This window comes from Mya arenaria, chromosome 3 (assembly GCF_026914265.1).
Source record: "Mya arenaria isolate MELC-2E11 chromosome 3, ASM2691426v1".
Taxonomy (NCBI): Eukaryota; Metazoa; Mollusca; class Bivalvia; order Myida; family Myidae; genus Mya; species Mya arenaria.
In genome coordinates, this window is record NC_069124.1 from 83,579,237 (window position 1) to 83,710,741 (window position 131,505).

General features: G+C 38.6%; 7 protein-coding genes across 8 annotated transcripts; 2 read left to right on the forward strand and 5 right to left on the reverse strand.

The window, feature by feature from the left end:
• The first annotated feature begins 5,105 nt into the window (after positions 1–5,105).
• On the forward strand, positions 5,106–40,236 carry LOC128228937 (glutamate receptor 2-like). The gene is made up of 17 exons (XM_052940499.1): positions 5,106–5,301; positions 5,682–5,834; positions 6,823–7,071; positions 19,741–19,952; positions 20,130–20,183; positions 20,633–20,770; positions 25,606–25,794; positions 26,299–26,406; positions 27,024–27,134; positions 27,381–27,590; positions 27,723–28,081; positions 28,578–28,776; positions 29,060–29,307; positions 33,912–34,023; positions 38,762–38,899; positions 39,188–39,307; positions 39,605–40,236. Exons 1-17 carry the CDS (start codon positions 5,196–5,198, stop codon positions 39,683–39,685), a joined length of 2,787 nt encoding a protein of 928 aa, XP_052796459.1. The 5' UTR covers positions 5,106–5,195; the 3' UTR covers positions 39,686–40,236.
• Positions 40,237–40,416: 180 nt separating this feature from the next.
• On the reverse strand, positions 40,417–56,795 carry LOC128226529 (coadhesin-like). The gene is made up of 10 exons (XM_052936451.1): positions 56,706–56,795; positions 55,220–55,264; positions 45,026–45,111; positions 44,684–44,752; positions 44,399–44,501; positions 44,030–44,152; positions 43,491–43,661; positions 43,185–43,355; positions 42,265–42,432; positions 40,417–41,462 (listed from the first exon to the last, which is right to left on the reverse strand). Exons 1-10 carry the CDS (start codon positions 56,722–56,724, stop codon positions 40,972–40,974), a joined length of 1,446 nt encoding a protein of 481 aa, XP_052792411.1. The 5' UTR covers positions 56,725–56,795; the 3' UTR covers positions 40,417–40,971.
• Positions 56,796–66,527: 9,732 nt separating this feature from the next.
• Positions 66,528–80,549, reverse strand: LOC128226346 (uncharacterized). Its single transcript, XM_052936227.1, has 10 exons — positions 80,346–80,549; positions 76,763–76,946; positions 76,508–76,611; positions 76,074–76,214; positions 75,694–75,861; positions 75,389–75,498; positions 69,225–69,354; positions 68,524–68,949; positions 68,163–68,291; positions 66,528–68,008 (listed from the first exon to the last, which is right to left on the reverse strand). The coding sequence occupies exons 1-10, from the start codon at positions 80,395–80,397 to the stop codon at positions 66,774–66,776; spliced, it is 2,679 nt and encodes an 892-aa protein (XP_052792187.1). The 5' UTR covers positions 80,398–80,549; the 3' UTR covers positions 66,528–66,773.
• A 258-nt stretch (positions 80,550–80,807) lies between these two features.
• Positions 80,808–86,043, reverse strand: LOC128228260 (arylacetamide deacetylase-like). Its single transcript, XM_052939455.1, has 6 exons — positions 85,752–86,043; positions 83,213–83,311; positions 82,854–82,974; positions 82,688–82,751; positions 82,421–82,542; positions 80,808–81,740 (listed from the first exon to the last, which is right to left on the reverse strand). The coding sequence occupies exons 1-6, from the start codon at positions 85,893–85,895 to the stop codon at positions 81,064–81,066; spliced, it is 1,227 nt and encodes a 408-aa protein (XP_052795415.1). The 5' UTR covers positions 85,896–86,043; the 3' UTR covers positions 80,808–81,063.
• A 93-nt stretch (positions 86,044–86,136) lies between these two features.
• LOC128228261 (uncharacterized) lies at positions 86,137–87,792 on the forward strand. The gene is made up of 2 exons (XM_052939456.1): positions 86,137–86,252; positions 86,378–87,792. The coding sequence occupies exon 2, from the start codon at positions 86,388–86,390 to the stop codon at positions 87,390–87,392; it is 1,005 nt and encodes a 334-aa protein (XP_052795416.1). The 5' UTR covers positions 86,137–86,252; positions 86,378–86,387; the 3' UTR covers positions 87,393–87,792.
• Positions 87,793–88,020: 228 nt separating this feature from the next.
• Positions 88,021–108,455, reverse strand: LOC128228259 (neurogenic locus protein delta-like). Of its 2 annotated transcripts, none has more exons than XM_052939454.1 (11): positions 108,062–108,455; positions 93,965–94,076; positions 93,617–93,778; positions 93,271–93,396; positions 92,599–92,659; positions 92,128–92,382; positions 91,340–91,400; positions 90,819–90,949; positions 90,142–90,305; positions 89,095–89,308; positions 88,021–88,654 (listed from the first exon to the last, which is right to left on the reverse strand). In XM_052939454.1, the coding sequence occupies exons 2-11, from the start codon at positions 94,019–94,021 to the stop codon at positions 88,047–88,049; spliced, it is 1,839 nt and encodes a 612-aa protein (XP_052795414.1). In that variant the 5' UTR covers positions 94,022–94,076; positions 108,062–108,455; the 3' UTR covers positions 88,021–88,046. The 2 variants fall into 2 exon arrangements, with proteins under 2 accessions (XP_052795414.1, XP_052795413.1); XM_052939453.1 differs by lacking the exon at positions 108,062–108,455 and adding an exon at positions 101,298–101,439.
• Positions 96,122–97,609, reverse strand: LOC128226347 (protein dopey homolog PFC0245c-like). The gene has a single exon (XM_052936228.1). The coding sequence runs from the start codon at positions 97,607–97,609 to the stop codon at positions 96,122–96,124; it is 1,488 nt and encodes a 495-aa protein (XP_052792188.1).
• Positions 108,456–131,505: the final 23,050 nt, after the last annotated feature.

Genomic DNA, 131,505 nt, shown 5'->3' on the forward strand with positions numbered 1-131,505 from the left:
ATGGCAGGTTGTATTATGAACAAGTGGTCAACTTAAATCCGAAAAATCAAAGGCAATACGTGATCGACTAAAATCGGGAATGGCCGTGGATTATATTTGGCAGAGAACGTGAACAAAATCAGCCCGAGTTCCGTCCAATTACAATGCCTTAGCTTGTCACTGACTTATATCCTAATGTTTGTAAATGTATTTCACGACGGGTGTAATTTGTTTGAACAAGGTTGAATCGTTTTACTTTATTTCAATGCAAGCTTTTATCTATGATTTGTCTTCTTTTTTCAAACTGTTCTCAGTAATAATACAGAGTTTGCAAATAAGTAGGCAATCAAAAGGGCTTGAAACGTGCGTCGTCTTATTCCCTTATTAAAGAAAGTGAGTTCTGCTAAATTACATTTAAGAAAAAACAGTTAAGCCAGCAGGTGCTATTTCACGGCCCCTTTTAATGAATTGCACCAATGTAAGATTTTTTTAAATTATGTAACATCAAACACTTTATGCCGTTGCTCTAAATACCCCAGGACTATCGGAATCAATATTTGTTCCATGAAGTCAAATATTCCGGACTTGTGTTTTGCTAAATATCCGTCAAACAAGTTAATGACCGCTGTCATAAATTGTAATTGTTTCTTCAATTTGAATTGATTTCTACCAAAATGTGTTCTTAAAGTTTCCCATGAAAATAAAGATTGCCATAAAAATGGTATAAAATAAGACACTGATCGACCTTATTGTTCGTATCCAAAAACAGGCAAAGATGCTTTTAAATCTCAGAAAGAGAACATGAATCAATCTGATATCTATGCATTATAACACATTTGATAAATTAAGGAGAGTAATGTGAACTTAGGGTCACTAAGGGGCCAGAAAAGTGTCATTCTAAGTCCAGATAGCAGCATTTTACCGTTTCCGTATTATTAAATATCCTCTCGCGTCCCGCGGGCATCCTTATTGATGATGATTAATACCTAAGTGGGCACGTAAATCAGACAGCTGCCTTAAACCGTGCCTCAGGATATATTCTATAGATAATGAAATTGGTATAAATTGTTTTAGTAGACTCATATATAACCCTAAATACTTTGGTACTATGCGATTATATTTCAATCATTTATAGGATAAAATGTTATAAGTATGGTTATTCAAAATCACTTGGTAAAGACACTATCAGTTTATAACTTGTGCTTGTGACAATTTCATTGTTACACAAAATCACATTTTATCGCGTCATATAAATTTGTGATAAAGCATTCATGGGGCAAAGTTTACACTAAACCGATATCTTAGCCATATAACTACAATAATCCCTACGTCTTGTTGTCATAGCGACGCCTTTTCATCTAGACTAAAATAATAATGTTCGGCATAAAAGTGGATTATTTATCAATGTCATATCGACAATTGTTGGTGTGTTTATCGGGATATTTCACTATTATCTTGCCAAAACACCGAAAGCGAGTAAAATTATGATGAATTGAACCAGCGAAGAAACAGGCATTGTCCTTTCAGAGAAAATACAAATTATATTCCCCCACATTGCAAGCCCAGCCATGTGTTTATCTTTCACGCAATTCATCGTATAAAGGATATATTGGCATGGTACTTAATTTTACAAAATAAAAACCGAAACGATCTGAAATTGTAATAGAAGTCATGATATGCCGTAGATGTAAATAAACTTTGAAGCGACGTATTAAACTACAAACTGGGTGTAATAAACAAGCGTTTATACTAAATTAAGTAAGTAAGTAAGCGAGCGAGCGAGCGAGCGAGCGAGCGAGTGAGTGAGTCAATTGTTTATAATTGTGGCATGTGCAATTCAAACAGAGCAGGAATTATATATATACAAACATTTGCACCCGACCCGTTGGGTCTATAGGTCACCATATCTAAAGTGTTATTCAAATAGCATGAGATATATAACAAAAATTGACTAGTATCATAACAAAGTTGGTATTACAGACACAATGTGAGTACCAAGAGCGTAAAAAATGATTAAATATCACATTAAGAGTACATAACAGTTCGTCTATTCGGGGTAGGCATTTACAATATATTTGGAGAGTTTCCTAGGGTATGAGGACATTAGAATGGATAATTTACTGTCTATATAATGGTCGACTAGTTGACGTGACATTATTTCGTTCAGGTGTAACAAACGTTGATCACTGTAACGATTGCATTCAAAAAGAAAATGTTTCTCGTCCTTAATATGATTTTGCTGGCATATTCAGTCTGCATATTCTCAGATCCAGTGGTTCCCCAATATAACGTCTTGTTTCCACTCTCAATAGCAACACTCCAGTTTTTAATTGACATACTAATGATATTTCATTCTTTCAGGTTAAGGCTTATGTAATCCTCTAATCGTAATAACGTTTTGAAGAGTCTATATGGTCTATATGTTCGTAGTTTGGGGACGTGCTCGATTTCTCTCTTCCATACATCTGCATAATGGGAATGTATTAAGTCTTTTGTCTGGAGTAAATTCACAGCCTATTTATTGTCAAACGTATTTGAAAATCCCTCTGCAAAGAATATTTCCTTTATTTCTTTTGTCCAGTTATGCCTATGCATATGTCTTTATATGTGACTTAACTTTTTAATGAAAGGTGAATTATTGCATCGTTGCCTTCCATTTCTTCAAGTTATACAGTTTGGACACTTTACGTAAATGTCAATATATTCGAATACAGTGAGCTTCATATTTCATAGAAAACTCAATTACGAGGAAAGTTTCCTACCGACAGCAGAAATAGAGGAATCCCCTGGAGGTTTCCTTCACCGTGCTGTGACAATCGGAGCCGTTTACAGTCACTCCTGTTACATACACAAGACACAGAGAGTCTCGACAGAGGATAACATTGTGAGGATTAGTTTTGTTTTGTTTGAAAACAATACGCCTTTCTCTTTATATTTTCTCTTTATAGTTCTTGAAAACGTTGATGTGCGGTTGATAATTGCAACGATTAGTTTAATAGATAGTTCAATGTCATTCCTTGAATTTCATTAAATAGCAGAGAATTGACAAATACTGAAAAAGTATTTTTGGAAGAAATACTATTGTTAGATCAAGGTCAAATGATTTAGTTTGTCATTCACACAATCAAATCTTCATTCTTGATAATTATAGACATTATAATAATTAATGCATATACAATAAAAGTCTTTTAATTATTTCCAGCATGCGCCCATACTTGTGTGTACCACATTGTCATACACTGTGGAACAATGTCTCTTCGATATTTCTTCATCACCATTAAATACTTTTCAATGAAATTGAAAGTCTATTATCTTTCACTTAAAGTTTGAAAATACGATTCAAAGCAAAACCAGATGTTGATGAGTTTCAAAGTGCATAGCCAAAAATAATGACAATTAAAATATTTAGAATTTGAACGGTACGGATATTATATTTACAGAGTGTAAACCTTTCACTGGGAGTAGTAATACCTATATGACATGCCTCGGTAAATGTATGGGACAGTGAAAATCTCATCAAGAATGGGGCATGGCATGTAATGATAATTATGCTCATGAGCTTTAAAATGACCAACCATCATGCACACTTCAATAAGCGCACGAGATTAGCCACTGACTCTCATGGTCCTTTGGGAAAAAATGTCCCAGTTTATTAATGAATCATCTTCACTTGACACACACGGAGGAAGTTACAAACAGTTCCCATCTTCTCGAAGCAGAAATAATTGAAATTTTGTAACAAGCATTGATCCCTTTATTTTGTACAATTAAGAGTCTATTTGCATCGCCTGAGGTGTAATTGCAAAGATAGCTATATCGGATGACGTTGGTTTGAAGACAACTACATTAAAACTATTTAATATTGCACGAGTTTGCCCGGCGGACACTAGCTAACTGGGTTATGGGTGTGAACACTCAGACATCGTAATGTAATATCACTGTCTCTCGTGTGAATGATACTAAACGTCCATTAGAAGGTTTGATGGCACAATCTCAATTTCTCGCGGCCTAGCGAAATATGAGAACATTCGGCGTGCAATAAACGTTCATATAGAGTATGTTGTAAAGCATATTGCCATTATCGTAAACAGACACGGCGGTGAAAACATTAACTTGGTTACTGTCTTTTGATTACGGGCTTTATTTAATTCACAGATACAGTTGTAACATGAACGAAACAATTACGGGGATTAGGAGAGACATTTCCCTGAAAATAGAAAAACAATTTGATTTAGCAAATATCTGTTCTCACTGTTCGTTTAAATAAGATTATAAAAGCTGGAATTGAGAAATATTGGTTGACAACAGCGCTCGGGAAATGGATTTGCTCTTTAGAGAATGGGTTTTGTTTTATACCGTGGCGTAAAGTCACCAGACCAAATGCTGGTAGTATTCCCAGTTCAAGGAGGATGAACGATGGAAACAATTTAATGCCAGGCGAAAAACATTCAAGTTATGGATTATGTGCGGGACAGACACGAAATTGACTTTCACACTCTGTGACATGTTGATTAGCGATATTTCATAATAAGCTTGCTATAACTCTTCTGTATTTGATTACAACAGCGTATCAGTTGTTAATTCAAAGTTGCATTTCGACGATAATGAGTATTTATACCTCTGTGTATATAGTTCTGAACGTCAAGCATATCCAAATGGACTATTCTCTTTACAGTTTATCTTGACTCATTTTGCAGTTGTGCCTGTTTTGCTGTTTTGCAGCCACACATAAATACCGTATCACAGGACGATACTCTGGAAATCGAGCCGGCCGAGATGAAGACGTCCTCAAGTACTCCATTGACAGACATTACCCTCCGGTAATACAACCACGTTAATTGACTTTGGAATATACGCAAGAAACTATGATATCCATACACGACTTTTCAGGACTTATGCAGAGAATGTGATATGTAGCAAGGCGTGTGACGATTTTAGTTTTGCTCAAATAATGATATTGTTTTTGGCCTCTGGGTACATTAATGCGATCTCCGTGGTGACATTTACTTGGTTTACTTGGCGAACAACATGCAAAGCAGGGATTATTTTCTTATCATATACAAATGTGTGAGCAAATGTAAACGTATTTGTTGGAACTTTTTCATAGCTTTGGAATAATGTTTTACGTATAATATCGTGTTTAGGTTCAGTTATATGCGCGTGTGTTTGTGTGTTCATATCAATGTTCCTATGAAGAGGGCACAACCGTTTGGACAATGGGAACGATTGCGATCTCTGACGGGATTCTACACAGGACAGTCATAGTATTCGCGCTCCTGTCGGGCACCATGTGTGTCTATAACAACAGGACTGTCAGTATAGGTAAGAATACGTTATTTTATGGTCTGAATAGTTGTAATTTTGTCTATCAATTCGATAATTACATTCTCGAATGTAAATACATTTAATTCGGAAGGCTTTTACAAAATGATAAACACTTAATGATTGTGAAAAATAGTTTAAATAATTATTTGATAGTTGGCATTTATATTAAATTGCACAATGCAATCAAACTTACATGGTTCGTTGCAATTTCAGAGTAGACTTAAACAATCGGATAATGTATAAAGATAAACGTTTTGTTTGAAAAACTATTTGATGCTTCTGAATTTTCTTGAAACACTGCATTTCACCCAGCATATACAGTCATAAACACACAGAAACACGCCCACACTTTATATCGGCCTCGCTCTGTATGTCAGGTGTGATAGTGGGTCGGGTGGACGAGCGATCAGCCCTCATCAACCGGTCCGTGGAGATCGCCATGAAGGCTTCCAACAATACCAAGTATATCCGCATGAACCCCATCAAGGTGCAGACTGATCTGCGAGACAGCTTTACCCTCAGACAATCATGTAAGTCCTGATTTATTCTCATTCTATGTTGGGCTTCAAATGCTCTGACATGAAAGGTCGTGCATTACAACGTAGAACATTGTTTTTTGTTTGTGATTCCTAGTGATTTCCTGTGATTCCCAGTTATTTCCAGTAAATCAATCACTGTAAATGTTGCGACCAAACAGAAGTTACGCAATACGAACGGAACTGAGCAACTATCATATTATCAGTTTGGTAAGTGGCAGAGTTGTGCAAAAGCGTTTGTAGCTGTTACGGCTTAATCAACTACGAGCAGACGATGCCACATATCACAAATGGTAAAAATAATATCAAAGCTAAACAAATAGAATGAATGTACTTAATCGTTTGAGCGTAGCAGACTTTATAAGCGTTCCTTGAATAGGACTGGGAGCGCTAAATACTTCAAAACATAACACTTTACGTCAGTATTGTTGCGCATTTCTCAATTAAGACATTGCAGAACTATTAGAGCATGCAAATCAATAATGGTTAATGTTATTATTACTCCATTATGTCCACCACCGACCTTTCCTGCAATAAAACCGTCTGTATCAATTCAGCATAATAACGTACGCCCGGAGTTCATTTCGTATTGTTGCTATGTCTTACGTGGACATTAAGTCTGTTTTCATCATCCTGAAATGAACTTTGATCAATGATCATGTCAGACGTTATTCTGTAGGTTTCTCCCTACATATCATGTTACTCCATTAATATGAACTTGTCTGGGGCGTCAAAAGGCATATTCTCTCTGTTTTTGTTCGATTGTAAAACCCCTGAGTTCTCTCTCATAGGAATAAATCATATTTCAATATTAAATCGCATCTTCTGGTGAGTCTTGAAATCTGTATTTGACGATTTTACTTAGACGATTCAACATACTTAATACAAGTTTATGCATGAATGTTGAGATATAGCAACGTTATGCCGAATGAGATTTAACAAAAAATATTAATGATGTACCTTTTTATCGGATTTCATTCAGTCTGCACGTTGATAGAGCATCAGCCTATCGCCTTGCTGGGTACGTCACGAAGCGAAACGTTCGGTATCATTGAGTCATACAGCCGCGCGCTGAGGGTTCCGTTCTTCGTTCCGACCCTGACCCGAGAGGCGACCGGCGATACGGGAAGCTTCATAATCAGCATGTGTCCATCCTTCACGGACGCCGTCGTTGACTTTATACGTCACTTCCGATGGACGCGTGTGTTCTATCTGTTCGACACAGATGACGGTATGTAAACATGAATATTTAAGAATACCGACGCGGTAAAGATCCTTAACTTTGCCAAAAACCCCTTAGTTTTAGACTTTACAATACAGATGAATATAGGAACACACACGAACACACACGCACACACAGAAAAAGTCCAATTTAACTGATACGTGTGTATTCAACATGTTATAATACGATCAAATTCAAGTGAAATTACTGGCACAAATCAGGTAATAAAACTTGTACTCATAGCTTGTAATGCGTAAACTGATATGTTTATAGAAAATATACTACTGTGTGTGTAAGACTATTTGTATATTGTATTTCTACGACGTCCATCAAACATCTTATACTTTTTTATGATAAATTTCTGAAAGTACTTTCATCTTGTTAAACTTATGTTATGTGTCTTATGTTCGAACGCGATGTAAGGAATCTTGTTATGGCGGCCTTTTCTCGGGGCGGTTTGGTCTTCCTGCCAGGGTTTGTTTTAGGGCTTGTCAATGTACAGTAATTCCATTTGATAGATATGTCTGGTCTTAGGCTTTTCTGTCTAAAGATCAGATATTACATATTGTTCTTCAAAGTACAATCAACAAGTGAATGTATCTTGCAGCCAAATGAACAAGATTATCGTATATGAATAAGTCATTTCTGTGTCATATAATACCGATGCTTCATTTTTGAATTAACATAAAAGTAGAATAAACTCTTCAAAAGTGATCCTTCATCGGAAGTCATTCTCATTCATCAGAGGTTTGACATTAATAAATCTAACATGTGTACGCATAACATCATCACTCTGGTTACGAGGTGTACCAGATTGTCGAACGTTTGAAATAATAGGCTTTATTTCATGTTTTTCCGGGTGTTTAATTGAATATTAACGATGGATTATATTATATTATAAATTCAACATTTAATGCAGTTTATTTATTGAAATATAATATTACTGTTTCTCTTAATATAGCCCGTTTCATTTTGAAAAACGATTGTAAACGTGAACAGTGCATACAAACATTTCCGGTGTGTCGTCATTTAGATAAAATATGGCGCGATTTTCTAATTCAATGTTTTTTTGTAAATGAGGTATACAGTAAGCATGAAATCAAACGATAATATGTTTGTTTCAGTGTAGGATTGTAATATATTTAAACATCGTGAACACCAAAAGTTAATATTTCTTCATCTAAGTCGCACCACTGTTTTAAAGCTGCACTCTCACAGATTGAACGTGTTGACACCTTTTTTATTTTTTGTCTTGGAATGAGCCAATTTTTGCGAAAATTCATGGAAAGCACTTATATAAGACTGCTGCGAAAAATTCGATTGCAGATTTTTATATTTAAGTTAAAAAAATGATGTTTTATGCATTTTTCTTAAACCATTAGTAACGGTTTAAGCTATACAACATTAATTTTCGAACGGAACTATGAAAATCTGTGACCTGATCTTTTGTCAGCAATCTTAAAGCATTGATTTGCAGATTTATATACAACAATCTGACCTTTTCAAGACAAAAGTAAAAATTTGTAAAAATGGTAAATCTGTGAGAGTGCAGCTTTAAGTTCTGTATATTATGTAAAAGCAATGAAACTGAATTCTGGTAATTTCACAATTTGATTTATGTTTCTATTTTTAAATACTTTTAACCAAAATTTAATTTCAGTTAGGTCATTAGATACGCAAGAAAAGTTGAGTTAAACCTGCGATATTTGAGCAAAAACTCAATTACATTTCTTGCCCTTAAACAGCTTTGGCTCAAATGTTTTACCAATTTGTTTTATTAATATAAATCATGAGAAAATATGTTTCTAACAAAGTGAAAACTAAACTTGTATTTTGAACAATGCAAAGCCGTAACTGAGTTTAGTAAGTTACCGAGGGTCTACCCAAGTTTTATCGAGAAACCGGGTCTTGGTTCGGTGTTATAAATTGCAATTTGAAACTGCAACAAGCAATTATCACTATCTGTTTGGTTGAGATTGTTCATAGAAAGCAATGTTAAATGCGTCACTGTCCACGCCCCTGTGTCAACGCCCCTGCGCCACTGCTCCTGAGGCAATGTCCCTGTATCCGCACTCCTGTGTCAACGCCCCTGCGCCACTGCCCCTGAGGCAATGTCCCTGTATCCGCACTCCTGTGTCAATGCTCCTGCGTCAACGCTCCTGTGGCAACGCACATGTGGGGGGCCCCAGGAATGAGCGGTATTCCAATTTCAAAAAATACTGTAATATTCATGTTCTCTGGTCCGGAAAGAACAACAAATGAGGTCAGGAGTATAAATAGAACAGTCAAGATAATAGGGAAACACAGCATTCAAGTCAGTAAAGAAGTGATTTCATTTTACAAAATGTTTGCTTTTACAGAAGGTCAAGTAACACTGTCAATTTGGAGAAAAACAGTGGCAAACTTGGCAGCCATTAGTTTTTTTTTCGAATAAGTAACGTAAGGGAGCAGACGGTGAAAACAAACCATTGCTGCATAAATTCTTACCGACTTAGGGTTACCCCAAACCAAATTGCATCAGCGTTATAATTAACCCGTGCGCCTGTCAAAATGCAAACTCCGCGCAGTGTTACTTCCCTTGCAGTACAGTAATCACTGCCACCACAAGATTTTCATCCAAAATTGGATGAAAACTTTTAATGGCATTTTTTTTAATCATATATATTTATTCTTATATCCTTTCTTAAATAATTACTTTACGCCAGTTGATAGGCATAATATGTTTTATAAAAAAATAACAATTAAAAAAAACATTCGGAAATGTTCGGTCTTTTTTCAAATTCAAGCCCTACAAAGTCCATATCGTGTTGAAGGATGTACGGAAAAGAAATCTCGGAAATTTTTACCTGATATTGAACTTAGTTTTTGGATGATTTCGTCTTCCGTTGCATTTTTTCCTTTTATGGAATAAAATCGTTTATTTTCTAAACAAATGAAATATGTTGCTGGAATTTCTTTTAAAGGTGTTCCGTCCATTTTGTAAATTGCAATCACGTGCCGTTTCTATCATCACGTGATATTTGTGAAGGCAGTGATTACTGTACTGCAAGGGAAGTAACACTGCGCGGAGTTTGGTCAAAATGACGTATCAATCTCTGCAAGATATTGTGACGTCATTTAAATCTGTGTTGACACTGAAATTGTGCCTTTGCATATGCATACAATTAAATAGTCGTGGCTATATTATTCTGTTTGCATATGCAAAGACGCAATTCCAATGTCATGTGAAAAATCGTTATTTATAGCTGAAAACGACTCTGCATGATACAGAAAAAAATGTTGTAACTGCGATTCTTCACAAATAAGAAACTAAACAATTTAAAAAAAACTAGCGATCCTGATTGGCTGAAAATGGAGGGCAAACACCTAAGCCTTTTTTCATATATGCGTGAATCCACCCGTCCGTATTCATAATGAAAAGAAGTGGAAAAGTTGTTCAATGTGAATACAATTATGTTAAAATAAATGCAAACATACTCATTGATATAAGTTATCATATAGAGTTTCGTGACATGAAAATAGAACAAAAACATCCATATTTAGCCCTTTTCATGTGTTCAATTAACCTTGGTCTGCATTCTACTTCGTTACATTTCTGCAATTTCAAACGTTTTACAACATGCTTACTCCATAGAACATTACGTCTGCTATTTTCAAAAGTGAAATAAGAAGAAAACAGTTATTAATAACTATATTCATTCGTTACAGTTCTACTATTTTTGTATAAAAGTAGCTTAATATTAACCTTAAATTTATAAGTTTTGGTTTTTCTAAAAGGTTTTATAGAAATTTATCGATATCTAACATTTGAAAAGGTAGAGCATATTTGCTATTTTTAAATATCTAGAAAAGGTTCGTCCCTAATAGTTGAAAAAAGGAATTAGACATGTTTGTGGGTTTTTTTCTTCGATAGCTTTTAAACGTTTTATAATACTCTACATGATACGTTTCTGCTATTGTTAAGCTTTAAACAAGAACATGTATTGCCAGAACACGCTTCGTCCCTAACGCCATTCAAACACTGACACTGCCTTTGTGCTCCACATGATTGCGTTTGACAAACCCACTATATCTGTTAAAACATACTCATGTACGACCAGTAGGGACCATCCCCTACATACTCATGTACGACCAGTAGCTCCGGACCATCCCCTACATACTCATGTACGACCAGTAGCTCCGGACCATCTCCTACATATTCATGCACGACCAGTAGCTCCGGACCATCTCCTACATACTCATGTACGACCAGTAGCTCCGGATCATCTCCTACATACTCATGTACGACCAGTAGCTCCGGACCATCTCCTACATGCTCATGAACGACCAGTAGCTCCAGACCATCTCCTACATGCCCATGTACGACCAGTAGCTTCAGACCATCTCCTACATGCCCATGTACGACCAGTAGCTTCAGACCATCTCCTACATGCCCATGTACGACCAGTAGTTGAAAACCATCTCCTACATGCCCATGTACGACCCCGACCATCTCCTACATACATATGTACGACCAGTAGCTCCGGACCATCTCCTACATGTTCATGTATAACCAGTAGCTCCGGACCATCTCCTACATACTCATGTTACACCAGTAGCTCCGGACCATCTCCTACATACTCATGTACAACCAGTAGCTCCAGATCATCTCCTACATACTCATGTACGACCAATAGCTCCGGACCATCTCCTACAAACTCATGTACGACCAGTAGCTCCGGACCATCTCGTACATACTGATGTACGACCAGTACCCCCGGACCATCTCCTACATACTCATGTACGACCAGTAGCTCCGGTCCATCTCCTACATACTCATGTACGACCAGTAGCTCCGGACAATCTCCTACATACTCATGTACGACCAGTAGCTCCGGACCATCTCCTATATACTCATGAACGACCAGTAGCTCCAGACCATCTCCTACATGCTCATGTACGACCAGTAGCTCCATACCATCTCCTACACGCTCATGTACGACCAGTAGCTCCAGACCATCACATACAGTATCTCATGACCATCTCCTACTTACTCATGTACGACCAGTAGCTCCAGACCATCTCCTACATACTCATGTACGACCAGTAGCTCCAGACCATCTCCTACATACTCGTGTACGACCAGAAGCTCCAGACCATCTCCAACATGCTCATGTACGACCAGTAGCTCCATACCATCTCCTACACGCTCATGTACGACCAGTAGCTCCAGACCATCACATACAGTATCTCCAGACCATCTCCTACTTACTCATGTACAACCAGTAGCTCCAGACCATCTCCTACTTACTCGTGTACGACCAGTAGCTCCAGATCATCTCCTACATACTCATGTACGACCAATAGCTCCGGACCATCTCCTACATACTCATGTACGACCAGTAGCTCCGGAACATCTCGTATATACTGATGTACGACCAGTACCCCCGGACCATCTCCTACATACTCGTGTACGACCAGTAGCTCCGGACCATCTCCTACATACTCATGTACGACCAGTAGCTCCGGACCATCTCCTACATACTCATGAACGATCAGTAGCTCCAGACCATCTCCTACATGCTCATGTACGACCAGTAGCTCCATACCATCTCCTACACGCTCATGTACGACCAGTAGCTCCAGACCATCACATACAGTATCTCCGGACCATCTCCTACTTACTCATGTACGACCAGTAGCTCCAGACCATCTCCTACTTACTCGTGTACGACCAGTAGCTCCAGACCATCTCCTACATACTCGTGTACGACCAGAAGCTCCAGACCATCTCCTACATACTCATGTACGACCAGTAGCTCCAGACCATCTCCTATTTACTCATGTAAGACCAGTAGCTCCAAACCATCTCCTACATACTCATGTACGACCAGTAGCTCCAAACCATCTCCTACATACTCATGTACGACCAGGAACTCCAGACTATTTCCTACATAATAAATGCCGATTGAGACGGCGCCTCCAAGATACTTTGGTAGTGACCTGCTGATCCTCTTGCTTTGGTGAGAACACTGTGAAGCCTTGAAAATATCAAGATCCATCCTAGCTCTTTATTTAGCAGTACTGGTCATAAACAACCTAGATTCAGATCTTACGTTCTGTATTTGTTGGGCACTGCTGAGACATTTATGTATTTGTGATAATCATAGGAATCAATGAATTGAGCACATCTGCTTCCTCCATGTGTGTCGTGAATGAAGTGAATTGTCTTCTTGCCGCATCATTTCTAGTCAATGCTTGGCATTTGAGTTTATAACAGACAGACAATATCTCCTCTAGACCACGAACCTGAACCACGGGTTGATAGGCCCATGCCTTGAAAAAGAATAACATGACAGCCTCCATAGCTTCAATGCCCATAAGAAAAACAGGCCACTCATAAAAGGTTTTATTTTCTGATTCTACTTATTATAAAACTGCATGTTTAACAACAGAGTGTTTCTAAAACATTTACAAGTCCTACTTGTTTATCTGTTAATAACACTTATGAGTATATGAATACTGAGAAATGCATTTTAGAATTTAAAAAATAACTCACGAAAACATGTTCAATGGTTGTAGGTCGTGTTCAATATAAGTTTTGCGTGCAAAACAATGAATTACTTTAAACACGCATAAATAATCACTTAAAACGTGTATCTTACATTACGAAAACTGAAAGTAAATTGAAAATAAATATACCGGAAATGAATAACAACGGTGCGTCCTGCAAAATATTCCCGACAAAAAAGAAACCAGGTTTACCGGTTTTCTGCAAAACACCTTGCGCGAGGGTTGAGATTATAAGTATCTTCCATGGCCGAGAGTGTAAGATAGGTAGGTTCATTCCGACCCGAGCGTAGGGTGTTTTGCGGAAACGAGGTTTACCGAGTTTCCGCAAAACACCCTGCGCGAGGGTCAAGATGAATCTATCTTACACGAGCGGCTATAGTAGATTCTTTTTCTCCCACCTCAGTTAAACAAAATGAAGTAAAAGTGTATTTTTGCTGGAACTCTTTTGTGCTTAGTGAAAATAATTGCGTATGGATATGCGATAATTCGTGGTTGTCATGGATATGCGCGCAGTGATTCAGTTTATGTTAATAGTCAAATCGGTCTTTAATTAAATAGTTCTAAGGAGAGGGAAACATTAGTTCTTGAAAGGTGCGTGAAAACTGTTTTATGGTGACATTTGAAGCGAGAAATAATTCATAAGCGTTCTAAATATTGCCACAAGATAAGGTTTCCAGGCTGCTACAGACGACAGTCTTCAACAAGGCAGGTAATTACAATGTGGTGACCATTAATAAGGAGTTCCATACGGGCATTTTATCTTCGCCCGTGGGCAAGATAAGAATATCTAGCATGGTAAATTATTGGATCTACTTATCTGAGGTAGGAGAAGAACCTTTCTTACACGGCTATGGTAGATGCTTTTTCTCACACTTCAGTTTAACAAAACTAAGTAGAAATGTATTTTTTGCTGGAACTCTTTTGTTTGTAGTTAAAATAAATGCGCATGGATATATGATAATTCGTGGTTGTCATGGATATGCGCGCAGTGGATCAGATTATGTTAATAGTCAAATCGGTCTTTAATTTAGTTCTGATGAGAGTGAAGCATTATTTCTTGAAAGGTGCGTGAAACTTTTTTTTCTTTTTATGTATTGCATATTCTCTAGTCTCTGAAATTCCACATTTTTAGAAAAAAAAATCTCCAACGAGATTATCAAACGAATCAATAAGCACATGATAGGTTCGTGCTGCTTTCTCATACTAATACACTCGTCATGACCTTGTATACAAATTGATCGTTATCTTATTCAAAGATGTTTCTTGTTTTTATTTAAAAGACAAACAATAAAAGTTTGTTTTGTCAATCTTTGAGCATATGACTATATGATTAAATAGTGTGGAAACCTCAAACAAACTTCAACATCAGTTTGTCAACAATCTTTCCATTCACAGTTCCATTAAAACAAGGCCATGTTTACAAAATCTTAAAAGCCTTTACCCAGGCTTTTATCTCATGTTCCATTCCGCAAGAAGTCAAGCAAGCAACCATTGGAGAGAGTTTCAAACGAAACCCTTCTTTACTTTGTAGTTTAGTACCCTGAAAAAGGTAGTACACAGAAATCTCTCTCAAATTCGCTTAAATTTTACAGATTTTAAGCACTGTAACGATTCTTTACCTTTGCTTGATATGCTGTTCTATCGTTTGAAACAATTGTTATGTCTACACTCTGCAATTAGAATCAGACTGTTTTTGACGGGGGGGGGGGGGGGGGGCTTTCTTCTTGCACAAATTTCCAAAACAATTGAATCGCAGGCTGCGCAAATCACGATATTTATACGTCGAAGAAATCATTTTGTCCTTGACACATTTTTGATTTCAGTTATCACAGCGTATCATTTAAGTGATATAAATTCTTCCCGTGTACGTTTTATGGAGCGAACTAGTGTATTTTTTAACAGTCCGAGAAAGCGAATCATTCACGGGGCTCGAACCCACAACCTTTAGGGCGAAAGGCGGCCATCTTACCCACTAGACCACTCTCAATATATAATCCTTAAACGGCAATGATAGATACAACCATATAAAATCATATGGATGTGTGACGTTAACCTTTGTGTACGAACACTCGCTGACATGGGTGTTTTAAGCAGTCTACAGTTTATTTTAAACCAAGATAATGTTGTTCATAGTTGCCGGAATTACAGAGAGCAAAGCCCTGATTTATAGTATCAGGGGAACGAGAGAATAACAATACCTTCAAACAGAAACTAAACTCCTAAATTGCATATATAAAATACATTAAGCAATTTGTTGCGAAAGAGAAATCTTAAATGATTTTACGTATTGTTAGCAGCGAGTCTCCGGGATGTACTTAAAACGGTATCATTAAATCCCCAATCGCAACTGCCAAGTCTGCAAGATTTATCGGTTAAGCTTCCAAATTAAAACAATTGCAAAAATGTATGGAAATAAATTTAAAATCCTTTGCGTAAATCGATAGTTCTTAAGTTTGGGGAACTAGGGAGCAGCACGTGTCTATAGAGGCCGCATTTCCTTCCCCGTGCGCACATGTCGTCCGTCGTTTATATTGTGTTCGTTTACAGCCATGACAATTGGTCAAATAAAATAGGTCAAGTTATAATATAGTTGTTGTGTGAGAATGATGTCATTAGTTCAAGTCATGCAAAACGTTTCTGAACATATCAAACTTGTTTAGAATGTTTGTCTTCATAAATCTCTTGGCAATTTTAAATACGGGTCATGTCGGATTTATTGCTTAAAATGTCACTCTTTAAAAACATAGACATAATCGTTCGAACACTTTAGAAGTTTGTGGTCATCATAATAAGTTTGCTCAGAATTATAATGTTGATGAAATAATCTAACTTAAGTAATCGAGCTTGCTTAAGCTTATAGCAATGGCGTATATAAGGATATGATTTAAATTACACTTGTGTATGTCATCAATGAAAACTTCGAGATGTCCAGATAGAATTAAAGACAAAATGGCACCTCAATGGAAACCTTAATTTTAAGGAATCGCCTCAAATATTGCTTGAACTTTATTGTCAACACTTGCCTTACTAAGTCCAACAAAAATCAAATGCCTTTTAACCGCAATTGAAGCCATAATGACCTTATTCCATCACGTTATTTTCTTGTTTTTATAACTAGATGAAACCTGAGGTCAGTGTGGACTCAACAAAATATTTCACTTAAAAAAGAACGATACAAAACTTTCTTTTTCAAAATCGGGGGGGGGGGGCTTACTTCTCGCACAAACTTCCAAAACAATTGAATCGCAGACTGCGCAAACCCCGATATTTTTAAGTCGAAGAAATCATTTTGTCCTTGACACATTTTCGATTTCAGTTATCACAGCGTATCATTTAAGTGATATAAATTCTTCCCGGGTACGTTTTATGGAGCGAACTAGTGAATTTTTGACAGCCCGAGAAAGCGTATCATTCACGGGGCTCGAACCCACAACCTTCAGGGCGAGAGGCGGCCATCTTAGCCACTAGACCACTCTCAATATATAATCCTTAAACGGCAATGATAGAACCTTTAAAATCATATGGATGTGTGATGTTAACCTTTGTGTACGAACACTCTCTGACATGGGTGCTTTTAAGCAGTCTACAATTTATTTTAAACCAAGATAATGTTATTCTTAGTTGCCGGAATTACAGAGAGCAAAGCCCTGATTTATAATATCAGGGGAACGAGAGAATAACAATACGTTAAAACAGAAACTAAACTCCTAAATTGCAGATATAAAAGACATTAAGCAATTTGTTGCGAAAGAGAAATCTTGAATGATTTTACGTATTGTTAGCAGCGAGTCTCCGGGATGTACTTAAAACGGTATCATTAAATCCCCAATCGCAACTGCCAAGTCTGCAAGATTTATCGGTTAAGCTTCCAAATTAAAACAATTTCAAAAATGTATGGAAATAAATTTAAAATCCTTTGCGTAAATCGATAGTTCTTAAGTTTGGGGAACTAGGGAGCAGCACGTGTCTAAAGAGGCCGCATTTCCTTCCCCGTGCGCACATGTCGTCCGTCGTTTATATTGTGTTCGTTTACAGCCATGACAATTGGTCAAATAAAATAGGTCAAGTTATAGTTGTTGTGTGAGAATGATGTCATTGTTCAAGTCATGCAAAACGTTTTTGAACGGAATAAAGTTATTCATAAGATAATTATCAAACTTGTTTAGAATGTTCGTCTTCATAAATTGCTTGGCAATTTTAAATACGGGCCATGTCGGATTTATTAAAAGATCACTCTTTTAAAAATCATAAACATAATCGTTCGAACACTTAAGTAGTTTGTGGTTACCATAGTAAGTTTGCTCAGAATATTAATGTTCATGAAATAATCTAACTTCAGTAATCGAGCTTGCTTAAGCTTATAGCAATGGCGTATATAAGGATATGATTTAAATTACACTTGTGTATGACATCAATGAAAACTTCGAGATGTCCAGATAGAATTAAAGACAAAATGGCACCTCAATGGAAAACTTAATTTTAAGGAATCGCCTCAAATATTGCTTGAACTTTATTGTCAAAACTTGCCTTACTAAGTCCAACAAAATCAAATGCCTTTTAACCACAATTTAAGTCATAATGACCTTATTCCATCGCGTTATTTTTTCGTTTTTTATAACCAGATCAAACCTGAGATCAGTGTGGACTCAACAAAATATTTCACTTAAAATGGAACGATACAAAACTTTCTTTTTCCAAAGTTTCTACAAAATGATATAATTCAAACGAAAAAAGAAGTATTAAATCTATATTTATATCAAAATTCACGCATCAAAGCTTAATCTTTATTGGTTAAATTATTGGTTTATATGGAAAATGTTCATATTTCTCCATTGATTGATAAACGCCCTTGGGTAAATGTTGGTCCTATTAACGCAGCATATGTGTTTGTCTTCTAGAAATGCAGACCAAGAAGGGCATTATGGGTAAAGCAGGTCGGCAACTAAACAGAACACAATTCAATCCCAATGCGCACTTTACCAGAAGACCCACATGTTTCCTTATAGTTATATTGATCATTTATTGTCGATACAACGTCACTGCATGTCAAAATTTAAAAAAGAGCACATGAATATTCAAGAGCCCGTTTTTTTACGGGAAAAATAAGTCAAATTCTGGTAGGGCCCAGTTTCATGCTTATTTCACCCAAAAAGGGAAAAAACAAAAAGGAAATTCAGTATTGTTTGAATAGAAATTGAAATCCTAGAGACTTCTTGCGACAACCCAAATAAAAAAGTAATTAGTGTCGCTGTGTGGTTATGGTGTCAGCCCATTGCTGGAAATGGTCAGTGTCGTCTGCTGTGATAATATTTCACCAGCCATCTAATCTCCAGAAGCCATCTTCTCTGATTGCTGGTTTAAATATTTGTTCTGGAAATCAAATAAAATGAGAAGGCAATTTTCGGTAAGCCTCTCATAATGTAAGAGGGCCGCTATCGGCATCAGCAAAGGCAATTATTCAAGCTGTAAATATTTGTTTAGCAAGTGTTTGGAAAAGAGTGGGAAAGTCTGAGAAATAAGTCCACATTGATTGCATGATAATTGGTATAAGCCAGAAAGCCATTTAAAACAGCAATGCAATTGTTGTTTCGTGTTACTTGACAAGGAATATCTCAAGACAATGAGTGCGTTTTCTACTATCTTTTGAAACAGAGCATCAATGCTGGTCGATTACTTGAAAGGAATCCAACCTGCTAATAAACCTCGATATCCAATATATCTCCTTGGTACGGTGGCATATTGTGTAACGTAATTCAATTTTATCTAATAGGAAAGTACTTTATTTGAGAAAGTGGGTGTCACCATTCCAAAGGCTCAAAAATTGATTTGGTTTTCATACAGACAGTCGCCTAAGCGACGTTCGAATGCAATACACGATGCAAATATGGAAAATATATACAAAACTGCACATATGAAATATTGTTACCACTTCCGTAATGTGTCTATAATTCGCGGTTTTGTAATTGAAATGTCTTGGAATAAAACTTCCTTTTCACAATAATGTAATTTATGGTTTTATCATTTTATATTCTCCTATATCTCCTCTGATATGTGTTTAGTTTCCCCCAAAATATTGTTGTCTACCATATTAATTCCGAAATTTCATATACTCGTTGCCCCGTTTAGCGCTGTGGCGTCTACAGAAGTTGTACGAGGCGTTTAGCGGTCACAGAGTCGGCGGCAGGAAAGTGCCATTCTTGATTGACGCCATCCGCATCCCGAACGTGAACGACTGCAGGGAAATTCTGAGGAAATTGGACCGGAACTATAACTTTGAAAGCAAGAGAATAGTTGTCGATCTGTATTCCATTCAAGACTACGATGTTTTCATGAGCCAAGTAAGTAAATGCTGATCAATAATCTACAGAAAACAACGTCTGCTGATGCATAATCGGGAATTTATACACTGTGGGGAGAATTTGTAAATTTGTTTCTGAACTGTCAATATTACAAAGTGGTGTGAGGAATGAATATTCAGCAAAATATGTTCATTACCGTCGAGTCACTGTTTTCAGATTATCGACGTTGGCATGAACAGAGACGGCTACCACTACCTATTGGGGACGTTGGTAAGTTGTCGTCAAACACGCATGAACTCTAGTATTCCATAGACACTGTGATTTGATTACTTTACAACATGAGAATCCTGCACAAGACCCGTATTTAATTGCCTTTATCTTATAATAATTTGTTTTGAAAAAGGACATAATAATGTCCTGCAATAATGGTATTTAAACTATATAACAAAGGCACAAAAGGTTTTTGAAACTGTTTCGTTAAACATCTTAAACGGACATTTCTTCTTTAATATCAAGACGTTCTTTGGATCTGTTTTGCATTTTTAGAAATAAAGATATCGCCATTTTTACCCAATCTAACAAAGATGATAGTTTTGGACCGTTGACATTTCTCAAATTGACATTTTAAAACGTCCTTTCAAATTACGCTTTGAAACATGAATTTTTTATTAAAAATATATTATGGACGTCTCTGAAAATTGATTACAATTATTATGCAGGACATTAATGGTATGAATCCGGAGCTATGGCGGTCGTTCACGTTCGGGGGTGTGAACATCACGGGATTCCAGCTGGTCCGGGCATCCCACCGCCACAACGCCCTGCATGAGCTGCTCGAAGGAGACCAACAACCCTCCGTATGTAACAGGGGGATGAGTCCGCCGATTTATTCGTATCATTAATTTTTCTTATTGCAATGCAAATATACATTATTTGTTTTAAAAATCAAAACTAAAATTACTTATATAAATAATATGAGGCAAAACACTATATGGGATACAGACTTTAATATTTTTATTCACCCAAGTAGGATATAGTGTAAGAGGACGCTCAATTCTTAACGTGCGTGGTGCTTGATCAAAATCGAAAAACATACGAGATTCTAAACGTTAAACAGGGATCTCGGGTACCTTCCCAAGGACATATTTTAATAGATTTAACTTCAAATGGTGCATTCTGGTGTATTTCATCCATAATATGTTTATCCCTTGTTGACAATAAAATCAAGCATGAACAATATTTGGAGAAGGGGCAGTTGCGACCCTCATGCATCCGCTTTTTCACTGTTGACAAAATAGACCAAGACTGGCAAGAGCACTGTCAAAATCTAGTCAACGATTAATATGGATGTCTTAAGGCATAAAACAATTGTTTGTTTCCGGTTTCCCGACCTACCCTATTTTTGACACCAACCCTAAACCCTTTAATTGCATTGTTTCTCGTCTATCTATCGTTTAAACACAATGACACATTCACACGTACACATTTTTACTACCATAGATTTCCAATATTTCATTTTATGATGTTTTTCTGAGGAAACTGTTTATGTCATATCATGCTTTCTTCAACATAAATTTGCACCTCTGCTCATTTTGCAGTCGTGTTATTTTACGGGTATTGACAGAGAAACCTACAAAATCCATACAAAACCCAATTGCTTTAAACACATTTGAATTTCTTTCGTCGCTATCCATGATTCCTTTTCTGTGTGGTGACGTCCGTCCTAATTCAGTACCGAGAGATTCTGCTGATTCGTCTGTAAACTCTGATACCGCTGTTTACAACTGTGACTACTCAAATTATTTTGTACAGGGTGTTGTTTCTTTCAGATAAGAAAGACACGTTGTTGCAGAACTGAATACTAACGATATCCTTTCTTCCGCGGAGACTTAGCTTGGTCCCATACCGCGGACGATGAACTACGTTTTCTGAACTATTGAGTTCCTTTCCGAAAGGATAATAACGAAACTCATAGTGGTATCCTCGTGTATTTTTCTAATATATGTTCCAACAAGGCGTAGAAATGATATTAACCCTCTCTCTATATTCAATTTCATGTCAAACGAAGACAGATTCCCTACACGTCACCAAAACTCATCGACTGCGGTTCTTTCGGATATTGAATCATACACTGGAACGGCGTTTGATACTTGGATTCTAATTATAATTAATTATTTTGTATTGACTATTGAAACCCCAAATCTGCTGCTATTGTTTTCATACCGCCTCTCAGTACGGGCTGGAACAAATCATTTTAGACCAGACCTACTTCACCGAAATACATCTTCTATATTACACCTTTTCCGGAATTCAGGTAGAAGTATTGTTACAGCCTGTGACGTTGAAGAATCTGTGTTAGATCAACATATACGATATCTCTTTCCTTTTTAAAGGATTGCCTGTTGAGATTGCACAGTGAGAACTATGGCATAAGGAGACATTTAGTCAGATTTTCAGACTGGTCCTGATTACTACACTAAAGTATAATAATATTGACCATAAATGCAGCGAATTGTACAGCGCAACGTTTATCTTTCTGAAAAAGAACATCACATTTCATGTTAATTCGTAAAAGATGGAACACACAACCTCCCTGAATGAATCATACCATCAGAACACGTATTGGCAATCGCAAACATTGATATGATAAAGCAAATCTCATTCTATCAGAGGGAACACAGGCACTTAAGAAGCCAAACACTACGTGTTCACACAGTTCAAACAGTAAGATCACAGCACACATCAATTTAAAAAAATAAACACCACATGTATAGTCTTCTGGAATATATTGGGAAAAAAATGAAGTGAAAAGTAGGACATCAAACTCTACACGCCTCTCAAAAACATTGATGCCTGCATTACAGAAGGCTCACATAAGGTTCATCTTATTGATAAGAAGCTCGGCCAGAATCAATATGAATTTGCCTATTTCTCGATGTTTATGTTTTTAGAAATTAATAGCATATGCAGGCTATCTTTTTTCAGCCCGATTACGTACATGTAGAACTGAGGATGCACTTATATCAGGTTTTTCAACATTACATGTATGTAATTTCACCATAATTGGTTAACTGTACTAAACATGATTAAAACTTATCTATGAAGATTAAATTAAAGCATTGTCCCCATCGACACGTTCCCCCACCTCCCTCGAATCGCCGCAGCCACATAGTTTCACAACATATGTGTTTCGATGATGCATTACACTTGTATACAAAATACTTAAGAAGTAATTCTGTTCAACAAGTTTATCCTTATCTCAAATGCATTTGACATAGTAATGCACATAGCCTAGATACCAAGCCGTTGTCCCAAAGGGACCATTCTTGGGCCATTAATTTTTATTATTGTTTTAATCAATGACATTGTTGAGCAAATACAGTATCCTCATGGACGACACTTGTTTATAATGATGTAGTTTTCTACGACCCTTTTAATGCTTCGTTATATCTAAATGCGGACATTCATAAGATTTCGAAAAGAGCTCACAAATGGCTAGTTTCTCTCAGCAGACAATAGAATCACTTATTATATGACGTAAACATAACACACTAATCAACTCGCACCGTTCCCTCGCACATACTACTGGTTGCCATAAGTGATAGTACAACCGTGTACTCAATATTGCAGTAAAGGTATGGAAAAGGGATCATGTTTTAATGTCTTTTAAATTCCTACTTTACAGAAAATCAAATGAAAAATGCATATATCGTTAACTAGACATTGTTAAGAGTACGGCGATGTTGTCTGGTGAACTCAGACCATTTCAGAGCGAAACAAGCTTAATGTACTCAGAACCATTCCTAGAGCAACATAACTTGTCTCAGTTGAAAAGCTTCATCAGAAACAAGAAGGTCACAATGAGTGTAGCATATATTTACAATATTTTACACGATGACAACCTCCTTAAGTTTGACACCATCCTCTCTGTAAACTCTTTTTCCAGACGAAGTTTTTATTGTTATTTTTCTATAATCTACGAAACTCTTCGTCTACTAGACACTTGTTTTGTAGTACACAATCAGTAGCAAACTCATTCATCCCTTTAGCCATTTCTCTTTGTAGTGAACGTGTTTGAACGTCAAAGAGTTCGAATCACTTCCCTGTAAAGCAGGTCAGATAAATCTGTGTTTTACTGAAGACCAATCGAGCATTCTCGTTTAAGAACGTACTATTGTCTCCTACGGGAAGGATTCAAAAATGTTATTCTAGCTCCATTCTGCCAAAATAGTCAAATTGAATCAACTAAACACTATTTCTTCACCAATCACCAGCAGTGAAAAAATCCTTAAATATACAACTTGCTCAACCTATCACAGTCGCACTCTCTTGTTTGGAAATACAAGTAATTACAAACAAAATAATACAATTTTTAACCTTATGTACATATTTGAAACCTGAACAAATATATTATTTTTATGTATGCGAGACCTATTTGGAAGTACGTTCACTTCCAGTAAAGCTCGGTTAACGTTTTCTCAACTGTCTTTCGTTGTCTTTTCTATCTACAACTCAACATTGATAAAGAGGCAATTACTTCTAATGCGTATTAGATTTACATTAAAATAAATTCCTTACAATAGTAATGAGATTTTGAAATTTCTGCAATTACATGTCCTGGATGAAAATTGAAGACATTTTGTTTATACAGATATTTCAGAATGTTAAAAAGAGAAATGTATAAGTAATCAGTTCATAGATCAATATCCAATCTTGAAAACAAGGTCATTTTAATTTGTACTGATATGAATCATTGTATACGTACAAGCTGGATCAACGGCTTTGTTGTGAAAATGTGATAGACTACATTACAAAGTTATTGTTCAATAAATCTGTATGGATTCAGTTGCCAAATTTGATCATGTTCACAATTGCCTCTAAATCCCAGAGCAGCACGTTATTAAATGTAGTTCAGACAGCAGCTGGCATATTTACTGAGCACTGGAGTTCTCAAAGAAGCAAATGCTTCCGTTTTATTGTAATAAGTGCAATAAAGTTCCTTCCTCGAAATATGTTATAACATGGATGTTTTGCATATATAGGAAATATGAACATTGAATATGAATCAGTTGTCGTAAATATTTCTGCACATCTATCTTATATTACTAAAGCCCTGTTACATACAACCTACGATTGTGATTTACTGTCGCACGATCTTAGCGGGACTACAAAGAAGGGGACTGACGTAGGTTTAGGAGGGGTGAATTTGCGTAGTAGCGTTCACATATTGACGTACGATAGTGGAACATGTCATGTGACATATGTTGACCTTTCGTTCAATATTTCGTTCACAGCCTCAGATGCACAAAAAAACGTTCATAATTCGTAGGTCTATCGAAACACAGTCGTAGAACATCGTAGACAAAACTTCAAAATAGGCCTGACGCCGAGAATTACCTACAAGGCAGACATTTCTAAGACATGTTCAAATTTCTATGACAAGGATTAAAGAGAGCATTTTCCGTCACAAAACAAATGAATTTTGCACGACGCATCCACGGCTGTCCTACAAATTCCCCAAATTACCTGTCGCGTCTGTGACAGTGGCTGAAGCGAGAAAGCCACGCATATTAATATCTCTATCAAAATTGTAATACTGTTGTTAAACTGTGTGTCTTAAACACGTGTTTGATTTTGAAATTCCATAGTTATATAAATGGAAATTTTACTTTAATATGTGTGTCGTCTGCAGGTGGAGACGGCGTTGACGGTTGACGCGGTGGCCGTGCTGACGACGGCGCTCGTTCAGCTCATTAACCGCCCGGACAAGTTGGATATCCTGGGTTTCCGGCGAGGGGAGCTGTTCCTCCACATGAACTGCAGTGCCGACCCGATCAGGGCCTGGGAGAAGGGACACCTCATATTGGAGCAAGTTCTCAATGTACGCACTCGTGTTGATTGGATAAACGGATATAATAACCAGTCTCAACCTTTTGTTTAAAGAGTATTTGAATGTATTTAAGCAATGGTTACTGTAACCTTGTAGCGCGAGTTGTATTATTTCGTGCAAGAGTTTAGCGGATGTAGTTATTGTTTCGTTCTGTATTCTCTTCGAGAACAGAGTTTAATAAGGATGGTGCGTATTTTGAAATATCGTTGTGATTTATACGCACGCTCCTTAATGCACGATATTGAACGCTCATCTTCCTACTGCCTGGTTACCATTTGCATGTGTTAATGAATAAAAAAACAAATAAACGTTTTTCAATATGGCACATCAGTATCACTATCATTATATATAAATTGCGCGTTAAAGGCAAAATAAAGTGAGATTGTTAAAAAACATCGATCATTTTTATTTAAACATCATGCCAGGATCAAAACATAGAAGACAGTACATTCGATTGTCTCTTTGAGGTGAGTGATATTGTTTTCCACTATTCAGGTGACGAGCCAAGGGATGTCGGGCAACATCGCGTTCGACAAGAGCGGACGCCGAAAGGACTATTCTCTGGACCTCTACCACCTTAGCTACAGGTCCAAGCTTAGAAAGGTTTGTGAGTCGGCCTACAGGTGTTTGTTTGTCATTTATTATTATTCATGCTTTTTGTCACACTACAAAGCCATGTTCAACTCTTCTGAACACGTCTAAATAATAATAATAATAATATTGGTTTGCAAAAAATACGTGTTTGTTATGTGCTGGTGGAAATGTGGAAGCACGTGTCCAGTCTTTTAAACAGGTGCAGGATGTCTCGTTGAAGCACGTGTCAGGGTTCCAGTCTTTTTCACAGGTGCAGGATGCCTCGTTGAAGCACGTGTCAGGGTTCCAGTCTTTTTCACAGGTGAAAGGTGTCTCGTTGAAGCACGTGTCAGGGTTCCAGTCTTTTTCACAGGTGCAGGATGTCTCGTTGAAGCACGTGTCAGGGTTCCAGTCTTTTTCACAGGTGAAAAGTGTCTCGTTTAAGCACGAGTCAGGGTTCCAGTCTTTTTACCAGGTGCAGGATGTCTCGTTGGAGCACGTGTCAGGGTTCCAGTCTTTTTCACAGGTGAAAGGTGTCTCGTTGAAGCACGTATCAGGGTTCCAGTCTTTTTCACAGATGAAGGGTGTCTCATTGAAGCACGTGTAAGGGTTCCATTTGTATTTGTTACATGTCTTGTCTTTTGCAGGTTGGCACCTGGAAACACGGTTTTGGGTTCCGGGAGCTGACCCTCCCCTTCCCGAGCCAGAACAACAAGGGCAAACAGAATAACGGGACGCTCATCATCACCACGATCATTGTACAGTAAACACTCATGAATCTCTCTCATTAATTTCTTTTTTAATCCTATCCTATTATTAGTTTTGCCTAAATTACAACTCTGCATATTGCATTAAGATGCAATAAAAAAATAGTGAGTTGTGAAGATGTTCTTTGTCTTTTTTACTGTTTTGAATTTGGCCGAGCGAGCTGAGAATACTTCTATTAGGAAGGTTCTGCCTTTAATTATAGGCTATCAATTACCGCATTAATTTCATTTCCCCAGAACCCACCGTTCGTGCAGGCGAGTCGCCTAGAGAAGGGGCGACCGGCGGTCGGGGAGGAGCGCTTTGAGGGGTTCTGTATCGACATGATCAAGGTGATCGCTCAGAAGGTGAACTTCAACTACACGATCCGCGAGGTGTTGGATAGGGAGTACGGATCCAAGCTCAACGACGGCTCCTGGGACGGCATGGTTGGCGAAATCATCCGGGAGGTACGCTCACACTGCCTTCTCACATGGACTTTCATTGCCATAGTTTCTATGTTTAAACGTGCTTGCTTTATTAATGAATAAACCTATTATTTAACAAATTGTAAACAAAAGGTGGACGATATTCCTTTCCAGGAGGCGGACATAGCGTTGGCTAGTTTGACTATTAGCAGTAAGCGAGAAGAGGTCGTGTATTTTACGAAGCCCTACATGAACACCGGTATCTCCATCATGATCAAGCGGCCAGAGCGCGACAAGCCGGGCGTCTTCTCCTTCATGGATCCGCTCTCGTACGCCGTCTGGGGCTGTATTATCGGTGGCTTTTTCGGCGTCAGTCTTATGCTCTACATGGTTGGCCGCTTCAGTCCCTACGAGTGGCAACCGGATGAGGGCAGCGGCAACGTGGTGGCGCCCTCAGATACTTTCTCCTTTATTAATACCCTATGGTTCTCACTGGGTGCTTTGATGCAGCAGGGGCCTGATATTTTCCCAAGGTCTGTCAATATGTCTGCCGTTATACAAAGCTTTTAAAGTTACGTTACGCAACATGTCTGTTGCTTGTTTTTATTTTACTTTGGGGTATATCAGCCCTTGAGTGCATGGCATTCCGCTGCTTTAAGGTGTTTCGGTACTCCTCATCAACAGTTTCATTGTGTATTCATGTTACTTCCATTGACGTCTTACAGAGTATCGAGTCATCTTATCAAAACTTTACTTCCTTGCAAATATCGTATTGTCATTTTCTCTTATGTCGCATTGACAACTTTCAGTTTTGAGGAAAAAACATTCAATGGTAGTTACATCTCGATGATTCTATTTTGCTTTTGCCTGAATCATTTTTTTTTCTAAACGTTTACTTGAATTAAAGTATTAGTCCTATTAACGTTACCAATGTCATACTATAGATTTCACAATGTGCTTGTCCGTTCGTGATACTAGAAATCACCGCTCAATTAAACGCATGAGCAGTGACGTAGGTGTGGTTTGCAGGTCTCTGTCTGGGCGGGTGCTGGCGAGCGCGTGGTGGTTTTTCACGCTCATAACGATCTCCTCGTACACGGCTAACCTGGCCGCCTTCCTCACCTTCGAGAAGCTTACAACGCCCATCAATTCCGTGGACGATTTAGTCACGCAGTCTAAAATCAAGTACGGCAGCCAGGGAAAGGGCACCACCCATGACTTCTTCAAGGTGACAGCCGATGCTGCAATATTTATAAAGGAACTCTTACGAACGATTATGCAGAAATTTGTATTGAATCATATTAACAGATCATCGAAATACTATATGAATCATTACTTTAGCAGAAATTCATAACAATATGAGATAGATAAATAAGTTGATAATTTTAATGTTTTCAAAACCAAAAATATAAAAACATGTATTTTGTAAAAATAAGAATTCAAGAAACAAAATGTAACTGTTGTTAATGGATCCAAAGTCTGTATCGTCGTTGTGTTTCCTTCGCCTGCAGGACTCGAAGGTGCCGACGTACCAGACGATGCACAACGTGATGGAGGAGACGGTGCCATCAGTGTACGTGGAAAGCCCGGATGAAGGATGGAAGCGTGTTATTAGGGAGCGTGGTAAATACGCTTTCCTCCTCGAGTCCGCCAACAATAACTACTTCAACCAGCGAAAACCCTGCAAGACAATGAAAGTCGGCCGAAACCTCGACCAGAAGGGATACGGTATTGCCATGCAAAAGTGGTCAAACATCAGGTACCAACTGAAATTATATAAAAGAAATCAAAGATAGAAGCTGTGTGAAGTTAGCTAAACATACGACATTGGACATTGGACATTCAAAATCGAATGTTGTGCTGGCACGACATTGGACATTGGACATTCAAAATCGAATGTTGTGCTGGCACGACATTGGACATTGGACATTCAAAATTGAAAGTCGTGCTGGCACGACATTGGACATTGGACATTCAAAAATGAATGTCGTGCTGGCACGACATTGGACATTGGGATTTCAAAATCGAATGCTGTGCTGGCACGACATTGGACATTGGACATTCAAAATCGAATGCTGTGCTGACATGACATTGGACATTGGACATTCAAAATCGAATGTTGTGCTGGCACGACATTGGACATTGGACATTCAAAAGTGAAAGTCGTGCTGGCACGACATTGGACATTGGACATTCAAAATGAATGTCGTGCCAGCACGACATTGGACATTGGATATTGGAATTTCAAAAATGAATGTCGTGCTAGCACGACATTGGACATTCAAAATCGAATGTTGTGCTGGCACGACATTGGACATTGGTATTTCAAAAATGAATGTCGTGCTAGCACGACATTGGACATTGGACATTCAACGTCGAATGTTGTGCTGGCACGACATTGGACATTCAAAAGTGAAAGTCGTGCTAGTACGACATTGGACATTCAAAATCGAATGTTGTGCTGGCACGACATTGGACATTCAAAAATGAATGTCGTGCTGGCACGACATTGGACATTGGACATTCAACATCGAATGTTGTGCTGGCACGACATTGGACATTGGACATTCAAAATCGAATATTGTGCTGGCACAACATTGGACATTGGTATTTCAAAAATGAATGTCGTGCTAGCACGACATTGGACATTGGACATTCAACGTCGAATGTTGTGCTGGCACGACATTGGACATTCAAAAGTGAAAGTCGTGCTAGTACGACATTGGACATTCAAAATCGAATGTTGTGCTGGCACGACATTGGACATTCAAAAATGAATGTCGTGCTGGCACGACATTGGACATTGGACATTTAAAATCGAATGTTGTGCTGGCATGACATTGGACATTTGACATTTAAAAATGAATGTCGTGCTAGCACGACATTGGACATTGGACATTCAAAACTGAAAGTCGTGCTGGCACATTCAAATTAATGTATGACATGTTTTATGAATGAATGTTTTCTACCGACTTTAAACTAATTCGGATGACATGCAATTTACGGAATTATTTTTTTGAGATATTGTTTTAAAATTATTTGAAAAGGGTTAGAGATCACAAAAGCAATAACTCATTATAAATTTATAAACACCAAGAGAGCATTGTCTTTACGATTCCATCGCATTTTTTGAAACTTATGCATGATTCAGATAGACATGATGTCACATATGCAGAGAAAGTTTCAAATGAATATACTTATGAATGGTCGTGGATTATATGTAGACAAACAGTGACAATGATTTCGAAATGGCATACTTTTAATAAGCTTAATTGTTTACACACCACTGCTACACATACAGTACCATTTATAAACGAAGTGAAAATAATTATATTCACAGTATATGATGACATATGGAAAATATACACATGCATTGATGATTCCAAAAAATATAAATGTAATCGTTCCTACATCTACTTTATCTGGTTTACGTATTATAACACGAAATATTGTCAATGAGCCGATTAAGTAACCTATTACTGCCTGTCGACTTATTTTTTATTGACTCAACTAGTCACAACATTCGATTTTGAATGTCCCATGTCCAATGTTGTGCCAGCAAAAAATTCGATTTTGAATGTCCAATGTCCAATGTCGTGCCAGCACGACATTCGATTTTGAATGTCCAATGTCCAATGTCGTGCTAGCACGACATTCATTTTTGAAATATCAATGTCCAATGTCGTGCCAGCACGACTTTCACTTTTGAATGTCCAATGTCCAATGTCGTGCCAGCACAACATTCGATTTTGAATGTCCAATGTCCAATGCCAGCACGACATTCATTTTTGAAATCCCAATGTCCAATGTCGTGCTGGCACGACATTCATTTTTGAATGTCCAATGTCCAATGTCGTGCCAGCACGACTTTCAATTTTGAATGTCCAATGTCCAATGTCGTGCCAGCACAACATTCGATTTTGAATGTCCAATGTCCAATGTCGTGCTAGCACGACATTCATTTTTGAAACCCCAATGTCCAATGTCGTGCTGGCACGACACTCATTTTTGAATGTCCAATGTCCAATGTCGTGCCAGCACGACTTTCAATTTTGAATGTCCAATGTCCAATGTCGTGCTGGTACGACATTCATTTTTGAATGTCCAATGTCCAATGTCGTGCTAGCACGACTTTCACTTTTGAATGTCCAATGTCGTGCCAGCACAACATTCGATTTTGAATGTCCAATGTCCAATGTCGTGCTAGCACGACTTTCATTTTTGAATGTCCAATGTCCAATGTCGTGCCAGCACAACATTCGATTTTGAATGTCCAATGTCCAGTGTCGTGCTAGCACGACTTTCACTTTTGAATGTCCAATATCCTGCTGGCACGACATTCATTTTGAATGTCCAATGTCATGCTAGCACGACTTTCACTTTTGAATGTCCAATGTCGTGCTAGCACGACTTCCACTTTTGAATGTCCAATGTCCAATGTCGTGCCAGCACAACATTCGATTTTGAATGTCCAATGTCCAATGTCCAATGCCAGCACGACATTCATTTTTGAAATCCCAATGTCCAATGTCGTGCTGGCACGACATTCATTTTTGAATGTCCAATGTCCAATGTCGTGCCAGCACGACTTTCAATTTTGAATGTCCAATGTCCAATGTCGTGCCAGCACAACATTCGATTTTGAATGTCCAATGTCTAATGTCGTGCTAGCACGACATTCATTTTTGAAACCCCAATGTCCAATGTCGTTCTGGTACGACACTCATTTTTGAATGTCCAATGTCCAATGTCGTGCCAGCACGACTTTCAATTTTGAATGTCCAATGTCCAATGTCGTGCTGGTACGACATTCATTTTTGAATGTCCAATGTCCAATGTCGTGCTAGCACGACTTTCACTTTTGAATGTCCAATGTCGTGCCAGCACAACATTCGATTTTGAATGTCCAATGTCCAATGTCGTGCTAGCACGACTTTCATTTTTGAATGTCCAATGTCCAATGTCGTGCCAGCACAACATTCGATTTTGAATGTCCAATGTCCAGTGTCGTGCTAGCATGACATTCATTTTTGAAATCCCAATGTCCAATGTCCAATATCCTGCTGGCACGACATTCATTTTGAATGTCCAATGTCATGCTAGCACGACTTTCACTTTTGAATGTCCAATGTCGTGCTAGCACGACTTCCACTTTTGAATGTCCAATGTCCAATGTCGTGCCAGCACAACATTCGATTTTGAATGTCCAATGTCCAATGTCCAATGCCAGCACGACATTCATTTTTGAAATCCCAATGTCCAATGTCGTGCTGGCACGACATTCATTTTTGAATGTCCAATGTCCAATGTCGTGCCAGCACGACTTTCAATTTTTGAATGTCCAATGTCCAATGTCGTGCCAGCACGACTTTCAATTTTGAATGTCCAATGTCCAATGTCGTGCCAGCACAACATTCGATTTTGAATGTCCAATGTCTAATGTCGTGCTAGCACGACATTCATTTTTGAAACCCCAATGTCCAATGTCGTTCTGGTATGACACTCATTTTTGAATGTCCAATGTCCAATGTCGTGCCAGCACGACTTTCAATTTTGAATGTCCAATGTCCAATGTCGTGCTGGTACGACATTCATTTTTGAATGTCCAATGTCCAATGTCGTGCTAGCACGACTTTCACTTTTGAATGTCCAATGTCCAATGTCGTGCCAGCACAACATTCGATTTTGAATGTCCAATGTCCAATGTCGTGCTAGCACGACTTTCACTTTTGAATGTCCAATGTCCAATGTCGTGCCAGCACAACATTCGATTTTGAATGTCCAATGTCCAGTGTCGTGCTAGCATGACATTCATTTTTGAAATCCCAATGTCCAATGTCCAATATCCTGCTGGCACGACATTCATTTTGAATGTCCAATGTCATGCTAGCACGACTTTCACTTTTGAATGTCCAATGTCCAATGTCGTGCCAGCTTAACATTCGATTTTGAATGTCCAATGTCCAATGTCGTGCCAGCATAACATTCGATTTTGAATGTCCAATGTCCAATGTCGTGCCAGCACGACATTCATTTTTGAAATTCCAATGTCCAATGTCCAATGTCGTGCTGGCACGACATTCATTTTTGAATGTCCAATGTCCAATGTCGTGCTAGCAAGACTTTCAATTTTGAATGTCCAATGTCAAATGTCGTGCCAGCACAACATTCGATCTTGAATGTCCAATGTCCAAAGTCGTATGTTTAGCTAACTTCACACAGCTAAAGATAGATACAATGTTTTATATCGAACAAACTCAGGATATAATAATTTCGGTACACCTTCATTGTACAACAGTATTTCCCAAAAAAAGCTTAATGCTAAAAAAAGTCTATAGCTAAATATCTAACTGATCAATTCAGCCACCTAGTAAACATTGCGGTACTTGAGATGGCAGAGAGGGGTGACCTGCTGAAACTGGAACAACGCTGGTGGTACAACAAGGGCGAGTGTGGCAATGCCGAGGGCGGAGGGGTAAGTGTTTGTTACTATGGTTCATCAAGGCTGAGTGTGACAATGCCGAGGGTGGAGGGGTGAGTGTATGTTACTATGATATAACAAGGGCGAGTGTAGTAATGCCGAGGGCGGAGGAATGGGTGTATGTTACTATGATTCATCAAGGCCGAGTGTGACATTGCCGAGAGCGGCGGAATAAGTATATGTTTCTATGATCCATCTACGCCGATTGTGGCCTTGCCGAGAGCGGCGGGATAAGTATTTGTTACTATGATCCATCTACGCCGAGTGTGACAATGCCGTGAGCGGCGGGAAAAGTATATGTTACTATGATCCATCTAGGCCGAGTGAGGCCATGCCGAGAGCGGCGGTATGAGTATTTGTTATTATGGTACATCTAGGCCGAGTGAGGCCATGCCGAGAGCGGCGGGATGAGTATTTGTTACAATGGTACATCAAGGCCGAGTGTCCCCATGCCGAGAACGGAGGGATGAGTATTTGTTACTATGATCCATCTAGGCCAAGTGAGGCCATGCCGAGAGCGGCGGGATGAGTATTTGTTATCATGGTACATCTAGGCCGAGTGTGGCCAAGCCGAGAGCGGCGGTATGAGTATTTGTTATTATGGTACATCTAGGCCGAGTGAGGCCATGCCGAGAGCGGCGGGATGAGTATTTGTTACAATGGTACATCAAGGCCGAGTGTCCCCATGCCGAGAGCGGAGGGATGAGTATATGTTACTATAATTCATGTAGGCCGAGAATGACCATGCCGAGAGCGGCGGGATGAGTATTATTATGTTACTGTGATACATCAAGGCCGAGTGTGGCCATGCCGAGAACGGCGAGATGAGTATATGTCACTATGGTACATCCAAGCCGAATATGACAATGCCGAAAGCGGAGGAATGAGTATATGCTACTATGATACATCAAGGCCGAGTGTGACCATGCCGAGAGCGGAGGGTTGATTATTTGTTACTATGATACATCAAGGCCAAGTGTGGCCATGCCGAGGACGGAGGAGTTAGTATATGTTACTGTGATACATCAAGTCCGAGTGCGGCCATGCCGAGGACGGAGGGTTGCGTATTTGTTACTATGGTACATCAAGGCCGTGTGTGGCCAGAGCGTCGGGATAAGTATATGTTACTTTGATACATCAAGGCTGAGTATGGCCATGCCGAGAACGCCTGGATGTGCATATATTACTTTGAAACATCAAGGCCGAGTGTGGCCATACCGAGAGCGGCGGGATGAGCATATGTTACTGTGGTAGATACCGAGAGCGAAGGGGTGGGAGCATGTTGCCTAAGTACAAAAAGGCCGAGTGTGGCAATGCCGAGATCGTCGGGGGAGTGTTTGTATCTGCGGTTCAGCAAGGCCGAGTGTGACCATGCCGAGACCAGAAGGTGAGTACATGATAGTGTGGTACAGCAAGGCCGAGTGTGGCCATGCCAAGACCAGAGGGTGAGTACATGATAGTCTGTTACAGCAAGACCGAGTGTGGCAATGCCGAGAGCAGAAGGTGATTACATGATAGTGTAGTACAGCAAGACCGAGTGTTGCCATGCCGCGACCAAAAGGTGAGAACATGATAGAAGTGATTTGTTGTCTATAAACAGTAAAATTGACGATATAAATAGCACAATCAGTAATTTACAGATGGAAAATGAATTCTTGAAAACTGAAAATTTAGAAATGAAATCAATTCTGAAGAACTTGACAATAAAAGTCGATAGTGTTGAAGGGGCCTCACGCAGGAATAATCGACGTTTTATTGGTATCGACGGCGACATGAATGAAAATTGGGAAACGAGCGAAAGCAAAGTCAGAAACTTTATCAAAAATGATTTATCTTTGCCTGAGCTTGAAAATGCTGAGATTGAAAGGGCTCATATGGTGAAAGGGAAGGATAGAAATAAGTGCAGTATTATTGTGAAGTTCGGCAAGTACAAGGACAAAGATACCATTTTGAACAAGGCCAGAACTTTACTCAACCGAGGCTCAGGATATGCTGTGCACGAGGACTACACAGAACGTGTAATGCGCCATAGGCGAGAACTTTCAAAACGTTTGGTGGCTGAACGTAATGATGGGCGGTTCGCAAGGCTTAGCTTCGATAAACTGATCGTTGATGACAGCGTTTATAAATATGACGAAGTGTAAACAAATAGTGCGCATCGGCGCTGCTCGTGGGCGGCCGGTAAACCGGGCTCCGGATACACGACCGATTACTATTACACGCGACGAGCCACGATACCGGGATGGGAGTCGAACTTCGCGGGATGACGATGACTCATCGGATGAAACCCTTCTTGGTGCCGTCGGGGTGGAGGAATCGACTAGGGACGCGGCCGAAGCCCAGAGACAACAAATGACGATACAAGCTTATCTATTTGTACAATGAATATATGTGGATTACATAAATACACCAATGACCATGAAATCCATAAATATTTACAAAGCTTTGACATAATTGGATTAGTTGAAACATGGAGTAATTTTAAAAGTGAATTTGATAATTTTTTGCACAATTATTGCCACTTTGACCATATCAGAACAAATCAATCTAATTGTTTTCGAAATAATGGGGGCGTTAGTGTTTTTGTTAAATCGGGCTTAGTTGAATCGGGTCTTATTCGTCAAATGTGTAGTGATTTTGAAGACGGTGTAGTTCTTTATATTAAGTCAAGCATGTTTGATTTATTGAAAGACGTGATTCTCTACATTGTATATGTTTCGCCAGAAAGTTCACCTATATATGATAAAAAAAAATCGAGAAAAATGGCATTGTATTGCAAGGAGATAGGTTAGAGTTTATCAAGAATCAATTTAATGATTGTTACATTTATTTAGCGGGCGATTTAAACGCAAGAACTAAAGATCTGCGGGACTACATTTCTTCAGATAACTTAGATAATGTGTATGGATATCATGTAGATTACGTTGGCGATACGTTTGAACAACCGCGTAATAATAAAGATCTTGGTCGAGTAAATAGTTTTGGTAGGTCATTAATTGATCTATGTTGTATTCACAATGTACATTTGTTAAATGGTAAGTTACATGATGATACTACAGGGGATATAACACGTTTAGCAAATGAGGGACACAGTGTCGTAGACTATCATATTGTTGCCTCAGAACTGTTTCCGTATATTTCATACTTTAGTGTCATGAATCGAGACGAATCGGACCACTTTCCCATCGTCTCTCATATAAGATACCGCGATGCACGAAGCGATGTCCCTTATCGGACTCAGATCAATAATGCCCAACAAACAAATATGACATACGATACTTATAAATGGCGACAAAATGTGTCGACTGAGTTTTTTTTAACTTATTTGGCATAAATCTTAAATTAAGCCTCGAACCTATTCTTACTGCTATTAACGAAAACGTCAACGGGGCGGTCGCGCTCATATTACATGTATATAAATCGCCTGCATATAATATGCGCTCAAATCAAGAATTTAAGACTACTATACAATCACAGCCAGTTTGGTGGGATAACGGATGCGATGAATTGAAGCGCAACAAGTATTCACTCTTACGTCGCCTTAGGTACACAAATAATGAGCAGGATTTTGCTACATATAAAGCAGTGCGTAACAGGTTTAAATCACTTTGTAGATCTTAACAAATTTCGCATCAAATTAACCGTAAAAATGTACTGTTACGAGCTAGCAACAATCCAAAACAGTTTTGGTCATTATTGAAGTCTAGCGCACGCCAAACTAATCCAATTCATTGTAATATTAAGAATGAGGAGTGGTTTAGGTATTTTAAAGACCTATTATTTAAAGATGGTCAGTTTAACTTGTAATATAAACATGGATGGTATACATAACCATGACATGGATTCAGTATTGAATTGTCCTGTTACTAACGAAGAAGTGTTTCGGAGTATCGGTAAACTTAAAACGGACAAGGCATATGGCGCTGATGGGATAGGGGCAGAGTTTTATAAACACACGTGTGACCAAATAGCACCCATATTATTGATACTTTTTAATAAAATTTAAGATACAGGGTCATTCCCAGATGCTTGGTGCGAAAGCATTTTAGTGCCTATTTTCAAGTCAGGTTCGAGAAACGATCCATCTAATTATAGAGGCATTTCTCTCATCAACGTCATGTATAAAATATTTTCTGGTATAATAAATGACCGACTTACACGTTGGACGGAGGAGTTCGAGACCAGAAGGTGAGAACATGATACCGTGGTACAACAAGGCCGAGTGTGGCCATGCCGAGACCGAAAGGTGAGTACATGATTCCGTGGTACATCACGGCCGAGTGTGGCCATGCCGAGACCAGAAGGTGAGAACTTGATAGTGTGGTACAACAAGGCCGAGTGTGGCCATGCCGAGACCAGAAGGTGAGAACTTGATAGTGTGGTACAACCAGGCCGAGTGTGGCCATGCCGAGAGCAGAAGGTGGTTCAATGACACTGTGGTACAACAAGGGTATGCTTTGCACTGCCGAGAGCGAAGGCATGAGTATTTGTTACTGCGGTACCATAAAGCGAGTGTGGTTATACAGAGTGCGGAAGGATAAGGATATGTTACTGTTACATACTAGTAGCTGTGGTATAGCAAGGTCGAGTGCGTCAAGGTGTTCGTTCAACAAAGTTAAAAACAATCAGCCAATTATCAGGAAGTATTTCAAATAGGATAGTCATCCACTTCGATATACATGTAATATATATTGCACGTATTAGCCTCCGATACGCTTTGCATATCTTGCAGGACAAGGAAAAGAATGCCTTAAACCTGAGCAATGTGTCTGGAATATTCCACATCCTCATCGGTGGCCTCGTGCTCTCCATGATCATCTCCCTTACACAGATACTCTTCAAATCCAAAATCAAACGGAGGACATATGCGGTGCGTTCTGAATGAAGATATCGAGTTATTTATTACAATTAATGCACTTTTGTTTGTGTCGAATAAGGCTATATAATACATTGTACAAATATACTTGAGTCACAATCTTATTTAAGATGATTTAAGAAGAACTGTTTACAAAAATGACAAGAACTATCACACTTTTGAAGGCGTGTTTATACAAGTTATGTTTTAGAATGTTGGCAACGCCTTGATAATACCATGCATTGAATGACACTGGAAACATGGGAATATATAAAGTGTTTATTTGTCTATGTTTTGTTGTAGGATATATATCGCGTCAACAAAACCAACGACTCTGAGGTGACAATTCGAGCACCTGCCAAACGCGTCACCATAGAAACGCCATCATCACCTGTGATCACATTTACAACGAGCAATGGAGGGGTAAGTTCAAAATGGTCGATTTTGTTATGGTAACGGTATGATTAATTGTATTTTACGTTGCAATATTAAACAGCTATAAGCCTACATGTGTTATAGCGGCGAACATATACATTGCATAGTATTAGAATAGTTTAATTACATGTCATTAATAATTTTATTTAATTTAATTGAATCGAAAGGAATTTAGCGATAACCAGTACTAGTCAACAACGATTGGGGAGCAAGCGGTATACTCTAACCGGGTGTCCAATACGTTGAACACTTGGTCATCGCCATGGGATTCTGTTGTCATTTCAGGAGCCTCACTTGATATCATTTGACGACGACAATCGGCCGCCAAGCGACGAGATCACCACATTGAATGACGCCGTTACCTGACGTCTGTCAACTCGCCATTCAGATGGGTGTCATTTTTGACTTCTCGTTATATTCATCCTACATACAACGGGGTTATTCTAAATGTCAACAGTGGACTGCACAGAGCAGCGTTATAAAGGTGACTTTTCCGGCTCTTCCTGGCGGTCATGCGCAGAGAGAAATCCCGTGTGTGATGTCCTTCATGGATAATTCACTGACACTGACAGTCTTTACACGACACTGTATTTTTCTCAGTTGTTTAATGATATCATGCTCATCGAACCATATCGAATTCATATTTCACTAACTTCTGAGTCAATCATGTTTGCAAGTAGAAACTTGCTAAACATTGTAATTGCATTTATACTAGTGCTGTATGATATTAATAGATGCCATCGTCATGCGGAAGTACCTTTTTGTGCAAAAGGGCTCAAGTTGTTGTTCAAGAAGTTCGAACAATCATATCATATGGCATCTGACCTACAACTTCATGTTGTTTTTATCTACTCTTTATCGAAATTGAATATCACTTTACTATTACATTACTGTTGTGTTTCTATATTTGATTTTAATTGTCTAAAATTGATTGCAGATAAATAATTATTTACCTATGTGGTGTAGTTCTAGTCATTGACGAACGAGCATTAATAAAAGAACGGACAGGATCAGATCAAACACTTATATTTCCAAAATACACTCTTGATGATTGATATACAGTAAAATAAATATAATACAGTTAAGTATGAGCCTAATGGTCCCGTGTGGGGCTTGACATTCTGGATTGTAAAAAATGCTCGGTTATATATTTGGACCGTCATGTTTCACCGGTTACCTTATATTCAAATTTTTGCTCTTTAATAAAAACCAGCACCAACATTTAATCTGAAACGATCTTTCTTTGCTCAAAACTTGGCAAGTTCATTTAAAACATAGTGGACATACATTTGAAAATAGGTATAACATTAGTGAATGTCAACATAGATATATCTTGAATGGCAAGCATCTGGACGTTGGTTTTCTTTTCTTTCTTTTTTATGGTGGATATGCGGTATTTACTGTCAAAGTCACCTTTTTATAAATTATGAAGGGGCAAAACAAGATTGTCAGTTCTGTTGCATTAACTCTGTTCAATAAATACATAAACAATTTTTTCTAGGGATATTTATATGAAGCTCGAACTGATTTGGATCATGATTCAACGTTTCGTGTCCGTGATCCAAGTAAAACGATAAACTACGATAACATAGACAGACAAATAGATTAGTCTATGTTTGGTGACACGAAGTAACAAGAGTACAGATTCCTTTTTACGCTATTAAGACTACAGAAAAATACGACGTGTTTTCAAGTCCAAGGTCGAGCGGCACATCAGGCAAAGTCGCATTCGGATAACTTCCTGCACAGTGGGCGACGCCGACTTCGTCCCCGCCGTTCAACCACGTCATAGTTTCCCCGATCTCTCGGTCATCGGTTTCCCATGGGTAAAATCCTCTAACGCCTTTACCATTAACACAGAGGCCACATCGTAAACTGACGGTTAACGAGTAGTTGTGTTTTGTTCCGATAGAGCGCTGGGACAAATGCAATTTTATAAAGTACAGACCGGTCTGTGGGCACTTGAAATTCCCAGTAGTGTAGTCAAAGTGGTCCACTGTATTGTTGGAGACGGCTGTGTTCCTTGTGAATGTCATATTACAGTTACTAAAGTCAACCCTCTCGTAGGTTCGGTTGGAGTAGTGTTCTTTGTGGCAGGGCGGGATGTAGGCAGGGCCAGACACGTTCAGCATCACATTTAAACCTGCGATATAAATACATGGTATGATGTCTCTTAATGTTTATTCCACTATGGTTCAAAGGCAAACAAACAAAGAATCGTGAAAGACCCACAATCAAGCTGCATATACGATCACGCCTTATGATAATATGTATAGTGTTTGCAAATTAGCAAAGCGTTTCAAGGTTTCAAATCATTGTGGCTATAGCTTTGCCCTATCCCAAAATGGATTTTTTATCATTCTATGTAGCGTGTTAATCGATTTCACACATCAAAGACCCCCTGCCGCCATCTGCGATTTGGCGTATATTTCTACTACATTTTACTGTTGACTGCGGTACAAATGACAATCTCTTTGTTGGAGAATGGCATTACGGACGTGCTTAGTTTAATTGGTTGACGGGCAGATTCCACTTAGTTTGTTTGCGAACAGTACAAATAAATTACATAAAATTCTTAATCATAGCCTTCTTCCACTTCCATGTCCTCATTGAATACTGACAACTTTGAAAAAGGGTGACTGTGCCGATACTGATGAATATGATTTAAAGAAATTCAATACTAAATCAAAAGTATCAAGCCCAAAATAAGTGTATCGGTCGTGTATGCAAAGTACCAAACCGCTCAGATACGACTGGTGTAAGAGTTATATCTTGTAAATGGTAAACTATTTGGTACATAGTATTTTGACGTTCTTATTCATGCGTTCTTGCTAAGCAACACCTTATAGCAACTATTTATATTGAATATATTTTGTTTGCTAACAGGTGGATTTAAGCAACTTTAGAGATATATTTTTGAAAAAATGTAGCGCACAACCGCCTACCTGAACACAGATTGTTGTTGCACATCCTCCAGTCCCGGTCATTTCCTGAGCAGGCGGCCGCGTACGGAGCGGGAGTCGGGGTAATACAGTAGCGGCTCCTAGTGACCTGCCCACCACCGCAGGTAACAGAGCACATTGACCACTTGGACCATTCGGACCACGAACTTGCTGATAAGTTGAAACCAATACATTATTGCGCTCAGGATAAACAAAGACTGCAAATTGTCAAATATGAATTTAATTTGGCCAAAATAATAGACTGCTAGATTGAAAATGATATAAGCATAGATATAAAGCTTATGTCAAGAGCAGCCATAAATTCTCCATGTAATGATACATCACATCAAAAAGCATAAAAAAGTGAAAACATCATACAATATTCAATATCCTAAAACAACAGTGGAAAAAATAGGGTTAACCATAAGAGCAAAGTTAAAATTAAGAACTTGTCCGACAAAAATATTAATATAAGAACTGGGTGGGAGAGAGAGAGTTAGAAAACAAACGTCCGAACCGGATTAAAACTAAAAAAAAACTGTGAGAAAGGCGCCGAATAAAAAAGAGTTCACTCCCTTATTATTTATTAAATTTCGTCAAAACCTGTATCTAACATCAATTTATTGAATGTTTTGAGAAAATGTAAATGCTTTACAACTTTTTGGGATCTTTAGTAATTAAAGTCTTAGAGGTTTTGTCTCAAATTGCGCTTTGAATAAACGTTGTTATATGTTATATAACTAATGTATACCTCCGATTAATATTGCTGTTGTTGAACGAAAGCTATGGGTCCTACGTAAATCAAATACACAGTTGTTGTACAAACAAAAGTGGCACGAATAGTATTAAAAGAATAAAGCGGTCATCATCTTGTGGATTGTTGTTATTATTATTACTATTATCATTATGCGATTTTTACCCACCATTGCATGATCGTAGCCAGCATATTTTGTCATCGTGGTTGTCTCCGAAGCAGTGATCCCCGAGGAGCTGGGGGCGAGGGTTGGTGCACATGCGATCCCTCCGGGACAGTCCAACCCCGCACGACGCCGAACACGACCCCCAGGAACCCCACTTTGTCCACCCCCCAGCCACTGGTAATGTGATCAGACGAATGTGTTCACAAGTGAAGATAAATGCACACTCTTATGCTCCCTAAATATTTCTGATAAATTTGTGTAACGCAGGCTGAGATATTGAAGTGGAAATTGCAGTTATAATACGAGTACCTGGACAGGGCTCCCTAGAACACGGGCGTGCCTCCACACCGTCCCCGGAACAATTGATCCCGCCGTGAGCGGGGGGCGGTTCGGAGCACGTCCTCGACCGAGAATTGTTACCTTGTCCACACGTGACATCACATCCCGACCAACCAGACCAGCCACTCCACTGGCCATCGACTGTACGGGATATACAATGATAATTACCAAATTGGCAAATTTATAACACTACATAACCATGGTCCAGTGTTTTTAAGTAAAGTACAAGTCACAAATGAAAGGAAGGATAATTATTGTTGATGTATTTGTTGTTGTTGTTTTGTGTAAACTATCAATATATTTCACCGAGTGAGCACCCAAAGCACAACGGGCCAGAATGAGTGATATGACACTTTGATAACGCAGTGCTTCAAACTGAGATTTTCTGGATATTAAACGGGTTTTTTTCTACCGCAACCTCGAGAAAGCATGAAATAAATAAGTATCTCCTGTTACAGAATATAAATTATTTGCATTTGGCAATTATAAGCCAAGAAATGCACAGAGACCGAGATCACAGAGACCGCAGAACGCGCGGCAGACAATCTTGGCGTGGTGAATGTCCTTACAGACGTCAAACAGGGAGTTCACGCGGGCACAGTCAAACGTCTCGTCGTCTCTACATGACGTCGCTATGAAGGCAAAACTTAAAACATTCAAAGTATATTATGATGAAAACTTTTTGTACGATGTTATCATAAACAGTTTATACATTGAAAGAATCTGCTGCAAACGTGTTGTTTACGGCTTTTCTCAAAACTAACTCCCGTAACTCTGTCATAAAACATGAAATATATCAGAAAGAGCGCATATATAATACAGTATATACGATATATTCTTCAATTATATGTGCGGTGTTCAGGGGAAGGTGTGCTTACTTGTGACGCCAGTACAGAGATTTAGGTTACACTCGTCGTCGGAGCAGCATTGGAAGCACCCTGTCAGCCCACGCCTCCCCACCAACCCGGACGGGATACACTGCTGCTCGCAACATACAACATCACTTGTGTGTATGGTTGTGTTAGAATCAACAATTGCCTTTGATTTTGAGAAATATAACAACGCTTAACGGACTAAATACTTATGGTATACATACTCAGGTTATATTTTATCTAATACAAATACCATATCCAGAGCATCAAATGGTGCTTGATAATACTTACAATTTTGTCAACACAGCCCATATCATATCTGGTTCCTGAGAGGCCAGCCTTCGACGATGTAAAACATGCCTAAATGAATGCAAGTCATTTGAAGAAGAGATTTGTAGAAAATTCAAAAGTTTAGTTGGTACTAATAAATTATTGTTCGTATACTACTTGCCATAAGACCATAACTATCAAGTTGATAGACGATTGGCTTTCGATTTCTGTCCATATTTATAAGCCTTGATTGTTATTCATATTTTTTGTTAATCTATAACGTGATTACTTAAAATGAATCTAAAGCGGCACTTCAGATCAGAAATGGATTTATATATGTTTATTTGCTTATATACGTCCTACCTGCGTCGTCCCGAGACAAGACGCAGACTCACGGCACGACGTCGGATCCGTGACGTTCTTACAGTTCATGCAGTTCAGGCCTTCGACTTCAACCAAAAAAATCGAAGATCATCATTGTTGCACGCTTAAAAGTGACCATCAATATGATATACGTTTACCGAAGTTAGAATAAAACTAATGCTGATTTCACGGACAATTCTACTTTTACTTGTAGATACAGGCACACACAAATAATGCTTTGCAACCTCACTATTATGACCGATTATTAATTAACTATTACGTATTTTACGAGATACAGAGACAATTGCGGTACCAATATCAGACAATTGAAGACAATATATGCCATAATTCGCTCAATATCGACCAAACTCGGCCAATATCAACACAACTCGCCTAATATGAGTTTCCTCCGTTTTGATTGGCTACAAAACTCGCATAATATAGGATTTGAGAAATGGGCCATTTTCATTGGCTGTCGTAACTCGCCTAATATGAAAAATATGCTGGAAATTACTTTTTAAAAGGTAGCCATTTTGTTTTCTGTTTTCCGACTGTTTTAAATTTGTTGTGCTTCGTTTAACTTTATTTGGAATACTTGAACCTATTGAATGATTGAACCACTTTGTACGGTTTGATATAACAGTTGTATCTAACCAGTTGGTGGATTTTACGACTATTATGATTTTGTACGCCGACAAAATGGACGACGAAGGTTAAACATTTGACGTTTTGGCAAACGATTTACAAAATAAGACGAAAATACATGCTTCCTTACAATGTACAGTGCTTTATTAATAAATATTTACACCTCAACTTCCATTCCTTAAATGAACTGCCTTTCGGCAATTGCGTTCATCAATCGTTGAACGCAACATCTTCGGATATGTTCGGATCGTAATTTATTGCATAACAATATACATGAAAGCTATTGATCTTGTTATTGGTTGTATTGTGTCTGCAGGTCCCGTAAAATATAGATCAACATTTTAGTTAGTTTATTATATTTTAAATATATTGGTACCAGAAGTGTTTTAATTTTACGTTTTAAAGTGATTTCAAGTGGTTGATCTTTTCCCGCGTTATTGTGACGTCATTTGAAAAAATGTTTCCGGTTATAGTCGGGTCGTTCTATTTACAGAATGGGTAAGAACGGATTACTGAAAGGTTTTCTTAAATGAAATGAAGTATTTTTTTTAACAATTCTTGAATGAAATAATACCAGCTATTAACTATAAAATAGCTGTTGTTATCGAGAATAATCAACCCGTTTCATCACCTTTATGTTTACGTTAGCAATACACATCTAATTATTCAACAGATCCGCTTGAGGGCGCCTTACAGTATTACGTAATCAAAAGATTCCCGCGCCCGCCATTTCGTTAAAGCATTTCATTGGTTAAAACTTAAAAAGAGATTCAGCGCATGCGCTAAATCGAGCGCGCAACCCCACCGATTCACTTTCGTCCAGGCAGTCGAACTGAAAGGTCAGATTTTATAAGAGCTAGGATTGCTATTTAAGAAAAAATAATTGTTCGAATTAAAATAGTTTTGGTTAGTTAGTTGATGAATTATAGTACATAACATTACATATACATTCAAATCATTAAATAAATGTTTCTATTTTACTTTGTTTTGTCTACTTTATCAAGAACTCGATCAATTTGTCGAGGAATGAGGTTTTAAAACACGCACATACATATTTATATATAAATTGTAAATATTTATACGTCAGGCGACGGTTATTGATTTTGCTGTCTTTTTCCGGATGGCATTCCCGCTTCGAGATATTGTGGAAGAGTTTCGGGCCGCTAAGCGGGCAAGGAGGACCCCTCCAGTACAGACAGGCCAGACGCCCAAATCAAACACAATCGCAGCAGTCCCCGCATCAGCCTCGACGGTGAATTCCGGTCTTGCCGCGGCTACAGCTGATGCATCTGTGGCGCTGACTACCGGTACTGTGGCTCTTGCAGATGATGGTCCTATAGCGCCCATAGACTTGGCTAATACGGGGAGGGTACCCACACCTCAGGTCGCAGGTTACAAACCGCCGCCCTGGAAGGCATCCAGCCATTGAATGGGCCCATCAGCATTCCGCATGTATCGGTCGCGAACGGTGAACAAGGTGCAGGTACAGAACATTTCTTTTCTGATCCGTTGCCTTTAACGGTTATTGATAACACAGTGAATCAGATGCTAAGTGTCTTTTCAAATGTTGGGTGCAACATCTCGCATCAGATTAAGAATAAAATTGTGTCTGGTGCATTTGTAGAATTCTCTTCTTTGATTGATTCTAAATCAGGTGTCGAGGAGTCAAATAAATCGTTAATGATAGGCCAGGACGGTCGGCTAATTATTGACAACAAGTCCGCACAACAAAAAGTTAACGACATCAGTTCGTGGACAGATGCTTTCTTAGTCTACATGTCCAATTTTTTGGCTGCTCATCCGGGCAGGACTCAGGAATTATTAAAATATGGCCGTGACATCCGGCTAGCTGCCAAAAAGCCTCATAAACACATCAAATTTAGACGCATTTTTACAGCGATATCCCGATGTAAGGTCCATGCAACGTTGTTAAAGAATGGTTTCCGATTTGGTTTTAGTTTAGGATTTGAAGGGTCGCGCGAACCCATCGATGCAAAAAAATTGCGATCGGCTAAACTCCGACCAAGCGTAGTTTTCGATAAATTGGAAAAAGAAATATTGGAGGGCCGAATGGCCGGGCCGTTCTTTAGTCCACCGTTTAAAATTTTTCGAATTTCTCCCATAGGCTTGGTACCGAAGTCTGATGGCGGTTGGCGCCTTATCACTCATTTAAGCTATCCACGGGCTGGCGGTAGTGTTAATGACGGCATAGTTAGTCAATTAAAATCAGTATCGTACACAAAATTTGACACAGTGGCAGACATGATATTTAAATTGGGAAGATCAACGTTAATGGTAAAGCGTGATATAAAATCTGCATTCCGGCTACTTCCAATATCACCTAAAGACTTCGAATTATTAGGCATTAAATTTGATGGCAAAATTTATGTAAACTTAAATTTACCTTTTGGCGCCAGTTGTGCACCATATTATTTCGAGGCATTTTCGACCTTTATCCATTGGCTGGTAAAATACATTTCAAAAATTTCATCACTTGATCATTATCTGGACGATTTCATATTTTGCGGGGCACATGGAACTGGCAACTGCCAACATTTACTTTCCACTTTCCATCAAGTATGTGTACAGTTGGGTGTACCAATTAACGATGGAAAAAGCACGGACCCTTCCACTGTAATAGTTTTTCTGGGTTTGGAAATTGATTCTTCACAAATGCTTATTAGAATACCCCAGCACAAAATCTCAGAGTTGAAGTCCCTAATTTTGCTCTATATAACTAGGAAGAAAATAACGTTGCGAGACCTTCAGTCACTCGCTGGTAAATTTTGCTTTTTCGGCCAGGCAATTCGTTCAAGCAGAGCTTTGTTGCGACGATTTTATGATGCAATGTCCGGTATAAAACATGAATTTCATAAAATAAGGATAACAGAAGGAATACGCGAGGACTTCCACATGTGGCTGTTTTTCTTAACAAGTTTCAATGGAGTAGGTTACATTCCCGAAAATGCTTGGTTGGAAAACGAACATTTACAACTTTTTACCGACAGTGCGGGTAGAGCCGACCTTGGCGGCGGCTGTTACTTAAACGGCAATTGGGCATTTTTTCCATGGCCTCTTGACTGGAGCAAACATGAAGTCATGAAAGACATAACGTTTTTAGAAATGGTCCCTGTGCTGTTAGCTTGTACCTTTGGGGTCCCGAACTAAAAAATAAAAAGATAATTTTACGAATCGATAACGAGGCTTTAGTTGCCATAATCAATAAACAGTCTGCGAAATCCAAACGCGTTATGCACATTCTCAGACATTTTGTGTTAAGATGCATGCGCCATAATATTTTGTTTAAGGCTGTCTATATGCGAACAAAACTTAATAATATCGCTGATTCTATTTCACGAAAGCAGTGGGCGCGCCTTCGCCAGCTGGTACCCGACTTGGCAGAAAGGGCACCAATTCCACCACTTTTTCAGAGCATGATTTACGAAATGAGGCTCGACGACTAATTGGCTGTTCTATGTCCGGCAATACATTACAGTCGTATCAAGTCGGTTTAAACCGGTTCTCTAATTTTAGGCTTACGTATCAATTGCCAAATTTGTGGCCTCCATCCGTTGACAATTTGGTATTGTTTTTCTCATCTTGTCACTTGATGGCTTAACCGCCAATACAGCTCGCCTCTATAAATGTGCTATCGGTGCCCAATGCAAGCTTTTGGGGTTCGCGGATACCACCGAAAATTATATAATCACTAAAATTATAACAGGCATGGGAAGGAATACACGCGCACATACAACGCGACTTCCAATAACGGCACAATTATTATGCCTTATTGTTGAAACACTCCCATCCATGTTATAAATATGTACGAAAGTGCCCTATTTACAGCGGCATACACTTTGGCTTTCTTTGGGTTCTTCCGCGTAGGAGAATTAGCCGTAACACGACAGTCTGTTGTAAATCACACGTTAGCATTTAGTGATGTAAGATATACGAGCGACGGCAATTTATTGCTTACACTTCGCAATTCAAAGACGGATAAAGAGTCAAAGGGTTATATTATGCAGATCAATAAAACCGGTAAAAGTGTTTGCCCTGTACACAGTTTAAATATTTTTCTGGCACGCAGGCCAAAGATTAACGGTCCGTTGCTGTGTCATATGGAGGGTACTCCTCTTACACGCACACAGTTTTCTTCTGTATTAAAAAAATGTTTATCTGTTATGAACCTCGAATTTGCAAAGTACAACACACATTCATTTCGCATTGGGGCAGCCACAACCGCCGCTATGGTGGGTTGCACCACGGAACAGATAAAAGAGGCCGGTAGGTGGACGTCAGACGCGTACAAACGTTACGTTCGGAATGAAAATATACATTTGGTCCCAAATTTACTTTAGGTTTGGTTCATCACATCATATTACATATTATTATTAATTTTTTTTGCTTATTTAGATAGAACGACGCGCGTGTGGGTCGTCGGTTCTTCAATTATTAGGCATGCCTTTTGCTACGCCCGATCGCACGACGCGAACCTGGGAATTTCCAATAGTGCCTTTTGGTGGCAGGGCTATGGAGGTCTAAGCTTTAAAGCGCTTGTAAGGAAAGTCACGTTTTTGAAACATATTGATGAAGATGGACTACCTCATGTCATGATTATTCACATTGGGGGAAATGACATTGGCCAATATCCTACTAAAGTGTTAATGGCAATTTTTGCTAAAGTAATAAGAGCGCTTAAAGATTTATTCCCATCAACCACTCTCGCAGTATCGCAGATAACGCCTCGAACAACATGGCGCTATTCGAGTAATAAGCGTGCAATGGGAAATGTAAGGCGCCGATTAAATGGCTTTGTAAAAAAACCATATTAGGTATTGGGGGTTCCTTCATTTCTCATAGTATAACGCCTGAACAATTGAAGTCCGACGGTGTCCACTTGAACGAGCAGGGCAATGCGCTTTTGATTCGCGACTTTAAGTCCTGCGTGTGCAGTTTGGTAAATCATTGAAATAAATATCATCAGGTTTGTCCAGCGACGCTTTATGATACGCTAATACACGTTTACGGTATGCTTTACCGTTCATTCAAGTTTGCTGCTGAGTAATGCGAGGCTCCTTTCCTTGTTGCTTTCTTGCTGCCGAGCCAAAATTTCCTTAAAGTATGAATTGTTTTATACGATAATAAACCCAGTTCTGTTTCGGGTTGTGATGCGTGTTATTTCTTTATGCTTATATTTTGGCGAGTTCGCTTCTAGTACCTAGAATCTCACATTGGCGTTCGGCAGCACTTAAATTATGATATTTATTAAGCTATTGGAATTATATAAATACAGACAGTATACTTAAAGTTAAAATGCTAATTTGTGAGTTCCGGCCATAGTACACCTTGACGGAATTCACGTTCAAATACTTAAGTTTATTTCATAATCAAACTCGTAAAGCCCAGTGGGGGCTATTCAAAACTGCTGCTTTGCCCTTTGGGGCGGTCGCCAGTAATACGCCAAGTTGGCAGGTGACCAGATTGCTTCGTTCGCTGTTCATGCTTGTGAATTCGTGCTTGTGTAAATAACATGGAGCCTCGCCATTAAATCCAAACTTTAAATGTAAATAAAACAAAATAAACTTTTGACAAGTTATTTGCTCTGTTGTTCTTATATAGCAAAAACGTATGGTTATGGTTGAACTTAGAGTAAGAGAAGCTAAGCGCTCCAATCGTTCTTGTAAGTTGAGGATTTATCGATAATACCAGCTATTAACTATAAAATAGCTGTTGTTATCGAGAATAATCAACCCGTTTCATCACCTTTATGTTTACGTTAGCAATACACATCTAATTATTCAACAGATCCGCTTGAGGGCGCCTTACAGTATTACGTAATCAAAAGATTCCCGCGCCCGCCATTTCGTTAAAGCATTTCATTGGTTAAAACTTAAAAAGAGATTCAGCGCATGCGCTAAATCGAGCGCGCAACCCCACCGATTCACTTTCGTCCAGGCAGTCGAACCGAAAGGTCAGATTTTATAAGAGCTAGGATTGCTATTTAAGAAAAAATCCCTCCCACCCACCCAATTGCCGTGCCTTTTGCTTCTTAGCTCTTGATTAGTTTAAAGTTATGTTCATAAATAGCGGCATGTGTTGCATTTGTCTGCGCCCGTTTTGCATATCTGTTTTCAGCATAGCAGAAACATCCATGGTCGTATAAAGCCACCACGACGAATTTGAAAAGTCGCTGACCACTACGCAAACACGGGTGCATATTCTTCACGCGTGGGACCTAAACTCTCATCGGATGGACAACTCGTGAATTTACCAGCGGCGTGGCTCCTATTAAAATCGTGATATTTTGTGTTTGTCATGTATATAATGCTTTATGAGTTGTGATTAGCGTTCGGCAGCACTTAAATTATGATATTTATTAAGCTATTGGAATTATATCAATACAGACAGTATACTTAAAGTTAAAATGCTAATTTGTGAGTTCCGGCCATAGTACACCTTGACGGAATTCACGTTCAAATACTTAAGTTTATTTCATAATCAAACTCGTAAAGCCCAGTGGGGGCTATTCAAAACTGCTGCTTTGCCCTTTGGGGCGGTCGCCAGTAATACGCCAAGTTGGCAGGTGACCAGATTGCTTCGTTCGCTGTTCATGCTTGTGAATTCGTGCTTGTGTAAATAACATGGAGCCTCGCCATTAAATCCAAACTTTAAATGTAAATAAAACAAAATAAACTTTTGACAAGTTATTTGCTCTGTTGTTCTTATATAGCAAAAACGTATGGTTATGGTTGAACTTAGAGTAAGAGAAGCTAAGCGCTCCAATCGTTCTTGTAAGTTGAGGATTTATCGATAATGAACTATTGGTGTAAATTTAAGGAATGAATTGCGGGGTTGATGTCATTATCGGGGATATGAATGCAATTGGGTTGGTCAAAGTACGCGTGGAGTCCGAATTGACCAACCCAATTGCAAATCAAAATCAGCAAAATCAAGTCTAGAAAAGCAGACACCATGAATGAATAAGGGATAAATACGGCTTCAATGTGAATTAAAGGTAAGTAATAAGAATGTTTTTAACCAAAACGGTAATAGTTAATTAATAAAATACTTACTAATTAGGTGATTTCACCCTTTCGGGCTCAGGCAAATACAGCTAACCTCGGACAAATAACTAGGCCAATATGAATTCACCTAATTAATAACATTATATTACATTATTTTATTGGAGTTCAAGTGTGCTTACCTTTCATGACATTAGAAACAATGCAACAATTACTGAGAAATGGCTTACTGTCAATGTCAAATAGTGACAACGCGACTATTAGTGCAAGACAGCTTCCCATTTATGACATTCAAAGAGAACGCGACAATAACTGAGAGACAGCTTACCTTTTTAGACACTCAGAGACAACGCATCAGCTTACATTCTTGGACATTAAGGGAAAACTCGGCAATAAAAGAGAGACAACTTACCTTCTACGACACTCAAGAGTCAAGACCTTTAATGAAATTCAGATGTACCTCGACAGCTTATCTTATATGACACTCAGATACAACACGACAGCTTACCTTTAATGGCACTCAGAGATAACGCGACAGCTTACTATGACACTCAGAGACAACGCGACAAATTTCTATAACACTCAGAGACAACGCGACAGCTAACCTTCTCAGACACTCTAGAGACAAAGCGACAGCTTACCTTCTTTTACACTCAGATACCACGCGACAGCTTACCTTTAATGACACTCAGAGATAACGCGACAGCTTACTATGACACTCAGAGACAACGCGACAGCTAACCTTCTAAGACACCCAGAGACAACGAGACAGCTTACCTTCTTTGACACTCAGAGACAACGCGGCAGCTTACTTTTTATGACACTCAGAGACAACGCGACAGCTTACTTTCCATGACACTCAGAGACAACGTGGCAGCTTACCTGATTTGACACTCAGAGACAACGCTTCAGCTTACCTTATATGACACTCAGAGACAACGCGACAGCTTACTTTCCATGACACTCAGAGACAAAGCGACAGCTTTCCTTCTTTGACACTCAGAGACAACGCGACAGCTTACCTTCTACGACACTCAGAGACAACGCGACAGCTTACCTTTCATGACACTAAGAGTTAACGCGACAGCTTACCTTCTACGACACTCAGAGACAACGCGACAGCTTACCTTCTTTGACACTCAGAGACAACGCGGCAGCTTACCTTTCATGACACTAAGAGACAACGCGACCTCTAACCTTCTACGACACTCAGAGACAACGCGACAGCTTACCTTTTATGAAACTCAGAGACAACGCGGCAGCTTACCTTTCATGACACTCAGAGACAACGCGACAGCTTACCTTCTTTGACACTTAGAGACAATGCGATAGCTTACCTTTCATGACACTAAGAGACAACGCGACAGCTTACCTTCTACGACACTCAGAGACAACGCGACAGCTTACCTTCTATGACACTCAGAGACAACGAGACAGCTTACCTTCTTTGACACTCAGAGACAACGCGGCAGCTTACTTTTTATGACACTCAGAGACAACGCGACAGCTTACTTTCCATGACACTCAGAGACAACGTGGCAGCTTACCTGATTTGACACTCAGAGACAACGCTTCAGCTTACCTTATATGACACTCAGAGACAACGCGACAGCTTACTTTCCATGACACTCAGAGACAAAGCGACAGCTTTCCTTCTTTGACACTCAGAGACAACGCGACAGCTTACCTTCTACGACACTCAGAGACAACGCGACAGCTTACCTTTCATGACACTAAGAGTTAACGCGACAGCTTACCTTCTACGACACTCAGAGACAACGCGACAGCTTACCTTCTTTGACACTCAGAGACAACGCGGCAGCTTACCTTTCATGACACTAAGAGACAACGCGACCTCTAACCTTCTACGACACTCAGAGACAACGCGACAGCTTACCTTTTATGAAACTCAGAGACAACGCGGCAGCTTACCTTTCATGACACTCAGAGACAACGCGACAGCTTACCTTCTTTGACACTTAGAGACAATGCGATAGCTTACCTTTCATGACACTAAGAGACAACGCGACAGCTTACCTTCTACGGCACTCAGAGACAACGCGACAGCTTACCTTCTATGACACTCAGAGACAACGCGACAGCTTACCTTCTATGACACTCAGAGACAACGCGGCAGCTTACTTTCCATGACACTCAGAGACAACGCGACAGCTTACCTTCTATGACACTTAGAGACAACGCGGCAGCTTACTTTCCATGACACTCAGAGACAACGCGACAGCTTACCTTCTACGACACTCAGAGACAACGCGACAGCTTACTTTCCATGACACTCAGAGACAACGCGACAGTTTACCTTCTATGACACTCAGAGACAACGCGGCAGCTTACTTTCCATGACACTCAGACAGAAGGCGACAGCTTACCTTCTATGACACTCAGAGACAACGCGGCAGTTTACTTTCCATGACACTCAGAGTCAACGCGACAGCTTACTTTCCATGACACTCAGAGACAACGCGACAGCTTACCTTCTATGACACTCAAAGACAACGCGTCAACTTACCTTCTATGACACTCAGAGACAACGCGACAATTACTGCCAGACAGTCTTGAAAAGGAGAATAATTTGTTTGTGTTTTAACCAACACACCTCCACTTTATTAATTTTTATTTTTACAAATCTTTGTTTAATACATAGATCGTTTATAGATCGATAAAAACCGAGTTAATGAGACATTAACTTATTTAGAGTGTTTACTTACGTCTCGAGTCTGAGTTTGAGATTAAGCGGCCTGTTTCAGTAAAGGATTCTAGTCGTAACTTAATCTTACATCTGTAGAAAAGTCAAAATTGACAACATACCAATAGATTTTGTTTTAACTTGTGTGTTTTCAACATAAACACTACTTTAAGATCATATTTATAAACAAAAATAAAAATAACAAAAATATGGCACTGAGATAATTTCACATTACGACTAAGGCCGTAGTTGAAACAGGCCCCAGGCTCAGAAAACTGAATTATTAAATGTTTCATATATAATGTAACTAGTTTTGACAAAAAGATGTACAGTCGAACCTCCCTATGTCGACGTCGGATAAGTCGACTTTCCGGTTATGTCGACTTTTTTTCCGGTCCCGAATTTATTCCTTCTTATTCTATATAAAATAACTCTGTTTGTGCCTATTTTTTTATCTCGACTTTTTCCCTATGTCAACCTCGTTTTTCAGTCCCAGTGGTCAAATTTCACACATTTCCTATGTTCTTTATGTCGAACTGTAGATCGAGACGTAGGTGTGAAAATATTCATGACGGTTTGCGGCATGTCGCAAAATACCGTGCGTGTCAATATAACAAACTGTCATAATTGGGGGATACAAAAATGTACTTGGTAAGTGCGAATAATTAAAGTTGTTTGTTTATGTATTTAATTAAAGAGACATTTATTGCTCAAGCTCTTTGGTATTGTATAAAACATGAACATTTTCAAAATGTCAAATGTTAATTCTGGTCGACCAATTCAAAGAAGGACCCGGTATAAAATCTTACAATGTACAAATGTATGCAATTGTGGTTTTATATGTGTTTTGTGTGATCCATAAACGTGAAAGAAAAAAAATTGACACAAATAATTTTTCTTTGTTTCTCTTTATTTTTCAATAATAAGTTTGCTGTTTTCACGACGAAAATATTTAACAAGACCGTTCAATTGTGGATGTAAACATCGTACAATCCAACTCTAACGTGTTGGGATTAGTGAAAAAAGATTGTAATTCGGATGAGTCGACTTTTCGTTATCTCGACTTTTTTCACTAGGTCCCGAAAAAGTCGACATAACGAGGTTCGACTGTATTCCTGATTGTAGAGCCTATACTATTTGTAACAGATACAGAAATTTTGACCATTAGTGATTACGGCCCTGTTAACGTTTTCCCGCACTTGAAAGAAAAACACACAAAAAAGAATTTAATTTAATAACGTTTCTTCATTATACTTGTTATTTTTTTTTACATTATTCTAAACTTTATACAAATGTATTTGATACCTACCAATACCGACATAAGCCATTGTAGTGATATACTAGAACAAGAAATCTTTAACACGGGAAGAGATCAGGTGTATAGTGCGTATATACTGACTAGTACTATATACACGTATGAAGACTGCGTTGATTATTATACATTGTCCATACATGCGATAAGAAAGATAAGTTTCTAAATAAGAAACGTTATTCTTCAGATGGGAACAAAATGTTAATGAAAACAGTTGAGTTTTGTGTTTCTTTCGATAACACATTAAATGAACATTAACCACTTTTCAAACTCTGGTAAACCCAAAGCAATAAACCGACCCCCCCCCCCCCCCGCCCCCAAAAAATAATCGTAATATTACGCATGTTTTGGTCGAACATACTTTTAATTGTAAATAGTGTTGCCTTAGTTACAGTTGTTATTCCGGAGATCTGCTCTTATTCACATTAATTACGTTTAGATAAAACTGAAATATTGCAAATAAAGTCCTTAAACAGTCCGAAAGGCTGGATTAATTGCCATAAGATGTAGTCATTACAAATATACAAAGATTGGGAACACTTCTTGTACGTGTATATGTGGACTTCTTTTAATGCGCTATGTCGACCACGTTTAGAATGGCACGACAGCACGTGGAAAGTGATTTATGCGGGTAACAGCGAGTCTACCATGTTGTACTAATTAAAAGAGAAGTTTCGCAAAACACATGTTAAAGTCATAGAAGTATTTCGCATCCTGTCTTATGTCGTTTTTGTGGAAACACAACAAAAGCAGCACAAGTCAAATTTACTGCTTAAATTTCCTACACAAGCAATGGACAGACGGCTGGCCGGTACTGCAATCTGGGTAACAGTCAAAAGTTACATGATGCGGCCAACAAATTCCATGTTTGGGCACTATCAAAACAAGACATATCTTTTAAAAATGTATTAGGCCGTTGCAATCCAGCGGAGTGATTAGTGTCCAAATGGCTTGAATGTTCGAACTGTAATGGAGATTGTTTTTGGTTTAACTGTTGTTGGGTAATTCATGAGAGTACAGGATTTGCAATGTTTGACTTAACACGTGTTATTTTTCAATACAGAACTGTTTACATCCTTGAAAAGATAACGAAACGCCATGTGCTGTATTATAAGATTTGTTGTAGGAGGTCAATATAAATGACCAACAGGAACTGAGTTCTTGAGAACATTCGTTTAGACTATATTGATCGACCTTGAAGGTAATAAGCCAGTTTGCTTGTGTCAAAACGAGGCCAAACATGTCGGACGAGTTTGTTTTTTTGGACCTTCGAGATTGAAAATTAATTTAGAATCAGATGTGTTTATTTGGATAACTTAGGACATTTATGTTGTATGGTGAGTTATATAGTTACATAGTCCAATAGAATCACCATGTCAAAGGCTCAAAATAAGCAAAAAAGCAACAATAAAAAGAAAGAAAAAACTGGCGCCAAACCGAACAATGGACTTGAAGACGAAAGTGGATCGCAGCCATTGGCCACATTTTATGACGCTCATTGTAACAATGTAGACAATAGCCAAACTAACCAGACAACGAGTGGAATTTCCACGAATAAAACCCAAAATGAACGGCATCCACCGATGATGACACAGCGCCTTGTCACAGTCCCAACCCCCACCCACCAGACAAATAGTAGGATTTCTACAAATATAAGTCAGAAGGAACGACACCCACCGCCGATGATGCAGTACCCTGGTACCACCACAACCCCACACCCACCAGATCCCTGCCCCTGGACCACCCGCACCATTTTCATCAAATACGGCGTCAACTGTAAGCATGAATACACACCGAGACTACGATACTAGTGCGCTGGGTGCATGCGGCAACCGAACTCAGCGTGCTCAACATGACCAGTACAACACTCAATACAACACTCACCTGGGCACCAGAAGTCAGCCATTTTCCCCCGCACGCGACCAACCACCCCAGATGACGCCGCCAGGATTCGGTCCTCCCCATTTTGCTCCACCAACATACAAGCAATACCGGCAATACATCCATAGTCGGCCGCAGATGCCCGCACAGAATGACACAAACATGATCATCTCCCTAATCAACAATCTCGACAGTAAACTCCAGTCAATAAACATTGCTGTGTCGAAGCTTGATTCAATGCAGGCTGAAATAAAGCACGTAAAATCCTACGTTGCTTTTCTAAGGACAGACAATACGTCAATCCACTCCAAGATGAACGAGATGGAATCGCACTGCCAATACGTGAGTGATGTAGTGGACGACTTCCGGTTGCACAAAACTAATAGTTCCAAGGAAATAAATGATCTTAGGCTACATAACCAGAATATGCGCCATGAAATTGACATTCTTCAATCATCCAATGCTGTCCTGCAGGAAAATGTAACAGATCTTCGATCGCGCAATATGCGCGACAACTTAGTATTTGTTGGTATTCCCGAAAATTTGCAAATTCCAAGCGAAACCAATTCCAATACGAATTTTGCCACATGTGAACAAACATTGCGCAAGTTCTTAACCGAACACCTAGAAAACGACCCTACTATAAATCAAAACAGTGACATACATGTTGCCGATATTCAGTTTGCCAGAGAGGCCCCAACCCAACCGGCAAGACTAGAACAATAATCGCAAAATTTGAAAAATACAGTGACAGAGAAATTATCCGCAAGGCCGGAATTATGTTAAATCAGAAAAGGTCTGGCCACTATATCAACGAACACTTTCCCCCTGAAATGGACGAACGGCGCCGCAAGCTGATCCCTATTCTAAGACAGTTCAGAAATGACCCCTTTGTCAAAGCTAAATGTTATTTAGTCCGTGATCAGTTATAAGCAGGGAACAGAATCTATAACCTTGATACAGACCAGTTAGAATAATCTAGGCCTCGGACATCATCTCGAACAGCATAAGAACCACGACCGCCGCCACGCAAGAACAACTGGGCGCGTGATACTGACCGGCGGCCGCCGCAGCAAACACAAGTGCTAGACTTTCGAACACCAAACGGATTTGCGACTCTTGGTGACGAGCAACTTACCGATAACCCCCCGCGCAGAAGACCTATATACGAACGAACCCCACGATCCCCCCTTGACAACACGGAGTTAACACGCATTCGTGACGAAAACGAAACTCCCATCATTTCTCACAGTGAGGGCGGGCCTCAGGAAAATATTATGGATTTAACCCAGTCCGGTCCTGACGAGTCAGCCAACGGTCCTCGTGGACAAACACAATAGGACGTACAGGGAGAGCACTTGACCGTGAATAGTAACCTAAATGATACTATATACCATAGTGAAAATGTGTGTTTACAGCGTCATGGTCTCAAATTTATTTCATTGAATGTTTGCGGCTTAAAATCAAAACATATCGATCCGAAGTTTTGTAGTTTTATTGATAATAATGATATCATTGGCTTTCAGGAAACAAAAAGTGATAGCTTAGACATTTTAGAATTTAAGAATTTCAATTTACATTTCAAACATAGGAAAACTATTGCGTCTAGAAAATCAGGCGGTTTATGCTTAGCTGTCAAAAAACATTTAGATACTCTTGTTTCTGTAATTGATACAACCAGTAGATATATATTATGGTTTAAACTACATAGCAAATTAACAAAGTGTGATGATGTATTGTATGGCGTAGTCTACTTGCCGCCAGAGGGCTCTATTTATTATAACAACGATGCATTTATTGAAATTCAGAACGAAATTGACTCGTTATCTCATAGATTTTCAAATGTTTGTTTGTTTGGTGATTGGAACTCGAGGACAAAACAATTACAAGACTATGTTAGGCCAGACTATGATATTTTCGTGAAAATAATCTTATAGACGTTTATGACGAATTAATTTGTGACGAACATTTATTCTTTGAAGCTGGATTAAACTTGCAAAGAAATAATCGTGATAATATTACTAACAATCACGGCTATAAGCTGATAGACTTTTTGAATCAAAATAGATTATATATACTTAACGGCAGAGTGAAGGGAGATAACTATGGTAATGTTACATGTAAAGGTAGCAGCACAGTGGACTATTTCATGTGCTCGCCGTCTTTATTTCATAATGTTATAAGCTTAAACGTTTTAGATTTTTGTTCACTTCTTTCAGATGTTTATTGCCCTATCGAAGTTGTGTTTGATTTTGGAAGAGTTATTAATACGCATTTGAATGTAAATATCCCTAAACTAAGTGATAACATGACGATGCCAGTTTAAAAGTTAGGATCTAGGATTTTTGACCAAAATTATTTAGATGATCTGCATGAATATTTTCGAAATAGTACAGTTTTGCACGGTGTCAGTAGTAATACTCACCCATTAGATAATAATTTGGTCGCCTATCTGAAATTATTTGGACTTTTGTATGCAGATGACACTGTCATCATATCTGAATCAGCTGATGATCTTCAAAATGCTATTGACCTTTATGAACAATACTGTGACCTATGGAAACTCACTGTCGACACTTCTAAAACCAAAATTCTAGTTATTCAGAAAGGCAGAAGACGTAATTATCAATTTCTGTATAAAGGCAATCCATTGGACGTGGTTGATAGTTTTAAATATTTAGGATTAGTATTTAGCAACAGTAGCTCTTTTTATAAAGCTAAGGTTGAAATTTTATAAAGCTAAGGTTGAAATATCAAAGCAGGCACTTAAAGCTATGTACTGCCTTCTAAGCAAATGTAAGCATTTAGCCCTGCCGATTGATATGCAAATAGATCTGTTCAATAAAATGATCAAACCTATACTTCTATATGGTTGTGAATGCTGGGGATATGGCAATAATGAAATTTTAGAAAGAGTTCAACTTAAATTTTTGAAATATATTTTATGTGTTAAGTCAAGCACCGCATCTTGCATAGTATACGGTGAAACGGGCGTCACACCGTTATCAATTGACATAGAGACTAGAATGATTTCATATTGGACAAAACTTGTATCACCATTGTACCCAAAATTAGCAACAACTATGTATACGATAATGTTAAGTAATTATATTTGTGATGTAAACATACGTAGAAATACTTTTCTAGGGATTTCTTTTGTCAAAAATATATTCATAAAATGTGGTCTTAATAATATATGGGATTCACCTATATTTCCAAATCATAAATGGTTGACTTGCAATGTTAAACAGAAACTCACAGATTTGTTTTTAAATGAATGGTATAGCATTGTTAACACTTCCAGTAAATGCAACAACTATAAATTGTTTAATAACGAGTTCGGAATTGAGAACTATCTTAAAACTTCACCTTACAAATTGTTAAAGTTTATGATTAAATTTCGAACCAGAAACCATCGTCTTCCTATTGAGACAGGAAGCTGGATTGGACTTGATATGTCATCAAGGAAGTGTCCTTTGTGTCAAGCAAACAGTAGCATTGGAGACGAATATCACTGTCTACTTGAATGTAAAGTTTTAACCAATAGCAGATAGCGATTTATTGATAAAAAATACTATGTCAATCCGAATGTCATCAAATTTAAATCTCTAATGTGTATATGTAACACTAAAATGTCGAAATATAAAAAGATGTGTAAATTTGTGAAGGAAATAGTAAAACTGTTTTAAATGTTAATATATTTGTACTGTACAATAACACATGTATCCGATACTCTATAACTCTCGACATATTCATATAAAGCATTGTATAACATATGTCTCTCCCGTTTTATTTGCTTTGTACCTTTGTATATGGAATGTTAACTTTTTACAACAGCCTCGTTGTTATTATGTATTCCTTTTTCACATGCTCATGCTGTCATGTTACATGAACTGAGTTGTTTAGTAATAAACTTGAAAAAACTTGAAATGTGTCTTGTAACTAAACGCTCTTATAAAATGTAAAAAATTCATCATAAAATTATATTTTACCAACTGTAAGTAAATAATAAAACATAAAATAACTCTGCATACTACTTTCATTTCGCTTATTAGATTTTCCTTCAATATCTAAATGGTCAGCAGTATCCCTCTATTTCTAAATCGACAGCTTATTGGTCAGCGCTTTAGGAGGCTTTTAAAATCGCTAAGTATTCCATTGTTAACAACAAAAAAACATGTTCTTGTTTCCTATATTTTATTTCGGTAATCTTATATTTTATCAAAATCGGATACGAACGATATTCAATTGAGTAATATATTCACTGTGCATTACAGACAAAAGACTGTACACATGCAATCCAGAAAAAAACACATTAAGCATAAACATAAATATTGCTATTATAGTTGAAAAACACTTCCATAATATTATATATGTGTTTGTTTACTAATATTACTATACAGATTTTTCTTTTAGGATTTAAATGAAGTCACCCAAACAACGAAAACAATAACAAGTACTACTAAAATAAAGAAAGTGCGTTTAGTTGATGTATTGCAAGACTTATCACGAAACCTTACAAAACAGTAATGATCAGAACCAGCCTAATATACATGGATACATTATGCCACAAGTAAACATACATTCTAAGACAGGACAGGGAGGACAGATACATAATTTGTCAACAATGCGATTTATTCATTGCAGCGTGTACACATTGTTTATTACAACAATGGAAGTTGTCTCGATAAAAAACTTTATATTATTACTTATTATAATTATAACCAGGGAAAACTCTATTGTGTGGTTCAGAAATACTATAGTTGGGCATATACCATTTTTGTTGGTCGGACCAATTCTCAATGTTACTGGCGTGAGACCACAGTTATTTTTACTATATGTTTCATATAGACACTAACCTGGCTTTTGACTTTATACACATCCCAATTGAAAAACAAGGACATGGCATCTCTAGAACAATTCAAGACACAAAATATAATCACAAGAAAACACCATGTTGACCATTGACCCGACTGTCAAAATTGAGTTCAAATACAGAACCCTTCCGGCAAGGAGTCAATCGGCTATAAACAACTAATTTTAAGACTTCCACAAGCTATGATTTTTCCAATATTTACACTGAAAACTATCAATTTCTGCAATAGAGTGTCAAATTCAGTCAAGTTCTCTGCAAAAAGAACATTTTTTGCTTCTTTTTCATTCAATTTTAATAAAATATTGATACTTGAACACAAGCACTCTTTTTTCTGTATTAACATCCGGGTCAACGGGGGGCAGATAATTGTGGTCTTGAGCCTACTGCCGATTTCAACTCGTTTAATATCCGTTACTTATCTTTCCTTTGCTTCACAGACTACACAAATATGTATGTTTACTTCACATGTTTTTATCTGTTGCTACTCTTTGCGACTTTTGCTAGATTTAAATGGTACATTTCGTTTATATGTTTATACCTCTGACAACAACTAAAGAATGTTTTCGATATAACCATGTTTTAAGTGGAATTAAACATAGAACTTTTAGTTGTACAGTGAATATTTTCTTAAACAGAAACTGGTTTCAACTGTCTTTGTCGGTATACACTTGTTGTCGGTAAACCAGGTTAGTTTACGATACCAAACTAACAGAATGGAACAGATAATATTGTTTGCTGTCGATATAGACTAGTTTATTTGTATGTGCATATTTTTCACTTGCATTGAATGATTTAGATATTGGGAGTATAATATTGGCATGCATTTTAATGTGTGTTGAAAACTACACAGGCCACCGGGAAATCGATTTTAGCGGCAAAAACCGTAACTCAATAAAAAAATTCAGTGCTGTCTTATTCTTGTCAACACAATCATTATTTGTTATTCAAGTTACTGTTATCTTGCTTTCTACTTGCAACCCAGTTTGGACAATCTTTATTATATACGTTGCAAGCAAGATGTTCTTGATACTCGTCACTTCAGTGCTCTGAGTTCTTTGATTCAACTGTGCGTTACCATGTTATGAGGGATAAATAGCAGACAGCATGTTCAGGTGAATGCCTGTTTTCTACTTTAGTGACAATAAGGAGTTTTACTGAAATTGGGTATGCGTTTTTATGGGTTAAAGTAAATGTAAAGACGTTAATAAGATTGGTCATCATTGTAGCGTCTTTACCGCGCCAGGCTGCTCGGTAATCCTCCAGGCTACACAATACTTCATCAAGTGTGATGTTGTGTCAATATGTTAATTGAACACATATTTCATCCCGCAAATATCAAATATGTTAAATGTTGTGTTCTATATGGATTCATTGCGTTTAAAAACATTCAATTCGAATAATTCACGTTTCCAGACAGTCTGGCTGCCCAATTTACGCTGCCTTGGTGTCATGCTTCCATGCTGTCACGCTGATAGGTTGCCAATTTCACGACGCCAGGTTGCCTGCCAACTATACACTGCAAGGCTGTCGGGCTGCTAGCTTGCGTTGCCACGCTGCCAGGCTGCTGTTACGCTGCAGACTTCACGCTGCAAACCTTACGCGCTGCAGGCTGTTCGACTGCCAATGTGCACGCTGCAAGACTGTTCGACTGCCAATGTGCACGCTGCAAGACTGTTCGACTGTCAATGTGCACGCTGCAAGACTTTTCGACTGCCACTGTGCACGCTGCAAGACTGTTCGGCTGCCAATGTGCACGCTGAAGGACTGTTCGACTGCCACTTTGCACGCTGCAAGACTGTCAGACTGCCAATGTGCACGCTTGAAGACTGTTCGACTGCCAATGTGCACGCTGCAAGGATGTTCGACTGCCAATGTGCACGCTGCAAGACTGTTCGACTGCCAATGTGCACGCTGCAAGACTGTTCGACTGCCAATGTACACGCTGAAAGACTGTCAGACTGCCAATGTGCACGCTGCAAGACTGTTCGATTGCCAATGTGCACGCTGCAAGACTGTCAGACTGCCAATGTACACGCTGCAAGACTGTTCGACTGCCAATGTGCACGCTGCAAGACTGTCAGACTGCCAATGTGCACGCTGCAAGACTGTCAGACTGCCAATGTGCACGCTGCAAGACTGTTCGACTGTCAATGTGCACGCTGCAAGACTGTCAGACTGCGAATGTGCACGCTGCAAGACTGTTCGACTGCCAATGTGCACGCTGCAAGACTGTTCGACTGCCAATGTGCACGCTGCAAGACTGTTCGACTGCCAATGTGCACGCTGCAAGAATGTTCGACTGCCAATGTGCACGCTGCAAGACTGTCAGACTGCCAATGTGCACGCTGCAAGACTGTTCGACTGCCAATGTGCACGCTGCAAGACTGTTCGACTGCCAATGTGCACGCTGCAAGACTGTCAGACTGCCAATGTGCACGCTGCAAGCCTGTTCGACTGCCAATGTGCACGCTGCAAGACTGTCAGACTGCCAATGTGCACGCTGCAAGACTGTTCGACTGCCAATGTGCACGCTGCAAGACTGTTCGACTGCCAATGTGCACGCTGCAAGGCTGTTCGACTGCCAATGTGCACGCTACAAGACTGTCAGACTGCTGACTTTACGCTGCAAGGCTGCCAATTCACTGACATATTCAATTGTCTACGCTATGATTACTTGATCTTAAATTGTACCGTAAATTACACTAGTACTGTAAGCCAAAAATGTTGCCAAATAAAAGCACATTATCTTTAAACTCCGGCCGAAAACTAAAACGAAAGAATTCTTAAATGTATGTATATTGTTGGTTCGTGGTTACTGTTTGGAACTGATTCAATAACTATCAACCATTTTAAATACTTTTCAGGTAGTCTTGGCGCTGAAGTGTTTATATAGATGCCGTTAGCTGCCTGAAACAGGGGCATCACACCATGTCCAAGCGTTCCAAAGAACTGATGGTTCCGATACGATTTGTGGGGAATTTCAGCGGATAAGGTACTAAAACTGATTGAAAAAAACATATAAAAACTAAATTTTGTGCGATTATTAGCTAGTGGAGAATATCTCAATTCAGTTACCTCGTAACATTTATTATATCCCAGATCTTACCATTTTTGAGATCATTCAAGCAAACAAACAACAAATTGTCAACAATATCAACAAAATATAAACAAAAATAATCCAAAAATAAGAAACTAAACAAGATGGTCATATCTGAGGTCCTGTGTGTATTTAATGTATACTGACCGCATCTAAGCAATGTAACATGTACATGCCATAAATGCTAATAAAATAATGTTTGTACTAAAGGCTAAATGAGGTCGATGTCCATGCTGTACAGTTTCTCCGTCTCATTGGCAACGGCCTTGATGGGGCTTGTGTACAGGTTAAAATGTCTGGGGACCGGGCTGGCCCCGCCCACGGGGGACGACGTCAACTGAGGGCCGGATAGACTGACCGGCTCCTTTGCTGGCGAGGGTATTTCCGGCAACGTGACGTCATTCGCGGTGGTCCTTCCGGAGTTGAGATCATTTTCCGGTGTATTCAATAAAATAACATCTTCAGCCATTTTTGAGACCGTGCCTTCTCCGGGTTCTAGAGTCTTGAATAATGTATCTGAGTTTCCTGTCGCATCAATTTTTGATTTCAGTGTAGCGTCATTGACGCCATCTTTTACAGAGTGTTCTGAGCTGTAGCTTTGTTCGATGTCTGCGTCGTGGATCCTTGCAGTATTTGGGGTGTCGTAACCAAGTCTACTTTTCATATTTATTAACCTTTCAACTTCGGGTGTTATAATTACTGGTTTACTATTTGCAGGAATATTTACTCCTTTATGATCCTCCATGGGGTTGTCATGGACACTTGGTGTTGACCGCTCTTTGAAAAAAGTATCGGTTGACATATATGTTGATAGCCCCATTGTATGTGTTGGGGTCTGCAGTTTAATGATATTGAACTGACTTGAGCTCCGTGATGCGCCCGGAGGAGAGCGTCTGTCGTGTTCATGGGTCTCTACATTGGCGTGTGGTGTCGCTTGTGAGGCGTTTGTTATGTTTGCCATTATGCTTTGTGACGGTGACACACTCTGTCGGGACAGGTTTTGTCTGAAAACCGGGGGCGGGGGCGAAGAGGGAAGGTCCTCTGGTAACGGTCTTACCCGGATGTAGTCTTGTGGCGTATGCACTCCGGACTGACTCTTCATACTGCGGGATTTCTGAAATGACGGTACTTGCTCCTCCTCCATGATTGGACTGTGGGAAGGATTCAACATGCTGCTGCTTCTTTTAACACTGGTACTGGACCTGAAAGGTGAGAAGCTGATTCCACCTTTCTGTGCAGGGGATGGAGAGGGACCTAAAACATCCGGCGTTGGGGTCGCCATAGTGAGCTTGAAGTTGTTCGTCTTCGCTCCCGGGAACACGAGCAGGTTCGTCTTTGGCCGAAAGTCTTCCAGAATGGACGTCTCTCTGGGCCCAAGAACGGACCTTGGTGTCATCAATGCGTTCCCAGAGGTTGTGTGCTGCATCGCTTCTATTATCAGATCAGCTGCAAATATTTCACAGAAAGATCAATAGTCTTCGTTAAACCAAACATTCATATTCTTACACGTATGCATAGTTTGTGTTAATTTGATAAATAGTCTTACATTATCAATATATTGTATGTCATAATCGTTCTGCCCAATTAAATCGATGCTTACGTTCTGGTGTTGGCGGCGGTGTCGGGTCCTTTATAGGTTCAGGAGTTACAGAACGGGGTGTGTTTCGACAGCACTTGAAAATGATAAACACAGCGACCACCACAAGTATAAGAAATATCGCTAGACCACCTGTAAATAGAACCAATATAAATCTACGACTAGTTATAAGTTATCAAACTGTGTTTCACAAAATGGATAACAATTACACGTGTTATAGTTAGTACCAAGCTAATAAATAAGATTGACCGAAGGTACTTTTTGTTTACATCATCCGTTTTTAGGGACATCGGATAGTATGACCTACAGCGAACACATATTTGATATATACAATAATTGTTGTCTTATAAAAACATATCCTTACCAAGGATTGCTGCAATAAGGACCAGGGTGTTGTCATTTGGCTTTTCTGTTGTTGGCGGTTGAGGTGTGGTGGTGGTAATGGTGGTGGTCGTCGTTGTCGGTGTCGTTGTTGAAGTGGACGATGACGTAGATGAACTAGTCGATGAAGTCGTTGACGAAGTAGTAGAAGACGTTGTTGATGACGTGCTTGTGCTTGACGTTGTCGACGTTGTACTGGATGTTGTTGACGAAGTTGTGGAGCTTGTTGTCGTGGGTGTTGTCGTTGTTGTTGATGTAGTTGTCGTTGTTGGAGTAGTGGTTGAAGTTGTTGATGACGTCGTCGATGACGTTGTTGATGACGTAGTGGATGATGTTGTAGAGGAAGTGGTGGAGGATGTGGAAGAAGTAGTAGAACTTGTTGTGGTACTTGTGCTGGTGGTTGTAGGGTCTGAAATTACAAATGCATTATATCACAGAAAATATGTTTTTTTATCAAATGTTTTAGTAATAATCTGAAACAATTCATTAAACAGTCTAATTGATAATAAAAGACAATACATAAACTTATTTGGAGTTACAACTTACCACAGGCAGCTGCAATTGCAAAGCAAAACAGATTAGAACATTTTCAAATAATTAAGTCCTTTCATCATATAAAAATATATCAAACTATAACCAAATCCAATGCAATCTGAATGATGATGGTTTACTAAATGTACCCACATGTCTCGTATGGTGTTAGGACTATGATAAGGCCCTGTGAGCTCTCCACGAATGTTGAAGTTTGATTCTCCGTGCAACTTCCGGGAGACTGAGACACCTCCACCGTCCCCGACTCCGTCTGCCGGGCGAGCTACAGGGATAGGATATAGAATGTTGTTATTTCGTCTACATAGATTGCTGTACACCAAATATATTCGTGGCTTCCATGTCATGACTACTATGATTTGAAAGGATTTTGGAAAGCTTTAAAGAGTCTCGGGCTACTGCCCTTTGACAATCTACATGTAAACCCTATACAGACCTTAAACTCCCATTACATTTTAGTAACGTAAGCTTATTTTTGAAAATGTATATCCATATGACTTTTCTTAACCTTCTTTACATTTTTTAAACTCCCAGAAATGCATTTATCGCAAGTATGAAATGCAACAAATCTGAAAGTCACTTTAAGTATAATCTAAATTTAGATAACGAACACCTGATCCGCTAGACCATCAGGATTTCCTGATACCAAGCGATATTTTGACATCTTAACCATACATTGATAAAGTCACGTGATAATGTAAATCAACCAATTGCGCAACAACAAATCTGTTCATTATATGAAAATAGTAGTCTTCAAAAACGCTATTTGAGCAAACATCAACATTTGCAGAAGGGTTCAAGCTTCTGGTATACATGTTTAAATACGCCTTATGATTTACCACACGTTTTTGTCATACACATTAAAAGTGCTTTTTTACAAAAACATCAGCGAGTACCAATCTGCGATTGTTCCCTAAACAACGTTGCTAACTTTTTATTAAAAAAAAACTTGCATCACATTTATTTTAGAAACAGGAGCTTTATTTCTTTATGTGAAATTTCATTCGAAAATGTTCTGTATTTCTCTATAATATAGAGAAATACAGAACATTTTCGAATGAAATTTTTAAACAGTCCTCAAGTCTATTCCGGCAACTGCTCATGTACTGTTTGCTAAGCGCTATGCTCCACCCACTTACCTACCTCAATAGCATATAGTGAGTCAGTTATATGCTCACTCTTATTTTTTTCCTCTAATTATTTAATCTTAAGTAGCACTGAGGCTTTAACATTGTTTTGTTTTGTTTTTAAATTCGGGGTTAATATCGCATATAAGTAATAGTTTGATATCATTAAGTTGAATCTTAATGATTAATAGTGGGCGGAGTGAGCGTAGAGAAAGAACCCTTCTTAATCATTTTTAAAATTACTTCAACATTCAAGTCGTCTAACTGACTTAAAATTCGACCTTATTGGCTAATGCATTATCAACGCAAAACCTAACGCAGGAAATGTGTATCGGATGAGTGGCAGTAGGCGGACCTTTAAACACCCGCGAAAGTTGACATCTGTAATGATTAAGCCTTGTACTTTTTGATATGCAAGTTCATTGGCTGAAAATGCAGGTTGTATTCTAAATGATATTAAAACCTGTCATAATGAAGAAAAAACACAAATGTAAGCCAAACTGTGAATAATCTTGAAAATGATGATCAAATATTTTCAACCGGTCCTCTCTGGTTATGGGCCTTTTTGACCCCACACCGAATTCCAAGCACAAGGCTGTTAAGTTCCGCTGTGGATTTGTCTTGGGCTCCCTTCGAGCAGAAAAAAAAATGTCTCAGAAGTTCGGATTTTAAGTCTATTTGCCATCCGATATAAAGGATATTTCTCCGGAGGAGAGGGGGGGAGTTCGCAGATAAGATATACTGCTATTTTTATTTTATTTATTTTTCTAAACACCCTTTTGCATGTTTGATTGCCGATGATGGGGCTGCCTTTCCTGCGCCGGCTAGTGAAGAAATAGTTCTACAATATTTTGTTTCAAAGTGAATTATTTACTCGTGTTCCAGTTTAAATATTTTATATACATTTATGCATAACCTTTGTATGGAAGCGTCCAGGTGCCAAAGTGAAAAATATTTTCCAGTATACTATTAGGAGATACTAACTCATAATTATGACTTACTAAGTCCTAATTATGAGATACTATCTCGTAATTAGGAGATACTATCTCCTAATTACGACTTACTAAGTCATAATTAGGCGATACTAACTCATAATTATGACTTACTAAGTCCTAATTACGAATAATATCTCATAATTAGGAGATACTATCTCCTAATTACGACTTATTAACTAATAATTATAACTTACTAAGTCCTAATTATGAGATACTATCTCGTAATTAGGAGATACTATCTCCTAATTACGACTTACTAAGTCATAATTAGGCGATACTAACTCATAATTATGACTTACTAAGTCCTAATTACGAATAATATCTCATAATTAGGAGATACTATCTCCTAATTACGACTTATTAACTAATAATTATAACTTACTAAGTCCTAATTACGAGATACTATCTCATAATTAGGAGATACTATCTCCTAATTACGACTTATTAAGTCCTAATTAGGAGATACTAACTCATAATTATGACTTACTAACTCCTAATTACGAGATACTATCTCATAATTAGGAGATACTATCTCCTAATTACGACTTACTAAGTCCTAATTAGGAGATACTAACTCATAATTATGACTTACTAAGTCCTTATTACGAGATACTATCTCATAATTAGGAGATACTATCTCCTAATTACGACTTACTAAGTCATAATTAGGCGATACTATCTTCTAATTACGACTTACTAAGTCATAATTAGGCGATACTAACTCATAATTATGACTTACTAAATCCTAATTACGAGATACTGTCTCATAATTAGGAGATACTAACTCATAATTATGACAAAAACGATGGTGATGACGTTGATGATGATGATGATGATGATGATGATGATGGTGGTGGTGGTGGTGGTGGAGGTGGTGGTGGTGGTGATGATGATGATGATGATGATGATGATGATGATGATGATGATGATGATGATGATGATGATGATGATGATGATGATGATGATGATGATGATGATGATGATGATGATGATGATGATGATGATGATGATGGTGATGATGAAGATGGTGGTTGTGGGGATGATTGTGGAGATCATAATGGTGGTAGTGGTTATGATTGTGGTGATGATGATGTTGGTTGTGATGATGTTGTTGATAATGGTGATGATTAAAATTAGGGCTTTGCATATTACTGTCATTTTTAAGAAAATATTGGACAAGTTGGCAGCCAAGTTGAGCCAAAATGGCAGTAAAAAAACCCTTGGAGTGTTCAAATGACTAGTGCATAGAAACACAATCAATGAAAGAAAGAAGTCCATGATGACCCTATTATTAGTTTGAAATGACGTTGAAAGTATGTACGTGAAGTTAGCGGCCTAGCGGCCCACCGGCTCAACGGCGTGAAGTGAGCGTCCTCGCGTCCTAGCGGCCTAGCGGCGTGAAGTAAGCGGCCTGGCGGCCCAAAATGCTATCCTATTTTCTTAAAAAACAAAGAAATATTAACTGAGTTTTAAGCACCCACTATCACTCTGAGGCGATTATCAACATTTAAAAAAAAATCGAACAAGCAGTCAGCTTTTCAAAGCATGTGAACATGCCTCTCCTTCTATTTTTTTATATGTATATTCTGTTTTTATGCCCAAATTATCACTCTTAAGCAATTATAAACTTTTTTTTTTAAAAAGTCAATCAAGCACTTAAGCGGCCTAGCGGCATGAAGTTAGCGGCCTGGCGGCCTAGCAGCCTAAAATGGTTTCCTATTTCAAAGTATGTATACATGCGTTTTCTTCCAAAACTGTAATAATCGCGAGTTAGTATCTCGTAATTAGCACTTAGTAAGTCCTAATTATGAGTTAGTATCTCCTAATTAGGAGATAGTAAGTCCTAATTATGAGTTAGTATCTCCTAATTAGCAGTTTGTAAGTCATAATTATGAGTTAGTATCTCCTAATTATGAGATAGTATCTCGTAATTAGGACTTAGTAAGTCATAATTATGAGTTAGTATCTCGTAATTAGGACTTAATAAGTCGTAATTAGGAGATAATATCTTCTAATTATGAGATAGTATCTCGTAATTAGGACTTAGTAAATCATAATTATGAGTTAATAAGTCGTAATTAGGAGATAGTATCTCCTAATTATGAGATAGTATCTCGTAATTAGGACTTAGTAAGTCATAATTATGAGTGAGTATCTCCTAATTATGACTTAGTAAGTCGTAATTAGGAGATAGTATCTCCTAATTATGGATCGATATGACAAAATTACACTGGTCGCCACAGTTGTCATGGTCGCCAGCACAAGACAAACTAGCACCACAAGCTAAAAAGGTTATTTTTGCTATTGCTATTTAACGTTACCATAAACCTTTTGGTTATTTTCCAACAAAAGAACTGTTTAAAATGTTTGACACTATGATTAAACCTATTCTTTGTTTTGGGTCCCAGATTTGGTGCTATACTTTCTGTCCTAAGATTAAATATGTACAAAACGTTTTATGTAGGAAGCATATTGGTGAAAATAAAAGCACTAAAACATGTATGATTCTTGGTGAATGTGGAAGATTGCCTATATGTGTAAATTATTTTTTTAATTGTCTTACATATTTTTGCAAATTATTACAACTTTCTAATAATAGAAACCCTAAACAATGTTACTTAATGCTCAAGTCGTTGGATGAAGTTGGACGTACTTGCTGGGCAACTTATATTAAGAATATGCTTTTTATGTATGGCTTCGGTTATATCTGGATTTCTCAAGATGTGGCGATATAAATTTATTTATCAGTGTTTTTAAACGGAGAATTATTGATTGTTTTAACCAAAACTGGCACGCATCTATTAACAGTTCCAGTCGGTGTTTTCATTATAAAGATTACAAAATTTTGCTTAATGTGGAACGTTATTTATCTTTAGACATACCTTACAAACACAAACTAGCTTTTAGAAAATTCAGATGTTCAAATCTTAAATTGTCAATTGAAACTGGTAGGCATAATAATATCCCAAGAGAAGAACGCGTTTGTCGGTTTTGTGTAGATAATATTAACATTTTTTGTTTTAGACTGTGAATACCATGCATTCTTTATAGGTTGTAAATATAATGATATACGAATGCAATATTTATTTAAGAATATTATATTTAGGAAAACTAACTTATTATGTATACCATCTCCTTTTGAACATTAATAGTTAAGATTAAGGGGAAGTAGTCATGATTTTTATTTAATTGACTTGACTTGACTTGACTTACTGAATAAAATATTTGAAAAGTCAATTGTATAAACAACCAAGGAAGTTACAAAAGTGAGGTACTCAGTCTTGTACAAAGGAAATAAACTACACTTGAGTTAAAAAGTCGTTCTTAAAGCTGATAATTTCACCTTGTGTGCAGTGAAAGATTGATAGTTTCGCTATTGTAATAACACTGATAAAACTCCATATGTTACCGAAAAGTATAAAATGATAATTAATTGTTTATTTAAGTTGTATCTTTGAACTGTTTTTTCTAACGTTCAACTATATTTCACTATAGGTTCATCTTAATACCGAAATAAATGTCACAACTATTCCGTATATTAATAAAAGTGCTGAAAGCGTTGAAAGGCTGTAGGCGCGACGAGCATGATTTTAATTATTTTACAATTCTGTTCACACGTAATAAAAAAAGAATCGAAAGATCTTTTGAGTGGCCCCAAACTGTGACCGATAACTTGACTGTCATAACCTAGTTTCATAATAATAACCGATAAATCTATAATGGACTAGGATATATGGACATTGCTTTCATCTCGCAAGTTTATTACTATTGTAAAGTTAATTAAATGAAACACGATATTAGCTGTGGACTTTCAACTCATTGTAGTAGTTTATGTAAGGCAGGGTCTTTTAGTCAACGCATTTCCATTTTCTGCAATATTATCTATTATCATTTATTCCCCTCGGATCCTTACCAAGATTTATTTTAAGATTCTTTGGCTTTGCTTTCAAATTCACATTAACGTTTCGATTTTATAAAACAAATTTTATATTAAATAAAGTGGTGTTTTGATTCGCACTATTTTAAACAGCATAACACCAAACGTCCCATTTTGTTACCCCGGCGCATTTATTATTTCAACATTCAAGTCAAAAAGTAGATCTGACGATAACTTATTTCGATTTGCGGTACTAAAGTCTAAAGTCTTATAACAATGCATGGTGTCCAATCAACTTACAAAGCACGTGAATTGTTGTGTTGAAAGGGAAGGACTGTCTTCGTTGTAAACGGTGACGAGCAAGGAGTCGCCGTACGGCACCGTCACCATACACCGCACACTCCCCCCGACTGCAACTCAACAACCAAACCATTGTAAGAATTTAGTTATACCGACAGTAGTTATCACGTGTATGCAAGAATGCCAATGTATTTGCATTAAAAATATAATTTATTTTAGATATTTTATGAACTATGATATTTTGACAAAGGAAAAAAGAACTCGCTACAAAACAAATTGCCACAATAAAGACTTAGCCCGAGTACTTGAGTATGCGATATGCGTGGCACAGAGCGTGTAGTTGAATGTCATGGTGGTGGTGTCTTGGCAGGACTCCCAATGCTCCGTGCCCTGGTCGCATGCACCGTCCACACTGTAATGGAAGTCGTCCAGAAGCATCCCAGGACACTCCTGCACTGCCGCCAACTCCTGACCTGCATGATGTAACCAGAGAACACTGATCTTATACCATCATTTGTGAAATTAAAACACCTTAATTTACTTTACTACTGATTCAATGCCTCATTGGTAAACATATTAATGTCGTATCAATTGGCATCAGGCGTCCTGTGTGTAAAAAAAGCAACCTGTCTTTCTAAATATATTAAACAGTTGATTGCCCTACATACAGGCTAACCACACTTACTGTCCTCCACGAGAAGGTGGTACTCGGGGACGGTGGGGCTACTGGGGCACAGGCGGCTCTCTACGTCTGCGTCCGTAATGTCCGTGATCGTCTTGTTGTCTCGGAGCACGATCCGCTCATCCGCCACACGAGACTCCTTCCCTACAATGAAACACCAGTCGATGTATGTCGTACGTGTGAGAAAGATGTAAGTATAACACAGTCACGTTTGTTTTACAAAAACTTTTAACATCAAAACATTCATATAATTACGAGGCTGTTACCCCCCTCCCCTCGACCCCCTCCCCTTGAGGTTCTGTGACTGAATTATATTATCATGATATATTTTTACGACTGCCAAGAGTGTATGCATGATTCCTAAAGAAGAAGATATATACAGACTTGGTACACTCATAGTTTGTGACTGCCGCGTGGTTCCCGCACAGTTCCAGTACCTGTTTGCGCGTAGTAGTAGAAGGAGTGGTCTGTTATCTGGGTCAGCTTCCAGCATTGGAATGGCTGATAGTACACGTTGAAAATCTTCACAACCGTTGAAGCCCTGTCACAAAATTGAAAATAGTATGCTTGGTTGAGTTTTAACTAAAAGGATTTTACCAAATGTAAGTAGAAAGCAGTCATAAAGTCGTTATTATTTCCACTTTCAAAGCATAAGCACAAATATGCTTTTAAGCGAATGCGTATTTGCCTACTTCATGATGAGGATGTCGTTGTCGTTGTAGTAGAAGCAGCTCCAGGTATTCAAGGGAAACGTGCCTTGCACGATGTAGGTGAGGCCCGTCATGGTCTTCGTATCGAAGTTCAGATCGCCCTTGTCGCTGTCCAGCCACACGCTGTCCTGTAGGGTAGCCGGCCAGTTACACTGACCAACACCACCTTTCAAATTGTATAATCAAATATGTTATAAGAATGTGCTTGCTATCTCGGGTAAACAACTTGATTCAAAATCACCGAAATTGTATTTGGAGATTTGTCAAAAACTAACTGTTAAAGAAACAGAAACAAATGGTCCTATACAGTATAAACACATCTTATTAAAATAATATCCTCAAAATACGCTTTAGAAAGAGTGTGTAGTCAAAATTCATCATGATATAGACATTTTCCCCATTGTCTGCAACTTCACTGTGATATTGTGATTACAGACTAGGAATCGCGTGAAATTAGACCAACAAATAATAGTCTTTGCCAAAGTTTCTGCTAGTTTACTTAAGTATGTAGTGATTACGGGCATGAAAGGGTGGTTGGTCAGACTTCATCATCATATAGCTTGTGTTCCCGTTGTCTGAAACCACTCTATTTCATGGCGATAACAGCCTAGAAAGCACATAAAGTCAGACTTTATCGCGATACAGACATTGATATAGACATTGTTTCCATTGTCTGCTACTCCTATATTATATATTGATCACAAACTATGGAGATAGCGTAGTAAAGCTTCTTTATAAAATAGACATTGCTACCATTGTGTGACACCTCTCTGTACTATAGCGATTACGGGCTAGAAAGAGCGTTAAGTCAGACTTAATCACAATATAACACTGTTTCCATTGTCTGAAACCTCTCTATATATAATGGTGAGTACGGACTAGGAAGAGCGTTTAGTTAGACTTCATCATAATATAGCACTGTTTCCATTGGCTGACACCTCTCTTTATTATAGTGATTACGGGCCAGGAAGAGCGTTAAGTCAGACTTTATCATAATATAACACTGTTTTCATTGTCTGGCATCTCTCTATATTATAGTGTAATTACAGACTATGAAGAGCGTTTAGTCAGACCTCATCACAATATAGCACTGTTTCCATTGTCTGAAACCTCTCTATATATAATGGTGAGTACGGACTAGGAAGAGCGTTTAGTCAGACTTCATCATAATATAGCACTGTTTCCATTGTCTGACACCTCTCTATATTATAGTGATTACGGGCCAGGAAGAGCGTTAAGTCAGACTTCATCATAATATCACACTGTTTCCATTGTCTGACACCTCTCTATATTATAGTGATTACGGGCCAGGAAGAGCGTTTAGTCAGACTTCATCATAATATCACACTGTTTCCATTGTCTGACACCTCTCTATATTATAGTGATTACGGGCCAGGAAGAGCGTTAAGTCAGACTTCATCATAATATCACACTGTTTCCATTGTCTGACACCTCTCTATATTATAGTGATTACGGACTAGGAAGAGCTTTTTGTCAGACTTCATCACAATAGACCAATGTTTCAATTGTCTGACACCTCTTTATGTATGATAGTGGTTACGGACTAGGAAGAGCGTTTTGTCAGACTTCATTATGAAATAACACTGTTTCCATTGTCTGACTACTCTCTATATTATAATGGTGGTTACGGACTAGGAAGAGCTTTTTGTCAGACTTCATCATAATATAACACTGTTTCCATTGTCTGACACCTCTCTATATTATAGTGATTACGGGCTAGGAAAAGCGTTACGTCAGACTCCATCATAATATAACACTGTTTCCATTGTCTGAAACCTCTCTATATATAATGGTGAGCACGGACTAGAAAGAGTGTTCAGTCAGAATTCATCATAATAAAGCACTGTTTCCATTGTCTGAAACCTCTCTGTATATAATGGTGGTTAGGACTAGGAAGAGCGTTCAGTCAGACTTCATCACAATAGACCACTGTTTCCATTGTCTGACACCTCTCTTTATCATAGTGGTTACGGACTAGGAAGAGCGTTCAGTCAGACTTCATTATAATATAACACTGTTTCCATTATCTGACACCTCTCTATATTATAGTGAGTACGGACTAGGAAGAGCGTTTAGTCAGACAACATCATAATATAATGCTGTTTCCATTTTCTGACACCTCTCTCTATATAATAGTGATTACGGGATAGGAAGAGCGTTTAGTCAGACTTCATCATAATATAACACTGTTTCCATTGTCTGACACCTCTCTTAATTATAGTGATTACGGACTAGGAAGAGCGTTCAGTCAGAATTCATCATAATATAACACTGTTTTCATTGTCTGGCATCTCTCTATATTATAGTGGTTACGGACTAGGAAGAGAATTCAGTCAGACTTCAACATTATATAACACTGTTTCCATTGTCTGACACCTCTCTAAATTATAGTGATTACGGACTAGGAAGAGCGTTCAGTAAGAATTCATCATTATAAAGCACTGTTTTCATTTTTTGACACCTCTCTTTATTATAGTGATTACTGGCCAGGTAAAGCGTTTAATCAGACTTCATCATAATATCACACTGTTTCCATTGTCTGACACCTCTCTATATTATAGTGATTACGGACTAGGAAGAGCGTTCAGTCAGAATTCATCATAATATAACACTGTTTTCATTGTCTGACACCTCTCTATATTATAGTGATTACGGACTAGGAAGAGCGTTCAGTCAGAATTCATCATAATATAACACTGTTTTCATTATCTGACACCTCTCTATATTATAGTGAGTACGGACTAGGAAGAGCGTTTAGTCAGACAACATCATAATATAATGCTGTTTCCATTTTCTGACACCTCTCTCTATATAATAGTGATTACGGGATAGGAAGAGCGTTTAGTCAGACTTCATCATAATATAACACTGTTTCCATTGTCTGACACCTCTCTTAATTATAGTGATTACGGACTAGGAAGAGCGTTCAGTCAGAATTCATCATAATATAACACTGTTTTCATTGTCTGGCATCTCTCTATATTATAGTGGTTACGGACTAGGAAGAGAATTCAGTCAGACTTCAACATTATATAACACTGTTTCCATTGTCTGACACCTCTCTAAATTATAGTGATTACGGACTAGGAAGAGCGTTCAGTAAGAATTCATCATTATAAAGCACTGTTTTCATTTTTTGACACCTCTCTTTATTATAGTGATTACTGGCCAGGTAAAGCGTTTAATCAGACTTCATCATAATATCACACTGTTTCCATTGTCTGACACCTCTCTATATTATAGTGATTACGGACTAGAAAGAGCGTTTAGTCAGACTTCATCATAATATAGCACTGTTTCCATTGTCTGACACCTCTCTATATATGATAGTGGTTACTGACTAGGAAGAGCTTTTAGACAAACGTCATCATATAAAGTGTTTATATCGTCTTCTATTTCTGTACAATAAACATACTAGAAAGATAGTTGAATTTACGAAAAATCGGATTTAACAAGTTTAGAATGTTGTACATGTTTCAAGGAAGTATCTGATAAGAGTGTTGTTCATTATTTAAGTTAACAAGTTACAAGGCTGACCACCCACCTGCCCCTGCCACGAAGACCAGGAGGACCAAACCGGGAACCAGCGTCATCATCCGTACTAACTCACATAATTATGAACCCGGTTTAACCGTCTCTTTATCTTGTTCCATTCTCATACACTATATCGTTAGTAATTCCATGTAAAAATGTAATCGTTTGTTATAAAAGAAACCTGTTCCGCCTCGTCTACATTGAATTAACAAAAATGAAATTGGTTTCAATAAAATGAATGGGTAACACAAATTGGGCATTAAACTGTTGGCTACTTTTATTGTCAGAAATCATACTGATTAAGTAACTAACTATCCATTGTCTTATCTTAACAAGTGTTTAATTAACGTTCCTCTTCATTGGAGAATGTGACAAATATTCATTCATATTTTGTAAAGCGAAATATAATCCACGCCCTGTAACTGGATAGCGTTATGATAAGGCTGTGATATAAGCAATGGGGTCGTACGTCTCCTAATTTCGTTGTTTTATTTTAAAATCTTGACTTCATATAAAAAACATGCATATGACTTCTTCAACATAACTCTAACAATAAAAAAACAACCGTTAATTGCAAGCTTTACACCTAGCTTGTCTATATATATATATATATATAGCCCAGGAGTTTAGCGAATACGATAAACCGTAATTACACGGTAAAACTGAAAAGGTAAAATGAATATCGCATTTAAAATGAATAAAATTAAAACACATTAAAATCTAGTTTTTCACGTCTGGGTTTCAAAGCATTTGATAAAGAACTGCGCGGTCTTCTCCATCTCCCTCTCTGCGTTCACGTCGATGTCCACGAAGTTAAGGAAGCCATGCTCCTCGGCCGGTAGATACGAGTGGCTGACCGACACACCTGCTCTGCGCATGCGTTCCACCAATAGGAAGCCCTCGTCCCGAAGTGCATCAAACTCCGTTGTCAGAACGTGCGTCGGCGGAAGTGTCGCTAGGTCCTCGTCCGATGACATTAGCGGCGCCAGCATCGGATTTAAAATTTTCGCGGTTATCTCTCTTTGAATTTGTTCCTTGTCTTGTTTGTAATCGTCACGCATTTTAAACGACGAGGTAACGTTTTCGTCCCTGATAAAAGGTGGGAGTAAATCTGTAGCGAAATTGTCTCTATGCTTTGCAACAGTTTGCTCATCGATGTGGTCCCTATTATACACGATATTAAAGTACTTCCGGTGACCATATATGTATGTGAGCCAGTAGTTAATCATGATTGTCTTGGTGAGAAACCCTGGTCCCACCTCGTACTTGTGGTAGGAGGGCAGGTCGAACGTGAACATTTGGATGGCCGGATAGTCTAGGGACAGGGCACGCAAGCTCGGCAGCTGTCCGTCCCTGGAGAGGTTCAGGGCCACAGCCATAGCCAGGTTACCACCCGCACTGTCTCCTAGAAAACACTTACAATATAACTTACTGAACTACATCAGAAAAAATGTTTATTTTATAATAAATCATTTTCTTCATTAAGCGACAAATATCATTACTTAACGATACAATCATAGTTGGGTCAAATTCTTTATTGACTTGCATAAAAAGTTTTCACTCTCTCGTATTAACACGTATTACAAATGTTAGTGGTACTATGCAGTTCAAAGGTGTTGAATATTGCCAAAAATGGGGGGGGGGGCATAATAAAATGCCTATGTAAAACGAGATGTACATGTAATAACCCTTGAGAATAACCTTTCAGACCTACTTAAGCTATAAATGCGTTATCGAAGGAGAAGGAGAAACTGTGGCCGTGCTCGGATGCCTTATAATATGATCAACAATATAAAAAGCTTTCTTTAAGTCTATGAAGACTATATTTTAGTACAAATAAAAGTATTATCTGATAGAAAACTTACTTTTAAGAAAGTGCAAGAACAGAATTAAGGCAGGTGGGGCGATTCATTACTTGAACAATAGGCAGGGGATGAAAATAGTATTGGAGACTTTTTTAAAATAAATATAATTTCATTCCCCAAAATATGATCACCTGTCCACATAAAACTGTCACCTATTTTGCAGTAATGTATTAGTAAAAGAACTGTTCAGAAAGCCATACATGTTGCTTGCACACTCTACCTTTCAGCCCGACCCTGCCTGGATCGACATCGTACTGTTCGGCGTTACGGAGGAAGTACTTGGTCACCTTTAGACAGTCCTCAAGCGGAACCGGAAACAGGTGCTCCGGGGCTAGCCGGTAACTGAACACGTTGAAACATACAGACAATGCTTACTTTGGTATTTTCATCCGAACTATATTTCATTTATATGTTTGTTATAACGCATGTATACTTATAAACTATACATTTGATATTTGCAAACAATTTTAACACTGATTTCACTTACTTGATTGAGATAACGACAGCTTTAGTCTCCCTTGCTAGTTCTCTACACACCGGCCCGTAGTGGTCTGAAAATAGCACAGAAGACAAAATGTAAAGCAGAATAAAAAACTGAACTCAATGTTTAATCAGTAGTTACGGTTATCACGCTACACTACTTGTGTGCTTACCAGGCGAAAGGAGCGCCCAGCCGCCTCCGTGTATGTGGATGATACCCGGGTGCCGTCCTTCCCCGGCATCCACCGACCGGAAAATGATCACCTCCACACCATCCATGGTCGTACGCTCCTCCTGGTGGTAACACAGACATGGGGTATAGCAACTCAGGTGCCTAATTGTTATTTGTCTTGTACCAAATAGTATACTATTCTAATTTAAACTATATGTATGTATATTTTAACTCCAATCTCGATAACTAATACAATGTCCTTAAAAACTCTTGATCTTAAGTTGCTTTGCCATTACGTTTCAACTCATACTGCATTGAACATTTATCAATGTCAATAAGATACTTGGTGTATTTGGTTACCTGTACATCCCAGGCAGGCCGATTTAGAAGCAGGCTGACGTCCGTCATGGTCCGGGTGATGTTGATGGGAGACAAACCCACTAGTCCGCCACCCACGCTCTGTAGCAGGATAGAAAGAGGTTCATTTACAGAAAAGGTGGTGTATGATGCTGTCTTATGTTTCCTTCGTGTACAAGTTTTCGCAAAAAAACGACGAAATATAATGTGAAATGAATAAATGTTTATGATTATTATCACGAAAAGTATGAAACAGTACTTGGAAATGTTTCAACGTTAGGTTTAAATCATTGGCAAGAAAGGCAGTGCTCGGATGCCAACAGATGTGCAGATTGTACAGCCAATGGGCTGTGCTCGTGTGCCTACAGATGCGCAGATTTTACAGCCAATGGGCTGTGTTCGTGTGCCTACAGATGCGCAGATTTTACAGCCAATGGGCTGTGCTCGTTTGCCCGCAGATGCGCAGATTTTTTCAGCCAATTGGGCCGTGATCGGATGCCTACAGATGGGAAGATTATACTGGCAATAGGCCGTGATCGTATGCCTACAGATGCGTAAATTGTACAGCCAATGGACTGTGCTCGGATGCCTACAGATGGGCAGATTTTACAGCCAATTGGCCGTGCTCGGATGCCTACAGATGGGCAGATTGTACTGACAATGGGCCGTGCCCGGATGCCTATAGATGCGCTGATTGTTCTGCCAAGGGGGCGTGCTCGGTTGCCTTTAGATATTCAGATTGTACAGCAAATTGACAGTTTTTGAATGACTACAGATGAGCAGATTGTACAGCCCAGCTGCCGTGCTCGGATGCCTACATATGGGCAGATTGTACAGCCAAAGGGCTGTGCTCGAATGCCTACAGATGGGCAGATTCTACTGGCAATGGGTCGTGCCTACTACAGATGGGCAGATTATACAGCCGATGGGCCTTGCTCGTGTGCATACAGATGCGCAGATTATACAGCCGATGAGCCGTGCTCGGTTGCCTACAGATGCGCAGATTATATAGCCAATGTACCGTGCTCGGATGCCAAAAGATGCGCAGATTGATTGTACAGCCAATGGGCCGTGCTCGGGTGCATACAGATGGGCAGATTATACTTCCAATGTGCCGTGCTCGGGTGCCTACAGATGCGCAGATTATACAGCCGATGAGCTGTGCTCGGTTGCATGCAGATGTGCAGATTATATAGCCAATGTACCGTGCTCGGATGTCAAAAGATGCGCATATTGTACAGCCAATGGACTGTGCTCGGATGCCTACAGATGGGCAGATTTTACAGCCAATGGGCCGTGCTCGGACGCCTACAAATGGGCAGATATTACTGGCAATGGGCCGTGCTCGGATGTCTATAGATGTGCAGATTATTTAGCCAATGGGCCGTGCTCGGATGCCTAAAGGTGCGCAGATTGTACAGCCAATGGGCCGTGCTCGGATGCAAACAGGGGCGCAGATTGCTAAGCCAATTGGCCGTGCTCGGATACCTATAAATGTGTAGATTGTACTGGCAATGGACAGTTGTCGGATGCCTACAAATGCGTGGATTGTAAGGAATCAGTAAAGTGATGTCATATTATATCAGTCCATTATTTGCAATTGTTTTCTAGTCATGCTTAAAGGAATTAGCTCAAGTGTTGGCACCAGTAATGAGTTTCCCGGTAATGCATCTGAAAACACTGATTATAATTATTTAACTCTTTCATACCAATATTGCAGAAAAAATAGAATTCTGGTTTTAAAAACAAGCTGTAGTTGGGGTACTACTCGCTGACAAGGACTCTTACATAACCAGACGGATATTTTAACCTTTATTGAACACATTACGTTATAATGTCAATCAACCAATCAACCAATCCCGCTAGTCTTTTGCTAAATCGGGTTACTAACGCTGTTCAAAATCGTTGAATTCAAGGACAATATTTGATCATAAATGAACATTAGTTTTAACACTCTTTATGATTTACCACACTTTATTTCGTATTAACGAAATTCGTAATGAAAACAAACAACGTAAAAAGTGCGTTTTACAAAGCATGAAATACTTCTTTTTAAACTCTCTCTCTTATGACTTACGAAATATACTAGTACATGTTGTTATGAAGTCAGAGTGTTCTTTTAATTATTTGATATAACTTAACATTCTCACAAACTTAATCAACAATTAGTTATAAAGGGACAATTTTATTTCGTACTGGACTAACAGGCGAACCGAGAACGACCATGATTTGTATGTTCATGTACATAAACCAAGATAAAACTTTGCTAAAGATAACATTCTGTCTATTTAAATTCGAAACTGCAAGATAAATGATTTGTTGAATTTGTGTATGCTACTACACCAACAAACTGTCCAAGACACACCCAGAAACCGATGAAAGAAAGGTTAAAATTGATATTATTAATCTGGTATACTAGTAATACAATTATAGGTTTCATAACTTTTGGAAATTATTACTAGAATGTTTAATTAGCTCGCGCTTTTTCCAATAATTATTGACTGAAATGACTTTTTATGAAGAAGAAAGATAAAAACCTTACCACATAATGAATAAGTTGTATGTGCAGTCCCACTATAGTTTTAAGCCAGACGTTATTCGCGGGTTCCGGAAACCGCGGGCGGGCATACAGCCCCAGGAAAACGACCAGAACGGCCGCGTAAAGCAGACCGCGGGTTACTCCCATTGTCACGTCCGCTTCCGGTCAGCTGCTCCGAGACGTTGCCAACGGGATCATGTAGAATGACTGATACACTCGAACTCATAGTCACCCGTAACCATATCGTTTATCTTTACAACATTGCAGATAAAGAAATTTCATTATCGATGCAACTGAATTTAAGTACTAGTATTTACTCACGACCACCTTAATGAGTATCTTATGAAATCGCGTAAAACCGTTTCATAAAAACTGAAACAGTGCACGCTATCAGGCATGTACACATTGATAAACTAACTATATTCCAAAGCTAACAGAAGTATGCTGACGTGAATTTATATGTTTCAACTTTAAAATTTCAATCTTTGGTGACTACAATATTAGGTACACGTTACTTTTAGCAAACAATTCTTATTTTACTCAAACCTTTATGGATCACTTGCTTTCATTAATATATCAAGCAGAATTTGATGAAGTCTAATACTACTTTTGCATGATTATTTAAACAGGTTCGGAGATATGGGTGACACGGACGTGTTCGATCTGCCCGTCATCGACCTGAAGGAGGCCCATACATCGCGCGAGGCCCTGGCGACAAAGGTCGTGTACATCCTTGAGAATGTCGGCTTCGCATACATTGACAACGTTCCAGGTATTGACTACGACCGCCTCTGGGACGCCTGTCAGTGGTTCTTTCCCAAACCCATGGAGTTCAAAGAAAAACTGATGCGAAAACAGTGGAACCCTGAAAACAGCAACGTGTATCGCGGGTATTTCCCGGTCGTTAAGGGAGAACCGAGCCGAAAGGAGGCGTTTGAGTTTGGCAAAGACGTGCCGCCAGATGACACATCCGTGTCCGACTCCAATTGGATGTACGAGAAGTCCACGTGGCCACCAGAGGACGGAACGTTTCCGTTTAAGTCATTTCTTTTAAATCAATTTGAAGTGATGCATGAAACGTGCCTGGAATTAATTCGTCTATGCGCCATAGGCTTGGGGATACCAGAAGAGTCATTCAGTGGTTTGTTTGCGCCTCGACCGATGTCCACGTTCCGGCTGCTGCACTACCCGCCCTGGGACGGCGCACCGCCGCCTAACGCGCTCATTGAGGAGGGGAAAGTGGTAACCACGCCTGAGCACACCGATTCAGACTTTATGACGCTGCTCACGTCCTTCCGGTTCAACGGACTGGAGGTGCTGAAGGCGGACGGTAAGTGGGGAGAGGTGCGACCCCGGCCCGGAAGTCTAGTTATGAATATTGGGGATACCTTCTCACGGATGCTGGGCGGCCGGTTTAAGGCGACGAAACATCGCGTGATAGATATCGGCGTGGACCGATACTCCGTGCCGTTCTTCCTGAGCCCCAAGTTTGAGGGAGACATCGGCGTCAACTTTCTATCCCAGTACCTGCATGAGGGCGCCGACAACGTGCCGGAACAATTCGGACCCTGGCTTCTCCACACCATCAAACACAAGAAAAAATACTTCGAGTACAAAGTTTTACCAGAAATTAAACACCTGTAGCCTTCAAAGATGTGCAAAGTTGACAACAGAAACGTCTAAGGTATGCAGATCATGTATGGAGCTAATACAAATCTGAATGCATTCTATATGAGCGATATGCATGGTGAGTGTAAGTACTGAAAGCACATTCTCTGAGTATGTCTAAATGATATTAAACGTCACCAATCTATCTGTTTATTTCAATTGTGTTTCCTTGTAACAATTATCACTAAACAAACGCCTAGTTATGGTTTACAATATGTTGTACGTTTGAAAAGCGTCGAGACAAATTCAATAAAAGAAAATGATACATTTAATAGAGCAATAATGGGAAACAAACTGACCATGTATTGCTCTCATAATTGGACGTATTTATAAATAGAAATAATAAATACGAAACCGTGTATCCAATGACACATACTTGTAGATATTTGAAAGCAGTATGAGGCCATTTGTAGTAAATGTTTTTATTAAAAAACACACACAATGAAACAGTGGTCATTTTTCTTTCAGCAACTAAATATGTAACTGATAACATAATTTATAAAACCATTAATAGCATACTATATATAGTACATGTCGTGTTGAGCAGAAACACAACCGTACATTTACATCGAGCCATGTCATTGTCATAGTTGTATATAATGAGGACTTTCAAAATCTGCCGTCCTCATTTTATGTAACTAGTGACATCAACACATATAAAATGAGCGCTAAAGTTACAATTGGCTGTACTCTGGTCGCGTGTGTTTGCGCGCCGCTAACAGCCGGTACAACAGGTGGGTTGTCGCCCACGGGCGGCGCCTTCTCGTCGTTTTGGGGCGGGGCGTCCAAACCGCCCTCACGGAGGTCTGTCTCACAGTTGTCCCCACTGAAATGTTTTGGGCAAATGCACAAAAAGGAAGACACATAGTCTTTACACACACCAAGATTCAAGCACGGTGTACTATCACATGCGTTCAACTTGAGTTCACAAACTTCACCGTGATATCCTTTGGCACAAACGCATGTAAACCCGTTTCCTAGAGCCTTACATGAGCCAGAGTTAAGACATTTGACGCCCTTGCAAGGATCCGTGGATATTTCACAGTGTTCTCCAATGTGGCCACTCTTGCATGCGCACTTCGGATTACCTTCCGGGTCGAGAAGGCATTTCCCGCCGTTATAACACCGGAAACCGGCACATGGACTGATGGGAATGTCGCACAAACTTCCACCGAAACCGGTTTCACAAAGGCACGTAAAGCCGGTCATGGTCCCATTGTCCTTCCTGCATTCCGCACCTGGACGGATAGTTATGTTATGTTTTGTCGTAATACATGTAGTGTTATGAATATATTTACATTCGCCTTGTCAATATTGCGCTCCGATTTGATTAGTTAACCAGTGATATTCTTTCATACAAACGTATTTTGTCGGTTACATTTCTTTAAGAACAAATGCTCCATTTCAGAAGATACTGCTTATTTTTAAGTGTAAGGAACAATTATTTAAAATTTATATAGAAGAAAAGCAAATAAGAAAGAAGCGCTAGCGCGCTTCATCGAATTTCCACGCGTGCCCTACTGCGTTCATACAGTATAAACGCAAGAATAAATGCGACTGATCCTTAAATAAATTGTTTAACCAAATGACTTTCATTTTCATTGTAACTTCATTACGGCTATATGATGGCGCAAAAAAGCGGCAAACTATTAATAAGATACAACAAGTAGCAACTTACCATTATTGCAAGGCGTAGATATGCAGGGATCGATTTCTTCCTCACACCGTTCCCCCGTGTACTTCTCCGTGCATACGCACGTGCCACCATAGCGACCCGGCACGCAGCTACCGCCATGCTGGCACTTGATCATCTCACAGGGGACTAATTGATGTTCGCACCTGTCCCCTGCGTAATTCTCCATACAACTGCATTCCCGAGCGCCATCCCTCGTCTGCAAGATCATCACAGAGCAACGCTCGTGTAATGGACTTTAAACTGAATACAATTACTTGCAACATTTGAAGCTCTTTTGAATACCCAGATCATAGCACTTTGATAACAAAAGCACGCAAAACCCATTTTAGTGATAGCAGCGATATAAAACCAAAAAACTACAAGACAAATTCTGATGTAAAACATCAAAGACGTGGCTGAATAGGTTTTAAGCGTGAATTTATATGATTTTTTATCATTATTCGAAAGAGCGCAATGTTGTCAGAAACACTTTAAAGAAATCATGTATCACTCGAAACTTCTGAATGGCAGCTAATTAGTCATTTCGCAGTAAATGTCTACGGGACAATTTCAGAAGATATGTGGGAAATATTCCATACATCTAGGGTTGATATATAGGAGCGTAATCGCTTTCTTTGAGTTTATAAAGGTCTTTCATCGCCCTAAATGATGGCTGAATTGTAGCTTTTTGTGCAAAATAACCTGCAATGAATCGGCTATTTCAGTAACGAGCGACCAGTCTAAATGAAAAGGAAGTTAATAAGTTTGTAGGTTATCGTTATTGGCTGCGTCTATCGGTATACATGTTTATAATCATCACTAACATTTCTTCATTAAACATGTAATTTATCGATTATTAAACTATTCACGGACATCAAAACGAAACTTTACAACTTATACTAAGGAACGTTGGAAGAATTATGTTATTTATTTATAACCATCTAAAAATTACCCATTGAAAATTGTAAACATTGTTCCCTAAAGACGAGCCTTTATCACTGAATGCCTTACAAACTGTTTCTACAGAAGGTGTCTGCTAGTGAACATTACCTGACACTCCCCGCCGTGGAAGCAGAAGCCGGGGTAGCAGAGCGGGAACTTGCAGTTGTTTCCTCCGAACCCGGGAGGACAGACGCACGTGTAGTTAGACACGTGATCTGTGATGCAAGAGCCACCGTTCTCACATGGCAGTTGTTTGAAGCAAAAGTTGGTATCTTGAACATGAAACATAAACATTTGTATTTTCTCTTCAAACTCCTTTTTGAGCGGGGGCCCTTCAGGGCCACGTTCATAGTAGGCATATCAGATCGTTACTACAAATGATTACATGGTAAAGCGGTCAAAAATAGTACGCTCTGTCAATGCTTGAATACACATGACATCTTTATAAACTTCAACAAATCTGAATTGATGTATAGTGATGTATACTTGAACTGGTACATTTTGCATATTCCAGAAAATGCAGCTTAAAAAAAAATCAGAAAAATGACGACAATATATTTATTTACTGATTTTACATGCAACATATCGGCTATTACTTTGTCGGATATAATTCGCCATCAAGCCAGTTAACTCACTTTGCTAACGAGTGTTAGTCTCCTTCAGCGACACAGATAGCATAACATGTTGAAAGTCAATAAATAATAAATAATAGATTAATGATGACGTCCGAATGTACTATGCTCTTCAATACTTCAAGCGTTGTTCCAGGAAAGCTCTTATCTCACCTATGTCACAGAGTGTGCCGGTCCATCCGCTGTGGCAGATACACTGGTATGGGAGGTGGCAGTAGCCGTTCAGACAGCCCGTGTACGGCCGGCATTCTCCGCAATTCGCTCCGCCCCAACCCAGCCGGCACCTGTACACACACACAATGGACACACACATCAAACATGAGTATATATGCTAGTATATTCACTCTCGACTCGTTTCTTGTGAAGAAACTAGTAATGGTATATGTTTGTGAGATTTGAGAAAGTACCCCTGAGAAAAATCAAACCCACAGCCGATATAAATGCTGGATGTCATTGTCGATTTGCTTACTATTTTACACCAGTATCAATATGTCAAATGGATAGATTTAAAAGTGATTTATCAGGACAAGACTTTAAGTCAACCTGTCATCCAAAGTATGTTATCGCACGGCCACATTCCCGTCAACCGAACTTGCAATGCTAGTGTATACGTTCTTGTTTAAGCGACTTCCTTGTCTATCAAAGGGAAACTAAAACGATGGCCCATGCTTTACCTGCATTGGTATGGTGTGTCGCATGAGCCTTGATTCTTTAAACACTCCTCTGAACAGAAGGCTGAAAAGAAAAGTTAATCCTATTAACCAGTGTAAATTACGTCATAAATGCAATGTCGGAAGGCAATATTTTGATTAAAATGAAGACTTAAATCAAAGATAACTTTCCTTTTACTACATCATTTTAAATGAAACAAAGGGCAGTCTATGCCGCTTAAATAGCCCCTCATTCGTTGTATTACCGGACTTTTATAAGGTGATTAGCTGCATCAAACACTTAAACAAACCTGTTTCCAAAATAATATGTTGACAGTGCTCCGTCAGACGGCCGTGTAATGAAAAGGTTTGTCGAAGAGATTTAAGAAACTAAACTCTCAATCAAACTCTGGTAAAAGACCGAAGACCGGGCTCCGTATAGCGGTGTAGACTGCGCTATGTTTCATTGAAAATGGTGAAGAAATAATGAAGTTATCTTTGTTTAAAGTTTTCATTCGAGGCAAAATGTTGCCTTTCGACGTAGCATTTATGACGCAGTGTAGCATGTGGTATACGCACACTGATTACTATCAAATCATTATTTCGGTCTAGTTATTTGTATATAGTACATGTGTGGCTATAATAGTTTTTCAGGAAATTTTTGTGTACTAAAAGCCACCGTTCTTTCAACACTGTTGGTCATATACATTGGTTATTTCCTTGCATAATATTGGTTAAATACTCACACTGCTATATATATTACACGTGTATTAGTAGAATAATTCAAATGACCATAACGTCTCTATTCTTACGTTTGTCACAGTAATCGCCGCTCCAGCCCGGCTTACACACGCGCGTGCCGTTGACGTCACAGTGATAATGTCCATACTGGTCGTCACGTATCCGACATAGCACGTCACATCCAATGCCGAAATAGTGCTTGTTGCACGTAAACCGGAAGCGGATCTTCTGTTCGGTCGTCGGGGTGATGGTGGTTTCCATGTGCCATGTATCAGATGACGGGACGGATGTGGCCACATACGTCTGGGTGATCAGCTGTGAGGAGTCTAAACGCGAGAAATAACAATGTACTAGCATAAAACCCTTACATCGTCCAATTTGAGTCTTTTTGGTAATTTAAAAGTATATATGGTAGATTAAAGCAGTTTTCTTCTCTACCCCTCAACACAGGTAGGAATAGTTCAGAGAAACTTGGGTTCTGTGTCCTTTCTAAACGAGAATATATATGACCATTGAGTTGAGGATGTAACTTAGACGTTTACCGTAGATTGTGGCGGTCCCGTCAACGTCATGCCAGCTCTCCACGATCACTGTCACCTCTCCCTGCAAAAAAAAACGCAAAATGAAGCGGTCATATATAGAATTGGTGAGGCGAACAGTAACACGTCCGTATGATTCACGGCGGGTGTTCGGTGCAATCTTCACTTCCGTTATTTGTAAGCGTACGTGACAGTAGGTAGACATTCGATAAACACTTAATTAATGAATATACACAGTTTTTAACACATGAAAAGATCTGTAATTCTTGTTAATAAATTAGGCTTTGCAGACTTCATTTTCGCCAGTAAAATGAAATTTCGTTTACAATGAAATGATTTGTTTACAAATACAATAATTAAGACGTTCTGACAGACATTTATTGAAGCTTCGTTTTATCTGTTAACTGCAGCTTGTCTGTGTACTTTTTACGTAGCCAGACACAAAGCAAAAACCATCAACGATGACTATGACATTTGTAATGCTTTTCGTTATTTTCATAGTTTGTCTTGTTAATACTTTTATCACATTTTAGATTATGTGATAATAATATTACGTTTTTATTATGTTTTCCATAAACGTGCATTTGTCTTTTAAAAAGGGACTATTTCCACCAAACAGGGATCTGCATGTTACTCGACTACTCGTATAATGGTAAAACAATTCATCCCCTGTACCGGCCAGGTGAAGTCGATATTGATGGTGAAGGTGACCGGCTCTTGGTCGTCAAGGTCGATGGCGTTACCGCCGACCACCGCGCTTCTGGCCTCGCCATACGTACACCGCCGCGGTACCGGAAGCGTCTACAGTACGGAAAAATATGATAGTCAATTGAACAAGAAGTGAAATAGAAGCGATAAAACAATATGTAACATATTTAGCTGTGAGATTGATAAAAAAATATAAATGATAAATTGTAGCAATATGTTTATATTTCTGTGCTACATTTTGCTTGAACATAAATGATAAGGTCTTATATTCACGAGCGGCTGTGCACTCACGAAAGCGGGTGACTTGGTGTACCTGTATGTGATGGAGGATACAGGCGGTGATAAAGGTGCGGCACTCCCCGTCACATGGGGGGAACGAGGAGGGGCCCCTGCAGCACCGACCCGTTCCCGTCACGCCGCGATGGTTCTGAAGCCGCAGCAGAGACACCTCGAACACGCCTGAACACATCACCTCCTGGCAAATATCGAATGATGCAGAGCTTCATTTCGATGTACTGAGCAAAGTTGCATCAAGTTACCCGAAGTACATTAAACATAAATGACACTGTTCATAAATACATACAACTATGCAGAGTAAAATCACAGCCGGTTTAGACTTTAATAAGTTTTAACAGACATGACACAAATGTATTGCGCGCACCTGTCTTCCAATCCAACAAATAACAAGGAGCGTCTGGACGATCCAGAATATTGACATCAGGTCACCATTGATGCCGTCACCAGTGACAATACACAGCTACAACGGTGGGTTTCTGAAATCCAAGTATGGCGATTAACAAAGGAATACATGTTTATCAGTTTTCATGATTCAACTTCATATCTTACATTTATAATGACAACGTTTGGCGGTGTATGGTCTAGTAGCAAGCAAAGTATGGGCAATCAACATCCTCGATGGTGTTTAGAGTTGGTTGAGCATACGAAATTGTTCGACGTGTGTCATAACCTTCGGCACGTTTTACATGGCATTGAAAGCACTCTCCCATTTAAATAATATTTTGAGGTAGTTTCATACTTATTTTAAGTGAATATATTTAACACTCAAAACATAGTACAGAACAAAACATTTATTTCACAGAAGGTCATAGACCCCTCTGGTAAAACACGCATATATACACCGGCAGCAAAAACACGATTAGCACAATTTATGCAAAAGAAAAAGGAATGAAATAAAAGGAAATAAATATTAATGATGCAGACATAAAGAGGCACACTACTAGTTTATATGTATCTATGTTTTCATAAGAGTGCTTGATTCAATTAAAGTTATTGTGTAATTGTTAAACAAATAAAAGTCAAATACACCAAACCTGTACATACAACATGGAGTATAACAATGTGTTTCTTAATTCAAATGTTTTGAAACACACTCTTACATTTTTTAAATAACTTCATTTTCGATGTTAAAGAGTTCCACTAATTTAAGTATACTGGAACTTTGTTTATAATACCTAGTTAAATATTTAACTTAGTTCAGTTAGAAAACATATTGTGTTAAATTTATGTGTAAATTGTTCAATCTTTTTTTGATTCAAGTCTTATTCCCGAAGGATGGTGTTAATGAATAAGACTGTCCATATAAAAAAAGAAAAAAGAAGGGAGACATAAATAATCCTGAAAATTATAAAGGTAAAACCATATTTTAAGCTGTTTCGGAAAATTATTTACCAGTAGTATTTTAAATCAAAGGCTAAATATATTTTAGAAGATTCAGGCTATCTGTGCGAGGAACAGGCTGATTTTAGGAAAACACTGTACACCATCCACTGTACTGGGTAAAAAACTCCATTGTGCATTTGTTGATTTCGTAAGGCGTCTGACTCAGTAAGTAGTGACAAAAATTTCTTAGTAATATTATTAACGGTAAAAGTTTCAAAAAAATATACGTACTTTATGCATGAAAATGAAAAGTCTTGCATTAAAAGTTATGATGACCTATCTAATTTATTTTAAAGTTCTTCTGGGGTCCGTCAAGGAGAAAACTTATATCCGATATTGTTTTCCATTTTCTTAAATGACTTGATGACACATATGGCTGAGCACCAACTCAACTCAATTATTTAAAATTCATTATGATATAATACATATCATTGTCCATTGGTATAATTTGTAAAAGAATCACTTGCACAGTTGAGATTTTAAGAATTTTGGATTAACCAATCTGCTCCGTCTCCGAATATTTTCCAAAATATTGTAAAACACAAACAGAATAAGGCATTCAATTGTGAAACAGATTTGTAAAATCTTCAAGTAAATGCATTAGTTATAGAATTTTTAAGAGATTTCAAGTTTGAAAGCTACTTCAAAATTTACACAGAAACCTGGAACAGTCTATTAGTCGTTTTAGATGTTGTAGTCATAAGTTGCCTATTGAAAAAGAGTTTACTAAAATTGAACGTAACAAAATATGTCACGTGTGCTCTAAACATGCCTAAGGTGATAACTTTTATTATATTTGTAAATGTACCAAATTAAATGATGGTAGGAATGAATTTCCTAAAAAGACAAAATACTCCTAAAAATAATAATATTTCAAAGCGTTGACATGAATGTCCTCCGAACATTAGCTATTTTGTGATAAAAATAATGCAAGTCGTTAATAAATTGCTTCTGTCCACATTTCTTATTTCGCAGTTAATCAAATTATGCATTGTTATACTTTTTCTATTCAACTCGTATAATTATCTAAATAGTACAGGTTTTTTTACCGAAATGTATCCAAGTACGCCTCTTATTTCTGATACATGCATAACTTAAATGTTTTATTATCATTTGCCATACATCATTGTGTTTATTTTTATACAAATGTGTTATGTGTTATAAAAATGATGCCCACATGGGCTTCTTGAATAAAACTGAAACCAAAGCCACATTTGCGACATTCGACGACATACACATGTACATGAAAGCGGCGACAGTCACAAATGTTGTCAATGTCGTGACTGTTGTGCATACTGCGAATATTGTCAATATCGTGACTGTTGTGCATACTGCGAATGTTGTCAATGTCGTGACTGTTGTGCATACTGCGAATGTTGTCAATGTCATGACTGTTGTGCATGCTGCGAATGTTGTCAATGTCGTGACTGTTGTGCATACTGCGAATTTTGTCAATGTCATGACTGTTGTGCATGCTGCGAATTTTGTCAATGTCGTGACTGTTGTGCATGCTGCGAATGTTGTCAATATCGTGACTGTTGTGCATACTGCGAATGTTATCAATGTCGTGACTGTTGTGCATGCTGCGAATGTTGTCAATGTCGTGACTGTTGTGCATACTGCGAATGTTGTCAATGTCGTGACTGTTGTGCATGCTGCGAATGCTGTCAATGTCGTGACTGTTGTGCATGCTGCGAATGCTGTCAATGTCGTGACTGTTGTGCATGCTGCGAATGCTGTCAATATCATGACTGTTGTGCATGCTGCGAATGTTGTCAATGTCATGACTGTTGTGCATGCTGCGAATGTTGTCAATGTCATGACTGTTGTGCATGCTGCGAATGTTGTCAATGTCGTGACTGTTGTGCATGCTGCAAATGTTGTCAATGTCGTGACTGTTGTGCATGCTGCGAATGTTGTCAATATCATGACTGTTGTGCATGCTGCGAATGTTGTCAATATCGTGACTGTTGTGCATACTGCGAATGTTGTCAATGTCGTGACTGTTGTGCATGCTGCGAATGTTGTCAATGTCGTGACTGTTGTGCATGCTGCGAATGTTGTCAATGTCGTGACTGTTGTGCATGCTGCGAATGTTGTCAATGTCGTGACTGTTGTGCATGCTGCGAATGTTATCAATGTCGTGACTGTTGTGCATGCTGCGAATGTTGTCAATATCATGACTGTTGTGCATGCTGCGAATGTTGTCAATATCATGACTGTTGTGCATACTGCGAATGTTGTCAATGTCATGACTGTTGTGCATGCTGCGAATGTTGTCAATGTCGTGACTGTTGTGCATGCTGCGAATGTTGTCAATGTCATGACTGTTGTGCATGCTGCGAATGTTGTCAATGTCGTGACTGTTGTGCATGCTGCGAATGTTGTCAATGTCGTGACTGTTGTGCATGCTGCGAATGTTGTCAATGTCGTGACTGTTGTGCATGCTGCGAATGTTGTCAATGTCGTGACTGTTGTGCATACTGCGAATGTTGTCAATGTCGTGACTGTTGCGCATGCTGCGAATGTTGTCAATGTCGTGACTGTTGCGCATGCTGCGAATGTTGTCAATGTCGTGACTGTTGCGCATGCTGCGAATGTTGTCAATATCATGACTGTTGTGCATACTGCGAATGTTGTTAATGTCGCAAATGGTGTGAACGTCACAAATTTAAGAATGTCGTTACTGTTGTGAGTGTCACAAATCAATCGCATATGCAGCGATCTTCCTTGACGAGCAGAGAAGATCTCCTCCACCACAATTGAAAAATAGAAATCAATCGCATTGCTGTATTATTTTTTGTAAATCTTTTAAAACTATTATATGTTTAATATATCTAAAAATTGAAATATAGCAAAATATGGAAGAGTTTTAAATCGGTCACGTCATGATGTGCTTGACGGTAGTGCAGCAAACTGAAGTAATTGTGTGGAGTTCGGTCGCGAATGTCGGGAGTGTTGTTTATATCGTGAGTGTAACTATGTCGCCGATATTACGAATGTGAATGTTGCGAATGTTGTAAACATCGTGCATGTCCCAAACTTTGTAAATATCAAGAATGTTTTGATTGTCGTAGTTCTCGCGATTGTCAAGAACATTGTTGATGTCGTAAATGTTGTGAATGTCGTTAGTGCATATCGTTAATGTTTCGAATGTATTCGGAACTCCTCGGCCATTTTTTATCGAAAACAACCCCGGAAGTATATGGACGGATAATAATGTAAGAAATATGTACAATTTAACTACGCTGCAAGTAGATCGCGTAGTAATTTTAATTTAGCAGTTAAACTTCACGACTTAACTCTAGGGAATCTTAATTATGTTAGCAATAATATATTACACTGGTAAAATCAATTTAAACTCAGGTGTACAAATACAAGATAAAACACTACATTTAATTAATAATATAATTCAAAATTTACGAACTACCTCTACTTATGTACGGGATACATCCGAGGTAAGCTTTCGATAGAAATGGCCGAGGAGTTCCGAATGGTAGTGAATGTCGCAAATATTGCGAATGTCGATTACTCCGTGAAAGTTGCAAATGATGAGAATATCCATAATATCGTTAATGCTATTACTGATGCGAATGTTACGATTATCGTGAATGTTTCGAGTATTGTGAATATAATGTCAGGAATGTTACGAAAGTTGAAAATGTTGCAAATTTCAATGTTGTTATCTTGTAAAGGCCAATTTTCACCAATTCGGAAGTGCCTACTCATTGTTACATGCTTTCTTTCTTTGAATGAACTCATGCCAGTGATTCAAAGAATAGTTATACAACCTCAGACCATTGGCTACTTTCCATATTTATAGGCTGTGACGCTAAGGGCTGGGATTTCAAAAACATGCTGAGCATGTTGGATCTACTTCTTTGTTTACCTTTTCACCGAATTGTAAATAAACCTACAGCGGATTTGGTTAAACACGGTGGTTACGTTCAACTAATTAATTTTTGTATATAAGAAACGGTTTTTTCTAACGTTGTTATAACTTTAGTACTCATGTGGAACTTTCTCCCCATATCATATGTTGGGGGTCATGAACTTTAAACCAGTGTTTCGCATGCAAATTGATCAATTGTCATTGGAATATATAGGGAATTTATTTAGTAGTTTGTGACCTAAATCTCATGTCGCGAATGTTGGAATGTCGTGAATGTTGTGAATTTGGCAAATGTCGTCTAAACCTACATGTGAATGTTGAATATCGTATATTCATCCAACTTGACAATTAAGTTTCAAGAGAACTTATAAACTTAATGGCATATCTGTCATTTTTTCCACTAAACGCAATACCTGATTATAAGATATGTAAAATATCTTCCGACAGCAAGTGATGTTATTATATACGTAGCATTAACATTAATTTCTAACATAATGACGATAAAAAATTCACATGGGTTTTTAAATATTATCACAGAAAACAATTTAACCTCAGAAAAGATCTGAGAACTTTCGTTTAATATGATGTAGGATGTAGGGAGTCTTCAGTGCATTTGTTAGCTGGAGTGTAAATCGGCATTTACTGTTAATACGGAACAATCATCAAGTGTTTATGCATTTATATTTCTGAATTATCAGGCGCGTAGCTGACTCTACGCAAAATCGCAATTGCGTTATGAAATTCTGACAGGTCAAAGTTTTTGATCCCGAATTTGAAATAAAAACCGAAGGGGGTACAGGATGAAGGGGTTAATATGCTCTCTGTCATCGAGCTGCGCAATCCCAAATTGGCCCTAGCTACGCGCCTGCATATTGTCTGAAAAGTGCATACTTTTTGTATGTTTTATTAACGTCTTTTTGAGTCGTGCATTTCGTGTTCACTGTTTGATAACCACCAGTTACTGGTGGGAATAAAGACTAACGAATTGAATTGAATTGTAATGAAAATATACATAAGTATATAGTCAAAACATTATATGATTTTTACGGAATGTGCGCAAAAATAATACATAGACTATATTAAAGTATCACCATTTCTGATTGTTAAGAGTATTTGACGTCATATCATGTACTGGATAGCATTTAGACATAAATTATCCCACTCTTTTTGTAGTAATTTTCCTGTTTTTTTCCTAGCCACATACAATCAGTAAAACACATCAACAAAACAGTCTAGCCTTTGTACCTAGGCTATTAACTTGTTAATGTTGTTTTTTTATAAATGAATGCTACATGTATAATGGTCTGATGGCTGAATTCTGATACGACGTCTAGACTAGAGAGTAAAACTAAGGAGAATTTGCCCTTTGGTGACCAGGTAACTCCGTCATAACGCGTTTCTCGAGTAGTACCTGGTAAATCAGTCGCTAGGCGTTTCTGCAAGTAAAACACTTTTTTTTAACTACACTGGACAGTCGGAATTATGGTAACCCAGCAACTCAATCGCTACGCGTTTCTTAGAAAACCTTAACCACACCGGACAATTGGCGCACTGGTATAAACTAGGTAAATATGTCGCTACGCATGATGATTTATATCTAAACTGTTTTCTTCATCAGTTGATCTCTGATGATGCACAAGTAATCTAATCCACGCATTGATTGCATCATCCTAGACTTCAACTGTCGAGAGCACGTGTCAGGCGGGCGAGCGGACTGGGATCTGCATATATACCCACGGAAGTCGGGCTGTGAAAGCCGCGTCTCGTCACTCTCAACGATTTTATAGTGCAGTCAAAGTCAATTAACGGATGTATAGTCTATAGTGCACGTGCAACAGACGTCTAGCCAGCTGAACGTAGGTGGTTGCGACCCGACTCAACCAAAACACTGAAATCTCATCTAGAGCATCTCTAGAAGCGTACTTTAGTTCTAATATCTAATGCATGGAATGATTGATTTGATGGTAGTATTTTGTATGCGTAGGCTGTGAGCATCATTAACAGCACAAACAGTAGCTTTATAGAAAGTCGGGAACGCTTATTTTAACAATTTCCGCTTTTAGTTGTGTTTTTTCTCTAGTCGCAAAAGGTGTATTTTCTTAATCTTAAAAAAATATATATATTCCACACGAAGTATTTTTTTGTATTTGATGTTCCGTCTTAATCTATGCATTCATTTATCATTCCGAAATACAACTTTTTAAAAAACGTACAACTGTTTAACAATTACAATATAATTTACATATGAACAATTTAAAACTTAACATATTAATTATCTTTATTTTCACCTTCGAGTGAAAGACATTTACGTATAAATTCGAATACAGAAAACATATCTAAATGTTTTAAAAAAGTTATCATAATAGGAAGTCACGAATAATAAAATCATAATTAAAAGCATAATTAAATGAAATGAACTCACCAGGAGAGGCCGATCCCAGGTACGTTCCGGTTGTTTGAGAGGAACTGCATGAAACCACCTTGCTAAAGGTGGGGGACTGATAACCGTTACTGATAGTTTACAATCATCATCGGTGTACAGGACGCTCTTTCATACATTCAAATGCCTATATAGTGTTTCACTTTGAGGTATACATTTTTAAAAACGATACATGATTGTTCAGAGGGTTAGCGTGATCTCCGGTCTTATCACAATGGCATTGTAAGGCACTTGGGCGACGGCAGTGCACGATTACAGGGGGTGGTGGCGGCAGACGCTCACAGCCAAAACGGCCGAGTAGGGAGAATATCTGAAGTTGTACATTTATGAGATTGTCAGAAATAGTATCCTTTTAAATGGTCATTTATACAGCACGTGTTATATGAGCAACCCGACTATTGTATTGTAACTATGTTCAATCTGATGTCTATACACATACTACGTTTAATACCAATTTCTTCTATTTCGGTCGCAATTGGCCCCATTAGCACATCGTGGCCCACATGCCTCATTTATTTACCAAAGTCGCGGGAGCGGTCTTCAGAATATAGACAGATCATGTAGATATCGTGAACAAAACACATGTCCATTGTTCCCTCTGTTATGTGCAGGTAATGACGGACGGGTAAATAAACTCAACCAGATATGCAGCCACAAAATGCCAGATTATGACGGATGTTTACTGATTAAATGTTAAAAATGTCTATTTTTTTCATAAAATTAAAGACAGACTTTGAAGTTTTTGTAAATTTTAAGAATCACGATGACGAGTCATTTCGTCTTCAAGTCCCAGAGACTTGCAAAGGTTCACGATAAAATTGTGTGCCCTTAAGGTTGTTTCTTTGGTTGTTGTTCCAGATGCAATTTGTAAAAAAAAAGCATTTGTCAATGTCTGATAAAGCTTTTTTTCTTATTGCTTCTTTAATATCGATGTCTGTTTTATTCAGCATTGAACGATCATCCATTAAATAGTTTGGGATTATTAACTTGATCTGACAGTAATCTTGAGATCTGATCTAATCCTATCAAATACATCATCACCGCTCAAACGGCAATTTGTCTAAGAGATATTGTGTATTTATTAGAGCCAAAAAAACATTAAAGGATCAAATTGTCGAACACATGTACGCATAAAAACAAACAAATAGTGACATAATGAACTATTTCTATGATTAAATGACTTGATCGCAAAAACCTTTCATTTATAATAGTGAAATGTCTATTCCAATACGTATTTTATTGCATGCTTTCCGATGATTTATAGATATTTATTAGTGGAATAAAAATATATACACTGTTTAAACAGTGGAATAACATTTTGATATTTTTCAGTGTTTTGAAATTTAAGCCCGCCCTCACATCCAAATCAAATATTAGCGCGCACAGAGCTGTGACACAATTTCGACGACGTCGTTTCCGAAATGACGTTTGCGTACAATTTTGCGTTCTTATCTGAAAAGCTACAATTAAATGTCATTTTATATCCTTTTCAGGCATAAAACAGTTTGTTTCAGTGTAACATCGCAATATATTCCATCTCGTGAACGTCAAAAGTGAATATTTCACTCGTGAAATATAGCTTTTGGTGCTCACTCGATGACATAGAGAGGATATTTGTTGAGTTCAGTGCAAGAGCGTTTTTGTTCACGAGTGTCATAGAAAAACATAATTACGAGTGGAGACGTCACGTTTTAAATATCATCACGAGTGAAATAAAACACGATCTTACACTGAAATCAGCAAAATATATGTTTCTTTAATACCTACTTTCAGAGCTTTTCATGTATTTTGATTTATTTTATTTTCCATAAATACTGGAATTCCCCTTTGCGACCCTGCTACCCATAGGAGCCCCTAACGTCAAGTTTCCATCGCCGCTGACGTGACTATCATTTATACGCCGGCTGGTTTAGAAATAGTTCTTCAATATTAATTTTATTTTAAGTTTATAATTTACTCGTGTTTAAGAACACACATTTTATGAACTTTCATCAATATTTTTTTTTATTTATGCATAAATTTACGTTCCAAATAATAACAGTTCATGGACGAGTATTGTTTTTTATTAAATAGGGCATGAAAACATGACCAAATTACACTGTTCATTTGATTTAATATATATCAAGAGCAAAAAAAAAGGTTATCGATTGCAATCAGTACTCATGTCCCGGTTCCGTAAATGACCCAGGCCTTCTTCTATATCTTTTTAGAAAATAATCAACATTACCTGCCAATAAAGTTGCAGATAGACAATTATTAAGAACTAGGCTTAATCAGTAAGAATGTCATCTTTCGCACGTGTTCAAAGGTCCGCCTACTGCCACTCATCCGGTACACAATCCCTGCGTCAGATTAGGCGTTGACAATTTGTCAGCCAATTAGATTGTATTCTAATTCAGTTAGATGATCTGAATTAAAATCTTAATGAATAAGAAGAGCGCGTTCGCTTCGCTCTCCCCGCTCATTCGTAATCATCAGACTTTAATTCATGTCACCTAACTATTACTTAATGATACCATTAACTTCAATTCAATTCTAACATGTGTTTTAAAGTTGGTCCTGATGAAAGCTCAATTCATTAATTATATTATTCTAAATTATTCATTAAGCAGACTTGCCACATATTTGTTTACTTAGAGAACGGTTAAATTGAAATTACAGGTGCGATCATAAGCAGCAGCTAGCGCTGGTAGACATTTCCACATCCAGATGCTCATAGATGTAAGATTTAGTTATAATAAATGTATTATATATTCCACGGCCACAAATATATTGTCTTGACCAACTGCCAGTGTCTGTATTCAATAACCATCTGAGATTTATCTTAATTTTAAGATTAGAATCCATGTATTTTGATTGGACTGTAAAAATAACTGGCCAATAGAATGAATTGATTCAATGGATAAGGATAATAATTATATTGAATATCACCCCTGCAGACAGCTTGGCTCACACCGGTCGGGTAGAAATAATATTGCCACATGCATTTCAAATCATCATCTATTTTCATGTTCCAAGCAAAATGCGTCGGATCGAAACAATATGAAATGTTATTTTTAAAATCAATATAACATACGTAATTTCAGTAAGAAATAACACAAGTCATGATTTCATTTTTTTTATATATAGAGTATTTAAGAAAGTGTGCGTGCTTACAAATATATCTTAAAAGATTTTACAACATATGAGTTTATGTTGTCTATCCAATTTATTTTCCATTTTAAACAGATTGGTAGTCTTACTAAACATGTGCCAGTTTTCAGAAAATACTTCTGACAAAAACTTGTTATTTCCTTTGCTTTAACTAAGACAGCACAGTTACTTTATTCCGCTAGTATATTTCGCTCTTTCAAATCGGGATAATGACTGATGTGTCACGCAATTCTGCAAGATAAAATCTTCATACCAGTTGGTCCAAGCTTGTATCTCTCATGATCATAACAAATACTCAAAGGGCATTTTGTCAAAGAAGGGCACAACCCTTTTCCAATGGATACATACAATTACCTATCTATGTAAATAATAACGTTCAACGTACATGCGTCTTCATTCAAGTTTTTATAGAGGATAACTGTATGCCGGCATTACACTGAAGGTGACCTTGACTTTGACCTATTGACCTGATAACAATAGTGGCCATCAACTGGCCAAGCATAGCCTACAAATGTCATGGTTACAACTAGTCAAGGTCAGCCTACCACTTAAGTTGCATGGCGCTACGTTTAACCGTTTTCAAGTTCATATGCGGCCAAAAACCGAATGACCGACCTACCAACATCTGCCCCTTTCATCATCATCATCATCATCACCATCATCATCATCATCATCATCATCATCATCAGCAGCAGCAGCAGCAGCATCAGCATCAGCATCAGCAGCATCATCATCATCTCACGACGACGACGATTGTTGTTGTTGATGTTGTTGTTGTTTTTGTTGATGTTGTTATTGTTGTTGTTGTTGTTGCTGTTGTTTTTGTTGTTTTGGGTTTGCATGCAAAAAATGGTACTTTCTCTCATTTTTTCAAGCTAAAATTCTTGAATGTTATAAATGAAATCGAAATGGCATTGTTAACGACCAAATATTTTCCAAATATGTCGCAGTTACCAACCTACTACGCCCCCATCATTTAAATATTTCTTTACGTTTTATCCTATACACATTTATATGTTAGAAAAAAAACACCGTAGTAAATCAAATCATCCCGTTCTTGTTTCAAGTAGAATAATTATTGAACGCGATTATTCATTTTTTTACATAAGTGGAATGTTGTGTTGCCCACGGAAATATTATTTAAATATAATGATGCAGCCATTTCCTGTTATTTGTGGGTATTTTATTTGGTTCATAATTGTTGTCTGTCTATCATGGTTTCCTGCATTGAAAGTCTGCACTTTTTATCAAATAAATGTTGCTTCTGCGCGCCCCATCTTCCTAACTCCCTAACAGTAATTCTAGGTGCCCATAATTCTAGGTGCCCCATCTCCCCAACTCTCTAACTGTAATTCTAGGTGCCCATAATTCTAGGTGCCCCATCTCCCCAATTCCCTAACTATAATTCTAGGTGCCCATAATTCTAGGTGCCCCATCTCCCCAACTCCCTAACTGTAATTCTAGGTGCCCCATCTTCCTAACATACTACGTTGACCAGGTCAAAATGTCCCCCGACTTGCCTCTACTCAAAAACGCTCAAATATGGCTCAATATACAAAATGTATGTATGTATTCAATCTCAATTCATCTAAGATCCTCAGGTGTCGCCGATTCTTTCATACATTCTAGCTTTTCAAATTCGAAGTATAATCAACGATTTATAATAACCTTACACTAAGCTATTCGAGGAAGATTTACACGGCTAATTTCCCGGTGCATGTGTGGTATTAACCAATGTGACGACAGAAATCTTACAGGCGTCTGTAGTGAAGAATATCAGAGTTTTAATAAACTAATCGACAATCGAGTCCCTTGCCAACCGAAAATTAAACCATACGCCCCAGTTTTGTATAAAAGATAAGATGCAAGAAAATATCAGAATCAAAGAATCTGGGTATCAATTATCAGTTTATATCAACAAAATGACCCTGCATAGTAAAACTTGGCCGCTATAACAGCGTTACATCGATTTCAGCAAAGAATACCTTACACTTGTTATGTTTATAGAAGTTCGTAATTATTAAGATCTAGAACTTAGCCGCTTTAAAAACATGTTTAAACATTAAACGTACACTGTATACTTCGACTGGTGCCTTCTAAAACTGCGCTGTGAAATATGTTGTGCACATAGTCGTATTTTAAAAGGACTGGAATATCACGAAATAAAGTTTTGCAAGTCATTAGAATTGTTAAAACTAAGATACTGACGGCTGGATCCCTTCAACAAATGTTGATTTATCATCATATATTGTCTTTGAAATCCAAGAATTTGGAAAGCGTTAGTAATGCGATTCAACAAAAGGCTGTATCGTAAATGGTTGATTGATATTATCACGTGATTCTTCCAATGTATTCAATAAAAAATAAAATATCCGTTAGCCTATTATGTGTCATTGTGTGCGAGCGGATAATATTTTTTCTTGACAGTCCTGGCGTGGGTTCGATCCCCACTTCAACTAAATTGTTTTGTGTATTTATCCAATAATCAAAGTGTAAAATAATTATAATATAAGGGTTTTGAGATTCATTACCGGCAAAACTCTTTCTGGTACCAAAATTATAAGTATTACGTGCCCCATTATTTTCAAGAACGTCGTCCTATCCAGAGTACAGTGCCGAAACATATAGGCACGTCGTAATATTTATAATCTAGATTCCGCTTCCCAAACAGGTTTGACTCTATCGTCATATCTAGATAACGCTGTCTGACCATGTTTCAAGACGTCGTCATATCTTAAATACACTCACCTTGAATTTTTAGCGATATTTGAGGACATCATCTTATCTACACTACTCTCTCCGATAATATTTAAGGACGTGGTATAATGTAAAATACGAGATACCCAAGCTCATCTTCATATCTAGTGAACGCTACCAAAACATGTTCGAGTACGCCTTCATATCTAGAGGACATTGCGAAAGATATGTTTGAGAACGCCTTCATATCGAGAGTACAGTGCCAGAACATGTTTGAGTACATCTTCATATCTAGGGTACGCTGCCAAAACATGTTTGAGTCCGTCTTCATATCTAGAGTACACTTACTAAACATGTTTGAGGACGCCTTCATATTATCTAGAGTACATTGCAAAACATGTTTGAGTAAGTCTTCATACCTGGAGTTCACCGCCGAAACATGTTTGAGTACATCTTTATATCTAAAGTACACTTCCAAACATGTTTGAGTACGTCGTCATATCTAGTGTACGCTGTCAAAATATGCTTGAGTACGTCTTCATATCTAGAGTACGCTGACAAGACATGTTTTGGCGCATCGTCATATCTATAGTACACTAACAACACATGTTGGCGCATGTTTCAGGACAGTGCCAAAACATGTTGCAGGCGTTGTTATGGTACGAGAATGCAGCCCTACTAAAATGAAGGTCACCAAATAGACATTTAGAGTAGCAAATCATACACTTATAGTTGAACAGCTGCACCAAACATCATGCAAGCTAAATGTATGCGAAAAATAAAAATCATGATAAAACAGTCAAAACACTGTGATTGTGTTACCAGTATACAACTAGTTTAATATGAAATAAATGATCACTAAAGTAATATAAATATTATTGAACATTTCCTTTTACCTGAGTCTTTTTGAAGAGTAATCTCATATTCCAAACGTATTCACGCAATCCAAAAATGACAAGAAATTCACTCAGTGTTAGAGGGGTAGTGTTTTTCTACCCTCCTTTATTGACAGACAATTCGAATATTCCATTCGTCAGACCAATTACTGCACATCCGTTCGGATTGGCTGGAAATATGAAAGCCATCAACTAAAACTAGCTTTTCTCTAATGGCTTATTGTGCTTCCAGTTTTGTATCTACCGGTATTTGTGATGAACTTGCCAGCACATTTGTCACAACACAAAAGAAGAAGATCCGTTTTATGTTCAAAGAACCAATATACAAAATCAAATCCTCTAATGAGCTCTCACATTAAACAGCGGTGCTGCAAGGCGAGACTGTAACGACCATTAGCTGGTGAACCAACTGAGGACATTTGCGCAGGAGTAAGATTTTTATCCAAGAAACAGCCGGCCCCCGATTGTAATATCATATAATAATAAATATCGCTAAACAAAAGTCTGAGTTTAACTGGCAGAGACTGGAAATTTGAAAATCTGTGGTAAATATATCAGTCGTGCATTTCATTTCACAATTTTACCTGCAAAATTTCTGAGAACAAATTTACTGTGGCCAAAGGATGTTGCTTTCAAGTCTAGGCGCCAATGATCCACAGACTGGCAGGGCTTTTCAGTTCAGGCGCCAATGATCCACAGACTGGCATGACTTTTGAGTCCAGGCGCCAATGATCCACGGACTGGCAGGGCTTTTCAGTTCAGGCGCCAATGATCCACAGACTGGCAGGGCTTTTGAGTCCAGGCGCCAATGATCCACAGACTGGCAGGGCTTTTGAGTTCAGGCCCCAATGATCCACAGACTGGCAGGGCTTTTCAGTTCAGGCGCCAATGATCCACAGACTGGCAGGGCTTTTGAGTCCAGGCGCCAATGATCCACAGACTGGCAGGGCTTTTGAGTTCAGGCGCCAATGATCCACAGACTGGCAGGGCTTTTGAGTTCAGGCGCCAATGATCCACAGACTGGCAGGGCTTTTGAGTCCAGGCGCCAATGATCCACAGACTGGCAGGGCTTTTGAGTTCAGGCGCCAATGATCCACAGACTGGCATGGCTTTTGAGTTCAGGCCCCAATGATCCACAGACTGGCAGGGCTTTTGAGTCCAGGAGCCAATGATCCACAGACTGGCATGGCTTTTGAGTCCAGGAGCCAATGATCCACAGACTGGCAGGGCTTTTGAGTTCAGGAGCCAAATGCTCTAACGATTTGTGTTGATTTCGAGTCCAGAAGTCGAGAATCTACAGACTGGCAGGGCTTTCGAGTCCAGAAGCCGAGAATCCACAGACTGGCAGGGCTTTCGAGTCCAGAAGCCGAGAATCTACAGACTGGCAGGGCTTTCGAGTCCAGACGCCGAGAATCTACAGACTGGCAGGGCTTTCGAGTCCAGAAGCCGAGAATCTACAGACTGGCAGGGCTTTCGAGTCCAGAAGCCGAGAATCTACAGACTGGCAGGGCTTTCGAGTCCAGGAGCCGATGGTCTACTTACTGGCACGGCCAGATGCGCAACATTCCTCGGCTCAATAACTACGTCATGCAACTGTGTGTACTCAATTTATTACGATTATCTTATCATGTTGCTTCGCAATAATTTATTTACAATTGACCGTATGCATGATGACGAAATAATGTTACGTTAGACTAATATGAATAATTTTGATAAACAAGTAATGATTAAGAATGGCAGAGCGAGTAACGCGAGCGAGTTCTTCCTGGTCAATAAGATTCTATAAGATATATTCTACCTACACATACATTTTAACGGTTTTCTGCAGGCGGGGAACAAAATTATGACGTCTATTGTAAAACTGCAAATCTTTACGATGAAGCGTGGTACGTTATGGAGGCCGGTAGGCGATAATATTGACAACTGTTTCTGACAATGTAGGGCATAATCTAAGACTGATAACTCTTTCAGATTATAATAATTTATTTGCGCTCAATTGTCAAGATAGGGCTGTCAATTCTTATAAAAATCCCACTACTGCCCCCATTTCGAGTGGCCCTGAAAGAATGCCCCTGGTGCCCCTACATACTTTCGGATGATGACTTGGGGATGTCTAATACAAGCAGTGACTAGAATGCCCCTGGTGCCCCTTCATACTCTCGGATGATGACTTGGGGATGTCTAATACAAGCAGTGACTAGAATGCCCCTGGTGCCCCTACATACTATCGGATGATGACTTGGGGATGTCAAATACAAGCAATGACTAGAATGCCCCTGGTGCCCCTACATACTCTCGGATGATGACTTGGGGATGTCAAATACAAGCAGTGACTAGAATGCCCCTGGTGTCCCTACATACTATCGGATGATGACTTTGGGATGTCAAATACAAGCAGTGACTAGAATGCCCCTGGTGCCCCTACATACTCTCGGACGATGACTTGGGGATGTCTAAAACAAGCAGTGACTAGAATGCCCCTGGTGCCCCTACATACTATCGGATGATGACTTGGGGATGTCAAATACAAGCAGTGACTAGAATGCCCCTGGTGCCCCTACATACTATCGGATGATGACTTGGGGATGTCTTATACAAACAGTGACTAGAATGCCCCTGGTGCCCCTACATACTATCGGATGATGACTTGGGGATGTCTAATACAAGCAGTGACTAGAATGCCCCTGGTGTCCCTACATACTATCGGATGATGCCTTGGGGATGTCAAATACAAGCAGTGACTAGAATGCCCCTGGTGCCCCTACATACTCTCCGATGATGACTTTGGGATGTCTAATACAAGCAGTGACTAGAATGCCCCTGGTGTCCCTACATACTATCGGATGATGACTTGGGGATGTCTAATACAAGCAGTGACTAGAATGCCATTGGTGCCCCTACATACTATCGGATGATGACTTGGGGATGTCTAATACAAGCAGTGACTAGAATGCCCCTGGTGCCCCTACATACTATCGGATGATGACTTGGGGATGTCTAATACAAGCAGTGACTAGAATGCCCCTGGTGTCCCTACATACTATCGGATGATGACTTGGGGATGTCAAATACAAGCAGTGGTTAGAATGCCCCTGGTGCCCCTACATACTATCGGATGATGACTTGGAAATGTCTAATACAAGCAGTGACTAGAATGCCCCTGGTGTCCCTACAAACTATCGGATGATGACTTGGGGATGTCAAATACAAGCAGTGACTAGAATGCCCCTGGTGTCCCTACATACTATCGGATGATGACTTGGGGATGTCAAATACAAGCAGTGACTAGAATGCCCCTGGTGCCCCTACATACTATCGGATGATGACTTGGGGATGTCAAATACAAGCAGTGACTAGAATGCCCCTGGTGCCCCTACATACTATCGGATGATGACTTGGGGATGTCAAATACAAGCAGTGACTAGAATGCCCCTGGTGTCCCTACATACTATCGGATGATGACTTGGGGATGTCGAATACAAGCAGTGACTAGAATGCCCCTGGTGCCCCTACATACTCTCGGATGATGACTTGGGGATGTCAAATACAAGCAGTGACTAGAATGCCCTTGGTGCCCCTACATACTCTCGGATGTTGACTTGGGGATGTCAAATACAAGCAGTGACATACATTTCATGTCTACATACTAGCAATAGTTACTTCCCTGTAAAACGTTTCAAATATTCAGAATGGCTGATGGTATATACACAGACGAAATGAGCTAGAGACATATATCTTATATAATAAATTCGAGAAAAACAGTCGTCATCTTATATTTAATATTTAAATAGTTATGCTTCTTTTTACTGGTTAGGCCAAAAAAACACCTGTGTTTCCGGTTACATGGCGAAAAAAATAGGGTCGGTCTGTCGGGGTTTTTTTACAGATTCCATATCATGTAATTTTCTGTTGTATCAGATCTTTTATGTTATATCCATGGGTTTCCTTATTTATAAAAAGTCTGATAAAACACCATTGTTTAATGTCTGAAAACATTTCCTTACCTTCGACTACCGTATTTTGCCGCCAATTTTGCCCATGAAATCTGGTGTTTTTTGTATACAATACGCGTTTATAAGTCGCATTGTTTTAAGGAAAAATTCAGCACTTCAATTTCTTCAAATCTGTGATAATGTTCTAGCCGAACAGTCAATTATCAACTAAATTTGTTAATTTGCCGAGGAAAATCGCGGTTTTCTTGTCGACAGTGAGCTCCTTAAACTAGGCCTTCAAAAGGAGGTAGGTTAATAATAGAACAAGTAAACGCGGATATGGATTTATTTTACGTATCTTATTTTCGTACAAAGTTTCATTCATATTTATAATTAATTCAAACATTTCGGTCATTGTTTTAAGATTCCCAGACGACGATTAATGATTATTATTTTTCGATCGTATGGTATTTTCTTACCAGCCTAGGCGAAATCCTGGCATTCAAATGGGATCATACGGTATCCGACTGACCGAATTAAATACAAACCATAGCCATGCGCCTTTGATCTTGTCACCGCTCGTGCTCTGTCGTCACAAATTGTACCGTCTGATCTGCAGCCGACACATTCCAATAAACTTTCGCAGGTTTTTGTTTGGATTTCAGTTGATGGAACTTAAATTACGCGAAATAAATAACCATTGATAACTGCGGATAATTAATGTAATGATTAATTAAATGTGTTTTGGAACGTGGCAGTTAGCCTGCATGAATTCGCAAAGCCTAATTGTTAAACAGTAAGTTATATTTTGGACATGGATATAGATAAATAACACGGCGAACCATAATTCAAAATATTTTCATTATAAAGACAGCAAAATATGTCTCCTGTGATCAACCACCTGTTTGGACCGAAAACATGCGTTTGCCAATTTGAAGATATCGAACAGGTTTCGCCGCCCTCCGCCATTTTGTTTTCCCGTCTCGGTAATACATAATCAATATATAATTGCGATAACAATTTTTTTTTATGTCTAAAAAAAGATTAGGGTCGGCGAGGAAAAAATAGGGTCGGTCGGGTTACCGGAAACACAGGTTGTTGGTTTTTTTTGCCTTATGTAGGACAAATTATGTCTGATACTATTCAAGGTTTACAATGTCAGCTCAATTTGGCGATTGTCTACCTGGACACGAAAAATGGAATTATAAAAATAAAGCAATCGAATGAGTAAAATTAATTAAGTTGGTGTGTGTGGGGGGTGGGGGCGCTTTTTTTTCCTTTACATTGTTAATGCAGAAAGTGACCAACAGAATGGCTGTTAAAGACAAGCCGGTTGTATCCTTTTTTATTTTTTGTTTGAAATTATGCCTTTCCAAAAACATTTTTTCTCTCAAAATGGTTGACCCAAAACTTGTACCAGTATAATTATACAGTTCAGAAGTATGAGGGTTACAAAGACATGAAAGTATAGAAAGAGTGCATACATATGCCTGCTTATGAAAGTATAGACAGGGAAGTTTAGAAAGAATGCATACTTTATATGCCTGCAAGAGGTTTTTGTCTGTTACTTACTTAACATGTAATCCTCCTTTTTGAGAGAACTGTGGTCGTGTGTATATTTGTTCTTGTAATATATATTACTGGTTAATGTGTATACAAACGTATGCAGAAAAAACATAGACACGTGTATAAATGTTATATATATATTATGTAATATAGTGCTATAATGTGTAGACTCGGCTATGTTAAATGGGTAACCCACCGAAGACAACATGGTATCTTCAAATGTATTTGGTTATGTTTGGAAAGCTCACTGAATTACTAATGGACATTTACGATCAAAATGTACAAATATGAATGAGCAGTGAAACTTAATGCATGTTATAAGCTTAGTCAATATTTGCGACTGAGCCTGACGTAAATTCATTCTTAATTTCGGAATGTGTATGCTCGTTTTCGATTTTCAGCTCATAGGTTAACAATAGAATTTGGTCATTATGAAAATGTTGAAAGACACACCCGTTTTTGTCAAAATTGTAAAGACGTCTGGGAGATGCTGTGTGAGACATTTAAACATTTTCTATTGGTTTAAATGAATATATTATATAGCAAGTATTATGTTAACCTATATATAGTTTATATATTGATGCTAATAGTCTAGTAAGATTGAACAAATTGTAAAATGAACGGCAGACTTTGTATTTTCTGCATTCGGGAAGAGAATCTTTGCCTTTCAATCGTGACCTTTATGTCCAAAATTCCAATTAACACCTTTGTGACAGTTTCTTTGTTATTACTGTATACGCCACATTGGGCTAAGTCAAGGAATCGAAATCAAATGTTGGTGAAATATATTTATGAGTTTGAGTTTGATTGCAACTGTTTGAAAAAAAAAATGTATATAATGTAGCATTTAGAATTGACCAAGAAACCTAGTTTTATGACACTATGTTTCCCAATTCCAAACTAATCTAAGATTTTATCAAGGCAAACCTTCTGATCAAGTTTCATGAAGATTAGTCCAGATATATTGCAAAAAATATAGCCTCTAGAGCGTCCACAAGGTTTCTCTAAGATTTGACCTAGTGACCTCAATTTTGACCCCACATGACCTACTAGTTTCGAACTATTCCAAGATTTTATGGAAGCAAACATTCTGATAAAATTTCACGGAAATTAGGGCAGATGTATTGCCTCTAAAGTTTTCCCAAGATTTCTGTAAGATATGACCTAGTGACCTAGTTTTTGACCCCATGTGACCAATTTTAAAACTCTTGTAAGATTTCATTAAGGCAAACATTTTGACCATATTTGAACATAACTGACTATTAAATACCAATGTTTGGTTCGGGACACAATTTTTCAAAGATTTCACCTACTTTCCTGGTTTTTGACCCCATGTGACCCAGTTTCAAACTATTAAACAACAATCAAGGAAAACAGTCTGATTAAGTTTCATGAATATTAGATTGCCTCTAGTTCTAAGATTTGACCTATTGACCTTGTTTTGACCCTTATGACCCACTTTTAAAACGCAGTCGAAATTTAACCCAAGAGAACATTCTGACAATGTTTGAACATAATCCGACTAATCACTACCATAAAATAGTTCCGGACAAGATATTTGAAAGATTTGACCTATAGACCTAATTTTAATCACATGTTACCCAGTTTAAAACATGTCCAAGAGTTCATCAAGGAAAACATTCTAGTCAAGTTTCATGAATATAAGACCATACATAATGCCTCTAATATGTTTCAAAGGTTTTTCTAAGACTTGACCTAGTGACCTAGTTTTTTCCCCCAAGTGCCCCACTTTTACAAGCGGTCCATATTTCATCAAGGGGTACATCATGACCAAGTTTGAACATAATCCGACGAATCATTACTCTTCCGGAGAATTGTTTTCTAAGATTTGACCTAGTTACCTAATTTTCGATCACATGTGACCCAGTTTTAAATAATGTGTAATGCATAATGCCTCAAGTATGTTCTAAAGAATTTTCTAAGATTTGACCTAGTGACCTAGTTTTTGACCCCATGTGACCCATTATTTTTTGTGGTCCATATTTCATCAAGGGGTACACCATGAACAAGTTTGAACATAAGTTGACCAATCATTACCATGATATGGTTCCGGACAATTTTTTTATAAGATTTGACCTAGTGACCTAATTTTCGATCATATGTGACCCAGTTGTATTAACGACCAAGAGTTTATCAAGGAAAACATTCTGATTAAGTTTCATGAATATTTGGCCAATTATAATGCCTCTAGAATGTTCCAAATGTTTTTCTATGATTTGACCTAGTGACCTAGTTTTTGACCCCATGTGACCCACTTTAACAAGTGGTCGAGATTCTGACCAAGTTTCAACATTTTCTGATCTACCAAGATATGGTACCGGACGGACGGACGTGCGGAAGGACATACGGAAGGACGGACGGAATGACGGATGGACGGACAACGCCAAAACAATATCCCCCTCCCGAAACCTTCGATTCGGCGGGGGATAATAAACTGTGTGTTGTTGTTTATTGACATTCACCTCGCTCCGACCAGCCGGATATCCTATCTTATTGAGTTTGCGTTCTTCCTAACTTAAGTTATTGAGCCAAATTGTGTTCCAGATAGCAGTAACATTGACCTTGACCCGATGCGATCCAAATATACGCCTATACATTTGTTTCATCATAATACTTTATTCCTAACTCAAGGTTTTTAAGGAGCGGTGACCTTGACCCCATTTACAACCTAAATGATCTCCACAGCAGCTGATGGTAGGAACGTACGTCACGTGCACTTGCTGAACGCTTCCATACATACTGGGAAAACGTCAACAGACCAGGTACTTTTCATTTTTTGCACTATTTCCCGAAATAGTTCAATAAAAAGCAATAGCGAAACGAACAACTCTATATTCACTGTATGCACTGAAATGGTTCATTTCTGAAAATAACTGTTTAAAAGCCTGTAAATTTAGTGTTTTTTAGATAGGGTTCCCCGCGGAAGGTATAACTTTTATTAAGTAAAGTCAACAAAAGCGATATTTTTGTGTTGAGACGGTGCGATCTCGCTTTGTATAACATGATTCCACACCGCCGTGATGCCAAATAGGTTATCGATGGACATATATATGCCATGGTCATAATTTGAGATTTGATCACCTGTAATGTTCATATATTTTTGGTAAACAATGTGGTTTGTTTGTTTGTTGTTGTTTTTCCGAATTTGGACCTACGTTCATAGACCAAAACGTTATAACAATGACATATTACTGAACTAAAATGGGAATGTTCTTTGAAAACGATTTGTTAAATTATTTAATATTGAATAAGTTATTTGAAGGTGTTTTAGTACAGTTATGCTGAATTTTTCACAGATATGATGACTATTTATAAGAGTGAGTATTACTGCCTGTTTGTGATACTAGTATATATATTTGTATGTGTATTAAATTTAAAGAAAAATACATTTGATCATCTTTTTTTATTATCAAGATAACTTTTTATGATAATTGTGTGAACTGTGAATAAATTCTCAGAACCATATTTGTTGTTCTCTTACTTTGTATTTTAGGGTGCCAACCATCATCTGCAAATTACACCAAATCGGAAGTTACTCCACAGTGTTACATGTGTTTACATAGTGAAACGTGGTTATTAGAATGAAGAACGTCGTTGTTCGGGCGAGCGGGCGGCGTCAAACTCACCTACGAAACTGAACAACTAGTTCAAGTTGACAACGTGTGACCGAACTTTGTATATAGGAAGAACGTATGAATACCTTTCATGTTATTGCATTTTGATCCTTAGGATCAAGGTCACTATGACGAAAACAGAAACTTATTTAAACTGAATATCTGCAGTTTGGGTTTATACTAGCCAACTTACAAGCAACCCAAATATTTAACTTGTCCGTCCGTAAACTAAATTCTCCAGGTACGTCTACGGCATATTCTTTTGTTCAAATGTTTAATTATGAGGAATTCACATATGTATGATTTTATCTAGTTGAAGCTTTCGTACTATAATTTAAATGTAGATATTTATATCTTATGTTATCTTATGTTTTCTACACATTTAACAGTTTAAGATTTAGTAGGCACCCACAAGGCTCACTATTTAACTCGTTCGCTGAAATTCTTTAGCTAATCGTAATCATTTCCTCAAAACCACAAATACACCCCCCCCCTCAAAAAATATTTTAAATTAACAATAAAATATCTAAAATAAATAATCTAAAAATGCTGTTAAACATTTCTAGAAATACGAATATATAAATACAAGAAAAATACTATTTCTGTGACAGTACCTTCATCTGTTCTATCAGAATCAGACTATATTTGTCTAAAAATGCGAATTCGATACTAGAGATCCAAAACACAACAAGTTTTCGTCCTGAAGATGGTTAAATACAACCTGACATTCAAAGATTAATCACAAAAGAGAACTTAAATATCGCCACTTCTATTATTTACGCCACAATGCTATGATGAGAGGGCCGTAACTTATGTTGGTATAACTCACGGCCCAATCCCTTTGCATGTTGGATAATTAATTATTTGTCTCAAATTATATGTTAACCTGTTTGGCGTGGAATCACGGCAAACGGACTGTTCCATACAGACATTGAGCGGATATTTTCCGACAAATATTTCCTAAGATTGAGAAGGCATTTTAGTGAGTTTATTGCCTTTTACTCCGTTCGCGGGGAACTCTATCCAGGAAAAAGACTGACTTCACTTTCTGGCTTATATGCAGTTACTTTCAGAAATGAACCATTACCGTTCATACAATTAATATAGAATTGTTCGTTACGCTATAGTTTTTGTTATTGAACTATAAGCAAAAAACATTTGCCTAACTTTTTAGCAGTGAATTCGACCTTGACCCAATTGAACCCAAAATTAAATATATACTTACATAAGCTTCGTAAACAACAAGTTTAATCGCAGTACATGAATCGTAACTTAAGTTATTGAGCAAAAAAAATAATTTCTGATATCAAGTAACAACGATTTTGACTTTGATCCTACTGATACCAACTCCAATCCCAAGGTCATCGTCAATTCTAACTTAATTATTAAACGGATATCAATTGTCGTGATGAACAATGATCCCACTGACCCCAAATTCTTGTGCGGAGATAAATAAATGATACTTTATTTAACAGCGACCCTAGCCCCACCGAACCAAACGTAATCCCAGGCTACGTAATCACATATGATACCTATACATCAAGTTCCATCATCATCCAATCTGAAGTTAATAAGCTAGCATTAAATGTTGTAAGCAGAAACCACTTGTATGACAAGCCCGACCAACGGCGGACACCAATCTATTAACCAGGAAGTTTCTTTCATCATTAAATTATTGAGAAAAATTGCATTTTTTTCGGGACAGGTCTTTCCAGAGTTTTATATATTTAAGGCCAGATCAGAGGATTTATTTTGACTTGCGCATTACAAGCTCTTTGGCATACAAACACATATACAAAACACAAACATGGCATAATCACATTGATGTTGTAAGATGACACTAATTAAAATCTTAATTATTAAAAATAGGCGGAGTGAGCGTAGCGAACAACCTCAATGTCGGCTGCACTCTTAACACACGTTGCAGGCTGCTTTTCATCTGGTAAATATGTATTTTATCACTTTATGGCATAAAGTTAGGACATAAAAGCCGACCTTACACTTCTCAGGGCAGACAACAGTTTTGAAATGCATCATAAGAAGTCTATAATTGTCTAAGTTCATAGCTCAATAACTATAAAACAACACCTTCTGTCAAAGATTGATGCTCCCCAGCTATTCTGTAATGCAAAGGTTACATTAAAACGCGTTTGTTTTACATTTTATAGGATATGGTACCGATAAAATGTAATAAAAGTGTATTGAAAATGATTGAAAGTTCAAATACAATATTACTTCAACCCACTGTGTTGCCCATGTGATACTCATGGAGTAAATATTTGATCGTTCAACAAAATAGCATGTCTTTACGCTTTGAGAGATAGATTAAATGGAATTGCGCAACATGAATCTTTCGATGGATTGAACTTGTCGACGAAATACAATCACTACACTTGATGAACAAAGCTGACTTTAAAGTGTTTAATTAGTAACGTTTACTGTATACGTGTGTCACATGAGGGAATAGGTAAGTAATAAACCATTCAGGACACAGCTAGTTCAACGCCGTTAGCAGAGCGGCAATAATACCGGCACTTCCGGAATGTAGTCGTCAATAACGAAATTGCCAGCTGTGTCGTTAAATACGTCGGAATTAATAGGACGGGTTACATCCTTCCTTTATGTCTGATAAACTATCTGATTTCCTTGATGGAATTAATAAAACAAAGATTTGCATGCGTCTTGCATCGGTTTAGCGGTTTAGCACCTTGTAATTTCCAACACAGGCCCGGCACATCTGTTCTGCTTTGGCAAGGTGGAGACGCTAGATGGCATGACTCAAGATTGAGAAGTGGGCGACGTTGTCGAAGTTTATAACCATGAAGTGGTATGATTTTTACCATTTGCTTCATTTGATGGCAAATCAAAAACAAGATATTCTGTAAATTAACTGATCTATATCTGTTTTACCATTTTATGATCACGGCAATATATTCTCTTACAGATACGTCAAACCAATTTACCCAATAGATAACCTGCATTTTGCGTTCAGAAACATATGCAGCAATAAACCGGTATAACATAAGTATCAGGAGATTAGACAACTTTTTGCACATTAACAAAATATCTCGATATTTAACCCATGCTCTCTGCAACTGCAATCACATTTCAAAATCGTAATTCCCCGACTCCCCATGGGCCGCCGCCGACTTCTGGAAACGCGAGAATTCTTGTAATCTGACCGGGTACTAGTATTTTGATACAAACATCAAATACTTGCGTAACGGACGAACGTGCAAGTGCTTCCTTAGATCTGGAAGCAAATATAAATATATTGTATATTGCTCCCAGCTGAGATAAACAGTTAATTTATGGTTAAGCAATTTCTTCTAGAAAACGAAGTTTCTGCAACATATTCTCCTCGAAGTAAATTTAGCACCATATTTTGTTATGAGTACATCTTTTCCATTTATTATTTTCTATTTATTTTTCACATCTAGTTCAAAACAACACATACAAAGTTAATTATTAGTAAGGCATGAAAATAAAATATTATTCTAAAAGTTAGCATTTGTGCACACAAAAATACGCCAAACAAAATGCACAAACACACACAAATACACGCTGTCACGGACACAAAACAAACGTTCACTCACTCACAGACCCAGACCACACGTACAATCACTCACAGACATATGACACGCGCACAAGCACTCACCGACATAAAGCAAACGTAAACGCACTCACAGACATTTAACACACGTAAACACACCCTCAGACATTTAACACACGTACTCACAGACACATAAAACACGTACAATCACTCAAAGACACAGACCACAAGTACAAGCTGTCACAGACATATAACACACGTACATGCACTCACAGACACATAACACACGTACACGCACTCACAGACACATAACACACGTACACGCACTCACAGACACAGACCACACGTAAACGCACTCACAGACACAGACCACACGTAAACGCACTCACAGACATATAACACACGTAAACGCACTCACAAACCTAAAACACACGTACACGTACTCACAGACACAGACCACACGTAAACGCACTCACAGACATATAACACACGTAAACGCACTCACAGACACATAACACACGTAAACGCACTCACAGACACATAACACACGTAAACGCACTCACAGACACAGACCACACGTAAACGCACTCACAGACACATAACACACGTAAACGCACTCACAGACACATAACAAACGTACACGCTCTCACAGACACAGACCACACGTAAACGCACTCACAGACACAGACCACACATACACGCACTCACAGACATATAACACACGTAAACGTACTCACAGACACATAAAACACGTACACGCACTCACAGACAGAGACCACACATACACGCACTCACAGACATATAACACAAGTACACGCACTTACAGACATTTAACACACGAACAAGCACTCACAGACACATAACACAGGTACAAGCACTCATAGACACAGGCCACACGTACAATCACTCACAGACATATAACACGCGCACAAGCACTCACCGACATAAAGCAAACGTAAACGCACTCACAGACATTTAACACACGTAAACGCACCCACAGACATTTAACACAAGTACAAGCTCTCACAGACATTAAACACAAGTAAACGCACTCACAGACACATAACACACTTACAATCACTCATAGACAAATAACATAAGTACAAGTTTTCACAGACATTAAACACACACATAAACGCACTCACAGACACTTAACACATGTACAATCACTCACAGACATATAACACACGTACAATCACTCACAGACATATAACACACGTAAACGCACTCACAGACATTTACCACACGTACAAGTTCTCACAGTAATTTAACACACGTAAACGCACTCACAGACACATAACACACGTAAACGCACTCACAGACACATAACACACGTAAACGCACTCACAGACACAGACCACACGTAAACGCACTCACAGACACATAACACACGTAAACGCACTCACAGACACATAACACACGTAAACGCACTCACAGACACATAACACACGTAAACGCACTCACAGACACATAACACACGTAAACGCACTCACAGACACATAACACAAGTAAACGCACTCACAGACACATAACACACGTAAACGCACTCACAGACACAGACCACACGTAAACGCACTCACAGACACATAACACACGTAAACGCACTCACAGACACATAACACACGTAAACGCACTCACAGACACATAACACACGTAAACGCACTCACAGACACATAACACACGTAAACGCACTCACAGACACATAACACAAGTAAACGCACTCACAGACACATAACACACGTAAACGCACTCACAGACACATAACACACGTAAACGCACTCACAGACACATGACAAACGTACACGCTCTCACAGACACAGACCACACGTAAACGCACTCACAGACACAGACCACACATACACGCACTCACAGACATATAACACACGTAAACGTACTCACAGACACATAAAACACGTACACGCACTCACAGACAGAGACCACACATACACGCACTCAAAGACATATAACACAAGTACACGCACTTACAGACATTTAACACACGAACAAGCACTCACAGACACATAACACAGGTACAAGCACTCATAGACACAGGCCACACGTACAATCACTCACAGACATATAACACGCGCACAAGCACTCACCGACATAAAGCAAACGTAAACGCACTCACAGATATTTAACACACGAAAACGCACCCACAGACATTTAACACAAGTACAAGCTCTCACAGACATTAAACACAAGTAAACGCACTCACAGACACATAACACACTTACAATCACTCACAGACAAATAACATAAGTACAAGTTTTCACAGACATTAAACACACACATAAACGCACTCACAGACACTTAACACATGTACAATCACTCACAGACATATAACACACGTACAATCACTCACAGACATATAACACACGTAAACGCACTCACAGACATTTACCACACGTACAAGTTCTCACAGTAATTTAACACACGTAAACGCACTCACAGACATTCAACACACGTAAATACACTCACAGACACATACCACACGTACAAGCTCCCACAGACATTTAACACACGTAAATGCTGTCACAGACATTTAACACAAGTAAACGCACTCACAGACATTTAACACAAGTAAACGCACTAACAGACATATAACACACGTAAACGCACTCACAGACATTAAACACAGGTAAACGCACTCACAGACATTTAACACACGTACAAGCCTTCACAGACATTTAACACAGGTAAACGCACTCACAGACATTTAACACACGTACAAGCTCTCACAGACCATTAACACAAGTTAACGCACTCACAGACATTTGACACAAGTTAACGCACTCACAGACATTTGACACAAGTTAACACTCTCACAGACATTTAACACAAGTTAACACTCTCACAGACATTTGACACAAGTTAACGCACTCACAGACATTTAACACACGTAAACGCACTCACAGACATTTAACAAAAGTTAATGCACTCACAGACATTTAACACACGTAAACGCATTCACAGACATTTAACACACATAAACGCACTCGCAGACATTTAACACAAGTATAAGTTCTCACAGACATATAACACACGTAAACGCACCCACAGACATTTAACACACATAAACGTACTCACAGACACACAACATACGTTAACGCACTCACAGACATGTATCACACGTACACGCACTCACAGACACATAACACACATAAACTCACTCACAGACACATAACACGCGTACAATCACTCACAGACATTTAACACATGTACAAGCTCTCACAGACATTAAACATACGCACTCGCACTCACAGACATATAACACTCGTACAATCACTCACAGACATTTAACACACGTTAACACACTAACAGACATTTAACACACGTACAAGCTCTCACAGACATATAACACTCGTACAATCACTCACAGACATTTAACACACGTTAACACACTAACAGACATTTAACACACGTACAAGCTCTCACAGACATATAACACACGTACAATCACTCACAGACATTTAACACACGTAAACTCACTCACAGATGTATAACACACGTTGAGAATCTCTCACAGATATATAACACACGTACACGCACTCACAGACATTAAACATACGTAAACTCACTCACAGACATATAACACAAGTACAAGCTCTCACAGACATATAACACAAGTACAATCACTCACAGACATATAACACACGTACAAGTTCTCACAGACATATAACACACGTAAATGCACTCACAGACATATAATACACGTACAATCACTCAAAGACATATAACACAAGTAAACGCACTCAGAGACATATAACACACGTACAATCACTCACAGACATATAACACAAGTAAAAGCTCTCACAGACATTTTACACACGTTAACGCACTCACAGACATAAAACACACGTACAATCAATCACAGACATATAACACAAGTACAAGCTCTCAGAGACATTTTGCACACGTAAACGCACTCACAGACATTAAACACAAGTACAAGTTCTCACAGACATATAACACACGTAAACGCACTCACAGACATATAACACACGTACAATCACTCACAGACGTATAACACACGTACAATCACTCACAGACATATAACACACGTACAATCACTCACAGAAATATATTACACACATACAATCACCCACAGACATATAACACACGTATACGCACTCACAGATATTTAACACACGTACAAGCTCTCACAGACATTTGACACAAGTAAACGCACTCACAGACATTTAACACACGTTTAACACAAGTATTAGTTTTCACAGACATTAAACACACGCACAAGCACTCACAGACATATGACACACGTACAAGCTCTCACAGACATATGACACACGTACAAGCTCTCACAGACATATAACACACGTACAATCAGTCTCAGACAAATACCACACGTACAATCACTCACAGACATATAACACACGTACAATCTCTCACAGACATATAACACACGTACAATCACTCACAGACAAATACCACACGTACAATCACTCACAGACATATAGACACAGACACAGACAACACATACACGCTCTCACAGACACATAACACACGTACACGCACTCACAGACACATAAAACACGTCCATGCACTCACAGACACAGACCACACACACACACGCACTCACAGATATATAACACACGTACACGCTCTCACAGCCACAAAGCACACACATACGCACTCACAGACACATAACACACGTACACGCACTAACAGTTATATGACACACATACACGCTCTCACAGACATATAACACACGTACATGCACTCACAGACACATAACACACGTAAACGTACTCACAGACACATAAAACACGTACAATCACTCACAGACACAGACCACACGTACAAGCTGTCACAGACACATAACACACGCACATGCACTCACAGACACATAACACACGTACACGCACTCACAGACACAGACCACACGTACAAGCTCTCAAAGACACAGACCACACGTACACGCACTCACAGACATATAACACACGTAAACGCACTCACAGACATAACACACGTACACGCACTTACAGACATTTAACAGACGAACAAGCACTCACAGACACATAACACAGGTACAAGCACTCACAGACACAGACCACACGTACAATCACTCACAGACATATAACACGCGCACAAGCACTCACCGACATAAAGCAAACGTAAACGCACTCACAGACATTTAACACACGTAAACACACCCACAGACATTTAACATAAGTACAAGCTCTCACAGACATTTTACACACGTAACCGCACTCACAGACACATAACACACTTACAATCACTCACAGACATATAACATTAGTACAAGTTTTCACAGACATTAAACACACACATAAACGCACTCACAGACACTTTACACACGTACAATCACTCACAGACGTATAACACACGTACAATCACTCACAGACATATAACACACGTAAACGCACTCAAAGACATTTACCACACGTACAAGTTCTCACAGTAATTTAACACACGTAAACGCACTCACAGACATTCAACACACGTAAACACACTCACAGACACATACCACACGTACAAGCTCTCACAGACATTTAACACACGTAAATGCTGTCACAGACATTTAACACAAGTAAACGCACTCACAGACATTTAACACAAGTAAACGCACTCACAGACATATAACACACGTAAACGCACTTACAGACATTAAACACAGGTAAACGCACTCACAGACATTTAACACACGTACAAGCCTTCACAGACATTTAACACAGGTAAACGCACTCACAGACATTAAACACACGTACAAGCTCTCACAGACATTTAACACAAGTTAACGCACTCACAGACATTTGACACAAGTTTACGCACTCACAGACATTTGACACAAGTTAACACTCTCACAGACATTTGACACAAGCTAACGCACGCACAGACATTTAACACACGTAAACGCACTCACAGACATTTAACAAAAGTTAATGCACTCACAGACATTTAACACACGTAAACGCATTCACAGACATTTAACACACATAAACGCACTCGCAGACATTTAACACAAGTATAAGTTCTCACAGACATATAACACAGGTAAACGCACCCACAGACATTTAACACACATAAACGTACTCACAGACACACAACATACGTAAACGTACTCACAGACATGTATCACACGTATACGCACTCACAGACACATAACACACATAAACTCACTCACAGACACATAACACGCGTTCAATCACTCACAGACATTTAACACATGTACAAGCTCTCACAAACATTAAACACACGCACTCGCACTCACAGACATATAACACTCGTACAATCACTCACAGACATTTAACACACGTTAACACACTAACAGACATTTAACACACGTACAAGCTCTCACAGACATATAACACACGTACAATCACTCACAGACATTTAACACACGTAAACTCACTCACAGATGTATAACACACGTTGAGAATCTCTCACAGACATATAACACACGTACACGCACTCACAGACATTTAACACACGTAAACTCACTCACAGACATATAACACACGTACAAGCTCTCACAGACATATAACACAAGTACAATCACTCACAGACATATAATACATGTACAAGTTCTCACAGACATATAACACACGTAAATGCACTCACAGACATATAATACACGTACAATCACTCAAAGACATGTAACACAAGTAAAAGCTCTCACAGACATTTTACACACGTTAACGCACTCACAGACATAAAACACACGTACAATCACTCACAGACATATAACACACGTACAAGTTCTCACAGACATATAACACACGTAAATGCACTCACAGACATATAATACACGTACAATCACTCAAAGACATATAACACAAGTAAAAGCTCTCACAGACATTTTACACACGTAAACGCACTCACAGACATAAAACACACGTACAATCAATCACAGACATATAACACAAGTACAAGCTCTCAGAGACATTTTGCACACATAAACGCACTCACAGACATTAAACACAAATACAAGTTCTCACAGACATATAACACACGTAAACGCACTCACAGACATATAACACACATACAATCACTCACAGACATATAACACACGTACAATCACTCACAGACATATAACACACGTACAATCACTCACAGAAATATATTACACACATACAATCACCCCCAGACATATAACACACGTATACGCACTCATAGATATTTAACATACGTACAAGCTCTCACAGACATTTGACACAAGTAAACGCACTCACAGACATTTAACACAAGTAATCGCACTCACAGATATATAACACACGTAGACGCACTCACAGACATTTAACACAAGTAAACGCACTCACAGACATATAACAGGGGTAAACGCACTCACAAACATATAACACACGTACAATCACTCACAGACACATAACACACGTACAATCACTCACAGACATATAACACAGGTGAACGCACTCACAGTCATTTAACACAAGTAAACGCACTCACAGACATATAACACACGTAAACGCACTCACAGACATTTAACACAAGTAAACGCACTCACAGACATATAACTCAGGTTAACGCACTCACATACATTTAACACATGTACAAGCTCCCACATACATTTAACACAGGTAAACTCTCTCACAGACATTTGACACACGTACTCTCACTCAAAACACATATGACACACGGTCGCGCACACACAGACACTCAACACACGTACACTCATTCACAGACACATAACACACGTACACGCACTCACAGACACAGACCACACGTACACGCACTCACAGACATAAAACACACGTACACACACTCACATACACATAACACACGTACACACACTCACAGACATATAACACACGTACACGCACTCAGAGACATATAACACACGTAAAATCACTCACAGACTTATAACACACGTAAACGCACTCACAAACCTAAAACACACGTACACGCACTCACAGACACATAAGACACACGTTCACGCTATCACAGACATATATCACACGTACGTGTACGCACTCACAGACACATAACACACGTACACGCTTTCACATACATATAACACACGAACACTCACTCCAAACACATATGACACACGGTCACGCACACATAGACACATTACACACGTACACTCATTCACAGACACATAACACTCGTACACGCACTCACAGACACAGACCACACGTACACGCACTCACAGACACATCACACACGTACACGCACTCACAGACACATAACACAAGTACACGCACTCACAGACATATAACACACATACACACACTCACAGACATAGACCACACGTACACGCTCTCACAGACACAGACCACACTCACAGACACAGACCACACGTACACGCACTCACAGACACATAACACACATACACGCACTCACAAACATATACCACACGTACACGCACTCACAGACACATAACACACGTACACGCACTCACAGACACATAACACAAGTACACGCACTCACAGACACATAACACAAGTACACGCACTCACAGACATAGACCACACATACACGCACTCACAGACACATAACACAAGTACACGCACTCACAGACACATAACACACGTACACGCACTCACAGACACATAACACAAGTACACGCACTCACAGACACATAACACACGTACACGCACTCACAGACACATAACACAAGTACACGCACTCACAGACACATAACACAAGTACACGCACTCACAGACACATAACACACGTACACGCACTCACAGACACATAACACACGTACACGCACTCACAGACACATAACACACGTACACGCACTCACAGACACATAACACACGTACACGCACTCACAGACACATAACACAAGTACACGCACTCACAGACACATAACACACGTACACGCACTCACAGACACATAACACAAGTACACGCACTCACAGACACATAACACAAGTACACGCACTCACAGACACAGACCACACGTACACGCACTCACAGACACAGACCACACGTACACATAACACACTCACAAACACATAACACATATAGATACACGCACACACACGCACGCACGCACGCACGCACGCACGCACGCACGCACACACCCACACACACACACACTCACATGCGTATAATACATGTTTACTCACTTACAGACAATGTGTAACTTTAAAACGTTCAAATTTCATAGTGTTGGGTTCACAAGATTTTAATTTGTAGCACAATAAGTGTTTCAATTCTGTGTTGGAATGTAACAAATTGTAAATAGGAATTTAATGATGGTATAACATTTCGATATTTTATTGAGCAAATGAAGAATTTCATTAAAATAGTTAGAAAATTGTATTCAAGTGTATAGGCTGTTGTTGTTTTTTTATTTGAATAGCAACGAATGCTGCCTCTTCAATGTTTTCATTATTTTCATGGATCGAGAATTTATAAACTCATTTAAAGCATTCCATTGAAGGGATATCTTATACAGTGCCAAAGGCAATCAAGTACGTTTTAATTATATGATGAAGTTAATGTTAAAATTTAGTACAGATATTACTGGAAAAATAGTTTCCACGCATGAGAGCCGCACGTTCAGATACCCATCACAATGCAATGATTTCGGACAGGGTACAAGTCATTTTAAAATGTCCTCTATATCTACAGAAAATCGTTTAAATGGTTTAATGTGTTTCTAAGATTATATTTTCTTATCTTGTAGTGTAACGGTGCATGACAGGGAAGTTGTCGATGACGTGCATCGTATTGATAGAAACAGGACGATGCATTTCACTCACATAAGGATGTCTAAAACATTTCCACGACATGGCATATGTAAAAAATATGCCTTAAATTTGGATTCTTAAGGAGAATGACCGCAGAAAATGGCTAGAAATGTTGAAATATTGCCAATCAGCATAGTTTGGTAAGTGTATATATTGACAGTTTCTAGTATTTCGTGCTTAAGCTAAACATCAACAACTTCGTGGCAATGATTTATGCACTTTTGGAGATAGGACATCTATAGGCAGACTCACCTCACTTCACTGGAAAATACAAAAAATATTGTGGTTGCCGTTATTAGGGCAGTTTTATAAATGCTTAATAAAAATCCATGCCGTCTTATTCAAATCGGAGGTGACTTGTTAAATTTGGCAACGAATAAATAGTTTATCGCTGTGTACGTGTCCTTCTTTGGTAGATATGGGTGATTTGAGCAATGCTGGTTTTATAGACCAGCTCGGTAAAAACCAGATATGACTGGGCTGAGTTACCGAAATGCCTTCTACTGCCATTTACAAGTTGCACCAGTTTCTAATGTGTTTTGTTGGCTTACAAAGCTCGGCCAAATAGCGAGCAAGTCTAGCTAACGCGTAAATTGAAACATCCAGTATGATGAAATGAGGCGGTGCATGGCATACTTGTTTTGCTTGCAGCACGTTCGGGCACATGTTAGGAATCGCTCGAAAGCATTTTAGCATTTTAGCAACTTACGGTACACTTTATTTACACGCACTGGCTGTGCAATGGCCCTTGTTGAAGAGTGGGCACTTTCCCCATTTAAACACGCTTCTGGTTTTGGTGAAATGGGCGAATTGCTACTCGAGTAAGTCATATCCACGTGTAAATATAATCCAAATGGCTGCAATCATTCCATCTTGATAGGTATGACCTTATCTAAAGATTTGTGTTTCTTTATTCAAATCGTTTGCAAATGCTATATAGAACATTATATGTTTTTATTATGAGCTAAATTAATTTAAATGTAACGAATAACTTCACCAACCAAGTGTCATGACGTGGTCCTTGCCTCGTTTAGACGAGTATAGTTCATGCCCA

Bases quoted from the DNA above. Each gene is read 5' to 3' on its own strand.
- LOC128228259 (XM_052939454.1), bottom strand. From the start codon at position 94,021: ATGTCAATATTCTGGATCGTCCAGACGCTCCTTGTTATTTGTTGGATT. The intron at 93,397-93,616 runs GTACACCAAGTC...TCCGTACTGTAG, and splicing joins GTATCCTCCATCACATACAG to ACGCTTCCGGTACCGCGGCG. The intron at 92,660-93,270 runs GTACAGGGGATG...TTTTTTTTGCAG, and splicing joins ATATCGACTTCACCTGGCCG to GGAGAGGTGACAGTGATCGT.
- LOC128228937 (XM_052940499.1), top strand. From the start codon at position 5,196: ATGGGAACGATTGCGATCTCTGACGGGATTCTACACAGGACAGTCATA. The intron at 25,795-26,298 runs GTACGCACTCGT...TCCACTATTCAG, and splicing joins TATTGGAGCAAGTTCTCAAT to GTGACGAGCCAAGGGATGTC. The intron at 39,308-39,604 runs GTAAGTTCAAAA...TTGTCATTTCAG, and splicing joins TTACAACGAGCAATGGAGGG to GAGCCTCACTTGATATCATT.
- LOC128228260 (XM_052939455.1), bottom strand. From the start codon at position 85,895: ATGGGAGTAACCCGCGGTCTGCTTTACGCGGCCGTTCTGGTCGTTTTC. The intron at 83,312-85,751 runs GTAAGGTTTTTA...ATCCTGCTACAG, and splicing joins TACAACTTATTCATTATGTG to AGCGTGGGTGGCGGACTAGT. The intron at 82,975-83,212 runs GTAACCAAATAC...TGTTACCACCAG, and splicing joins GGCCTGCCTGGGATGTACAG to GAGGAGCGTACGACCATGGA.
- LOC128228261 (XM_052939456.1), top strand. From the start codon at position 86,388: ATGGGTGACACGGACGTGTTCGATCTGCCCGTCATCGACCTGAAGGAG.
- LOC128226529 (XM_052936451.1), bottom strand. The intron at 45,112-55,219 runs GTAAGTTGACGC...TTTTGGTTGAAG, and splicing joins GTCTCTGAGTGTCATAGAAG to TCGAAGGCCTGAACTGCATG. The intron at 44,753-45,025 runs GTAGGACGTATA...GCATTCATTTAG, and splicing joins CTTGTCTCGGGACGACGCAG to GCATGTTTTACATCGTCGAA.
- LOC128226347 (XM_052936228.1), bottom strand. From the start codon at position 97,609: ATGCACAACAGTCATGATATTGACAACATTCGCAGCATGCGCAACAGT.
- LOC128226346 (XM_052936227.1), bottom strand. From the start codon at position 80,397: ATGATGACGCTGGTTCCCGGTTTGGTCCTCCTGGTCTTCGTGGCAGGG. The intron at 76,215-76,507 runs GTACTGGAACTG...GTTTCATTGTAG, and splicing joins CTACTACTACGCGCAAACAG to GGAAGGAGTCTCGTGTGGCG. The intron at 75,862-76,073 runs GTAAGTGTGGTT...TACATCATGCAG, and splicing joins CCACCTTCTCGTGGAGGACA to GTCAGGAGTTGGCGGCAGTG.